Raw genomic sequence first — 103,842 nt, forward strand, 5'->3', positions numbered from 1 at the left:
AAGGTATATAGTTATATATTGTGAATTTAACTTTTCTGTCCCTCATAGACTTTTTCCTAACAGCATGCAATTCCTTTAAAACTATTAATCAGACAGCTGATGATTTCATTCGCTGTTTGTTTGTTTGTTTGTTTGCTTCAATTATGCATTGGCTACAGTCAAGCAATCTCTTCAGATTTTGCCTGTACTTCAGAAATGCCTGGGTCCATCTCACAAAATATTAGGCATTTAACAGAGGTTTCTACATTGGAGGCCGTACTTAGCAATGAAGAGACAGGCACTTCAGGAAGGCAGTTCATCTTTTTGTTTGCCTGTGATTAGTAGAATATGCCATATGATATTATTACTCCTCCTCCACTGAATGGTTTGCAAGAATATCTGGTATTGATACTAACATATAAAAGCAGCGCATATGATTTTCAAAAGTAATGTCTCTGCGTTGCCTTTATTCTGTTCTCTCCTTCAATCAGTGAGATTGTCATTGGTTTGAAATAGTTTGGCCCAATATGACTGTTTTTGAAAACCCAAGCTGTAAAAGCAAGCATTTTGCAAAGACTAATATCTGTAAATTTGAAATGGATCATGTGATCAGTTGTGCTAGTGAAACACACTTGTCTACATATACCAAATGAACAAGAACATAACTGAACCGAGTTTGCTCAGAGCTGAGGGTTGGTCTCATAAATAAGGCACCTAAGTTATTCTGGGAAATTAATGAAAGCCATTACTGAAAAATTACATACTCTATGCACGAGCTCCCTGCTTGTGAATTAAATTAATAATGCTTCTCTACCTTATAATAATTTATTATTATAATACATCTTATAATTAAATATGATTATTTTAAATTATAACATTGAATATGGTGTTACAGATGTAGAAGTTGTTATGTTTTATCAAAGACTGAAGAAAGTTCAGTCACAGTGTTCATTCAATTCTGGTTGTGAAAGAGAATGAAAAGGAAGGGAAAGTACAAGGAATGAAGTGTTTTTCTACTTTAGGAAGAATGCAGGCAGATTTTTCTGCAGTGAATTAAATAAGGACTACCACTCAGCTTTCTGATCACTGTGCTACATTGAGAACATCTGCCAAATTGCAGTGAAAAGGTCACATCTGTTTATCTGGGAGCAGGAGATGCTTCGTAATTGATTGCAAAGAATGGCATAGGCCAAGTGGCGATGCAATTAGGCTGCCCTGAGCAAAGCCAATGCGGAAGCAAACACAATGTCAAGAAGCTCTATCTGGAAGGAGCAGTCTCGGTGAACCCGTGTGCACAAGGTTTGAAGTCTTTAAGGAGTCTCTGGATCTTCGTTGCTCGGGAAGCAAACAGATTAAGACTGAAACCTCCAAGCGAACAGATTAAGACTGAAAGTTCCCAGTTTGAGCCAGAGCCGGCAGCCAGGTGCCATCATTGGTAAAACCATTGTGAGCACTCTCAAGTCTGGGATGGAGGAGTTGATGCTTCAAAGCTGGGTTGGGTTAGCTGCCTGGGGTGTTCAGCCTTTATCTCAGGTTACAGCCTGTCAAGGCAGATGTGCCCCTTTGGGGCAGTGGATATCACGGGGCTAAGGCGCAGTGTGAGATGACTGGAGGAAGGACGCCCTCACTGAAGCGAGTGGCTGTGGAACAACCTTCCACAGTGATCATATTAATTCGGGCTGATGAAGCTGATCTAGAGTTTTACCATCTTCCTTTCATATCACAACTGTGGTGAGGCTTGTAATCAATTTCATGCACTTTTTTTTTTTTTTAAAGGTAATTCAATATAACCCTCTGCAAGAAAAAGGGATTCAAGATAACTCTCTTAGACCTACTGTGGGGAGTGAAAAGCATTACCACTACAATAACACCACTGTTAAATATTTCTGCTTATCTGAGTGATGATAGGATAGCTATAAGAGTTTTTTATATAGTGTCTCATTCTTCTAGTGACTCTCATCTTCTAACATAACTTCTTCCCCCATCTAGCAGCAGTCATGAGCAGTTTACTATAATGATGAGTGTGTTCACAGTAAAAAATGGCATTATAAAACCTGACTGTAATCAGGGTTAAAAGCGTCTGTTGTGGTGTTGAACATTTGTTCAATGGTCAGTCCTTTGCAAAGTAAAGGTAAAAAAAAAAGTATTTTTCATTTTACAAGCAGAAGGATGATTTTTATAATGTCTTTCTCCCTCAGTGCTCACTGAGAGCTGGAAAATAAAATCTGTAGTGTTTAGTGTCCCTGACATAACTGAGCCATCAGGTTTCTGCAGAACAGCCAATTTTGTCAGTGACACATGAATCAAAGTAGCATCCAAGCCATTCTTTCAAGTTTTTATTTGGTCATAATGACAACAGGTCAATGGACCTGTTTTTGTCATTAGTGGGAATAGATAGGATTTTTTTTTTATCCTTGGCTTGAGCATGTTTCATAATCAAATGTTCCTTTAAAGTTGGGAAATTACACTAACATTAGAAAAAAGAAAAAGAAAATTTTTCTCTTAGGCACTGCCATATGTCTTTCCAGGTGGAAATACAACATGGTGCAGTAAGACAACGATTGAGGAGGGACCCTGTTGTGCTTGGCTGTTGGAAAGCATATGGTGCAATAATATTCCAGCTCTGAGTGTGAATTTTCCTTCTCTTGTCTTTTCTGGCAAATATGATTGTTGTAATATATATTCAACTATTCTGTTTGCGCCTAGGAATAGAGCACTCCTCCATCTTCAAAACTACGTATTAGATCAGGTCCCACCTCAGAGAGAACCCCAGAGGAAATGGAGAAGAGGCATGAAAAATTTCCTCACTAATTGCCTGAACCATCTTTATAATGTAGAAGAGGTTACAAAGGTTTGAATTTCAGTTGTCTTAATGGAGATTTTAGGGTGCTGGAGTTCCACAAGAAGTAAACACTCCCCATCTTGAAGTGGTAGCTGCTGCAAAAGAAAACAGTCCTGGTCCTCAGCCAATTTTTGTGCCCCTGCAGTAATGCTGAGCTGCAGTTGGCTTGGTCTCAGGGCTTTCTTCCTAGCCTTAGAGGTGACTGCATGGAAGGTATTGGATTTCAGAATGTATTATTTATTGTTTAACTTTCTCAGTGCATTCTTTGAGGCATGATGCTGCAGAAGTGTTATCAAAACCTGAGTTCCCATCATCCCGCTCTCCTGTGCTTGGCCAGGCATGTCTAGGTCTACACAGCGAGTTTCACATCTTCAGGGCCTTCATTTGTGTGGAATCCAGTGAAATGCTTCAGATATATGTGTAATCGGAGATGTATAGCAAAAAGTAGAAGTAGTCATATTTGTTTCAGTATCATCTTTCAGTATCAGGTCAGCATACAGTACAGCTTCTGAGTGAGGCTGTTGCTTACAGCTTCTGAGGAAAAGACATAAATCTCTGTCACTTGGCAGTTTTGAAATAAGAAGCCCATGCAGGAAAGTTTGTCTGTAATCATAAGCAGTTTACTGGCTGGCTTCTACTCTGAAGCTGGAGGGGGTTTTATGTCTCTGAAAACATAATTATTATCTCTAGAGCTATTATCTCTAATGTAACTGTGGGTATTTGCATTGTCCAATCCTTTTCAAAAATCCTATTAGGCCTTTGACCTCTAGATATCTGTCCGCACAAAATCCCTTAGAGCAAAATTAACCCCTTATGAAGTTCCCTGCACATATACCACGGAGGGTATTTCTATACTGCAGGCTTTGTGCGTTGTGGTGTTCACAAAGGGTTAGCAACCTGAGGCTGCGTTTGCCAGCGTGGCTGAAAGGAAGTTGTGGACGCATATTTGGGCAAGGCTGTAATCTGCCAGCTTTGCAGTGTGGTTGTAGTACAGCTGTAAATAACAGGCTGAAATATGAAATTTCTATGTTCCTAAAACTAGCTGTGCCTCTAACTCTCTTCTTCCTTTCATCTTCCTGCCTTCCTTGCCTTGCCTTATCTCCTTGTCTGTTGTCCCCAGAAGATGAACATGCAAAGTAATGCAAACTAACTCAAACTCACACACAGTAGATGCAAAACAAATATTGCAGATTCTGTTATAAACTGGAATCTTAGTTGTGCTTCCAGGCAGTGACTCGTAAGCATCACCCAGACAACGAGAGCAAAAGAAAGTAGCAAGGCCTTCTAACAGTAACTGTGGACACTGCTATGTTGATAACAATATCCCTTGGAAGCAGTAAGACCTCATCTTGCCCCTGTCATAAGCACCAGATCTCTTCAGTATCCAGTCTTTTTAACATTGATGTCTTTTAATCTGCTTTGTTTCTTTGAGGGATATCTCTCTGTGAATAATCACTCCTGAGATACTTAGTCTGGATTTTCCATTTCTCCTTTATCCTTGGGATCTGATGAAAACATCGTCCTCCCTTTCCTCTTTACTGCCTTTTCTGTGGAAGGAAACAAAAATCTGAAAAACTTAAAAATGTCACCTTAAGGAGTTTATAATCCTTTCTGTCCATTTTTTGCTGGCCCACTCTTATCTGGTGGTGGTGATGGTGGTAAATAAAGGACAGAGTCATATTTCTGTAAGTGTAAACACAGTAAGGAGTAAAAGCACAGAAAGAAACGTATCTAGCAAACCTCCACAATTCTGATAACAACTCTGTAAGGACAAGTTTTGAGAAACATTCCCATAAACGGTAGGGCTCTGAGGTGAGTTTATTGTGGGGCTTAGGGTGCTGGGAGCTCCTTATGGCCACTGACTCTTCTCCATCAAATGCATACTTGTGTGGCAGAGAGAAGTTTTATCCCTCCTATTCATTTTTCTCCCAGGGATCCTGCAAATGTATCTTGTTTGGGAAGTCTAGCCTACCAATGGGAAAGTTGGAGTATGGTGCAGTTCTTAATTTCACTGTGTTAGAGTCCAGATTTAGTGGTGGTATGTTTTAAATAGAATTAATTGCCTGGAGCTTGGGGAAAGCACTTTCTAACTGGGGATATCAAGTAAACTGCCAAGTTATGACAATTACAGAGATCTCGAATTGTTCCAGAAATGGAGAAGCCCTGCAATGTAACCTCTTGGCCATTATCTTATCTATGTGAGTGTATCTAACCAAGCTTGCACATTTATCCAGCTTTAAAACTTCAAACCTGATTTGAGGAGTAAAATGTGATGGAGAGTTGATAAGGCAGGGACATTGCTCCAGATGTCATCAGCAGTCTGTTGTTATTGTTCAGTCTTACTGGAGATCTACCTGGAGGCTTTTAGCAGGAGCAGAAAGCTGCTTTGTGCTGTATGTTAAATGAACAGTAGCAGGCAGTCCTGTCCTCGATTTGCTATTAATCTAATAGCCCAGATTTTGCAAATCTTAACCTATTTTTTGTCACCTCTGTGCTCATGTGGGTGGCCCAAAAAAACAGGTCAGTGTTTGAGTCAAGTTACTCATGAGACAGTTTGCAGGATTAACCTGTAGATTCAGCATTTAACTCAAAATTATGCAGATAATAAATCTTCCACCTTTTTTTTTTTTTTTCTTTTCAACAGTCATACATACAAAGAGCTGCATTGATTTAGAATTTTAGGTTTAGAAGCTTGTTCACATTTTAAGAGAAATAAACCTCTTCAGAGACAGACTAAATGCTTCTTTTAGATATATAAATAAAGCTTGGTAGTAGAAATGCTCCTTAGAGGAGTTTTATTGACTCCAGGGGATTTCAGTGTCACTGGAGAAACTGAAAGAGCTGTTTCCAGCAAAGGCAAGGACTTAGCTCGAAGAAAGAGACTTCCCCCAACACAAACAGCTGTCACATAACAGAGAAAAGCTGCAAAAGAAAAAGGGCATAAATTACAGAGTGAATAAAACTTCAGCTTCCCTGCAAACATCCCTTACACAGTCTTCAGCACAGGAGAGCTTTCCAGCTCATGATGCAAGAGCCAAGGCAGGGGGTGGGTTTCGTGGGCTGGGCTGAAAGTTGACATCAGGAGGAAATTGAAACTCAGCATTGGTGGAAGCTGGCTGTGATGCAGAGGTGAAGGCTGGAGCTGGCTTGACGCTTAGGGGAGGTGAAAGAGGGGAACAGCCCGCGATTCAAAGAGGAAAAGAAGCTGGAGTCCATGAGTGGCAGTGGAGAAAGAAACAGAGAGAAAGGGGCAGTCTGGCATAATGGGAGGGCAGCCGCAGCACGTGTAGAAGGTAAATAAGTAATCACAGTAAAATAAGGGGCAGTTTGGTTGGAAAACGTCTGGTTGCTGCTGCTCTCCTGGTCAGACTGGATTTCTTGCAGATGGTATGTGCTGTTCTCTCTACACCACATTTCCAATACGTTCGTGCAAACCTTTACAGGAAATCCAGCTCCATAGATTTGCATAGATTTTTAGAGCTGCGTTAATCTAAAACCTTGTTAAAAATTGTGAATCAACTCCAAACACAAAAGAATTGGTTTTCAAATGGTGATTTTTAAAATTATTTTTTTTAAAGTAAAATACATGTTCAAAGACAGGCACAGCACATCTGTAAGATGCATGCCTGTTATGGGAGGGGGGATTCCAAGCTAAAGATCACTTGCAATTAACTGCTGAACTTCGCGTGTGCTTTAGCTTGCGTCCTTTAGGTGTGTTAGCAAGCTGTTAACACCTGCACTGAACATAGCTGCCAAAAATCTTGTAGTATTTAATTAACTCTGATAATAGTTTCATGTTTTAAGAGAATGGTGTGGAATTATAGAAGTAGGAAATAAAGAGGGATCGTAATGGAAACTGACTGTGTGATGAAGGGTAAACAAATCAGAAGTCAAATTAAGTCCTATTAAATCTGACTCAGATATGATTTGCCTCAACTTGACTTCTCTGGGGTTGCAGGGTGTTTTTCCTGTGCTACCTAAGTAGCATTTGAGCATTGTGCAGGTGCTGCCAAGTCAATCAAACGATCAGTCATTTGAGCATGAGTTTTAGGGGTGAATAATAAGGGCATTCGCCGAGGCTTCAGGTCATACAGGACCCCATTAAACTAAATAGCAGTGCAGATCATCCAGGTTGTGGATGGGAATGGGAGAATAAAGAAACACGTTAGAATCTGACCCTAAAAATGTGCCATTGGCTCTGCCCTTGAAGAAAGAGATTTAAGATCTTATTTCCTGTTCCCAAGTAAATCTCTCATCTAGGATCTAGTATCCACTATCTGCTGATATGTTGAGAGACTGCGATAATGAATCTCCCATCTCATCCAGGGGACGCTGCTAGCAGCACTGCACCTCTCTGACATTACATGCTCTAGTTACATGCAAGGTTTTTAAAGAGTGCTGAAACATCACAGAAAAGAGAAAAAGATAGAAGCCAAGATTTCAAAAAATGACAGACCAGGACTTGCCAAATAAACTCCGATAGAGAAAATGCAGCTTATTTCATTTTGTGCTTGTTTCATGGGGGGAAAAAAAAAAAAAAAATACTGAGCTATTCCTGCAGGAATGCAGAAACCACAAAGACAGGCTGCAGTAGTTGCAATTAATTGCACTTGAGAGGGATGATGATGCATGACCCATGTTCTACTACAGCTTTGCTTTGAAGAGCTAAATGACTCTCCAGTCACCCATTCAGCCCTGTGTTCAGCCCTGTTTTGCACCCTGTCTCTGGGCACAATGCCAGGATGCTTATGTACATAACTACTTTCTCAAAATACTTTTTTTCAGAGGTATATCAGAGTGAGGTATTTAATGGAGTAATTAGGTGTAGTATTTTAAATTGACAGTAACCAAACAACTTGATTTTTGCTCATAAACAATCCAAATTTTGTAATGGACAGGGCCAAAATAGGCTTGGTTTAGTATCAATGTACAGAAGCACATAAACCTGTTTCTAGAAAAATTTTAAGATTTCTACAACGTGTGAATGCATCATTGTTTTGATAGACTGCAACTGGTTTTGATTATGGTATTTAAAGACTACAGGTATTTTTGACCACCAGTGTTGATTTCCTCCTGATCAAAATCTCTGCTTAAAATCTCTGCTTAAAATCTCTGCTTAAAATCTCTGCTTAAAATCTCTGTGATTCATTCTTGGCTGTTATTCTATTTACTGTAATATTTACTTATTTTTAGAAGTCCACTTCATCTTTCAGGCACAGGTGTGTATTTCTAAAGTATTGAAAACCAGCAGTGTTTTCTTGTCAGGAAGTGAGAAAATGGGAGTAGTTTGTCTTTACATTTATATAGCATCTTCTCTCAAAGGATATAGAAGCACTTTGAAAATACTAAGTTGCCGGGAATCCAGGGAATTTTCATTAAAAGGTTGTGTGATATTTGCACATCTATTGTGTGATGAAGGAGATGAGGCCAGGAGTCTCTGACCTTCAGGATTTGCATGAGGAAGGAAACTTGGAAAAATGGAAAAGTGTCTGTCTCATTAAATAGGTCAGCTGTTCATTCTCCGACTCACAGACAGGATACGTGGGGAGCCATGCATGAAGGAAGGGAAAACCTTAAGTTGTTGAAAAGTTGACACACTGGAGCTTTGGCAATTGGATCACTACAGCTTTGCTACTATAGACAGTATTGGTATAGGATTTAATTAGAGTAATCCTTTCATATTGAATTCTGGGAATGTCAGTTTGATAATTCTACCTCTATCTTCTTTTCAGACCAGTTTTTATGTGGAAAGCATCTTTTTAAATTGGGATGTGGGAGCCTTATTAGGTCACTGAAAGGGACAGACTAGAGGTGTAATCGGTAGTTCATTGTCAGGAAAGAGGGTGCCAGAGAAGGTGTTGCAGGTCAAGTGAATTGCTCTAATGGGACTCAGAATCGCAGACCAAGAAAATTACTCTTTATTGCATTTGCTCATCATCATCAGTTATAACTCTTAATGTTCATTTATCAACTTTCCAACGATTTCCCAAAAATTTAATATGCATTTGCCTTCTGAAACTCTCAAGAGTGTGATTCTTACTATTAGGGTATTAAGATATAAAAAGGGTTGTTGTAAATTATTTACATTTATTGCTTATAACTGTCAATAGAGCCTCTCTTAGGAAAATTAGCTTTCATTAGTACAAGAAAAATAGGTTACTAAAAATCTCACCATGTCTCTCTGGGTTTTACCAGCAAGAATGTAGACCCACCGTGGAGCTTTTAGCTCTCTTTTTCAAGAACAGAAAAAGAAGTACAACCTCCGAAGTGAAATCTCACCCTACCATCTTTCCCCCTTAATGCTAAGTTAGAAGAGCATCCTCTGTGTGACAAGTTTAAAGACTGACAACATTCTTAGCTACTTGTGTGGTTTTAGCAAAAGGCTTCTTTTTGGACCTCTAACACTGGGGCGAATCAGCAGTTTCAATTTGTGAACTCGGTTATTTATATCCTGACTTGAGATCTGAGAAGGAAATAGCTGTTGACCTGTTTTTACTGGCAACGTGAGAACTATGTGCTCAGTTATCAGTTCTGTTTTGCTGCTGCTCCTGTCGATATCCCATAAGGGATTTTACATGTAAAAATTGTGTGTGATCATCTTTGTTGGAGGGACTATATATTCCAGGTGATCCTGGCAAGCATTCAGTGTTTTGTAGTTCCCAAACTAATTAACTACTATTGCCTCTTTTAAAGCATTTTCTTATTTTTTCAATCCTACTTATTTTTACAGTTAACATTAAAATTCTGTTATTTTTAATATTTCAATTCTGATATATTTTTCAGTATCCTAGTAATGATCTTTTATCTATCAACATTCGTTCCTTCCTCAAGTTGTGTAGTTTGTGACATTTCTAGAGTGCAGCATTCTGCTCTGAAAAGCAAGTATCCTTCAGTTGTAGTGGATGTCTGTGTGGACGTAAAGATAACCATATATACATTAAGAACCTCCAGTTCAATGGATATCTAATTTTTAGAAATAAGACTACATCCAACAAACTTTTCTTAGCGTGGGCAGCCTCCCAGGCCTGCAGCTGGAATCGATATACTTTCCACTTAGCTAATAACAGAAATTTCAAAGAGCAGATTAAAAGTACTGTAGATATCTATTGGCTTCACATGTCAGTAGATCTATTATGCAAGAAGTTTGTGTTCTTTATGTTATATGTTGGAGTGTTCCACAGCTTTTAGTGTCCTATGCTTTGGAATTAAAATCACATGAAAAACAAGAATATTGTTTCTTGCAAAACTTTTTGAGCTCAGCAAAGGTGGCGTGACTCCTACTGTTTTTCATCTAAGTTCTTGACACCTGTTAAGGTTTAGGACAGGATGAGAGGTATTATTAGGTAAATGAATCCCACATGCAGTGCTTTCCATTATGTGACCGAAAAAATGGTTTCAGTTAGGGATGAAAGCAAATTGACCACTAGACCTCAAAACTGGTTAGGTGATCTGGGTCACTTAGCAAGTTATTTCTTATATGATTTTTTAACTGTTCATTAATTTTTGGCATCACTACATAGATAGATAGATAGAGAGGAAAGAAAATCTGTCCTGAGACGATTCACTAAAGTTTTGTAGAATTTCAAAGCTAATTTATGGACTTCTGGAAGCATTCATTAAAACTTTACAGGAGGCTACTAAGAGAGACTGTGGGAACTCTGTCCTTGGAGATGCTCAAAACTTCACTGGAGAAGGCCTCAAGCGACTTTTCATGATTTCAGCATAGGCCTTGCTCTGAGTGGCATGTTGGACTAGAGGACCTTCAGAAGTTCCTACCTTCATAAATTAATCTGTGATTGTATGAGGTTTTGGCTCTACGAATGTGAGAGTTCAATCCAAGTTTGGCCACGGAATCTCGTAGTTTGAGCTGAATAGATGCGTCACCCCGATCTTAATTCCCATTATGTATTCAGAGAGTATTTGGCTAGTACTGATGCTCCCAGTCTGTCCTTCTGTATTCACCATTCGTTCCGTGAAGTGTCTCCAGCTTGATACTTCTCCTTTCTTCCAGGAATCTGTGGGCGATGATGAAACTTTAAATGATAACATTTAAATTAAATGATCATATTTAGATGAAGACATCCTGTTTTCTTGGTTTCTCTCCCTACCAATAGCAACTAGAATAGTTTTTAAAGAGGAAATAAATTAAAAGAAAAATATAAGAAGGAAGGAAGGTGGTTTGGATGGGTGACTATGTCATCTGTACATTGGGTTTAATCCATATTAGGTGTTGTAGTCTTGGATCTGCCACTTCCACATCATGGGGTCTTGAGCAAAGGTCACTATACTGCTGGATACCTTAACCTGCCCAGGGCTTGAGGATGAAGCTTTTTACAGATAAATCTGGGCTGTGGGCATCAAGCCAGCTTGGTGGTCAGTGGCATGGGAGTTCACTTACCAGAGGACTGAGCTCAGCCCAGCCCACCAGCCTACAAAGGTGATAGAAGGCTGAGGAGAACCCTGGCGTAACAACTAAGGAGGCTGCAGTGTATTTTCTACAGCCATATATATACACATATATGTGTGTGTATATATATGCTCTTCTGCATCATTCTGTAAACTCATAGTGCCTCATTCTGATATTGAGCAGGAGTCAAAGTTGCTACACAGGTGTCAAAAATAAGTTAATGAGGCCTTATCCACCTTTCAGTAATACAAAGAACCAGAGTTCAGGGGTGTTGATAGTCATTCCTATGTCATCTAGACCTGAAGGGGGAGGGAGATAATATAAGGCTTGCCCATGACAAGCTGTGGGATGACACACCAAGATTAGAGCTAATGAGGGCTTTCAGACTGTTGCTCTGAAACATGCTGGCTACAATGCAGGACTCTTGAAGTCATGGATATGAGCAGGGGCTCCTGAGGTAACAGGGCAACACCAGTGAAATACCTCAGAGGAATTAAAGGGTATTTCTCTAAAAAAGTGAGACAGCTGACAGCCCAGCTGAAATGCCTCTACACCAATGCACATAGCATGGGCAACAAACAGGAGGAGTTGGAAGCCACTGTGATGCTAGAAAGCTGTGAACCTAGTTGCCATTACTGAAGCATGGTGGGATGAATCCCATAACTGGAGTGTGGTTATCAATGGCTTCAGGCTGTTCAGAAGGGACAGGTGAGGAGGGAGGGGTGGAGGGGTTGCCCTCCTCATCAAGAAATGGTTAGAATGTGAAGAGCTGTCTCTGGAGAATAGCCATGAGCAGGTTGAAAGCTTATGGGTAAGAATTTGAGATGGAGGGAACAAAGGGAACCATGTGGTTGGTGTCTGCTACAGGTTCCCTAGTCAAGGGGAGCCTATTGATAAAAACTCTTGCTCCAGTTACAGGAGTCAACATGCTCACAGGCTCTCGTCCTGCTGGGCGACTTCAGCCACCCTGACATCTGCTGGAAAAATAGCACAGTGAGCTCCAGGCAATCCAGGAGTCCCCTGGAATGCACTGAGGATAACTTCTTCAGCCAGGTAATAGCCCTACCAGAGGGGACATGATACTGGACCTGTTGGTCACCAATGCAAGCGAGCTAATTGGTGATGTCAAGATTGGAGGCAGCCTGGGCTGCGGTGGTCACACACTGGTGGAGTTTGCAGTCCTCAGGGATATGGATCAGGTGAAGAGTAAAGTCATGACCCAGAATTTTAGTGAAGCAAACTTCCAGCTGTTCAAGCTAGTCAGTAGGACACCCTGAGAAATTGTGGTCAGGGACAAGAGAGAAGAGCACAGCTGGCAGATCTTGACGAATGCTTTTCATAGAGTGCGAGAGCTCTTGATCCCCAGGTGTAAGATATCAGGAAAAGCAGGCAGGATTATGGTATGGATGAGTTGAGACCTGCTGGTCAAGCTAAAGGTTATAAAGTAAATGCACAGGCAGGGGAAGCAGGGACAGGTATCCTGGGAAGAATGTAGGGATGCTGCCTGGTTGTTAGGGGTGGGGTCAGGAAAGCCAAGGTGCATCTGGAGCTGAACTTGGCAAGGGATTCAAAGAGCAATAAAAAAGGCTTCTATAAGTATGTCAGCCAGAAAAGGAAGGTCAAAGAAAGCGTGCCCCCTGTGCTGAGCAAGACTGTCAAACTGGTAACAATGGACAAGGAGAAGGATAGGTACTCAACAACTCTTTTCCCTCAGTCTGCACTAGCAATCCCTCTTACCTCTTGAATGGATGGACTGCAAGACAGGGATTGGGGGAACAAAGTCCCTCCCACTGTAAGAGAAGATCAGGCTTGAGAACATCTGAGGAACCTCAACATACATAAGTCTATGGGGCCTGAGAAGATGCATCCTGGAGTCCCGAGGGAATTGACTGATGTAGTTGCCAAGCCACTCTCAATAATATTTGAAAAGTTATGGCAGTCAGGTGAAGTCCCTGGTGACTGAAAAAAGGGAAACATTGCACCCATTTTAAAAAAGGGTAGAAAGGAGGACCCTGGGAGCTACTGACCTGTCAGCCTCACCTCTGTGCCTGGGAAACTCATGGAACAGACACTCCTAGAAGTTATGCTAAATGGAGGGTCTGGGAGGTGATTCCAGACAGCCAGCATGGCTTCACCAAGGGTAAGCCCTGCCTGACCAGCATAGTGGCTTTCTCTGATGGAGTGACTACATCAGTGGACAAGGGAAGAGCTATGGATGTCATCTATTTGGACTTCTGTAAGGCCTTTGACATGGCCCTCCACAATGTCCCTCTCTAGTTGGAGAGATATGGATTTGATGTGTGGACTGTTTGGTGGATGAGGATTTGGCTGGATGGTCACATCCAGAGGGTAGTGGTCAGCAGCTCAATGTCCAGGTGGAGATCAGTGACTAATGGTGTCCCTCAGGGATCTGTACTTGTACCAGTACTGTTTAATATCTTCATCAATGGCATAGACAGTTGGATCGAGTGCACCCTCAGCAAGTTTGCTGATGAGATCAAGCTGAGTGGTGCGGTGGACACCCCTGAGGGCCAGGATGCCATCCGGAGGGACCTGGACAAGCTCCAGAAGTGGGCCTGTGTGAACCTCATGAGGTTCAACAAGGCCAAGTGCAAGGTCCTGCACCTGAGTTGCGGCAACCCGCAGAATTGAGAGCAGCCCTGCGGGGAAGGACTTGAGGTACTGGTGGAAGAAAAGCTGAACATGAGACTAACCATTGGGCTGCATGAAACATGACCAGCAGGTTGAGGGAGGTGATTCTGCCCCTTTACTCTGCTCTTGTGAGACCCCAACTGCAGTTCTGTGTCCAGCTCTGGGGTCATCAGCACAGAAGAGAAATGGACCTGTTGGAGTGGGTCTAAAGGAGGCCACAAAGATGTTTGGAGAGCTGGAGCACCTCCCCCGTGAGGACAGGCTGGGAGAGTTGGGGGGTTCAGCTGGAGAAGAGAAGGCTCCGGGGAGACCTTAGAGCGGCCCCCCAGGGCTGAAAGGGGCTGCGGGAACGGGGGAGGGACTTTGGATCAGGGTAACGAGGGTAATAAGGGCTAACGTTTTTAAACTAAAAAAGGGGAGATTTAGACTAAATACGAGGAAAACATTTTTTACGATGAGTGTGGTGAGGCCCTGGCAGAGGTTGCCCAGAGAGGTGGTGGATGCCCCATCCCTGGAAACATTCCAGGCCAGGTTGGACGGGATCTGAGCAACCTGATCTAGTGAAGATGTCCCTGCTCAGGCAGGGGGTTGGACTAGATGGCCTTTAAAGGTCCCTTCAAACCCAAACCAGTCTGTGATTCTGTGATTCTATGATTAATCTCACTTAGTTTTAGTTGTAGAAAAGCTAGAGCTCCCATCTAAGCTAGTTATTTAAGTCCTTTCTGTAATGAGTGGGGAGAGAGAAGCACACCCAATGCCTGATTTGCCTGTCTGCCTGCCTTAAAAAGCAGTGCAACTTTTCTGAAGATCCCTGTTTTCCTCTGCTGGCTACAGCAGGGGTCTGCTGAGCAACTCTTCTAGAAGCCTATCACTGAAGGAGCTAACATTCAATCAAATGAATTCTGCATTTTACACCCACATACATGTTCTGAGCAGGCCCATAGCACGTATTTTCTCCAGAAGGGAAGCTGGATTTAATTTTTTTGAAATTTCAATTCAGAAAAAGCACAATATATAGCCTTAATTAGATATACCTGTAATAAATGTTATCAAGATTGAGCATTAATCGGACTCTTTATTAGCTGTTTCTAATATAATACACGTTTGTGTTTTTTTCTCTTTGTATATAATGTGACACCCAGAAAATTTAGTTTCTATTATTTACAGTAAACAGAGCAAAGAACCGCAGGTAAAGCAATCTAGTGCCTGAACTCTGGAAGTTGGACATGTGAAAAAAGGACATTTAGATCATGAACTTTAGCAGTCAGGTACATTTTTATGCATTTTTTTTGTCAGAAGGTACTCTGATAATCTGGTATGTTATTTACAGTTAAGATTTTTGAATGAATGGACATTGCATTACTATTTTGTGTTAAGAATTACCATGTAAAGAAAAAATAGGGCTTGTTGTTCTCCTTAACCTACATGTGGGACCCTCATTGATTCCCAGGGAAACCATTAAGGTAGGATTTGAAGATTACAAATGAGAAAATATGATAAAGCAGAGTTGGAGGCAAAATCTCTTATAAAAGCCTCTGAGAGTGAGTAACCGTAAACATTAACTAGATTTGAGGTGGAGGTTCCCATTAGTGAATGAGGACTTAAGGACTGATCCTAAGAGTATGCAGAGTATTAAATGATACAAAGCAAAGTAATTTTAGAGATGTGACGTGGTGTTTTCAGCCTACATAATACTTTAATCCTCAGACCAACTATTCTAAAACCATCAGCTGTGGTTAATCAGGAATCCTTACAGCGGGGATTGAAATGGCCAGTTCACTCCTTTTTTTCCAACCAGATTTTGCTCTCAACTGCACTGCGGTCCTATGTACTTGTGAAGGTAGGATTCTGCACATCATTTGGATCTTCTTTTGACTGCAAGCCAAATGAAAAATTGTGTTTGACTTACCTGCTATACAAGCTGGTTAGTTTTCCCAATGGACGTTCATGGGGCTGTAATAAAAACCTCCAATTTTTGATTATTTTACAATGTGTTTTAAAATGTGTTTTCAATGTGTTTTTAAGAGATCTGGACAGACCCGAGCCATTGTTCCTGACCTAGGTCTGTACTGGAGCTGTTCCATAGGATGGGGTATTTTTCAGTCTGGCTGGTTCATGTCATTCTGGCTGGTGCCTCTGACTTCCAGGTACCCTCTTAGCTTCTTACACCTACTCCCTCAGAGTTTTCCTTAGGGAGGGCAGGAGGGATCATACTGGGCTTCTAGCTTAAGCCCTCCTGGGGACAAACAGGAAGGCAGCCAGTGGTACACATGCTGAGTGACACATAATTTCATCATCACTGCCTATAGCTACAGGGATGCTACATCTCTTTGCTAACTAACCTGTGTGATGATGCTCACCATCCTTTCTGAGTCAGATTAACTCCTTCCTTGAGGCTGACAGGAGCTGCACAAATGCCAAGACAGGCGAGTCCTTGCATAGCTTGTCTCTGTATTTGCTCTTTTTGCACATGCTGGTTGACTGTCCAGACTCTGAGAAAGAGCTGTTACCCTCTCATACTAAGCCAACACTTGAGCAATAATCGAAGTCAGTGGCTCTGAGTTGCTATATGAGTTCTTTTCAAATCAGGCAATGAATGATATCTTTGCTGGGAAGGAACAAATTGTAATAACCTGCCATAGCCAGAGTTGACCATTGCATAACCACACTAAAAGTCATCATCCAGAGGCTAGACTGAGAGGCTTAAGCTTGATACCAACTCCTGGTATTTAAAGTTTGCCCAGCTGGATCTGAAAGGGCTGGTCCCCTCTGTGCATGGATGATGTGAAGGACGCTGCTGGCTGCCCTTTCTCCAGTGCTGGTACATCCCTTCGTGACACATACAGAAAATCTCTGCTGCAGACTGGCATGTTGTGAACTCCCTGGGGGATGGCGTGCACTTCTCCATGCGCAGTGAGGCCGGGTGGACATGCAGGAGATGCAGTGCAGTGGAGATTTGCAGTGGGCGGTGTTCATAATCAGAGCGTTGTTCTAAAGGTTTTTAGTAATCGAAGTGTCATGGATTAATTCTTCATCTGCTCTCACTAGGTGGTATTTCATTTATCATCAGAGATCCTTGCTTTTCAAGAACTTGTTCCTACTCAGGGTATGACTGGAGACTTAAAAAAAAAAATTCACATCTTGTTAGTTTATTGTAATTTTTAGAACTTTAGAACTCATTTTCTGAAACGCATGGTTATTATCTTGCCTGAATCTCACACTTTAAAATATATAAGAGTTTGTGTCCTTCAGAGTGGCCTTAAATGTCAGTAGCACAAAGAAAATGATCAGATACCATTAGCAGCCGTCTGCTGGATTAATGGCCAGCAAAATTTGGTGAAGATGCCTGGAGCTTGATAGCATCACTGTTGTGATTTTGGACATAATTGCCCACAAGCAGCTACACAACCAGCTCAGCCACAGCATCATGTGTTGGGCCTGTGCACCTGCACATCCCCCCTCCAGCCTTCCAGCTAAGACAAATTGAGGCCAAGCAACTCTCCCAAGGTTGCGCAGTGAGGCAGTAGCTCTCTTGAAGTTAAAATCCTGCATCTCCACGTGACTCTTAGGCTTTTTGTCCTGGCCACTTGTGTGACACATCTTTATCTTCCTGCCTACTTAGACAGACTGGTTTTGTTGGAAAAATCAGCCTGTGATGGGCAAAAATAGGGAGATGTGATATGTTGCTCAAAGATTTCAGCAGGGCTTGCTTGAGAATGCCACAAGTCACTTTTTCAGGCCATCATTTTGCAAACACTTTCAGCTGACAAAAACCAGCACAGCTGCCAAAAGAGTCCATTCTTCTCCCTCCTTCATCTCCAGCTTCCCTGCTCATGCCTCCCTTATAACATCCCCTCCTCTATTTTTTGGGAGTGTTTGTATGCTTGTGCAGTGAATCTAGACTGGAAAGCTGATCCACATGAAAACTATCCTTTAAAATTATTTTTCTGCTGGGTTTATTCTAACTTAGATTACCTCTCTGACAGTTGCGATGCATCCATGCAAATACTAACGCTATACAAGAGAAGGAGCAGGGCAACAGCAAAGGCAGGTAGCTGAGAGCAGGAGAGGTTTGCTTTCTCTGTTGATAGTACCAGCTTCGGCCAGGTTGTAGTAGTTGTAATACTGCAGCTTCCTGAAGAAGTTATCTTCAGCCATTAAAAAAACATTCTGTCCTGGCACACTTTCTGTAAAATAAGGTAGTCTGGAAGACCTTGCTGGAAATGTCTAAGAAAGTGGATTTTTTTTTTCAGTTAGGGCCTGTTAGACCAGATGCTGCATTTTCACTAAGTGACTACGCAGATGTAGGAAAGTTAAAGGAAACCCTTTCTGTACCCAGAATGGTATACTTTAGTCTCTTCCACGGTCAGGGGATGCCGCGTTGTCCCAGGGTAGCGTGCAAGTGGTATCACAGTGCACAGACCAGGCAGCAGATGCAGAAATGTGAAGGGAGGAGAAAAGGCCTTTGACAGCCTCCCCGAGCTGGGAGGCAGAGGTCAGAGGGGAAGAGAGCTGTTGTACTTTGGATGTTTGACTTGTCAGAATTTGTTTAGTGAAAAAACAGAAATGTTTCCCAAAGCTCATTTTCTGGTCTCTGGGCTATGTTCAGAAAAGGAGGTAAAATAACACACGGGGGGAAAAAGTTAACTCCCTAACATCAGACATGGAGAAGGAGTGATATCCACTTCTGGCTATGAAATTCTAAGTGTGAGGTGGAAAACTTCACCCTCTAGCCTGCCCCAGAAGAGCTGGGAATAAAGAAGTTCCCAGTAGCATGTTCAGGAGGTTATGTTATCGCTGATACTCTGGAGAACAGGGTTTGATGAGCTCCTGGGAATGCCTTTTACCCACCTTTGTGCCTGTTATACCAATGTAGCTCATCTTTAATATGAGCAGGATTTTCAGGGGAAACGCAGATTTTTAGCACTGATAGACTGGTTGAGACCAATGTAGGTGTCAATTACCTTCCCTCTTATTTGTCATGGAGCATCTGTAAAAGACTGGATTAATCAGGACATGTGAGGTTTGAGGTACCGACAGAACCTTTGACAAGGTCTGAAACAGGAATGAAAGTCGGGGAAATCATGACAGCATCAATTTGAGACAAGCAAAAACTGATCTGCACTAAAAAATGTCTCCTAAAGAACACAATCTCTTTTCTATGCTTGCTGCCAATTGTACTTGATTAATCAGGTTTCTGTGGGGGTGTTTTCCTTCGCTCCATTCCTAACAGCATATTTTTCCATAAGTGATCTTAATCTTGCAGATAATTAATTGCCTGCAAGATCACGACTGTTCCAAAGAAGTTACAATATTTTGCCCTTCAGAAACTAATAACGTTCTTGTTGGAAAGCCATAAATACCTTTTCAAGACATCAGCCCCACAAAGGTATTTGTTCTTTTAAAAGTAATCATTGTGTGTTTTCCTCCCCACAAAAAAAGTGGGGTGGGAGTTAGGCTGTTTTTCATCCTGTGGAGTTGATTGAAGCTTTCCTGCTGAAGTCTATTAGATAGTTTCAAACCAGGGAGCATTCATGTGCAATACACCTGTTCCCAGTGGCTCCCCCACCTCCATAAAGACAGCTGCAGCAGAAAGTCCTATTCACTCCGGGGAAAACACATTTTATAATAGCTTCCCATCCCCCAGCCAGATGGGATCAAGCTGAGGCAGCTGCAGTCCAGGTCCTATGAGAAATACTACAAAAAGTGCAATTAAAATAATTAGTTAATGCTTTTTTTATCTAGCATGGTAACAAATAGGGAAAAAAGCTTGAAATAGCTATTCTACATATCAGTCCAGTATGATATTGGATGTTTCCTAGGATTGCTCTAATCTTTCCATAGGGTTTTAACAGAGCTTGTGGGTGCTTGGCCAGTTGCTGGATTAAGGATCTCTATTACCAATGGTAACAGGGATAGTTTAAAGCCACTTGCACAGTAGATTTTGATGAGGGAAAAAAAATTAAAAGTGAGTCTGAATTGATAATAAAGTGATTTAGACTCTGCTTCCTCCCTTGGAAATCAAGATTGCTTCCCATTGATTTAAGCATGTACTGGCTTAGATTCTGATTAAGCAGAATTTGCCCGATGATTCAACTTTATGGGGGATGTACAAATGAAAAATACATGACCAAATACATCCCTGGCACAACTCAGTGAAATCTGGCATTTACCCAGTCATCATCTGCTTGTTGTTTGAGACTTTCTCTGCTAACCTTCAAATGGTGGAGACAGGGAAGATTTCTTTTGTAGACATTTTAGTTCCTTTTCCTGACATGTTCATTGCAAGTAAAGTGGTGTACCAGGAACTGTAGCCCCAGTAAGCTGTATTTGTCATTGCCATAGTAGGTGGTATTTAGTCTGCAGCCAAGTGAGATGACCGAAGGGTGAAATATAACCTAAAAACCAGGGCAGATTCTCTTAACAATCTTTGTCTTCCCCGATGTCACTCAGATTTCATCCAGGGGCCAAATTATGCAAACATGAGTATTTTTTCAATTTATATTCCTGTCACTGTTCCCTGACATCCCTGTGGGGAAACCTGGAGGTCAGGCATCTTAGCAAAGGCCATGAAAATAAGGGAATGTAGAATAATAAATGCTTCAGGTCATGCAAGCTGTTCCTATCTCCTACCCTCCTGACAGATGATTACAGAATAGACTAGCTGAGGAAGTTTTGAGTGGCTCACACAGTGATTCTGGGGTGTTAGTACACAATCTGTGAAGTTGTCAATGTTCTTAGCCTTTGCATGGGTTGTCAAAGGAGTTTCTGAATCTCCGTAAGTGCTTTGCCATGTGGCAGGGACTTTCAAAAGCTACATGCTATATAACTTGGAAATTCCTTGTAATAGTTTCAAATTATTTAATTTACCTTGCTTTTTAAATTTTTTCAGTTCTAGGAGAAATGTTATTTTAAGGTATCTGATTTTCTTATATTGTCTGGAAACGTAACTCCCCTCCTCTCCTTGCCCCAGACCATTTCTGAATGTTACTGGGAGGAAGAAATACCATGACTCCCCAGATTTGCCTTGTCTTCCTTTTGACTCTGAGAGGAGGGTTGATGGTAGGAGTGGGAAGAAGGGTTAGCAAAGGGGAGTGCTAGTCATGTGGACGGAACGCCAGCAGCCAAGCTGGCACATGTTGTTTAATTCGCATGAAAGTATGTTTTATTCATTTGCTGATGATCATCAGCAGTAGCTATGAGAAAGAAAAAAGAGTACTGAAGTAGTACTGGAAATCTAGGTGAAATTCTGTAGCTTTGTACCCCTTCAATGCAAGGGACTGCAGGAAATAGTAAGTTTCTGTGACAGTTTCACTGGAATTAATATAGGCACTTTCAGTGGATTAAATATTAAGGGAGAAACATTCCTATCTCGCTTCCTTACGTTATTTACTTGCCATTAAATTCAACTTGTTTTCATGCTGTTTTCACACTTGGCCCTCTCACCAGAATTTAGGCATCCACCATGCTGATACCTGCAGCTGAAGTGGTCACATCTTAAGTATCCCATTATAGTCAGGAAAATACAAAGACAGTTTTAGGATGTGATTCATTTGACATAGCTTAGAAATGTACTTTAGGATGAAAAGAACTGCTAGTCTCCATGGAGTATATTGACTAAATCTCAGCTAAGTGCATGGAGGGTTTTGGTAGGCTGTAGGCACATAGATTTATGGTGGGAGTCAGGTACATCTATGTTTAGTGTTATTAATACCTCGATTTCCTGGTACCCATGATCTCTATGTGATACTTGTCTGTCTTAACCAGATGATCCTGGGGCATGTCAAGTAGTTCAGGATGACAGTACTTAGGGAAATGAATCCTGTGCCTAGTCAGGTGGATCCTGCTCTTGCAGTCCTCAGAGTGACAAAGTCATACATTAAAAGGCAGAAGAGTTTTTTGGCCTTACGTGGTAAGTGGAAAGCTTCCTGCAGTTGTCCTTGTTAGTCCTGCAGTACACCTGCAAGGCCAAGAAATGCCATGATTGCTAGTTCAGAAATGAGGGAGGAGAAGCTGGGGAGGGCAAAGATACTCGTCTGCATGGCGTATGGAGTGTAAGGTGAGGTGACTAAGTGGTAGATGACTCGACTGCACCATGCAGAAATCACAGTTCAAGTGCTGGAAGCAGCCATGCTTTCACAGAAATGACGTTTTGCTTTCCCAAGCCAGCTTGGAGATCTGAGCACTGCGGGGTAGCTCTGCCCAAAGTCATGAAGGAAGCCTGGGGATACATGGAGCTGAGCCCAATCCTCTTCCTAATTAGCAAACGATAGTTAGGGCTGTTGTACCCCCCTTGGGATGAGGATAAGGATGAACTCGGCTTTGGGCCTACTGGGAGGAAGTTTAAGGTTTTATGTTAAAAAGGGATTGGATAGTTCCACAAAAATAGCAAACTAGGGAATAGTTAATGATTTTTTAATTGAATCTCTTACTTTTAATATTAATAATCTATTAAAACCAATGGGGTATGAAACACTTGGAGCTGACGTTTGAAGTCAGCTTGGATGGATATTGTTGAACTGTAACTTTTTTGTAGCTCTGTAACTTTTCACTAGCTGCTGGGAAGATAATACTGTGAACAAGAACATGTAAGTTAGGGAGCACAGGCGTGCCTTGATGGGAGAGTGGGTATGGCAAGGAAGGGCAACAGGCATGTAAAGCAGAGTCAACGGCTTTCCTGGCTATTTTAGAGAAGGGTGTTGTCTAGTTCCAGGCAGCAGCTGGTGAATTCAAGTATGTATGTAACATTCAGAGTCGTGCTCTGCTCAGTGTAGGGCCAGTCAGAGCTTGCAGGGATTTACCAGGTGTGTGGCCCAGAGCAAGGTATGTATTCCTGTGAAGGTGGTGACCATCTAAACTGAGATCATGTGCTACAGCACACTGTTTATTGTGGAATCACTGATTTTTGCAGTGCCAGCCAGTTCCTCTGCTTTGTCAACTGGATGGAGCAATGCTGAGGAAAAAGGCATGTCCTTCCTTTGCAGAGAGCAGATGAATGCTATATGAGTAGATCTGAACTACAGCTTCCTTGGATTTACACCAAGTAGTGGTGTCCACACCAATCCTTGGATTTCCACACCAAGTAGTGGTGTCCAAGGTGAGGGGTTAGCACCTGAACCTGAGCTGTCAGGGTGAAATTGATGACCATGCCATGGTTCCTTGCTGTGTTGAAAGGCCTTAAGTTCCCTGTTGCTTTGTATTTGATAACGTGCATTTTCCCACTTCAGAAAAGTGAATAGAAAAACTCTACCCAGGGTGGTGTGTTGTGAGGGGTGACTCCAGGCCTGAAGGAGGAAAAGAAAGAGAAAGTGGGAGGCTAGAAAGCTGTAGCTTTCTAAAAATAAAAATAAGAGAAAATAAATAAAAAATAATAAATAAAATAAAAAGGGGTAAGGGAGAATCTTCATTCAGTCTTTCTTTTGATTTCCTTGTCTGTTAAACCTTAGAGCAAAAGTTTAATCAGTTTATAATGACAGTGTGCAGCAGTATACATACAACCTCTATAATCTGTCTTTGCCACAGTAAAAAAAAAAAAAGAAAAAAAAAGAGGGGCATTTAGCTTGAGTACTGCCCCTCTTATCAAACAAATATTTTGTTTGTGATTCCAGTGGAGGTGAACTCACAGCGTTGTTCTTTTTTTTTTTTTTTTTTTTTTTGACAGCTACTCTCATAGACTGCAAGGACCCACAAACAGTACTATTATAGTAATGATTTTTGTTACCACATCAGAGCATCAGAGGAGAGCTTTCCTCATCCGTTAGCCAACTTTTGGACCTTTGAAACTTCCAGTGTCAATTTGGCACCATGGTTCATTTTCTTAAGTGCTGCATGAGTTGCAGAAGAGGAATACTGATCTGGCTGTGTGATCCGCATCTGTGAAATGGGAACCAAGGTAATGTCACAAAATGAAGATCCAAAATGCAGATACAATATTTAAGGTCATTATGAAAAAAGCAGCTAGATGATGTAGAGTATCTTCCTTGGTGGCTTTTTGCTGTTTAATGCCCCAACTTATTGAATCACATTTGAAAGTTAAATGCATTGAAGAATATGTGTGGAGAGTCTCAGCCCAAATAACCATGTTTTTTACTTGAGCCCCAGATTTATCTTCTTTACCCAGGTCCAAAGCCTTACTCAATCACTGCCACTAGCTTTTTCATTGCTGCTGGTTCCTCATGTGGATCCTATTTATTGTGATTTGACAGAAACTAAAAATGCAGTACAGAAAATGTTTTATCAAGTGTAATTTCTTCCCAGCAAGACCTTTTTAACTACACAGTAACATGAAAGCATCAAAGTGCCAGGAGAACTTTTTTAAACTAAACTGCTCTGATACTAAAATAAGCTTTAATTGATTGAGAATTGCGCTGAGCCTGACAGTCTGAACCATTTATTATTATTTTTCCTTTCAAGCTTCAGCTTCATGTGATTTAAAGCGACTGAATTACGGTTCCCACATACCTTTCTACCCACACTGCATAAAAAAACCCCACGCACAAACTTCTTAGCTCCAAAGGAGCTGCTGGATACACCTGGAAGAAAATAAAAAGCTGATTGAAAGTGAAGTTTACATAAAGGTGGTGATGATGGGAGTGTTCTGCAAAAAAGCCCTATTCTGGCTAAATGCCGTGCTGTGCTTCCCTCTCCTCAGGGGAGAGCTCTCCTGGGGATGTCTCTCCCTGTCAAAGGCATTTCCTTAATGTCTTCTTGTAGAACACTGGATCCCGTAGGCCAGATGCTGTTGCAGCTCCCTGTGTTGGTGATTAATAATAGGCTGTGGATAAACTACCACTCTGTGTTCTCCATTTTAGGTTTTTAAAACAAAAACACAACCGAGTGGCTGTACTTGGCTAGTTAAATAAAAAAACCTCTTGCAGGCTCTGTAGCAAAAGGCCAGGACCACCACCAAAGACTGCTGATAAATGTGCAAAACTTCCAGGCTGATGGAAAAGAGTCTGTACTGGCAGTCCAGTGCTAGAGAGAAGTAAGCACTGGAAATAAATGGAGTATTGTAAATGGGGTCAGTTATGGGGTTTCTTCTTGGCAGTATGTTGTGGAGGATGGAAGTCTGGTCAGACTTTCATTAGAGATTAACTAGTGATATTTTTAAAGGTATTTCAGCCATACTCCTGACATGCTTGGGTGTGCAAGCAGGGAAAGCATGGATCACAACATTCAGCCTGGGGTGTGTTTTTAGACTCATGCCAGTACAGTGGGGCTCATGGGACAAGGGTAGCTGCGATCTCCCCACAGGCTGTGCTGTGTTCAGGTCAGAACAACTCCAAAGCTAGCCCCAAGCTTCAGTTGAGTATTATAGCTCTGGACAATTCACTGCAGCTAAGAGCCAAACAAGGATTTTAATTTAACTCCCAAAGTTTCAAGAGGAGGAAGATGCTTAATTACTCTTTTGGCTGCGGCCCTCAGTCTCCCTGCCCATGTCAGCACTGCCCGTGACAGTGCAGTGACGTTTATGTTCACAGAGCCAGCAAAGCTTAAACTGCTGGTAGAGGTTAGGGGTGATCCAGGCCCTGTCTATGGATTTGTTTCTCAGTTTGGGTGGCCAGCTGTCCCCTCGTGACTCCCAGACTTGCTGGTCAGCAGAATGGATCCTTGTTGCCTTGGGTTTGCATCCTGGTACATATTTACGAGCCGATCAGGTTGCATGCTGTCAAACATCACTTCTAAATTGCAGTTCCAGCTCTCTGTCAAGCGGGCTAGCAAATTCCTCTCTCACTTTTCCTTCTTGCCTGCTGAAATTATAAATTCTCGTGGCAAGAACTGGCTCTGCTAATGCGCAGCCACAGTGTCTAACACTGTCCTGTTCCAGGAGTGGTCTCTATTTCCTACCCCAATACAGATAAGCATGACCCAGGAATTCACGGCAGATCACAGATCCAAAGGAAGGAATTTGAAAGGGTCACCAGTTTTATTAATAGCCATCTCTGTAACCACATGCAGGTCAGACCAGACACTGTGCAGAGCTTAAAAGCTGAATCCATGCTCTCACAAGAGGCCATAAAGATGTGCCTAGTGTAGGGATAGGGACTTGTTTCTTTAGGGATGGTTGTCCAGGATTCTAGTGAGCACTTCCACAGTGCCAGAAGAGCAAAATAAAATATATTTCAGGAAGAGAGGGGATTTTTGAAGACCATAGAAGCCGGCTGGATTTTTTAAGTAATTTATAATTTTTGTCATGGACAAAGCATGGACTATTCAAAAAATCGGGATATGTCTGAAAACATACTGGCTTTGCCTAGAAGAGTAATTCGGGTGAACAGTAGACTACCCAAGAAAACACTTGTTGCCTACAGGGTGTAGTTAGTAATGTAATCAATGCTGCAGGAGGACATAATGAAGAATGTTTTGAAAGCTGAATGTCTGGGCTGCCTGAAAGTTTGTGTGAATTGAAGCTGATGATTAATTCAAGAGGAATATACTTCATTCCTCTGAATGCAAAATCAATGCAGAACTGTGGTAAAAAGGCAAGGTAACTTTTTCTAAATAATTTTCTGTAGTAGGTCTCTTCTACATCTTGATTATAACAATAGTGTAAAATTTACATGGAAGTACTTAATGAATATTTTCTTTTTTATATTTAACCCCATTCTGATTAGTACTACTCGCTGACACAGCAAAACGTATTCCAAGATCAGATTGTCTCTGTGAATTAAATCTAACTTTATATACCACATTATAGGTTTTTTTTAATAACTCGTATGAACAATTTTATTTTTGATGTAAAAATATATTGTTAAAATAGTAAAATAATTATTAATTACGTTTTTCAGCATTAGATAATGTGTGATTCTTATTCTGACCATGGGAAATATTTGTTTATTGCGGTGTTAATTCTAGAATATTTTCAGCAAAAAGAAGTGTCTTTCAACTTTCAACTGCCATTAAACTTGTAAAGTGAGTGCCACTGACTCCAGCACTTCCCAGGTTTTCACTATAAGGTTTTAAGTGTGGTTTTCATGAACTAGGTGGGAGTTACAACTTGCTTGGGATTAGAGGCAGGATCACGTCCCTATTATGAGAGCAAGTGTCAGCCATGGAAACCCTTTGACCGCTCCATGGTTCTGCCAACATCTCAGTCCTGTTGATTTGGTGCTAAATCCAGGGCTCCCATGCAGCGCTCCGAAATCAAACTAATGCTTTTAACAGATAATTCCTGTAAAAGCAATTTGATCCTGTTTCTTTTTTCCTTCAGAGAAACGGAGCTGTCATCATTCTCAATTACTTACAGGGTTGTTGTGAGCCTGTACAGGATCATAACAATCCCACTAAACTTCCTTTATTTTCTAGGTATCTGGAAATGCCCCTGGGAAAGCAAGGCTGTCCCTAGTGCTGAGCCCAGCTTAGTTTTGCACTTCGCTATATATTTTAGCAAGCCCTGCTCTGAGGAAGTGTTAATAGTAAATGTACAGCACTATAGCCATGGCAGCCTCTGCATCAGAGCTTCCTACTGGTGAGAGGAAGACCTCATTCTTTTTCTAACAGAGATGGTGTCATCTGTGTAAAAAAAGGGATATTTTGTGCACTGGGTCATTTCTGCCCCAGTGACTATGTGACCCATAATAACTGGTCATGATTCAATAGATGATGTAATGTATATCCCATGTACAGACCATATGTTATCTTCGGGACACTTCCTCTAATTCAGGTGGGTCCACAGGTAGGAGGCCTGGTGCCAAATTAGCTGTTGTCATCTCCTTGTGACTTAACCCAACCCAGAAGGAAATAAATGTTTACATCTTAGCTGAATTCAGCTTACTTCAGTATGGATTTTTGGCAGTAGTGGAGGACTAGACATTGTGTTAAGCACCAGATTATGCTAATGAATTCATGTTTTATATCTGCAAAAGAATTAATATTGATAAGCATATGTTTATGAGTTTCATATTCAGCAGAACCTTCCAGGCATATACCTATGTACCAGTGCTTTGCAAAATCAGGAATCTAGCAGTTGACATGAGCAGAGTAGAAACTGTAAATAGACTTGATTTAATTTAGGGGAAAAAATTAGATGTAAAAAGTGTTCTGCTAAAACCTTTTACAGCCCATAGTATTCTGCTGTGCTGTGTGTGAAGTTCTTCAGCCTGCCTAACAGTCTTGAAGAGGAGTGGAGAGTGGCTGAGCAGGCAGGGAGAGAAAAAAATCCTGAAGGGCAATTGCGCAAAGCGTGTTTTGCTTTATTCTGAACCTGTACAGTACTGTGAGTTTAACACGTTCAGTTATCTGTACCATGATCTAAACAACCAACAGACAGATTCTGCTACCCGAGACACTAAGTGCCTTAGCTTTCAGTTGAAATTAGAGTGCATAATCAGTCAAACACTGATTCAAATGACAGGTTCAGTGAAAGGTACTTAAGGAAATTCCCAATTAGACCTGCCCATCAGACATGAATTTTTCTGTTTCATTTGCATTAAAAAATAAACCACAGCTCAGAATTAAGGGATGCATATTGTCCTTTCAGCAGAGAGTGATGTGCTTGCTCCCTGCAGAAGAGTCTGACTTCTATCAGGTTTTGTCCTTTTGCTAATTCAGCTTTCTTTGTGTGGAGATTCAGAAACATGATCTTGGTGGTTAGCCAAGGTTTCTTTGCCTTTGAGATTCAATGTTAACTTTTTTTTAAAAAATTTGGTTCTCCTTTGTTTGGACTTAAGAGCAAATGATGAACTCCCACTGGAGGGTATCCCTGTCTGGAACATATTCATGTTTGTGTTAGAGGGCTCAGAGTCTCACTGCTCAGGCTGGAGGAGTTTCTTGTGATAGATTAGCTCTGATGTTATTTAGCAAGCAGCTCGCATACAACAAATAAAGGCCAGCAATGTGTAAGACAGACTGTGTCTGGCAGCTTCATATTATGATAGGCTATGAGCAGTTCCATTTTGCCATATTTGCTTTAGCCTCTGAAATCTATGCTCCAAGAACTGGTATAAGAATACCCTTTCTGAGCCTGTAAGTACCATGCAGCTTATCTGTCTCTCCCTCACCATCTCATAAGATGTATTTTGAGTAGCTTATACTAGTTAAGTAGATATTAACTGGTGATGGAAGAGACCTTATTTACTGGGTTCCTGTGCTCTGGCATGATGCTGACTGGAGTACAGTGTGATGTGGCCTGGACTCCCTGTATGTTCCCAGTGCCGTTGTAGCCACATTGCCAGTTGCAGGGTCAGTGCTTACATGACTAGCAGTCAGTGCTGTACACAGCACCTGAGGCCCAGTCATGCCCAGCAAATCTGTGTTTGCAACACAAGTTACTATAAAGTCCTTTTCCCCAAGCTTTTCTCAAGCTCTGAAGGAGGGGTCTTTTGTTTTCCATTGCTTGCTTAAGTTCAGGGTGTAAAATAATATACAAAACATTTTAATTTGTTCTCTGCAGAGGCCTGATGCTTTCAAGGAGGCCTCTAGTTGACAAGTCAAACTCTCAGAGGGCCCCTGGGAATGAGTGCTGGAATTGTTCATTCAGCCCTTTTGCATGCACTATATGACTGTTTTCTGTCACAACAAATATTGCAGGCAACCTTGAGCATCCTTTGAAAATTTGTCAATAGACATCCTATTTCTTTATGCTTACACAGAGCTGCTCTGCTTCCAGTTCTGCAGTGTTATTGTAGTACTGGGCTGAAGGCAGCAAACAGATTTCTTTTACATGTGACATCAAGAATGGCATCTGCGTAAGATCTGGCACAGGAAACCCTCTCCACTTACAATATGTATCTTTGTGCTTTGCTTTTTGCTTTAGGTGTGCAGGTCTCTGCACATAGACCTCTCAGGTGCTGTATCCTCTGGCCAGCTCTGATATAATAGAGAAGGATGAGAGGACACAGAAAATCAGAGACTGGCTGAGAGAACTTGGTGCTTTCAGGCTGTTCAGTGCAGCTCAGGCTGACCATCCGTCCGGGACAAAGAGCAGCTGCTTGGCTTATGAGTTTGGCGCACTATAACACAGATATCAAGAAAAAATCACTTTGAATGGAGAGGAATAGAGGAAGAAAAGCTGAAAGTGTTTTCACCAAAACCTAAGTGATAACTAGTATTTGCAAACCTGGCATCACCCCATGGAAGGTTGTAAGAAGCCAAATTCTACTCTCTGATGCGTTGTTGTTATTGTAAAATAACTCCTGGATCAACCAAGACAAATCCAACAAATCAAAGCATTAAGTACCTTTTGCTTCACATCTGCCCTTACTGGCCTCACCTCTCATCTCTTCCATACAAATTTACCTGTGTAGTGTCTTGTGGGATTCCACCCTGGGATTCTGATGGCCATACTGCTTTTCTTGTTACTGAGAAGGGTATGTGGTTAGATCTGTCTCAACAGCATGGTTCCTATATGGAAACGTTCTGGTATTATATGGGCTTACATGAACAGATTGTTAAAAGAAACTTATTCAGCCCCTAGAGCTGATGACTTTGAGAAAAGGGAATCAAAGTGCTTTTGCTGTTTAATTTACAGTCCCCTGGTATTGTATTTATTCCCAGTACAGTACAAATGAGTGTGCCCAACTGAGTTATTTTTCAAATCAAAATACTGTTTTTCTTCCCCTGGTTCAGGAAGACCTCCAACCACAAAATGGTGGGAGGGTGTTTCTAAGGAAGCATCAGTATGTCCTTGCCTGCTTCTTCTACTTTTCCCTGTGTAGCCATCACTGGCCACAGGCAGGGACAAGGCACTGTGATGGATAATCTTTGATCTGACCCAGGATCACCACTATTTTATAGGCACAGGTGATAACGGAAGCATTTAGCAGAGCTCACAAATGTATGTGTGGGAGCTTTGAAAGGGACAGAAGAAGGACACGTCAGAGGCTGGACCTGCACCTGCTCCTTCTCTGCAAAGTCAGGGTTGTCTGAGGGGTTGGTCTCCTCTGGACGTTCTTGCCTGTAGGAGTTTGGGGTGACCAGGTTCCTACCTTAGACACTTTTGATACTTTTGTTGCTTAAAATTAGGTAAGGCAAAGCCTGCTTTAGCCCTTGATTGTCTTCCCAAAATTGCCATAGGTCATGCTGAGGACTAGCCCTTGCATCAGGAACTGGGTTGAAAGGGTTTCAAAAAGTTACCTTTGGCACTTCTTCCCATGCAGCACCAGTTGCAGCTGAGACAAAGTCCAGAAACAGTCCCCTTTTGCTGCTTTGCACAGCTGGGCTGCTGGCACACTAGAACATTTTGCATATGCTGGTATAAGTGTTGGAAAATTTATTCACACAAAAATCTTCCCATTCTCTTAGATAAAGGGTTTTTTCCCCACATTTTGTTGTCAAAATCTTTTTCCCATCTGTTATTGGGGCAAAACAACCTCCTAGCCCCAGGATGTTTTATTCATGGATAAGGCTTTCATTGGAACTTGTTTTAAGAAGCTAAGGGTTGGGGGCAGATTTTGCTCCTAGTGAAATCAGCAGCAAAACTCCCACTGATTTCTCTGAATTGAAATTCAGTGAGCTGAACTGGGTCTCTCCTGACAATGGGGAGGCTTTTAGAGGAGTTACGATGTCTGTGGACAAGGTCTCGTTGCTTTGCCTTTTCAAAAGAGAACTGTTTCTGGTGGAGGAACAATCAGAATATTTGTCTCTTTAAATGAATGGTTCTTAGAGCCTGCACTGAGAGGCAGTCTCCCTCTCTGCGGCTGTGAGGCTACTCAGAGCCTCCAATAAATCAGCATGCAGGAACTGAGAGCTCTGTCCTTGAAGAGATGCACAGTGACCTTGCTTATGCTTACTCTGGAGGAATAACCAGGGGAAATATAGGAGCCCAAATAGTGAGTGGTGTATGACTAAAGGCACTGCATTCTGCATGAAAATGCTACAGTACCGAAGGGACGGTACGGACAGCATGCTGTTACACAAAATGCAGCTTTCCTGCTAGCCTGACCAGATTGCTGCTGTTGTTTTTTGCAGGGGACTGAATGAAATCCTCATGATCGTTACATGCTTGTTGAATAATAGCACACCCCAGTCACGTCTCCTTGCAAGCACATTTCATTGGAATCACTGAGCAGAAGCAAAGAAGAGCTGACGACTATGTGTTTCCAACATGGGTTGCCGGAGCCCTGTGTTTGCCATTGGCTGCAGTTTTCTGGTTTATTTGCAGCTTCCCCCATCTGGAATATGAAAATGGGATTGAAGTAGATAATTGCTAGCAGCGGGTTTTCAAGAGAGGCTTAGAGGAAACAGAATGCCTCTTGCACAGCACAGGCTGCCTGCACTGAAAGAGCTCTGAGAGATGATTTTAGATGTTACCCACGTCTGATTCTCCTGGAAACTTTACCATGGAAGCCAGCCACTGCGCACAGTCCTGGAGCTAACATCCAAAAGGGGCAAGGAAGGGACAGCAGGGCCAGACAATGGGATACCTTGTCTTTGGATTGCTCAGAGAAAAGCCAGCAAGCGTTCCCCTCCGCTTCCCAGCAAAAAGAGCATGAAGGCGACAATGAACTGAATTTTACCAGTGGAGCTTCAGTGGCTTTTAAGAAGGATGGGCTACACTGACCCTTCGTCAAGCAGGGATTTGCTGGGAAACAGAACTTTGTTCTTCATATTCATCTGCGCCTTTGCCGTGGTCACCTTGCTGCAGCAGATCCTCTATGGAAGAAACTATCTCAAAAGGTAAGGGGGGATTTGAGGGAATAGGAAAAGTTGTCTGATCAGGCTGAATGGAGACAGAGGCGCAGCCATACCGTTATTAGGGTTCAAACTACTTCTCGGTGTTGTGCTGACGGTGTTAATATCTTGTCAATCTGGGAAGGTGCATCCAGCATCTGTAATGTCTGCTAGATTATTAATAAAGGAGAATGTCAGGCAGAACATAGTAATTTGTGTGTTTCTCTAGACTGTGTTTTAATCCTCAGCTGTTGTAAAAATCTAGGTCTTACTTAACTTTAACTAGACTGACTTGTACCACTTGATCAGACCCCTGTCTAGCATGCTCATTGCCTGAACTTTAATGTCTTTAGAAACAAAGATGCAGATGCAATTCCTAAAATCAAAGTGGCAGAGAGCACTTTATTTTTTCACTGCTATATTCTTATGGATTACTGCTGAGACCACTTTGTTGTAGAGCACATCACGCTTTGATCTGAAAACGATACTGCTCTTTTTACAGCAAACACCAGTGGGGATCTTCAAGTGTTTAACCTTGACCCATGCAGAGTTTATTTTACTTAAATCTAGTTTGAGATGTTACAGCTTGTATGCTTTTATAAACGGGAATCTTTCCCTTACATGCTTTGAGATCAGTGGGTTTCAAGAGTGTAGGCAGCTGCTGTGGAATTTTTTACTGGAATTTAGTTACGTTTTGCCGGAAGAGATAAATGGTTTGATTCTTGCCTGGTTTGTAACTCATGTAGTTTTTTGCCTTGTGCCAACAGCAAGCAAAATGCTGACATATCAGCAAATGTTTCTCGCTGGGGGGGGGGGGGAACAGCAAGCATGACATTAATATGTATAGACAGGAGTGTTGTAGTTTGTCCACAGAACAATTTGTGTGCCTTGGTTAGCAGCGAGGCCTTGGCTGGGGGACTCGGTCTGCTTTTGGGCAACTCACTTCCAGCAAGATGTGACTCAGTTGGAAGGGGCAAGAATAAGCAGAGGTGTAGAAAACATGTATTTGTTTGTCTTGGAGAAAATTGAGGGGAGATACTGTAACTGTCTTGAAATACCCAAACTATTTCTGCCAAGAGGACAGTAATAAACGCGTCTCTGTGAAGGCTCATGACATGACAGAAGGTCATGGGCTTAAGTTGCCGAAGGAAAAATTTGGGTTTAACCATGAGGGGAAACTTTTAAAGAATAACAATACCCAAGAAGGTATAAAATCTTTATCTTTGGGAGCTTCAGGAACCTAGAATCATGGAATCCTTCAGGTTGGAAAAGCCCCTCGGGATCATCAAGTCCAACCCTCAGCCCGACTCTACAAAGTTCTCCCCTACCCCACATCCCCCACAGCTCATCCCAACGGCCCTGAAACCCCCCCAGGGATGGGGACTCCCCCCTCCCTGGGCAGCCTGTGCCACTCTCGGACCACTCTTGCTGGGAAACATTTTCTCCTCCTGCCCAGCCTGACCCTCCCCTGGGGCAGTTTCCAGCCGTTCCCTCTTGTCCTGTCCCTGATCCCCTGGGAGCAGAGCCCAGCCCCAGCCTCTCTGCAATGTCCTGTCAGGAGCTGCAGAGAGGGATGAGGGCTCCCCTCAGCCTCCTCCTCCTCACACTGAACACTCCCAGCTCCTTCCCTGGCTCCTCACAGGATTGATTCTCCAGGCCCTTCCCCAGCCTCGTTGCCCTCCTCTGCACTTGCTCCAGCCCCTCAATAACCTGTTAGATAGAGAAGGGTAGTACTGAGCTGTCTTGGTGTTGAGAGGATGACTTTATCACCAGTTGAGGTCTCATCTTGTGTTATTTTCTCAGTTTTTCCCATTTGTCCTGGAGGCCTTGCAGCCCTACCAGTACTTGCTTTTCTAAATTGATATGACTACAGCAGGATTAGAGCAATGAAAAATAAATCCCAAGTATAAACTGAAATGAAAAATGGCAAATTATAGATAAAATGTTGAGAAGATGCAGCTTAAAACTCTTTCAGTGAGTGATCTCTATGGCCAGTCTCTGTCCTGCCTCATGCCCTGTGAGCCTCTCCTGTCATCAGTGGGCTGAAGGGAGTAAAAAAAAGGGTGATGTCCAATTCCCTGGCTTGCTAGGAGAAAATCTGGTTCTGAGCACTCTGACATCAAAGGGGCTCAAGCAGGGAGATGTACGTACATTTTGTCACTTTGAGAGGAAAACACTGGGTTTTGTTTTTTTTTTTTTTTTTAATTCCAGCTTGTAATGATTTGTTTCTTTTCCTTTTTTTTTTTTTTTTTTTTTTTTAAATCATATGAAAGATTCTCAAAGAGGGTTGTCCCCAGCTCAGTGCAGGGAAGAAGCCCTTTGGCTTCTTTCTGCTGGGAAGTGGTAGTTCCCATCTTTCATGGAAATAAAAATGCAGCATGTGGCAGTCTCAGGCTGTCAGTTATTAATGATAGAAAGACGATTTACATAGCAGCCTACATAATATTATCATGAAGGTAGTTTTTCACTTTTTCTTCCCCTCTGTCACTCTCATGCCCTGCAGCATATTGTGGTGACCATTCCTGGACAGTTTGATTGCCAATCCTCTCCGTGCAGGGATAGCTGTAACCTTTAATGAGTCTTTTCTTTCACAAACCTCCTGTGTTAAGTCCCCTGTTAGAAGCTGATGCTGGCTGTGAGGTTCTTTGGACATGTTATAGCTTGCACCTCCAGAGACCACAGTGGATCTGGTCGTTTCGGAGAACATCCTTGCAGAAGGGAAGCGGGATATTTATACCTTTGGTGCTGCTTGCCAACCTGGAGCCTGGGGATGCTGCCTAAACCTAAAGCCATTTACTCACTAGGATTCAACATGCTGATTGTTTTATGATAGACTTTGCTTGCATCCCAACATCTGCAACAATAACAGGCCTCTGGGCCTCTTCCCAAGGCTGTGAGAAGAAATTCCCTAGTGGGTTTTGAGAAACCTGAAAATTGCCCTGGAAGTGCTATTCCAGTAAACATACAGTGCTTTTAAGACTAAATATAACACCGGGTTAGCTCGTTTCTCTTGGAGAAGATGGTGGAAATGGGTAAAGGCCAGCAAGGCAGGGGCAATCTGACTAAAAACTCGGGACCTGTCCCAATAACAGTGTGGAAAAAGTACTCTTTTCTGGCAGAAAGATGGAAAAGTGAGCTGTATGGCTGTAAGCTGTGCTGTGCCACTTACCCTTACAGGCAGGGAGTGGCTGGGTTTATTGCCATAAAAAAACACCTGAAGCTCTCCATGGAGGGTGCCATGGAGGCTTGTGGTTCTGTTTGCCATTCTCCCAAAGGCTGGCTGTGGGGACAGCAGGACTGGAGACAGGAGATGTTGTTCCAGGAAAGAATCTCTGCTCAGTGAAATCTGATAAGGGGCAAAGCCTCTGGTAAAGTCCTTTCTTTCCCCTTAATGAGATATTAATGAGCTCTTGGCATTGCTGGAAGCAAGGGAGAATGTAGAGGTTGAATTCCTAGGCATTCATGTGTTTTTCACCCACCATATAATGTTCTCCGATCCTTCCCCTGCTGTTTTGTACCGTGTCATTGGAAAGCAGAATCTTGCCCACCTTTTTTTTTGCCTTTTTCAGTTTTTCTCCAAGTGGGATGGATGTGGGTGCTCTCATCAAGGCAGTGCCTCATCCCCGTAGTAGCAGCTCAAGTCCTAAGGAGAGAGTTGAACTGCAAGCTGGAGAATGACATCGGGAAGCTCTGGTCTCTGTAGCTCCTGATCCTGAGTAAAAAGGGTGATGAAATGAGATATAATTAAGGGACTTTAATACGGATCTCTGGGGTAATTATTTTTATTTTAGGATTAATGTGATGATTAAGAATACGCTGCATTGATCTGCTAAAGTAGGTTAAACACTGTGGACTTCTGCTTAAATCCAGAGCTGCCGCTTGCTTTTGTATTGACTCATCTTTCCAATGCTCGCCTTTCAGCTGAATTTTCTTTAGAATCAGATGCTCAGCTGAGGGCTGGCCTTTTTTTGTGAGCTCTTGTTTGGCCAGCAGGGAATAATCCTGGATTACATCAGGAAACTGCCACTACAGTAAAAAATGTTAAAAATGTCCCTGCCTTCATCTCCCAACCTGTAGCATGGTATGGGTCGATAGGACAGTCCCTGCCTGCTTTGACAAGGGAAAAATATCAGAGCAAGACTTCGCTATATACCAATATTCTATTGGCAGAAAATGAAATACTGTTTTTTTAACAGCCTGACTTCTGCACAGGATGACAGTCAGCTGAAGAAAGAAATCTGCGCCTTTAAAACTTTTTTTTTTTTTTTTTTCCGAAGCCAAGTGAGGAGAACACATTTTCAAAGCTATTGAAGACTTTAAAAAAGATTACCCCGGGGTTCTGTTGGAGGGGGCACATATAATAACTCAAAGAATCACACAGCAAGAAACAGCAAACCTTCTCCTGCAGGCAGTGTGCATTATTTGAAAGCTTTATGTCTTTCAAATGAGAAAAAAACATCACTCCTGTGTGTGTGTACCCTGTAATTAATATCAGACTCTCATAACTTGAGGTTATACCACCATTTTTGTATTTCTGAAGCAGCTTTTATTCAACAGTTGAAGATCAGTACCCAGGCATCTTTTCCCCTTTCCTTACCTGCATAAGAAACGTAGCTTATGAGAACTTGTTGCACAGCATGGGCAAATAAGGAATGAACTCACAGAAAATAAACCTGGACTACAGCTTGAGAGATCATTTAGTCTGTACCGTGCTATAAAACAAGATCAGATCTTACTTATACCAGCAACAGCAGTCGTTGTAATGTGGACACAGAGGCTGCATGTGGCCTGAGTTGTATTTTGTCCTAAACTGAGCTCTTGAGGAACTGCAGCCATCTCATGTCAGTTGAGAACTTCTGCCCCATACCTGGCACGTGCTCCTCTGGCCTGTTCATAACACCTTGTGAAGATGTTAACCGTAATGTAAGACCATCTATTCCCGTGTTTAAAGTCTCTTTCCATTTAAATATTTTTCCCAGGAGACATAAACTGAAGGTCACCTAGTGAATCATCCCGCTAACACACAGCTCTGTGCCCCCTCTACCTCTAACCAGAGTGAAGTATTATCCTGGCAAAATGACATGCGACCCATGAGTCACCTCTCTGCATCCCTGACGGGGCTGCAAAGTGGGTCTTGGTTTTCTTCAGAGAGGAAAACTGGAAACTTCAGGAGACAGAAAAATCTTGAAGCTATATATACCAGTACGTGTATGTGTGGGATATGGCCTTTACCTTAAAGTGATTGGATCTAGTCTAGCATAGCAGGAGAAGCTGAGACTCCAGCCATGCTGTTCTTGCTACAGGGTATTCCCCAGAGCATTTCAAGGGGATGGGGACTGGGATGCTGGCATCCCCATCATGTCTAACTGACCTTGCAAAGACGAGGAGCTGAATCAGCTCCCTGAGAGGTCAGAGGAACACTGGAGCCTGTGCTGGGGAAGAGCTCAGGGCAGAGATGTCAGTGGAATAGAGGGGGCAAAACAACCAGGGAGCTGTTAACTCAGCTGCCTGCGAAGTCATCCCCTGCTGGTCATCCCATTCCCTTTCTCATTGCTGCTGTTGGTTGCTTTATGTGATGGTCCTGTCTCACCACATCAGATAAAAGGAGACAGTTCACAAGTACATGGCATATGAATTAAAGCACTGCAAGAATTTACAAACATTTGCAGCTCTATCACAGTCTTCAACAGAGGCTTTTATTGTGAAAAGTGTCCTGAAGCCAAAATCTTACCTTCTGCTACTTGGAGATTTTTTCTGATCTGTAACTTTAATTTGCCTTTAAAGAAAAACATCAAGTGGCTGAAGTTTTAGTACAAGAGCATGAGGGTACGTTGTTTCCTTTCGTGCTCCCTGGCAGTGATCTCTATAGCTCTGATGCAAAAAACAGGCAGGGTTTGAATCCCTGCTCCCTCTAGACTTGCTTGATTTCTAGCCATTGTTGAGTTGCACCTCTGCAGTTTAGATGGCAAAACCACGAGCTGATCTGATCTGTGAATTGCCAGTCCTCCTCCATTCCCCAGATGACAGTAAATTAAGGTAATGAAAGTCAGTTATTCAGTATTTTACATGTGCAAATTGCAATATCCCGAGTGTGTTGTTCCCTGGTGTGCTAACACTGTGGTCCTTCCTGAGCTCAAACCATGGAGGATGTGAGTCACTACAGGTATTACGCCTTTCACTATGGCTGTGGCCACCTGACAGTCCCTAAACCAGTTCCCGCAAGACCACCCTGCCCAGGAGTGTTGGTTTGCCTAGGGTTTGAATCATGTTGGGCTGTAGGAGCTCTGCAGAAGCTTCTCGCCCCGCAGTAGTGCATTATAGTTGTCCCGTTTACCAGCCAAAAGGTGGCCATTATGCTCACTGATTAACACAGAGACAAATCCTAATTCTAATTCCCATAATAACCAGTAGCAGCTTGCTTCAGTCTGACTTTGTTGTGTGGAGATCTAGGCCGGATTCTGTCCATTCAAACAGCTCTTTTTGAATATTTGGCTGAATATCTAGGATAACTCCACTTTTTGCACTTTACGCAGACCCACTGTATGACAGAGTAATGGCTGAGTTTTGCCAATGCCCAGCATTCAACACGTGAGAATCAAAGCCCTTTCATCCGCAGTGGTTTAAATCCCATGGCATTTCCTTCAAAACCCTCTCTGTTACAGCCTGCCATCAATTTGGTTTATGTCATTTTGGTAAAATTAGCTGCTTGCCCTCTCTGTGTATGGGCAGGTACGAAGTTTAGTCTTACCTACATTTGTAAAAACCAAACCCAGAACCCAGTCTTCGTGGTTTGTGTTGTGCTACACATGTGCCCCCCACAGCCCCAGCTGTGAGGATCACATCCTTGACTGCTGACCTCCGTGGCCAGCGTTACAGACCTCCTGGTAATTTTGTCTTTTATTTTTGACCTGATTGGAGTTTTCTGATCATTCTTACTTTTACTGGATTTGATTTGGACGTAATCTCTGTGCAAAGCTTTGTGTTTTCTTACTTTTGCTGTGCCTCATTCTTACCCTTGATTGCTTTTTCATTTCATTTCTCATTTTTTACTTCGAGTGTATTCATTGCTCAGCAGTCCATGCCTCCCTCAGGCAAATTATGGACTTAACCTTTCATTTCTTTGAGGCATTCTTGCCCTCTGTTGCTTGCATCCATTTTGCTTTTTCATCAGCCCTGCAGATAGCCACTGTCCTTCTATGTCCTCTTTATTTGGTGTTATGCTTTAGTTCTCATGATGAAAACCTTAAAAGCAATCTCTGTCACTGGTAGCTTCATAGGACTTTCCATTAGAACAAATACAGCCAAAGATAGGCTTTTCACAGTTCTAGCTGAAAATCTTGGGCAGTCAGCAGTTTGGAGGTCTTGCACAAATGGTAGGAGGAGATGTGCCGTCCACTTCTGTGCATCGAGAGGGGGAACATTGCCTACTCTTGTGGCTCTAAATAGCATTTTGTTCATCCTGTTCAACATGAGTCCTCGGTACAAATGGGGCTCTGTGGTTATGGTTGCACTGAAGAATATAGTGCAGTACAGGGACACTTGACCTGCTGCTAAATATATTAGTTTTGGAAGCATAAGATGCAAAGCAGTTATCTCAGTCAGATCTCTAATGCCATGGTGAGATTGCTTGTGGTACCCGTGCTGCATCAAGAACCTTTACAGTGAGCCACTGTGTCAAATGTCAGAATATGCTGTTATCTTGAAATATTTGGTATTTCCTGTGAATCTCCATGCTCGATTGGTCTTTTTCCACAAAAAGAAAATAACCTGCTTTGCTGTCAGTTCATTCTGTTATGGATTTGTGTTGCTCCTAATTGTTACAAATAATAATATTTTAATTATGAATAATTATTACAAATAGAATTGATACAGATCATCTATTACTCCTTGAATATTTATCTTCTAGCCACAGATGAGAAAAGGAAGGATTGTATTGTTTTGAAAGGTATCCTTCAATGTCCTTGATGTCCTTCATCCTGTTTAAGCAGACTAGTTGAATGGTGGTGTTGAGTCTATTTTACCTTTCTTGGGAAGTGACTTTAGATCAGGTTTTTCAGATATTACATGTGAATAGCTGATGCAAGGTTTAACCCAAATGTGAAATGTGCTTACATGAAACAAAATCTTTTTCTGTGTAATAGTGGTTATAATCCAGAAGCTTCCCACCTGTGTTTCTAATTTTGCTTTTTGTGCTAGTCAAAATATACTCCTCCACCACTTTATTACTACCATTTCCCTCTAACATGTAGAGCCAAGCTTGTCCCTGGTGTAAAACTGCATGGCCAAGTGTGTGGTGTAACCAGACGTGCCCATTTCCCACCTCCTCCCTCCATATTTTGCTTTTCATGGGACCCATATTATTTCATTTCTTCCTTTTGCTGTGAATGTACCATACCTGCTCTCCCACATATTTTCATACATTTTCAAAACTTTTTCTACTGGTCTTCTCCCAATAAGACAGCAGGCAATCAGCTCAGCAATTACACACTGTCAGTCAACTCACAAAGCTGTAGGTCACTGAGAAAAAGATTAGTCTGTTAATGCAGTGAGCAGAAGCATGTATGTGTATGTATCCAGACTAAAACTTGCATTTTGCTGATTTTACTGGAGAAATAAGTATTTTTCTGAACTGGACTGATCAAATTCAACTCTGCTTCCACTGAATGTAAATGTGAGTTTTATTATAGACTCACATAAGAAGGGGATCATCCCCCTCAAGTACATGTGTTGGCCCCAGAAATGTTTTATTTCTTTGTGCTGTGCCTGGTAGGGTTATGCCCATGGAATCCTCTCTGAAAGAGGCCAACACACACATGGCATTTTTCTGGAATTATAGCACAGGTGAATTGGACCTGGACTGCTACAGGCAGATTTATGTTTCTTTCTTTCATCTCTGCTGTGTTTTTCTAGATTGCTGTGCCTTGAATATTAATTTCAAAATGGGTTGAAATGATATTAAACTATTCAAGTAATCATTTGCCTTTCTTTTGTCAACTACCTTCATTGTCTTCAGGGACTGAGCCTGGCCCTTTTGTCAGGAAAGGAGAGTTTCTGGGCACAGAGGCTAGTCTGCTTTGACACTTCTGGGCTGGGGTTGATCTCAGCGTCTCATTGTGACCTAGTGGATGCTTTACTCCTTTTGAGCCCCTCTGATGTCTTTTCAAGTACAGTCTAAATAAACTTGCTATTTCTGGCCTGTGTGAAAAAAACCCAAATCCTTGTTTTTCGCCAGAACTTCTCTTATTGTTATCTCTGTTGGCTGCTATGCTTGTCTTCACTTGTGCAGCAGTCTGTCACACTGGAGACTCCTGATACTCCCTTTTCTTACCCGGCCTCCTCTTATTCTCTGATCCATTTTACAGAGTGTTTTCAATCACTCTCATCTGCAGGTCATTCATGCATACCACTGTTTTCGTTTTATTTTCCAGACACCCTGTGGACACAGTGAGTCATAGTTTCCTTATTTTGCAGAAAGAACGAACTGGATCTTCAACAAGATTAACCATCTGACTTTCCAATATCTCTGTGACATCCCAGTTAGTAGGCTAGGGGCATCACTTTACATTTTCAAAGGGAGTAACACGATCATTTAACACTAAGTCTTCAGTTCCTCCTCTCAAAGGCACAAGATTTACGAAACGGGGAAACTGAGTCACAGTGAAAGTAAGTGATTTTCCACTGACTTTAGGAAGGCTGTACAAGGCCTGGATTGTCTGTCAGGGCAGGGACTGTATATGGTTTCTGTGTTTGGATAGTATGTAACAGTGTAGTGCAGCACCATGGCCAGGCCTGTAGAAATATGATTATAAAATTATTAGTGAGGTATATGGAATTAATGCATATACTATTAGCTTATAACTTAAACAGGAGCCAGAGTCAATCTGGGCTTGCTGTCACCTCCTAATGGCCTCTTCGCTAGGGAGAAGGCATATAGAGAAGGAATATGAGAACTGCTAGAAAGAAAGAGTAGGAAAAATGGACAAATAAGAGAGGGAGCTCAGACAGAAAATGAAGTAATTTGCCTTGCTCTCAGGGACATTTCTATCTTCCTTTCACCCCTTCAAAGAAGGAGTCTGTAGACTCTTCTGCTTCCCCTTGCCTGACCATCTGTGGTAGGCCAGCAAGCTGAGTCAGATTTTGGCTTAACTTTAATATAAAATGACATTGGTTTCTGTTTGGTTTTGCTTGCTCTTGGGTTTAGTTTGCCTCTGGTAGATGCAGGATGGGGGTAATGGTAGCTGTCACCTTGAAGGATGAGTGGAAATAGCCTGCTGGCTGGGATTAAATGAGATGAGCTGGTGGTTTTGGAGGAATGGGTTGTCACTGGAGTGGCAGGGGGTCTTCCGTGCCCTCTCCTCACACCACCTGCGTGATGCTCCTGTTGCCACTCCATCCCTGTTGCTCACAGGTGCTGATGACTGTGTTAGTCAGCGACTTGCACCAAACTGCATTTATGCCTTGAAAGCGTGTGGGTCTCTCCTGAATAAATTCTGCTGCATACATGATCATGGCCTGCTTTTGGGTTAAAGCTCAGGCAGGACTGATGTGCTTGAAGTCTTTTGGGTCTTCTCCATTTATTAGCTGTAGAATAGGTCCCTTTTAAAAGCCTTGACTGCTTGTCTGAGCTGAATTTTCACCTTGCCTTCATGCTTTAGAAAGGAATGAGACACCCCTGAGGTGGGATCTCAGTGTGAGGGCAGCATGGATACAAAGCTTCTTGCTGCAGTCTATCCACTTGTTCATTCTTGTCTTATAGTTCAACAAGCTCATAATTGTTAGACATCCTCTGTTATTAAAACCTCCCGCTTGTGCAAGAGTTGTTTGGATTGCAGCAACAGGCTTTTTGCTTTGCTTACTGCTGCTTCTTGACAGCTGATCTTGACAAGCCCTTCAGAATTAGTTGCTTTTTTAATTTTCTGTTTTTTCACACACACACACACACCCTTCTTACATTACGCCAGTGTTTATTTGACCACACACTGGTTCAACATTTACAGTTACCAATTAGGATCAAAATATTGCTTTGACATTTACCTGAAACTCAAGGTCTTTATTGCTAACACACCCAACGTCATGGAGTTTCTCTAATGCAGGGCACAATATTGCTCATACTCTTTACTTGTTAGGGATAAGTCCTGTGATTAATGATGTCCATAAACCTTGATTTGCTGACAGTGAATGGGCAAAACATAGCATCTCTGCACTATGAGTGTTTCTGGTTTATCATCTTTTAGAAAGTCTTCTCTTGTTATCAGTTAGCATTGATGAGCTAATTGTGTTGGAGAAATGTACTAATTTTAGAAGGAAATAACATTAGGGCAAATTGAGCAAATGGCAAAGTTCCACCATTGGTAATCATTGGTAATGATCCCAGCCTCAAAATTAGCTTTTCTTTCCTTCTTTTTTTTTTTTTTTTCCTAAACTCTTTGACAGGAACTATCTCATTTACATAGGAGACATCTATGTCCAAGTCATTTCCTCTGCTTTCCTTCCCTGTGTTTAATCATTGCTTACACTCTTTTGTTCTGCTTCTTTTTCTCTTCCTTTTCTGTGTTACTATCCTGCATATGCTTTTCTACTGCTATTCTGATTGATGAAATTAGGTGTTGGAATGGGCTGCCCAGGGCAGGGGGGGAGTCCCCGGGATCCCTGGAGGGGTTGAAGAGTCGGGCTGAGCCAGCGCTGAGGGATCTGGGGGAGTTGGGAACGGTCAGGGTGAGGTTCATGGTTGGGCTGAAGGAGCTGCAAGGGCTTTTCCAACCGAGATGAAAAGAAAAGAAAGAAAGAAGAGAAGCTTAATTCTTTGTTTACCTGTTTGAATGTAATTAGTGCTGAGAGTGAACATGGTAGAGTTTAACTATAGTAATACACCAAAGAAATATACTGATGGAGCAGTTCAAGTCTCTTTTCTATTTTCTCAGCTGTTTGTAGATTTGGCCAGACAGCTTTTATGAACACTTACCACTCAGAACTGAGAGGATTAGAATATTTTATACTTCTAAAATTGAAATCTTCCAACTTAAGCCTGATTGAACTAAATGGTAAAACTCTCAGTAATCTTGTTAGGAACAGAATTAATTCAGGCCAGTGTTTTTACATGTCTCATCCTTCCTACTCAGTCCTTATACTACAAGCCATGATTTATGGGAGTTGTTCCTACTGGAAAGAAGAGGTTTACTCTACCATCACTCTGGAAAACGCAGAGCAGCAGCTTGGTCTAAGTCTTGCAGACCCACAGTGAGACAGTCCTATAAGCTGTGCAATGTTTCTTCAATAGTGTTGTGTTTTGTGTGTATATAAGTCTGTGTTGTTAACCTCTGGAGTGTCTGTTGGAAGAAGAGCACTGTGTGATCCCCTTTCCCTCTCTGGTTCAGGGTCAGACACTTGGCTTTCTCCTGACCCTCAGCTAAGCTCACAACTTTGTACTTTGTCCTCACCATGTAGAAGTACCATACCCAGACCCTTGCTTGCCCTCGTTAGATATTTTTGTACCTCAGTTAGATCTCCCATTCTGCCATTTCAAAGCTAAGTATTTTAAGCTGTTCATCATAAGACATATCTACCATTCCTCAGTGTTAGTCTTCCTGATCTCCTTTTGGATCTTACCCAAAATGTGCATGTCCTCCTTTAAACTTGGTGGCTCAGCTGCAGTACACACTGTTCCCAAAAAAGGCCTGATGAGAGGAGGGTATTAAAGAGTGGTTTTATAATTCCTTTTGCCTTATGGACAGATTCACCTCCCTCCACCTTTGAGCATTTACTTAGTTTTCCTTCTACATTCTAGCTTTTCCTGTTACATGTGGAGTGAAGATGTAGAAAGGGAAAGGACTTTACTGAATGTTTTAATTCTTCATTTAATCTGCCTGAATATTGACTATGCTTTCGGAGAGTTCACCTCTGAAGGACACACAAACACCAGCTATTTTTCTAGATTAATGCTCTTTATTTTATTTTGCAAGTAAAAGTCCAAGCCCAAAATATCTAATTTAAATCCAATTAGAAAGTACAATTCCAAATTGTTTTTCCCACACTTCTCTTTCTCCCCGTGTATCATTCAGTGCTGCCCTTAGCAATTAACAGATATTTTTAAGGCCATATATTTAGATTTTACAAAGACATACACATTCAAAAGAAACATGTTTCCATACCAGTTACAGTGTGGCAAAAAAATGTGTTAGACTGTGAAACATGGGAGAGAAGCACAAGTGTTTATTTCAAGAAGCCTAAAAGTGAAGGTGTCTTAGTAAAAGTGAAAATTTTCTCATGTTTTCTTGGGCAGCCTCAGCTGATTAAAAACTATTTAATAGCTGTCAGAGCAATGAACAAGGTATGGAACTTCCTGACAAGCCGTAACACTGCATTACCCTATAGCCATTATAGCATTACCTGCGCACCCTGTGATGGGCTTCTCCAAATTGTTCACCAAAGTATCTCTCTCCAGGCTGAATGTAAGATGTAAGTATGTGGTATCATCTCATTTTGCTTATGGTGATCAGCATAGTCTCTTCCACTTGTTTTGATCTTTTGGAAAATAGGAGAATTGCATCTATTTATTTAACTAAGAAGTAATCAGAATGAGTCTCGTATGAGCAAAAAAATTGGCTTCTGAATTTGAAATGTTATAATTTTTATACTTTAAAAGTTTTTATTGGAAAATACAAAATCTGACCGCTGGAGAACATGCAAGAAATGAAAATGCATGTGAAAGATTCAGAGGAAGCTTTTTCAATGTTTTCATAGTGCTTTTCTCCCACCTTTTGTGGTGGGAGGCAGCCTGGGAAGGGAGGGGGCAGTTCAGGAGTCTAGCTCTTTCTTCAGTTCAGGGTTTTGACATGACTCCCTACCTTCTTCAGAATTCCTTCTCCTCCAAAATGCTTTTACCAAAAGAAGTCTGTTTTCAGTAAAACAAACGGCCAAACAATAAACCCCAAAAGACATAAAGCATACAAGAATAAACTTCTTAAATTCTTTCAAAATATTTTGGGTTAGGTCAGAAAAAACATTTGTGGTGGCATGCACTGCACTTCACTTGCATGGTGGGATTCTTCTGTCATGCACACCCACACTACAGGCAACCCTGTACTCCCTGTACTGCTGGTGGAGGGAGAGTCTGGGAGGTGGATGGGTTCACCCTAGGGTGAAGGCCAGCCTTTGACTGGGTGACTCTTTCCCTAAACTAACTGTGCTGAGCCAATCTCTACTGATTTTTAAGAAACAAGACAATTAGCTCGTGTGGAAATGCCCGCACTGCAGATACTTAAAATTAGACAAGTTTGCCTTAAAACAGCTATGACAACAAAAAGTTATGTGCACTGCACACATTTCCACAATACAGAACAAATAAACTCCCACTATATTTTTTTGGAGCTGTTTAAAGCTACTCCCCTTTTCTACTGCAGGAAGCAAAGAGGCCTTATTTTAGGGCCCTGTGCTGTTTCTTCTTAATTACGCATGCTGATAACGGCTGCCAGTTAGACTAGAAGGTGGATATGGTCTGAGAGATTCTCCTGTCCTTGTAATAAGCCTGTTGACCAAGAAAACTAGCAGGGTCCTGGATGCCCTTTCTTTTGGGCAAAGCAGGCTGGCAGATTGTTTCCTGGCTGTCCCTGCACAGCCCAACTGGGAAGTGAACTTTCAGTATTGGCAGCACCAAATGTTCACAAGTCAGCTGCCAGGCTTCTGAAATCATGAAATCGGGTTAAAATGGAGAAGATTAAAAATAACAATCTGCAAGATTCTTTTTCATTGACTTCTGAGCTAAGGGAAAGGATTGACTTGTGTTGTCAAATGTTTCTTCAGACCCAGATTTTTTAAATACATGTGAGATTTCTACGCAAGTTTAGGTGGACTTTCCAAATGACTGCAGGCATCATGAGTCTTGGAATTAATTTGTGAAAGTTTGGAAAAAAATGATGATTGTCATACACATTGGCTTAAAAAAAAAAAATCTTCCCAAGCAGGGAAAAGAAGCAATATAGTGTGACTTAGACAAGTCATCAAATGACAAATCCTTTGCTAGCATGGCCAACAAATCAGAGGAAGGACCCAGTGCCCACCACATTTAACAGCTACTGTAGATGTGAAATTGAAGTTTGGAGGGTTTACTTCTTTGGCCCTGCAGTTTTCCACAAAAGTCTCCAGCTTTTTGCACTTGTGTCTCTGGGAATGAAATTTCCATCTTGCTCCACTCCACACATACGTATGTTGTTTATGAGCACAGGTGATTACTGGCCTTCCAATCTGGTTGGGGAGAGTGGTCTTGCTTTCAGCCAAGGACTTGTAGAGTCTATGGGAACTGAAATTAATTGTTTCTATTAGTAAGATGTCTTGTGGTTCTTGGTATCCTTTTATTGTTTTTAGTGAATGTGTCATAACCACATTTCTGCGTTAAGAAAAAGGACATGAGAACTCATGCTGATAGACTTAACCTAATAAATGATATCAAATATCAACTGCCTCATTTTTTTGCTAGAGGACTGCAGTTTAGCTGGCAGAATGGAGAGGAATTGGCAAATTGGACCGGCACCTTTAATTTCACGGATGACGGAGCGGTGAAGAGTGGCAGTGGCACAGGCACCAGGTACCAACACCCGAGGGAATGACTACAGAGATATCTCTCTTTTTATATGAACCACAGATGTGAGCACAGGCTGTATGAAAAATGAGGTTTGCAGTTTGCTTTGGCTGCTCCCCATGGCACAGAAGATGCCAGGGATGCTCAAGTGCTGTGCTGTTCTCCCCCTTGAAGGCCTTGGGGCCATTTTGATATATGCCGTAAGCGTCCCTGCAGTACTCAGGAGGATGACTTCTGTGTCCTGGTTTCTCCAGTTTCCATTCCCCCACCAATGCTATGTGTCAAGCATGTCATGTGTGGGAGAGTGGGACTCGGGTGGAGCATGTCCCAGCATAACGGTGTTGATGCACACAGAGCACGCTGGAGAATCTGGCCCGAGGCTTACTTTATAATAGAATATGTATTCTAAGAAAACATAGCTTAAATAGAAGTCTTTCTGTGGCCTGGTAGGGGAAAAGTGTTCTGTCAATATAAGACTGGACTATTTCCTTTATTTACACTCATTTTAATATATGAGAAGCACTGATGTGCTGTTGCACTTTTACTTACGAATTTGTAGTGGGATCCTTTTGACTGACACGCATCTGAAGGGTCATGAACAGCCACATGCATAGTCAGGAAACTGGCTGCAGTTGTGCCTAAAGACCTCCACAGCTATTGCAGGCCATCTGCATAAATCCAGATACAGACATAGGGCAAATATTTGGGGTATCTTCCTGGAACCTCTGTTGTAGAGGTTAAAAATCCTGAGTCACGTATAGTATCAAGTTCAGTAAGTAGCAGAGAAATCTTAGAAAGACTGTAAGTTAAAAAAAAAAAAAAAAAAAAGATTATAAGAAGCTTACATTTAATACCTATATATAAATAAAACTCTCTCTGGATAAACTAAGTATTTTATTTAAAATATCATCATTTTGTTAACCATACACCACTACAACTGTGGAGCTGATATCATTTCAAAGGCAAGCAGAATGGAGTCTGAGCTGCCCCAGACCATCCAGTCCCACTGAAACACAGCAATGCTGCAATTCCCAATAAGAGTCTTTGCTGTAATGTGATTCTGTGTGAGTGCTACCTGCCACTTGGCTGGTTTAAGTGGTTAATAAAAAGAACCAACTTAAACTGCAGTTTTTCACTCAGAGCAAGGGAAAAATGTACATGTGTGTGTATATGCGTGTGTATCTGTATCTACTTGTGTTGCTTTTTTTGTGTATGCATCTATAGTCTGTATGTGCAGTCTTCAGTTTAGGCACTTGGCATATAAAAGAACTGAATATGGCACAAAGACTTCTTGAAGACATGAAAAAATTAATAAATATAGATTTCCCCCTCTGGGCATCCTTGACAGAGACAGTTGAACCATCACTGGTTGCAGGACAGGAACCAAAACCCTTGACTTCAAAATACATGCGAGTTGTGAGGCACCGAATGACAGTACTATTCTCAATCTCTGTAGCCTCTTCAGGGGCGAAGAGGTTCAGGATGTGTTTTTTATACAAAGGGGCACAAACTGCACAAGTTAGGTATAAATTTCGAAGCTTATAATACCAATAAAAGCTACAAATTTCGAAGTCTGTGTTGTGTTAATGACTGTGGAGATGAAAGATGAGGATTTTGAGTTAGGGATAAGTCTAGCTGCAACATATACGGCACATAAGTGTATTATAGATATTGTTTATCCATTTGTCTACTGTCCGAAATAGCAAAATAGAAATGTATAAATGTGGAGGTGAGACTGTGTGGTGAATAACTGCAGAGCTATGTCATAAATTGTTTACTATTTACCTTTGATCACCTTTCTTACTGTGTTATCGCTAGACATCTCCTTAGAGTCTTAATCTGACACCCAACTTCAGGCTGTTGATATAAACTGAAAACAAGCCTTCCTCTAATGAATAATTCTTTCTACCAAACGGAAAACTTGCAGACTACATTTTACCAGCCTGATTTTACTTGTATATATTTACAGGTCCCCGGAGAGATGTCTAAAGTGCACAAAATTAATTATATGTCAGCATATGCACAGTAAATACCTTTCACTACTTGGCTCTGCAGTTTATTATGTGTTATCACCTCCTCGTAAAAGGTTTGGTGTTTAAAGATATTAACTAAAATAGATATTAATAGACTTCTCATTAGCTTACATCATTTATATATGTATATAGACACATGTTTATTCATACATATATGGTATCAGCCCATGTATATTCTATAATTACTCTTTATCTTTTCATTATGTAACTTAATACATGGTATAGATACATATAATACATGACAACTCATTCTGTAGGAGTGATGGAATGAAGGACTTTCAAAGCAAAGGCACCCTGAGAGAGTAAGCGCATTAGAATTGCAACACAGCCAGCCTTCATGAGAGTAGCGGCCATATCAAAACCAGTGAACGGTGAGCGTAAAATGTTGAATAAAAATTATTAATTAGGACAGAGATGAAGAATGTCATGTTATCTAATTTTTTTCAGATTTTAACTAATGTATTAAGTTGAAGTGTGGCTTGCAATTGGTATGGTTTTTTACTGTCATGGGGAGTTCATTACACTGTTTAGAAGAATGAGCCCTATTCTGATTGCAGACAGCTCCACTGTGCCAGAGCAACCAGACTAACCAAGGCTTTTCATCCCAGTGCATAAGACACTTCTTCCGATTGTGTAGAACCACTGCATGGAGATCGGAGGTAATATCATGAGCTCAGCTCAGTATATGGTACAACTGAGAGTGTGATCATGCTTGTGGCATCTAATATTGCTGTGAGTAGATGCCTGACAGAGATCTCTATTTGCTGGGCATTTTGTGGCACCAAAAGATTCATTTTGATGCATATTGCACTGTTGCAGATCTTCTAAGTAGCAAAGAATTGGTGGATATTTGGAAGGAGTAAAGTTGAAGCACTCAGCAACTCCCGAAAGCCATAGGGATGTGTGCTTTCAACCAAAGGAGGACAAAATGGGCTGCAGGCTCTTTGAAACACCCACTCAGATGCTTTGTCAACCAACTGTCGAATACTGGCTTATTTTTGGTTCTTACATATCAGCCATTGCTCAGATTTCTACCTTTTGCTTTTTATCTTGTGCTATGTATTATAAATCTTACAACATCCTTGTGGGGAACCAGGTAGAGGGCTCTCTATCTGATGCTCGTTCTGAGAACTAATATGTGCAACTACTTCCTAGAATCCTGATTCCTCTGTTCTCCTTTTAATGTTTTGCAACTTACTGGGATTGTGAGTCTTCATGCTTAAAGCATTTTTTTGTTGCCAAGAATCTGCCTTAAAAATTTGATCTATCTGCCATATTGATTGGGTTATGATGTTCTCTGCCACCTTCAGTCCATCTGAGCTGAAGATAAGGTTCAGTGTAGGACTTAGATGGTGAGACCACAGAAATCTTTGATGGGTGAGAGGAGATGTGAGCTTTATACTTTTGGGTCTGTCAATTAGTACAATGAATTCTCCAGTATGACAAATCTGGAGATTTTTCCTCAGTTGATAAAAAATAGACAGTAGAATCAATTGGATTAATCAAATAACACATTTTACAAGAATGAATGTAAGGACTTGAGCCATCAGACCTCATTGGCCAGGACAGCAGGTGAGGATGTTCCTTAAGTCATAGCGCTGAACTTCCCATACAAAGATACCGAAATCTTAAGAACCACAAAAAAAACCCAAAAAACAAAACAAAACAAAACAAAAACAACAAAAAACCACCCCGTTGCTTGCAACGATAAACTAAAATGTGTTTTTAGAGATGTTAGTGATTTATAAGTGTTGACGTGTTTCGTTATGCCCCCTAGGTGGTCATATGGATAACAACATCTTGAGAGTGGTGGGAATGGGCTTGATTAAAACAGTCAAACAGCAGTGTATTAAAAATATGAGAGTTCTGAAATTACATTGGTAAAATAGGACTTCCTGCAGCATACCCCACTGCTGCTTATCAGGAGCCAGTGTCGTTTTGATGCAATGACTGTGAAAAAAAAGAAACACCAAAGTGTCCCTAAAACTAGAATTCAGTATACTCTTCAATAAATCCTTCTAATGGTGACACATTGTGCAGTGGGAAAACCTCTCAATGAAGTATGTGTGAGAGAAGACTCAGGAAGCACAGGGGGTAGTGGTGGTTCAGAAGCATGGTCTGCAAGGTGGGCTTATCCCAGGTGGGTGAACAAACTGCAGGCAGTAGCCTGGACTTTGCTATGTCATTTAGGGCTGTTTCTGCTTTAGCTCCTGCTGTTACACCCACAGCTGTGCAGCAGAGCTGTATTAGGTGGTATATTCGACTGAAATTGCAGAGAGACTTGAGTCCCCAATAGGTGAACAGATGAGAAGGGAACAATGTGTCATTGGCAGGAGGGGATATTTGGTTAATTCACACTGCTAATGTGGTACGGGGCAGCAGAACCAGTCACTCTTAAAGTATCTGAGTGTTGAGACATGAAGACAGGAGATCAAAATCAGAACGGCAGTGAGCAGTCAGTGCCAGTCTGCCAGGAGCTTTCACAGCCATGATGAAAAACACATCATCATCTTAACTGCACAGGAGTGTAAACTATCTGTGAGGTCAAGGGACCAAGTCAAACAAGGAATACAGAAAAGGAGCACCTCTGAGATATGACAGATGGATTTATGCGCTTTTCTAAGGTTAATTGGGAGGTACATGGAGCTATCAATGAACTGCTTTTACAGGACAGAAATATAAAACCCACTCCTCTTTTGTGAAAGATCAAACTTATGGATTTAGGGCTGGTTCATAGAAGCACTTCTGCTTTTTTTTCTTTTTTTTTTTTAAAGTCAAAATCTTTAATTTGGAAGATAGGCAGGGTGTCTTGGGAAACTGTCCTTGTCTGGGTGGATGGACATTTCTGATGCTGTCTACTATCAAAACCCAGAAAAACTTGTGACACTGTAAGGAGACAAATTTAGCCAAACATTTCAAAATATTCTAGGTGGATGATCAGGAGATTCATGAGTTAATAGCTTTTAACCTCAGCTACATGAGTCTCTTGGGAAGCATGCATCCCTGTAAAAGAATTCCAGTTCCTGACTTTGGTTTGATTACTCTGGTTCTAGAAAGAAAATCAGCCTTGAGCTAAAGATGCCATTTCTATCTTTAGCTTCCAGTCATCGGATACTATTTTTCCTTGCTGTGCTATATTGAAAAGCTTCCTGCTACTAGTTATTGCTTCCTGGTGCAGTATCTCCCTACTGAGTTACCATATGTTTAGATTAAGCTTCATATGCCTCTCACACTTTTTGGAACCCAGATAATTTCTGTAGGTCCTTTCGTAACTCTTGACAGTGTCTCAGACCCTCAAAGTTGAAATATTACAACTGGACGCAGTAATTCAGGAGAACCATTATCACATAATGTACACAAAGTTATATGACCATTTTCTCTTGCTTGTTTTAATTTTTTACATGACACACTTTATAATGACACATTATAAACGTGAAGTCCAGCAAGGCCAAGGGCAAGGTCCTGCACATGGATTGGGGCAATCCCAAGCACAAATCCAGACTGGGCGAGGAGTGGCTGGAGAGCAGCCCCCAGGAGAAGGACTTGGGGGGGTTGGGGGATGGAAAACTGCCTGTGAGCCAGCACCGTGCGCTGGCAGCCCAGAAAGGCCCCGTGTGCTGGGCTGCACCCAGAGCAGGGTGGGCAGCAGGGCCAGGGGGGGATTCTCCCCTCTGCTCCGCTCTGGGAGACCCCCCTGCCGGGCTGGGTCCAGCTCTGGGGCACCAACAGCAGAAGGACACGGACCTGCTGGAGCGGGGCCAGAGGAGGCCACGGAGATGCTGGGGGGGCTGGAGCCCCCCTGTGAGGACAGGCTGGGAGAGTTGGGGGGTTCAGCTGGAGAAGAGAAGGCTCCGGGGAGACCTTAGAGCGGCCCCCCAGGGCTGAAAGGGGCTGCGGGAAAGGGGGGGGGACTCTTTGTCAGGGAGGGTAGGGACAGGAGGAACGGGAACAGTTTTAAACTGACAGAGGGGAGATTTAGATGAGACCTAATGAAGAAATTGTTCCCTGTGAGGGGGGTGAGGCCCTGGCACAGGTTGCCCGGAGAAGCTGTGGCTGCCCCCTCCCTGGAAGGGTTCAAGGCCAGGTTGGACGGGGCTTTGGGCAACCTGGGCTAGTGGAAGGTGGCCCTGCCCATGGCAGGAGGTGGGACTGGATGATCTTTAAGGTCCCTTCCCACCCAAACCACTCTGTGATGCTGTGATTCTGTGATTTTGTTCCTAGCTACAGCCACATACTGAAGGTTCGTAATCAGACACCCACTGCATTTAGTAGCATTAGAGATGAAGGTGGTAAAAGATTTAAAGCAGGTAATTCCAGTGACATTGACATCAGTAGGTGGTAGCCGGGAGGAATGTGAACCATCTTATTTTATATTTGTAGTCCCCAAGGAGGAGGTAGTCAGATAGTTTCACTGACCCGTATTAGAGAAGACTATTGCTTCTCCAGCCTCTTCCTTTGTGCCCAAAGCACCTTATCTCTCAGTTCAGTCTTTGAAGCACCATCCTGATGTGGACAAGTTAACGCAGGATCTCAAACAGCAGAACCAACACCTGCAGCAGTGTGATTTTTTGTGCCACAGCCCTAGTGATGTGTAAATTAATCTATCAAACATTTCTGCTTCACTTGCCAATTCTCAGAGCGAGGGGATCTCATTTAGTATTAGTATTCCCACAGGTGTTTTCTTTTGCAAGGTGTAGTGTGAAAGGTCATTATGATTCCATCAACATCAGAGGTTGCTCTTGTTCTTGGTGGCAATCATGTAGTCTAGGCAGTGCGTATGAGAGCAGGGCCTAAGGTCCCTATGCCTGCCTGCCACGGATTTACCTGGCAGTCAGCCTTTACATCAGCTATTTATCTGCCAAATGGGGATCATGACTTCCAAACCGGGTCGAAGTAATCTTAGGAGAATGTGCTGTATGAAGTTGTAGGATGCACTCTTCGAGAGAGACAAATCACCATATCGATGTCAGGCCGTTAAACCTTTTGAGCAAATCTTGTCTTTTCTAATGTTGTCACACAGAAATATCAGTAGAAGCAAAGACTAGCAGTATTTGGTGCCTCACTCACAACGGACTCTGATGAAGTCAGCACATAGCTTGGTCTGCTCTGGATGGGCTTTTGAGAGTCCTTATAGCCATGGTATGTTCCACCTCAGCAGTACTTTTGCTACAAGGGTCTGAAGATACCATGATGGCCCTGCCAGATGAACGTGAGTACCTGCGTGCTTTGGGGAGTGTGCTCTGGCACACTTGCAAGGTTACTGAGTAGGGAAGGTGAATCTAGACCTGAGGTGAGCTGTGGCTCTGCCCATGCTGATGAGTGCAGGCACTGCTAATTGGACAGTTCTCTTAAAAAGTATTTAGTAGAAGCCTGCAGGGCTTGGCTCATTTATTCTCATTTCTTAGTCACTGGATAATGTATATTTTTAGAAAGATCTTTGTTTTTCCTGCAGGGTAGGTGGAATCCTTCCTGCAATACTCTGCTCTCTTGCAGCGTAAGTGGTGCAGCCTCACTGCAAACAGTGCAGAACCGGCACTGCAGAAACGAGCAAAATGAGAAGGTGGCTGGTTCCGGAGAAAATGGTCTTGTTTAAAAATTGCCTGAAAATTATGCTCAATTGTATTTTAAAACCTTTATTCAATATATCAGACAAACTGGTGCCTCAATCCAAGTGTCACTTGAAGGTGGGATTGAAGTCTCAAGTCTTTTTAATTCCTGTAGCATGATCAAGATAGGCTTACTTTTGATCAAAGCAGAAGCAGCCCAACTGCAGATGATCAAAGACCCGAGAGTTAGCTGGTGTTCTGGAAAACCAAATCTGTCTCAGTAAGCTGCTCAGTAAGCTGCTCAGCTCAAGTGAGGTTGCAATGGGAGTCATGAAGTTTAGAAAAGAAGAGAGTCTCAGTCAAAAATGGAAAATTGCCGTGTGAATAGCATCTCATTTCTGGGAATTCAGTACTGGGGCCATAAAAAGAGTCCTCTCTAAGCACTTGCAGCTTGTGTGGTGTTCAGATGTGGGATTTGATCCTGGAAAAATGTAGATTTGAAAGATACAACTGGCCTGAATGGACATAGAGCAGTGAACCATGTGTAGTGCCTGGTACTCTGGGAAAACACAATCTTGTGTGCAGCTGTATGTTTTGCTGTGATTCGGTTGTAGTTTTGTTCCCTATTGTAAAGAATCATGAGTTCTTTTGCTGGTTTTCCCGTAGACTTTTGAGGGACAAAAGTTATTTGGATTTCATCAGGGGAAGCAAAGGCAATGCAGGGGGAGGACATTCTGGTGGTGACATATCAATTCTGTTTTATGGATATAAAACATGACATTCTTGTAAAGCTGAATCACAGCTCTTTTCTGTAGCAGAAGAGTAGTGTACTCAGGTCACTAATCAAGAGCATAAATTAGAATAAACTGTGCTACAGCCTTGCTTCTTAGCTGGCTATCAATCTGAGGAAGATGATGGGGAGGACGGTTTTCATTTGTGCTGTTTAAACTGACAGGCAAATGCATCTTCGTTCACTGGGAACTACATGGTTTAGAGTGGGAGTTAATAGGCAGAAGCAGCACTCAGAGCCCAGGGAGTGGGTGAGACTGATGCTTCCTCTGGGAGAGTGCGAGGAGCTGGTCTCCAAACACTCCTGGCAGGACTAGACCCTGCCAAGTGCAGGAGATGGGTTTCAAGGACATCTGCGGGGGTTGAGGGAACCCATGTTCCTTGTGCTAGAACCCGGTGTTGTGCAAAAGCTGTATTCTGGGAAAGTACAGCGTGAAAGTCTTCTGCGGGAAGAAGTTGGCTGGTACTCCAGGGAGCTGCCTCTGCTAATTTGCCTCAGTGTCTGTAGCAGGAGGAGAATTGTTGTGAAGCAAATAAATAGCATGAACACTCTTGGGGGAAAGAGACGAAATCTTTTTTATTTGGTCTATTGACTAGATACTGTCTCACAAATTTCTTAATGCTGTTGTATCGTTAACGCTTGCAACTTAAGTGCTACAGCATCAGTAGCATTAACACTAAATAGGCTTAGCATCTGGCTGGGTGCTTCAGATGTGGTTTGGGGCTTGTGAATGACAGCCCAGATGGTGATTATGCAGCAGCTCAGACAGGATGAGTTGGTTTCAGTCAAGCTCACTCCATGGCCAGTAGCATCTTCTCCCTGCTCAGTGCAGAAGTGACACTGCTTTGGTGTCCCCTGCCTTTGTGGTGGGAGGCACACGCAGGTATCCCCATCGTCCAGCCCGTTTCATGGATCTTCCCTCTGCACCTCCACGAGGTGCCAGATGGTGAATTCACCACTCCCAGTGACTCTGATGGAAAAGCTGAGGCTATTGTGAGAGTTAGTGACTTGCAGGACAGTCCTGTGCTTTTCAAAGTGTAGGCTCATGGAATAACTCTGCTACAAATGGAATTCATTTCCTTTCAGATCCAGAAGTGGTTTATTTTGTACTTAATCCTTTTCTCCTTACCCTGCTGCCTCTTTAGTGACACATCCTTTTTCATTTCTATTTTTGGTTTGTGGATAGGGTAAACAGTCAATGATCAAAGGGAATCTCTGGGACTCAGGAAATTTCATCTCTGTTTCATAAAATGACATCTTCCTTTCCACTGCCACGAGCTGAAGCCAACTTTCCCCTGCTGCAGCATTACCACATGATAGCATGTGCTGTTTGACATCTGAGCTGCAGTTCTGTAACTTAGCAGCAGAGCCAGAAGTGTGCAGGAAAGATAAAAATACATGTTAATCTAGATTTTTGTCATTCTTATCTGTCCTGAGGCACATACAAGGTACTGAAATCCAGTGTTAGGTGAAAGGCAAGGATAAGGCTAGTAGTAATTGCTTTCCCCCTTATGGCCAAAGAGGTAGAAGTGGTGTGTGATGTGTTGGGTGTTGTGTGGGGATGTATACCTGCCTCTAGCTATTGTGTAGAACATGCACATTCAGGGTCCCAGTCTGTCTTACTCAAAGAGCCAAAGTGAAGAATAAATACTGCAAAATACAGTAAGAAAAATGAGCATTTCAGGAGGACAAAAAGTTGTCTGGGCTGGTAGACAGAGGGGACTCTTTCACCCCTGTAAAATTCCATGGCCGCAAGAAGTCCTATGGTGTTGGCTCCACAGAGAGAAATTTCAGTTTAATTTTGGAAATTTATCTGGAGTACGTCCACACAGGGCTTTGTCCTGGTGCAATCAGATGAGCTCTTAATCCAATTTCAGTTGGAGCAGATCTCAAAATACGCAAGTTGCTCAGCTCCAGCTCAACGAGCCAAGCATACAGGAAATGTGCCAATGCAATGGATTTCAGCTACTCTTTAGTAAAGGCTGAATGTTAGGTGAACGAGTTGGAAAGAGAGCCTAAGCCTTTTGGTGAGAGAACAGGTGAAGGTTCATGTTACATGAACTTTATCTTGCTTCTGGAGGCTGAGGAAGTATTGCCCTATATTTGTCACTGATTATGGAGTGCTTTAAATACATATTTTCCTCTACAAAACTCAGAAAAATCTATTTGTTGCCTTGAAGACTATGCAAACACATTTCCAAATAGTCATATTTTTAAAAGATTGCTGAGCTACTGTTGTTTTTTTTGTTTGTTTGTTTATTTGTTTTTCTGACAGTAATCAGTTTAATTCTTCATTAGGAATTTATGATATTCTCCTGCCATCTTCTAGGCATGGCCTTCTTCCTTTCAGTCTCAAGGTTTGTGCCTCTCACTGGATCAAATAAATTGTTAGTTTGGGATTTGGCAGAGCTGAGGTGGTGAAAACCTCAGGGAGAGGTAAAGGAGACATGTCCTAAAGCAGGATTTCACAGGATAGAAATGTTCCCAGCAGATTGCTTTGGGTGGCTCTTGGGCTTTTTCCAGTCATATGCTATAGTCCCTTTCTCCCTTCTATGGGCTTCTCTTGTCCCCACTTTATTAGATTGATTTCTGGATGTTCTTACTAGGCAAAATTCAGAAGCTGTTTGCTTTGAGATGCTTCTGGACTCCGGAAGCCCTGTTGGAGATACCTGGAGATGTTATTTTCTGGACACTCTTCTCTTCTTACAGTTTCCCTGAGAGGTGTGAGTTCTTAGCACTTCTCCAGTACAGATCAAACTTTGGATCCCCCCAAATTTTTATGTTAACTGTTGTGTAAGCCGGCACGGGCAGGACACAGGAACAACCACAAAACTACAGATGACATGTAAAAAGCAAATTTATTCTCGTTACTTCACGTCCTGGGGGATCTCTGCAGCAGCACCCAGGCAGAGGCACGCAAGCAGGGGTGCAGGCACCATGGAGCTCAGTCCTTGCTAACCAGAAAGAGGAGAAGAAAAATCTCGGTCCTGCTGCTTTTGCTTGTAGGTATCAGGATTTTTGCAGGCATACTTTTCCACTGTGCTTTGATCGTTCTCACAGCAGGGCAAGAATCTCAAGGATGTTTGATAAGGTGGCCCTGGGCCTCCCCCAGGCCTGTGTTATCTCAAGGCAGATGTTCTACGAGTCAAGCACACAAGGCTAAGCAATAGTTAGTGAGATATATGTCTTTTTTGACAGCCCAGCTTCAAGTCACTTGAGTGTGATTACAATCAACTTCGCCAACCCTCCCTTGTATTCCCACAACTATAAACATGAATACTGAGGAAGCTAACAAGGATTTCCTACCTAAGGATTATATATTCAGAACTGAACAGCCACTCAGGTCAAACACGAATTTTGATTCTATTTTACAATGTCACAAACCCAAAATATTACATTTCCAATAAGGCTTTAAATAAAGCTCTTCCAGGAATCTGATGTTTTTCATTCATACTGAAAATTCAGAAGATAGTTTGGAATTACAGCCTCATGAATTCTGAGACTTTAAAGGATTCATCAAAATAACTTGCTCTATCCTTGGTTGCAATACCAATTCCTCCAAGTCGTCTCCTCATGTTTCTTCATTATGCTCATAACTACTGTATATTTGCTCATAACTACTGTATATAAACTGATACAAAGCTTGGTTTATACCCTAAATCTTCTTTGTCATTTCAGTACAGTCTCACAGAATTTACTGGACAGGCTGGGCTTTCTCTGGCTCCTAAACATGAGTAGCTACCGTTCTGTTTCCCCTTCACCCCAGTCTGATAGCTAAGGTGGAGGATTTAACCAAAAAAGTAAATATTTTTGTCTATATTTTAATTAAGAATAGCACTGTCATTTGTTCTGTGTCTGAACATTCAAATCCTTTCATTCTCAAAACCATCTCGATTTTTTTGAGAAGAAAATCCCTGCTTCCCTTACCCTCTGAATATACCAAAAGAGTAAATCATAATGAAAAGCTCAGTTGTGTAGATCTATGCAACAGTCTCCACAGACAATATGAAACCTCTAGCACTTTGCTTTCCACATAAGAACAAAATTTAACGTACTTTTTTTTAAACTCTCAGCACATTCAGACACCCAAAGGATGGCAACAGTGTTCAGTGCTTTTCCCCTGACTTTCAGTGGCAGCTGCCATGTGCTGACTGCTGGAAAAGGGCCTTGTTGGTGCCTACAAGATAGATGAACTCTATCAGACAAACTGGACATGGGTGGCTGTTCTACCATCAGCAATGACACCTGTGTTTTCCTGTGAAGTGATACCCTGCCTATGGGCCAGGCAGTGTAGTCTCAAGTGAGGCAAAAATCATAAATTCCATTGATGTGTAAGACAAGTATTCTAGTCTAAGCCTTATTTATAATCTTTTTTCTTGTTCTTTTTCAGGTATTTTGAGTTTTATGAAGGGCCTCTGGAATACAACTCCACCAAATGCCTGGAATTACGGCAGGACATCATTGAGGTGAAGGTTTTGTCTATGTAAGTATGAATCAGTGCTTGCTAAAAAGATTACTTTTCAGGCAGGATGAAAGCGATAACTTAAAATTGTTAAAAGATGCAAGGCTCAAGAGATCATGTCAATAGGGATCACATCAGGGATTCCTGAGGTTCTCATATATGTGCAAGTAGTGACATCCGAATTTGACATGAGGTCCATTTGTAAAAAATGGAGGCTTTTCACATACATTGAGGCATTTTGGTCAGGCCCAGTATCGCTGTTTGAAATTAAATGCAGTGTCTTTAATATTATTTGTAATATTATATTCTAGGTAGTTGAAGAGTAGGAATAGCCAGACAGACTCGTACCAAGTGTCCATCTAGCTTAAGGCTCTATCATTGACAGTGGCCAATAGTGAAGGCTAAGAAATGAAATAAAAAGGTTAGCCCTTCCTGAAAACAAATACTGGCTTGGGGACTTGCTGAGTGGTAGATGGTGACTAGACTAATCAGAGTGGACAACAGACCTCTCTGTTAATTTGTTTAGATCTTTTCTGAACCCATTTGTATTTTTAACATTCTCAATCAGCAGTGAGTTTCGCGACTTAATAACACTCAATAAGAAGTAGGAAAGTGTGATTCTGAGAAACAATAAAATAACTTTAATTTTCCTTAGTAGTCCTATATGTACATCTGGAAATTTATGAGTTGAATGAGATGTAGCTACGAAGCCATAGCAATAAAATTGGACAAAGAAGTGCGGCGGTCAATGGAACTCATTGGACAGAGCACAGTAGGGTATTTTTGTGTTGTCCTTTTGCATATTCACCATTACAGTGGATTTAGGTGGTTAGATTATGCCTAATCCCTTACCATATCTAAAACCAGTGGTTTAGTAATCTTACTGGCAATCCACAAGGTTTATTAAGGTCTGTAAAGTGCACTGAGAATCTCAGTTGAAAAAGTGCATAGCATTAAGCAATCAAGACTAGAGAAAATACAATTTGTTGCTCCATGTCTGCAGGGTTTTGAGCATGTCTCCCTCCCTGACTTTATGCACAGAAAAATATAGGTTATGTCATTGTCTTCTGTATTTGGTACTGGATGAAGGATACACAAGTAACAACTTTGCACTGCTTGCTGACTTGCAGTGCTTAAAAATAAATAGAAGGGGTGAGAATGTCACACTTCTGCCGATGTTCTACTGAAGATGGGGAGTTTTGAATTGCTTTTTTTCATACTTATCAGATGGTTCAGAGAAATACTCGTTTCTCGTCATCTTTTCTAATGGCATGTATAAGGTAGGGGACTCCTGCTCAGCTGGATAGAGTTAGCCTTACTTCTACGATAGAAGCCATTTGTCATTAAGCTCTTTTACTGTCCTGGGTTCTTCTGATGTGCTTGCTTCTGGTGTATTACCTTTCCTAAGTTAGCCCTTATGGTAATGGAAGTTATCCAAGTTAATGTGCTCTGGTGGGCTACAGAAAGTACAATATGACCTAATTCCTTCCTGTAACTCCCACGGCCTGGGAAATCCTAAATTCTACTCACTTCAAATATATAATTATCTTAAAAGTCTTTGCTTTCTTCAAACATTCAAAGCCCTCAAGCCTGAAGCAAACTCATTAAGATCTATCAGTCTGGAAGAAATCTTAGACTTCAAAATTTTCTAGCCAGATGATGACATTGCTCCCTAGCTCTAGATAGTTGCAAGGCTTTCATTATCTCTGTTGTCCAAATACAGAAGAATAGGTATAAACTTTAAGGTAGAAGTGGTTCAAACTCATGATATCACCAAAAATGTGTCATCCTGTATCAGCCTAGTAGAAATAGGAGTGTCATTTTTTGATGTAACTAAAAGTATATTTATTAACAGGGGAGGGAGAGATCCTGTAAAGAGCTTTTCATGTCCTCTTAACTTCACAGATTCTTATCCCTACACACGTGCTCTTGCAGTTTATAAAATGGCTTTAATAACAGTGCTGTTCTGTACCATCTCATGGATTAAGATAACCTCACCAAAATATAAGTGCAGTTGGCCAAGTTATCAAAAGTATGCTCTTTTCCAACACCTGCTATGCTAGGTGCAACTTTTTCCCCCAAAGCCACTGCTTTCCAGCAGACTGTGGAAAGACGTTGGTACAGTAGATGCTTCTTGCTCAGTACTGTATTTTTTATCCTGAAGAAATGGAGAATGCCTACAAGGGAGTAGAAGTCAGTCCCAAACATCTGAAGAGCTCCATCACTACCAGTGTATACATGGCTTAGAGTTGCTATGTCTGAGGAGAAAAAAGAAATAAAAATGATAAATTTTGCACTGGCTAGACCGACTAGTTTGCCCTATCAAAAGCCTACTGCATGGAACTCTGGCTGCAGCTGGTTTAGGAAGTGAGGCCCTTGTAATAAAGTGAATTTTTTATTTTCTTTCTTTTTATCTTTTAGGGTGAAACAAACTGAATTGTTTGACAGATGGAAGAGCCTTCAGATGTGCAAATGGGAGATGAATGTCACAGAAGCTAATTTATTCAAGTAAGAATGGTCCAAATTAATGATGAGTAAGATTTGTTTTAGTTTGAGTTTAGCTTCCTGTAGAGAGAGAAAACCTTCACATGGATAGCAAGAATAAGCATTATAACACTGTTACTGTTGGAGTACCATCCTTTTGAATAAATGTGGACTTTTTTCTACTTTACAAAAGTCAACAGCAAGAGTGAAAGAGAGCTCTTCTGGCATGTGGAACAGCCTTCCCAGGAAGGGCAGGGAATTTGATATGGGAAAGACTTCCATGTATGATTCAGGCAGAAGTAAGGACGGAGCCAAGACTTAATGGGTGCACCTAATACATCAACCTAACTCTCATGGTGTAAAATGGTAATATCATCAATGACACTGCACATTTGGCCTACAAAATACTCAAACTGGACTTTTTTCTGTGGTGTATTAGGTACTGTCAGACCTTGTTTATGACTTCCTCTTTTTTAATGGCTTCTTAGCTATTACTCTCTGATTACCTAGATATTTTTTCTGGTCTTCAGAGACCTCTTCAGTTTGTTTCTATAGTGCCCTTTGTGTGACTTCATTTTTGCTGAGAGTCCTTCACGGTCCTTTCAAGATACAACTTTTGAAATGGGTCTTGTGAAGGCAGTAGTAGAATAAAGCCAAAACAATATTTGAATGTTGTATATTGATGTATTCAAGAGTCATAATTGAGTAGGGCTAGAGAAAACACATTATTTCAGAGTAAGTGGAATACGGACTGGTTAAATCTGTTAAGTCACTGGCATAATTCAGAGATGTTGTTTAGAATAAGGCACCACAGCTTTCTTCCAAATTCTCTTGCATGATTCTAGGAAATAGCTGTCACGAGTTAATGAGAGAATGTGAGAATGCATGTGCTGAATTAGTCATTAACATCTTTAAAAATAACTAATTGTTAGTCTCAGGCTCATAGCAGTTTTTCCAATGTGAGCTCCACACATCAGGTTTTTAGGGTTTTTTTGGTATATTTTTTTCTGGAAATTGTTTGATGGACAATTATCAGAGCTCACGTTGAAGACAAGAGCCATTCAGGATTAGAGCCTGCTGTCTTAAAGATTGCTTGGGGTAGGCGAACTAATGATTGTGCCTAGAGTGCAAGGAGCACATTGAAGCATGGGGGCCAGCTCAGAGGTGGGAACAGTGAGAAAGGACTATCTAAAGCCCATCAGGAGGACCATCACTGTCTCTCAGGCCACCCACAGTAAGCAAAGAACCCTTCTCCATCCTAGACAATGCACTGAAAGAGAGCAGAGATGAAAGACCCCGTCTCTGGCTACACCTGACTGCACGATATATCACTGCTTAAGAAACTCCCACTGCTGCCACCTAGATGTTACCCAGCCTTTGTTAGCTGGTTCCAGGAACAGTAATCATGCTAGTCATGAAAAAAAAAAAAAAAGTTCAAAAATCTGTTTCTTTTTTGTGTTTTGGGACAGTCTTCAGTGTGTGAATGTGTGGAGAAACTTAAAAGCAGACCAAAGACTCTGAGTTTGGAGCTAGACTAGTAGGAGGCTACATGGTGGGGGTATAACACCACTGAGCTGTTGGCTTTCAAACTTTGCCAGTTCTGGACCATCAGGTGAGATAGGGAGAATCGAGCAAAACTTAAATGGCAGCTACTTAAGCAGCAGGGAGGAGGAAGCACAAAAATCATGGTAGCTTTCGTACCTGGAGACTAAAGAAAGCAATTTCCTTGACAGTCTTCCTCCTCAGGTATCAGACATTGACATTAAGGAACATGCCTCTGGAAAACCAGCTGGATATTAGATTAAAGGATAACATCACTTAACATTCCTTAATGCAGAACTAATGAAGAATTTTTTCGTATCTCACCACAACTCAATCCCACTACCTGCTTGTAATTATTTAATAATTTCATTATTAGAAATTATTTCTTGAATTATTCAGTCTCAATTGCTGCCTTGATCTGATCATCATAATTGTGTCATTCTGCATGAGTTGAGTATATAATAGTAATTGGACATCACTGAAATGTTTGCATAATTCTGTATTTGCTTTCTGATGCTTGTAATAAAGCCCATGAAGAAGACTGGCTTATTCTTCCAACTCATAATGAGGCCACATACCTCAGAGGCAAAGTATTTAATCTAGGTTATTTGAGAGCCGTTTGGCTTTGTCTTCATGTTTGTGCCATGACATGTATTTTTCATTAAAGGTATGTGATGCATTGACTGAGAAACAAACTGGCTCTGGAGTAAGAGTAAGCTGAAATCAGGGCTTTCAGTTACACCAGTAAAAGGAGAAAAGCATTCAGGGAAAAGATGGGAGCTAAAAATATATTCCTATTTGAAAAGTGGATTTTCCTGTTTAAATTTCATATCAGAGCTGAATGGACTTGCTCTGATGCCAAGAATCCCATATTTGAGGTTTCAGAACAGTTCTTGTTGGCATTGGAATACCTAACATTTTGTCCCAGTGACAATGTTCACCATTTATCTGAGGTTTTGGAGTCATAGCCATGACCAGTCTGCCTGACACCCATCTCTTGGGTCACATCGTCTTCCTAATGCACATATGCAAGGTCAAAGGCAAAACTAAGACCTTTAAAAGTTATTTTGTAAATAAAGTGTGCCATCCTCCACAGTAGTCTGGTGAGTGGGGTAATGTCTTTAGGTATTGCTGTGTTTGTCCCTGCCCTGCCACACTTCCAAATACCCAGATGAATATTTAAGCCCTGTGATTCCTGCCCAGAGATGAGTAAATAATTTACAAAAGTGGAAAACTTATAAAGCAGAGAGGGACTAATTTGTTAGGATGGTTTCCCAAGGATATTAGGAGCAAAAGCTCAGCTTTGGGGTCTGAAGCAAAGCAGAGTTTACACATGTATTTCCTGAAGCCTAGAAGAGAAACAGATACAGGGATCTCATTTCTTCTGGGTTTTTTCTTTCTTTTTTTTTTTTTTTTTTTGTAACCATAAATTCCTCAATCAGGGTAAATTTCACTGAATATGAAATTTTCTAAAGGAAAATCCAGCAAACCACCATTTTTCTCCTCCTACAGCTAAAAAGTTTATTTTTTCTGAAAAATGCCTTGTTAGGAGTAATAGTAACTGCAAATCCTAAAGCATGCTATCAGCTCCTTAATCTTATTTCTCTTTTTCACTTTACAGGTCTACTTTGTCGAGGTGTTGCAATGCTCCTGCCTTTCTCTTCACCACCCAGAAAAATACTCCCTTGGGAACTAAACTGAAATATGAAGTGGATACTAGTGGAATCTTCCATATCAACCAAGAAATCTTCAAAATGTTTCCAAAGGTGCCTCCTGCCTCTTCCCATTTGCAGAATCAACTTCACTCTGCTTGCTGCATTAGATACTACCCTATAACCTAGCATTTAGCTTTTGGCTTTTTGACATTTCTACAAAATTCATACTTACACTTTGAAAATGTTTATTTTTTATATGCTGTTTTAACTGATTATCCTATTTTCTAGTGGTTAATGTCTCTATTATGCAATGTATATATATTTTCCTGCAGAATGTTACTGACTGAGCAACAAAGTGGCTAATGAAATAACTTAAGAAAGCTGAATAAAAGAGGCACTTACTGATCAGAACTTTTTAAAAGTACAATACTCACATGCAATCAATCTAACATTTGGGGTAGGTCTGCTTTTTTAGGGGCATGATTATTTTATAATTCATATTCACAGTGACCAACTATTTTTATACTTATTTCTGCTTGCAGCTTATCTGTGAACAGGCTGCACAATTTTTAAATATATTCATCATAATGACTATTCAAAACCTTTTCAGCAAATAATCCTTGACCTAGGGGGTCATTCAAAGTTATAACCAGTGAGCAATTCCCATTGCACAGAGTGAATGATGTGCAGAAATGGGCTTATGTGACTACTGATTTATCACGGGTCACACCTCATGAATTTAAAATGGCATATTTGGAGGGAATAACTGACATTTATCCCCTTCAGAAAGTCAGAAAAATATTGAAGTACTTAGATTTCTGTCATTAATGTTGTCCTTGAGGGTCTAACCACTTTTAATCCGTTGGCTTCCTCAGCACTACTAAGAGGTAGGGTAGTGCTGTTATCTAAATGTGCACATGGGGAACTGGGGCAGAGCAGGGGAAAGGCTCAGATCCAGGAAAGCGCTTTGACATCTGGAGACATGCAAAGAATGGGTACATCAAAATCCAGGAGTAGTATCCTCAAAATCCTGCTTGACTGCACAGATGAATGCACAAAAGGCCAGACTCCTACGCTTTTACTAGGAGTGTCCTATAGCTGCTCTTGTATTTATCCAAGTATGCCTTGAGGATGCTCTGCGGGCTCCATCCCCTGCCCAAGTGCCTTTGGGATTCACTGGGCAGCACCTATGTGGCCCGAGCCACCCTCTGCCTAGGAGCAGGGCTGCAGCATGGCAAATGTAGGAGATAAAGGGCTGAAAGCGCAGGAGGAAGACTGCAAGGTCAAAGAGCCTTGTGCTGAGTGCAGAGACCTGGCTTCTGATCTCCCTTTCAGGACTGCCGAAGCACTTTGTGTTAAGAAATCACTGGATAAAGCACAGACAACTCTATCTTGCCTCTCTGTTAGGCAGCTGCTGCTTTTCTCAGACAGGTGTAATTGTGTGCCCTTTTGCCTCATGGCTTATGAATGCTATGGAAAGATCCTGGGAACAACCACCTAGAAATGTCATGCCACTATCACATCTCTGTAGTTTGCGGTATGAAATTATTGATAAAATATGTATGTACCAAAACGAGCGCTGTCATGCTTATATAAGCACATCTCTACATATTCATAAGGTGTAGTGTGGCTCAGTTCTGCGTCACAACCCTCTCACCCTGACAGCCCAGTTCTGTTCTCCAGGAGATGATTTTCACTCTCTGGCATCAGCAGCAGCTGCATGTCTGCATATGAAGGCAGAATTTTGCCTGAAGATTTCAGAAAGATACAGCCTACACAAGTCCAGAAAATTGCCTGACCAAAGTCTCTAGGCACTGCTGGTAGTACAAGTGCTAATTAATAATCATTAATACTATTAGTACAGTTAGTGTTAGCAAGCACTAAAATTTGGGCTACGTTCTGATAAATAGCTGTAGTGTGCTGTCTGACTTAGAGAGACTTCTTGGGCTTTACTACCTGCTCTGACACTATGTGTGCAGACTTCCTGAAAGCCGGACATCAGAGCCCGAGGAGCAAGCAGGGCGCAGGCAGCCGAGAAGGCAGTGCCTAGGGTATGCTAATTTTATGGCTTGTGCCCTCATGTGGAAGTCAGAAGGGAAAGCCAAGTTTCTGAAATGACTTATTCTGTTATTAAATCTGGACAAAGGCGGGTTGTTGCTTTTTTTTCCCTCTGAGTTAGTTGCCCATGCTATCTCTAATTGCAGAGAAAACAATCCCTCCCGTTTATGTACACCATGGGAATACTGCAGGCCAGAACCAGTGTCAACTTCCTATGATTAGTGCATCTGTGGCAAGATGCAGCTGCAGGAAAAAAAAGAAAAAGTTAAAAAAGAGATTTGTTGCCTCCATGTTTCGAGGTATTTAACTGTTTCCTTACGTGATGTTGCAGGATATGCCGTACCACCGCTCCCAGTTTAAGAAATGTGCGGTGGTTGGGAACGGAGGAATTCTGAAGAACAGCAGATGTGGCCGGGAGATTGACAGTGCAGACTTCGTGTTTCGGTAATCATCACAGCACCATTTTTCTTTTTGCCTGTTCTAATGACAAAAAAGAATTGCAAACCTGTTCTCTCTCACGTGGAAACAGGGGATTTGTCAAACTGGCCCTATCAAGCCTGCTTCTTGCACAAAAAATGTAATGTTTAGAAAAAAACCCCCCCTCACTGTATATTTGTTCAAAAATTCTTTGAGGAATTATTTCTCCATAATTCCATGTGGTTAATCAGTGACTTATTGACAAAGTTTGATGTCCTCTTTCAGGACATCCCCTGTCACTTGAGTTGTGGATTTATCCCTCCGTGGGCATTAGCTCATAAGCAGTGTCCTGTGAATGTGGCCACGATTTTCTGGTGCAGTTCTGAACTAGAGGTACAACCTCTATGGCGTGACAAGCAGCTTGGCCAGGTGTTAATAGCTCCACGCTGTGCAGTTCGTGTGCCTCAGAGGTGTGTTTCTGAAGTGGAGCAGAGCTCAAGTGCTGGATAATGGGAGTTACAGTAATCAGTACTGTAGACTCCAGGGTGTGCAGAGATGCCTCAATAACTCTGGAGGTTGAATGTCCTCGTATTGTGCTCCCCACCATATGTGGAGCTATTCAGGTTTTGTAGACTGGGATGTCCCGCAACTTTTGTCCCTGGATAACAGAATTTAGCAGTATTTTTTTTCATCCTTAATATATATGGGAAAGATTTTTTAATTATTCATATGCATGACTAATCCCTCTCTAAATCCTGTTAAAGCTCTTTGTCTAGGTCATGGCATGTGACAACTAGATCACAGATTCATGACATGTTCTGTAGAAAAGAAAAATCTTTTTACTTCTGTTGGCCTGTTTTCTGATTTTGGGTATGTTGCCAGCAGTTTAGAATAACTGTGCATAAATCGATTAATTTATCTGATTTCATACCAGCAAAAATTATGTCAGATTTTGGCTCACTGCATTCTTAATTTAATTTGGCATCAAATGAGAAATAAAATTTTACAGGTCCTACCTTCTGTGTTCATTGTTTTCAGACCCTTGTGTCTACCTCTTGTGCCCACTTTATAGAAAATGGTTGTCTTAGTTTTAATCTGTGAAACAGTCCAGACTCCACATAATTTGCTTCTTCAAAGCCTAGTGTACCCTGTATACATTAAATAACTACTGTAGATTCCCTTCTATTGTGTTGGATCACAGCCATCAGTGTGGTTGAAAGGAGTGATACATGTTACACGTGGCGTTGAGAAGCTGTTGAGTCGAAGTGGAAATAAGGGCAGCAAGTGTCTGCTTTCAGTGCAGGTCTCTTTTTACCACTGTTCCTCTGCCCTGATATGTACCAAAAATGATTAAAAAGAGCAGGTCAGATCACTGCAGAACTTAGAAATCTGGTTGCTTTTGGTACCAGTAATTAATTAAATAGAGAATTAAGTAGAATTGAAATGTGAATAAATGCATCAGTACTTGCGCGCAAAAAAACCCCAAACCCTGGTTCACCATCTCTGAAACATGTGGAACCAGCACAAAGACATGCTAGTGTTTAAGAGCTTAAGGTCTGCTGACATCAATTTTAAAGTAAAACTTGTATTTAAGGTCAGATCTAAATATATCCAATTTCTAGTCTAATACCAGTTCACCAAACAGTCAGGAGTGACCATCTTGGTCACCAATGAAATAATTATTTGAAATTATTTCAAAAACTGCCTGTGGGGTGGTACCAGCATTCATTGATTCCTTCAGGGCACCTGGAAAAATCCTTTGTTTTCAGGAAGCTTGTGGCCAGCAGGATGCAACCAAGATTTTTCTATGAAATAGATTTTGATAACAATTAATTGTAGTTCAGTAGTGTATATAAAGTACACACACATGAATTGCATTTACTAGTTGTTATTGTCTATCTCCATCTACTGGCCAGAGTAGAGGTCTGTGATGAAACACGGTACATTTGGAGATGGGACTATTCTCTTTGCAGGGATGAATTTTTGGAGTTTTGTGGCAAAAGTAGAGTTTATGCAGGTTGTATCATTTTTATAAGGAATGACCACTTTCAACAAATTCAGTTTTCTTAATCCTTGTGGCAGTTTATTGTTGGAAAATATTGAAGATGAGTATTTGAAGACCTTTTTCAAATATAATCTAATGAGCGCAGTGCCCAGTACTAGGTGGAACTGAGGATGCTAGAGGCCTCCAGAAGGACGTTGCATGACCGAGCAGAGAAGAGTGCTGGAAATAACACTGCCTATGAGGAGGATGGGTTAGCTAAAAAAAAAATTCTCTGACCTGATAGAGAGGGAACCTCCTGAGTCTGGCAAGGACTTTGAAGGACTTTGTGCATTCTTCTGCTCCCCCATTTGCCCTCTCCCTGTGACTAAGAAATTATGCTGACAGCTGAACTCTAGTATTGTGAAAACACCGAGCATCACTTACCCTAAATACCTTGACAGTTTTCTCCTATTCAGCCCTGATCTTCAGAAATATGGAGATGTCTGGCACGGAACAGCAGTATTTTTGTGATATGGGGGTCTTAAGAGTGATGGCTTTTATTGAGGCTTGTAGATCACTTCAAAAGTTTTCAAAAGGTATCTAATGCTAGCTTAAACTGAGTGTAAAACTAGTCGCAAGGTTACTTACATTGCCTGTGATAACACATGCTGAACCTTTTTTTAAGCTGGGTTTCCTATAGAAGTGAAGCTTGCTTGTGTGTGTGTGTGTTTCAATAACTTTAGCATCCCTTGATGGATGCTCTAAATTTTGTGAGATGATGAATTAAGGTCAAGGCCAAAGTGAGTGGAGGCTGGGCAAAGTCAAGGTTTGCACATCTTCACAAGTTTGCTTCTGATAGCTTTGACATCCTCTGGTGAATCTGTAGAGTGAGAACTGCAGTTCTTACACTGTGCTAGGAGACACTTATAAAGAAAAAAGAAAGGGAAGCAGATAGTTTTGGATTAATTAGGACTGGGCAGATTTCTCTCTTGTGGAACATTTCCCCTAAATTCTCTTGGGTAAAAAACAAAGCATGTTAAAAGCTATATTATAGGTTTAGTTTATCTATTAATTATTGCATATAGCTCAGCTGTTGCTGAGGAAGTCATTTTATGGGTTGACTGTGCTTGGGGCTTGTGTGAGCCAGCACAGGCAGGATTCAGGAACAACCACAAAACCATGGATGAAATGCAAAAAGCAAGTTTATTCTCGTTACCTTGCAACCCAGGGGATCTCTGCAGCAGCACCCAGGCAGAGTCACGCAAGCGGGGATGCAGGCACTGCAGAGCTCAGTCCTTGCTAACCAGAAAGGGGAGAAGAAAGAAAAGATCACAAAACTGCTGCTTTCGCTTGTAGATATCAGGGATTTTTCCATTGTGCTTTGATCTTTCTCACAGCAGGGCAAGAATCTCAAGGATGTTTGATAAGGTGGCCCTGAGCCTCCCCCAGGCCTGTGTTATCTCAAGGCAGATGTTCTACGAGTCAAGCACACAAGGCTAAGCAACAATTAGTGAGATATATGTCTTTTTTGACAGCCCATCTGCAAGTCACTTGAGTGTGATTACAATCAACCTCGCCAACCCTCCCTTGTATTCCCACAGGGCTTCATCCCTTTTCTTGTCCTAAACTGCCAAAGTGATAGTCGAAGAAAGCAAAATGAGTGAACACTGGGTACATCCACAAAAAGGAGTCAGCTCTGGCAGACTTGGGGTAGAAGAGAGTTTTTCATACAGTCCCTAAGAACTTGTTACTTTAATGCATTGTTTGGGCATCAACACATTTCATATAATTTTAAATTCTCAATCTGTTTCTAGATTTGTTGCTTGGAAGAAATGCTTAAATCAGTTCTGCTTTCTAGTCCTGAAAATGTGCAAGGAATTGTTTAACTTTCTTACTAATTTCTTTCCTTTATAGATGCAATTTGCCTCCCATATCTGAGAAATACTTCACGGACGTTGGGGTAAAGACGGATGTTGTGACTGTCAATCCCAGTATAATTACTGAGAGGTCATTTCTTTTTTTTTTTTGTATTTTCATCTCCTATTGCTTTTATAAATCTGCTTTTCATTAAATTCTGCTACAGAGAATCCTTTTCTCCAATATTACTTTAAACTGATGTTATGAATCACATATTTCATTCTGAATTTAAGTTATTCAGTACATGCAATCTATAGCAACCTATAGAAATGTGTTAAACACTTAAACCTGCACATTGATAAGTGGGAATTGGGAAGCTCATGAGCTGAAATCATAACAGCAGAGTCATTCTTCACCTGGAAGTCCTGTACCATGCTGGCAAGCCCCAGGCAAATGGGACACATTAGGGTGGAAGCAACTGGTTCCCACCCTAAATTCTTAAATAAAGTAGTGCACATTGTAATATGTTTTTGTAAAAATGCCAGTTAAACTTTGTAGCCAGGATTGACTGAGTGATTTTAAATTTAAATTTCTTAATGCCTTAATGCCACATTGCTGACAGGTTTGGGATCATGAGGCTAATTACTGGTTTCCTTTCTTGCTGGGGGAATCTGTTTCTTTTCTCAAGCAACATTTGCTTGCATCGTGGATTTCTTTTAAATGTTACAGTTAGACATTTTAGAAGTGGTTTTGGTTTGGTATTTGCCACTTTTTTGTACAGTTCTGCACCGTGTAATGCACTATACTGCTGACCAATCCTTGGAAAAATTACATACTTTTTATAATAAAATGCGAAGTGGGACATTATCAGAAATGTCTGCAAAGCTTATCCACTGTTTAATGAATGTATTGTCAAAAGAGGGGAGAATATGTATTTTTTTGTCCCCTGCATTTTTGCTGTACATTTCATACTGATGTTTTAGCTACGAAACTAAATTTATTCCCCTTGTTAAATGAAACGTAACTTCAGTTATCTCTGTATCAGAAACGTTTCTGTAAAACCCCATTGGAGATTTCTTATCTACTGTGTCCAGATTGAGTCCGTACTGGTCTGACCATCACTTGCATCCTTTTCCCTTTAGATTTCATAAGCTGGAGAAATGGAGGAAACCCTTCTATGACGTGCTCCAGGTCTACGAGAACGCTTCCGTTCTGCTGCCAGCTTTCTACAACACTCGCAACACGGACGTCTCAATCCGTGTCAAATATGTCCTGGATGATTTTGAATCTCAGCAAGCTGTTTATTACTTTCATCCCCAGTATCTCATCAATGTCTCACGCTACTGGCTCGGCCAAGGGGTGCGGGCCAAGCGGATTAGCACTGGACTGATCCTGGTGACTGCTGCCCTGGAGCTCTGCGAAGAGGTTCACCTTTTTGGCTTTTGGGCCTTCCCCATGAACCCCTCAGGGATTTTTATAACTCACCACTACTACGACAATGTGAAACCTCGCCCTGGTTTTCATGCTATGCCCTCAGAAATCTTCAACTTCCTCCACATGCACAGCAAGGGGATCCTGCGGGTCCATACAGGGACCTGCAGCTGCTGTTGACAGGGACATTTCTTCCTCTTGACACAAAAGTGTAACAAGAAGGAACTCAATGCCTCTGTATGGTGGAGGAGGTTTTATTACACCCTGAGATTATGCAATAATTGTTTGATAGAAATTTCCTCAAGGCATTGCATCCCATAGGATCTAGGATACCAGCACCTTTCCTGCTAGCAGAGTTGGGTCCGTAACAATGTAGGAGAAGCAAAACTCCTCTCTCCCAGGGTATGCACTGCCCTGGAAAGCAAGTCAGATAAGAAGCACATTTCCAATAGGTTTAGGGATAAACAGAGCACATTCATATAGTTATCATTTCACTATGAAGAAAAGCACCAAACTTTTGAGGAGAATCAGTGATGGAGAATTTTAGCATAGACTGTATGACATGTTCACATAGGTTTCTGAATCAGGTACCTTGGGTCATTGCCAGATTTTATTGAAAGCACTGTTCTCTGGAGTTTGGGTTTTTGAAAATACACTTTAGTATTATAGTTTTAAGGGGAAGTATATAACCCGAAGTCTTTGTTCTGTAGCGTCACAAAGTATTGGTGAAAAATAGCAGATAGATCTGATAGGAATAAACAAGAACACTTTACAAATTTTTTCAGCCAGGATAGAAAAGAATGTTAAACTCCCATTCACAGCAACAGCTAACTGTGTAGATCATGGTGTGCAACTTTTTTAGTGTTTCTTTCTTCTTCTTTCTTGTGTCCTATATTTCTGGTCTGCTGATCATGTCTTCTTCCTCATTGTCTGTAGTGCTTTCTGTCTAGCTAACACGTGAGCCATGTGTGTACTTCCTCATACAGTGACCATCTCATCTTCAAATTAGAGACCTTATTAGAAGAAACATGCTTCTTCACATTTCTGCAAGCTTTTATCAGGCTGAATAGCAAGGAGATTATGTAGTTGTATTTTCTAAGTTGTTTTTTTGGTTCAAATATCATCACAGCATAAGACTAAAAAAAGCATTTCCTCTTTGATTTTTATTCAAGACTTTGCAAGAGTATCTGAATGTTGGTTCGCTGTTCTGCGGGTCAAGTTAAATACTTTCAGGTATCTGTAATAGGTACGAGCAGAAAACAGTTAAAATACAGAGAGGATACTTTGTGGTTTGGATTATGATGCTTATTTTAAAATTATGCATCTTAAGATGTCAGACATCTTAATGTGACATTTTTGTGTGTTGAGAATGTTGCTAGAATAGTAAAAGGGCTGGTGTACTCTTTAAAATTTACCAATGCAACTCTGTCAGTGACGCCAAGCTTAATTTTTCACCTGATACAGGTTAAACTGACACAATCCTGATGCAGAAACTCCTGCCACATATTGCAGGAGTTTATTTTGTCGCTGAACTGTGGTGTAGTGGGCTGCTGGTATATGCCCTTTCACACCACAGTATGAGTGAGGGTGAGGTTTGCTGTTTGAGCTGTACTGGCATAGTTAAATGAACAGTTTCCTCATTTAAGTTCTTAGTCTGAAGCACTTGGGCTGTTGTCCAGTGCCTTGTCTTGTCTTGCTTAGATTACAAGATCTTTGATCAAGGATTGGAGTTTAACATGCTAGTTCTATATGAGGAATACTTTTTATTTTAGGGGGGAGAGGGTTTAAATCCAAATCCGGACTTGGATTTTGATTTGTAATGCATGAATGCACAAAGCTTGTCTTAAAAGACTCTGTGCTAAGCTGAGAGCTGTGAAAGTTACTCATGCTACAGATAAAATGATCCAAAAGGAAGTGAAGCGTGATGGTCACCATTTCAAAAGTCCCTACTGGCCAGCAGTGACCTGGGTGGTATGTGTGTATTTCCTTAACTTTACACTAGACTCCAGAGGTCTGATTACTTCTAAAAACAACCCATATCCTTGATAAATGTGTCAGACCTCACTTGGGAAATGCCATCCAGGGGTAGGTGAAGGACCTGCGCTTGCGCTTTATCTATTTGTGTTGTTGTGCTTTTGGTCTTAAGAGTTACACTGTGTTAGTGAGCACCACCTTGTATGGGCTAGCTGTGAAATATGCAGCACACTAAGAATGAACTTGTAGATCAAATGGTTTCCTTGATTTAATATGCAGAGGAGATCTTTGTCTTTGCTGTGTTTTGTAGATTTATGTGCAAAGGGCTTTGATAATGAAGTGCAGTAATCAAAGTGCTATTTAGGGAGCAATGTGACCCCGTGGGTTGGCCATCTTGCTGTTCGTTAAGCTTTATGTTAACAAGAATGACACTGAAGTTTGTACCTAGAGCCTCTACTCCTTATTCTGCCTAATTGTGGAAGTAGTAGTGACTTCAGTATTGCTTTGCTGCTGCTGCTTTGCTAAGCTTACCTTCTTTAGTAAGGGATTTTTCTCTGCTATGGTGGTTGAAGTGAATGAATGCAACCAAAAGAAGTCTGATATGTTGTGGAAGATACTTCAGAAAAGATGGGAAAGCACTGGAGAAGCATCCATATGTTGGAGAGGAACTGTGCAAACCCCTCTTTTTAGTTGCAAAAATCCTTCTGGACTTTTTGGACAGACAAAAGGATAAGCAAAACTCTAATTACAGTTAACCTGTAATTACAGGGTCACAGACATTTCCTTTCCTTCATATAAATGAGTGATGTAAATTCACCTAGGCTATACTGTAATAAGTGCAGCTTTACTGTGTTTAAATTTTGATCCGTTACAAATCTATATCTACTATATTTTTTTAGTGATGTTAAAATGTGTGTGCAGGATACTCGCACATGTGCACCAAAGGCCCAGTCTTGCCACATTTATCTGAAAAGAGCTCCCATTCAAGTGGATGGGTATTTTGTTTGTGTAGGGACTGCAGAAACAGGCACAGACACGTCTGTGAAAGTGTACATAGCTGTATAGTTAGATATAAGGAGTGATTTGCAAGCCAGAAAGATACTTAAATATATATAAAATAGTCCTTGAGATAAAATGCATGTTGCAACACGTTTACTTTCTGATTCATTTTTCAGGTGTTGCTCAAAAAATGATTGAAAAACTATGGCATTTGTCACAAGTGCTGTCATATGCAGAAGCTTTCAGATATTTTTTGGCCTCTTTACCTTGCACCGGGTGCTGGAAAACCAGATTCCTGCTGCTGTACCACAGCATCTGTGAGGCTGAGTGGAAGTGGCGTGGTGTCAGCTTGCAGAAGCAGGGTCTGAGGATGGACCCAACCTGTTGCTTAGTTCGCCATGGGTAGCAAATAAATACTGCCCAGGAGATTTTAGCTAGGTGGAGGTCACTACCTGTGCAATGTCACTGTGGGCTGGGTGACCCAGCATTGGCCAGCCTGAGCTTCTGCTTGTCCTGCTTAAATGGATGAAAAGAAGGGCTGTTGCAGAAAGAAGGACCCTCCTTGTTTTCTGCCATCATTCTTTTGTATACTGAGCGTAAGAAAATATTCCTTTGGCATCTGGAATTTGTCTGAGGCTATTTTGTCTTCCCTTCTCCCATGTGGTCAGAGCTCCAAATGTCCTATCTTAAGCTTCTTTGAACAATGGGATACCTGAGTGATAAGAAGTGACTGTCAGGAAGCTGTGTGTGTTTGCTGCACACTGTTATGGCGAGTAAAGGTTGTGCATAGCATGTCGTGCTTTCCCACAGAAAAGGCTGCAGGCCCCAGAGAAAACCCCCGATACAAAAATCTGATCTGTCCAAGAAGAAACACTGTCAGCTGTCTGGTACCACATCCTGAGCTCAAGCTGTAATCCCAGCTCTGTTGCTGAGGATATGAAATCTGCGACAGGGAGAGAGAAAATGGTGATAATATTATGGTTTAATCCCCAATTCCTCATATGATTTAGGAGAATCTCTTAAGAAGTTCCTGAGATCTGCATACACTGGCAATGCAAATTCAGTCGGAAAAACATAACTTGGACTGCTTCTCCTTTATTGTCAGGTCAACATAGGAGGCTTATGAATCTGCCAGTGCTTTCATCAAAGGGAAGGAAGTATTTACTCAAAATAGTTTAGCTGTTTGCTTTTGATTTATTAAAACCAACTTTGCTGTTGGACAGAGTGGATTAAATAGTGATAGGGCCATTATAATATTTTAGCATATTTTCTGTAGCTGCAATGGGAGTTGTCAAAGCCAGCTCATGAATTGCAAAGGGAGAACCGTGCCGTGGCAGCTCCTCCTGCTGTGATCTTGGGAAGGAGAAGCACTGTGGTGAGTAGGTCCATGGTCACTTAGAAAAGCGATGTAAAGGGAATATAGGGGATTGCAACCACTGCAGTCTGGTCCAGAGCCTTTAGCTCTGTGGAGTAACATACGACAGAGATAACGAATGAATCTTCACAGCTTGCAGCACTCAGGAGTAGCTCCCCTGGTCCCTGACAAAAGCTGCCCCCATGCAGGCTCGACTGATGATAAATTAAAGGTGATGTTCACTCGGGGTGGTTACATATAGTAGAGAGAAGGAAATCTAAGAATAGTCCACTCTGTGGAGGTTCACTGAATCAGTAGAACTGTTGCTCAGACCTTGAAGGCAAAAACACTGTTGGTGACGCAGCTACGTGGGTGGACTGCCCGTGCTCAGCTTTCCATGGTAGGGGAGAGACATCCTGGTTTGTGTGTGAGGGAAACCGAGATGGATAAAACACTGAGGTGTGGAGCGAGAGGGAACCTATCCTTTTTTAATCTCCTGAGGCCTGGTGGCTGGTCAGCAAAGCTCTGATCATAGAGAGCACAAGCTTGGGCAATGAAAATGGAGAGCTCTGAAGTGGTCCTTTCCCCCTATCTTGCTTGCATCTGAGCTTGCAGAGAACTTTGGAGTTTTTCAAGTATACGAAGAAGGAAATAACAGAATTCAGTGATCCTTAAGGGGCAGTTTCCCTGGGAAATTCTGGAGTGATCTGAGGTCTTAGAAATAAAGGAGTCAGTATTTGTGCTTAGGGCCTTTTTCAAAATCCAGTGAAATCTGTGGAAAGTTCAGTGTACTTCAGAGCAAGCCTCCAGAAACAGGCCCTGATCATGGGCAGGAAGAGCAGCCTCTTGTTTCTTACTTGCTCGATTTCAGATACACTTCTTAATATATTGTAGATACAGTGCAGTAGCAATACTGTGTTTTTAATGGTGTGCGTAAAGAACAAACTCATCTGGAAGCAGAAATGTTGTGACTGTCACTCTCCCTTCCAGATTTCAGCACTTTTCATCCTTTCAAACTCATCTATGCAAAGCATTTCATCGTGGTGGTGTAAATTGCCATATGAAACCCCAAATGAACCCTCTGTACCTGACTGTATGTATGCGAATCACATGCCTCAAGAAAAGAGGTTTTTCTGCTTGCTTTAAAATACCCGCCTGGAATTCATCAGTGATATGAATGTGTTCAAGGCAGGATTCAGCCTGTTCCCTCTGAAGTCAGCACAACATTTTCATTTGGCTTCAGCAGAAAAAAACATCAGGTCCAGTGCTTGTAAATCAAGCCAATAACCTGCATCTCCCAAAACTCCCTCCCAGACTATATCATTTTATGTCTTACTGTTATCCTGCCTGATATGGGCAAGGCTGCTGGGCATCCCTGTGTTGTCTGCATGGTATTCCAGATCAATAAGCAATTGTACTCAAGTGCTTTTTAAAATAAATTTAAGGGGAATCCAAATGTACTCTAGGCATTAGAGTGAGGGAGCCTGAGTTCAAGGCTGTCAGCACCTCCAATGCTTCCTGAAGCCCTGAGTATCTGAGAAATGTCAGAAATGAGGGACTGGGACATAATAGAAAACTTAAAGAAAGACAAATCTGCCTCAGCGCTTCAAGAATTGAAAGCTGTAAATATGTTATTGACATGTCTGACTTTCCCTTTAGAAGCCATAAATGTTCTCGGTGTTTGATCTTTGGGTAAGTTGATGTACGTTCTTAACTTGTACTAATCACTTAAAATGTGTTAGCATGTAAAATGGTGACAAGTTAAGCCAGCAAAACCAGATACTGTGTTGGCTTGTTCTCGAAATGTCTGTTCTACCTGAAACTGATGGACCAAGACACTGAAGTATCTCCAGTGCTCTATATGGTTCTGGTTATTATCCATTTTAGCAGTGGGGAGCAAGCAGAATTGATTTAATCCCCGTTTGTTAACCTTGTGTTGACCAAGTGATATGCACTTAAGTGTGACACTAGAGCCTGACCCCTTAGAGACGACGAAACTGCCTGTACTTGCGCTATCTGGGACAGGACATGGTGATTTTTGCTTCATTTCTGGGTCCTCCTTATTGTCAAGCATGAGGTCCCTGATCAAACCTCCGTTGTTCAGCCCATGTAAATGATATCAAACAGCTGCTGCCTGTTGAATATGTCTCCTGTTTTCACCGGGTGGAAAACAAACGCTTAGTTTGGAAGTACTGGAGAAAAACTCTGTGTCTTGATGCTAGGGGAGCTTGGGCTGTTACAAAAATAAAGCTTATTTCATGTTTGTTGTTTCTGTAAGGCGGTGATGGTGGGGGTGGAGAAATCCAAGCGGAGTCATGGTAGTTTCATGCTGATGTTAATCCCTCGTGTCCCATTGACTCACCTTTCTTTTTTCAACCTTCCACCCTGTAATTTTTACTTATTGTTTCTGTAGCTGTATTATGGTTGTAATAGAAAGCCTATCAATTGATGTAAGCCATAACTAAAACAGTAATCAGGGTATATTTTGGTCTGTGTCACTGTGTTTGAAAGATGATTTAATTCTATTGAATAAACCACTTTAACAGTTTTATGGGAAAGGCAATCATTGGGCCACTTTTTGTGCCTTCAGACTCATTTTCTGTTTTCTGCTGTTCTGTGTCTCTGAAGAGAGAGAGTTGGAAGCTCAGCTGATAGAAACTGGTTTATATAACTAGCAAGTGGAATTATATGATGACATAATGTCATATATGTATTACAGATATATAAAAGTATATATCAGGCTATACAATGATATAAATTGAGAATGTGGTATTTTTGATCACTGGACATTCAGTGTTACATTCTCGATAGTAGCCTACATATGGGCACAGTAAGGTGATTTATTGCTGAAAGTAGCAATTTGTGCACAGAGGAGCTTTGAAAAGCCTCTGCAATCTCTGGGTTTTGCCTTCTTACACCTTCCTAACAGCTCTGCCCTTTACTGTCCTCACCCGTCACATAAACTCATCTTCTGTGGGTCTGGTCTATCTTACTGAGCCGCAGTAAGCTTGCAAGCTTACGCTTCCCTCACTATTCTCAGCATCAGGAGAATTAAAACATGAATTTAAAAATATTTGTGTGAATACAGAATAGATGATGAAGCAACCATATATTTTTTGATTTTGGGTATTTTCCTGTAGCATTCTGTTGTTCCTAGATTATAAACTGAGATAGGAGTAGGTAATAGAAATAATGTGATCATTATATCAGCATTGGTATAAGGAAAATGTAAATGACTTTGAAGATGCAGAGCTGTGGTGAATGCTGGAGGAATCAGTTCTCATTCTTGCTGACATTAAAACTGATGGATGTACTTCCTTCCCCCAGCTGCTTGTGATTATTGTTAGTGATTATTCAATCAAGAAGAGGAAACATGTGGAGAGGGAAAAATGAATAGACAAATTGACATTGGATGATATAATTGCTGTCTATCACACTGCAAATTGCTCAGCTAAGCAAGCAATCAAAGAATGGTTCATTTTCTAAAGACTGCAGCATCCGTCATTTTCTTTAGTGGCATTTGCAGCCTTTCCTCTGAGAAAGTCTCAATAAAAAGCTGTAGTGAATGACAGAGATGTTTCACCACAGTCTGTCTCTGACAGTGCCCAGGAGTGGGTACTTAGGGAAAGAGCAGAAGAAATTTGGAACTTAATAAATGGCCCTTCTGCTGGTATTCCCTCAAACTGGTATTTCCAGCTTGTATTTCTGGCCTCAGCAACACTATGTGGTACGAGTGTCAGTTTTTAGCTCTGTGCTTGTGTGATTAAGTGCTTCCTTTTGCTTGTGTGAGCTGCTGCTTTCTCCCAGGGGTGCCCAGCAAGATGTCTTTGGGTTGTGGGACCTGCTAGGTCGAGCCAGGGCAGATACTGACCTCCCTTCTTCCACTACAGGCATCACCTCTTGGAATAAAAGCTTTATAATCTTTTTTTTTTTTTTTTTTTTTTTTTGTCTCAACCAGCTCTAGAGCTGTGATGAGCACTGCTAAGCAGAATCTACTCCTGGGCAGTGAAGTGCTAGCTGTCAAGTAATTTTTATCACTTAGAGGCTTCAGTCATCTCTAAGCCCTCCCAGTGGGTCGGATGGAGAAATAAACCATTTAAATCCATAAATGAGCTATTGTCCATCATAGGCATTAAGTGTGTATAACTGCTGCCACGGGCACCTTTTCAGGTGGAGAAGACACCCTGGTTACAAGCATCTTGATGCCAAGGCTTCCTATGAGTAGAAACTTAGACCCCACTATTTTTTTCTACACTTGCAAACTATTGAGTTAGCAAGTTCAGGTCTTAACCAAGAGTTGGGAGCATGAGTATTTTGTTGAAGGTAGGATGTAGAAAATAGATGGTTATGTAGACCTCAGAGAAGATAATACAGCCCTCAAATTACACAAATGCTACTGGAGGGTGTCTCACTAGGTGTCTGCTAGTAACTGTGGGGAGTTAAAAGTACTAAAAAGTAGGCATCTGTAGGCAGAAGGGCAGAGATGTGAAACAGAACTCTGAAATAATTAACCAAATAATCCTTTCTTTTCTCTGTTTTTGGATGAGTGACATACACATCATCCAGCGCAGTTTATTCTTAACACCTAAGCACACAGTTTTAGCCAGTACACAGGCACTGTCTTCTCTCTTGGACATGTCGGGTATCAATTCACTGCAAATTTCAGCTCCCCATGACCAGCTTTGTCTTGCATTGCATTACAACTCATGGAGGTGAAATCAGAGGTCCAGTACACCTCGCCTGCTCTTTACTGCCCAGAGCTGTAGAAAAACACCGTGGCACTAGCATCCTCCTTCCTTGCTGACAGCATCCCACAGGGTGCTCGCCCCTCTCTGCCTGCAGCCTCCAGCACCCTGGGGCGGATGGGGACATCTTTGCCTGCTCCATCCCTTGCCTGCAACTCCTCTTCCTCTGGCTGCACCTGACAAGGGCTTACCAGAAAGATAAGGAGGGTTTGGTGCTAGAAAAGATTTCCTGGGAGCCACTGAATTCTCTGTCACCAGTGGGTCCAAAATGGGGTTGTACAGAGGTCCTAAGTGTGGGGTAGCTGGTCCTGCAGGGGAAGGACAAGGGGCTCTTGTCTTGGCCCATCCTAGTTGCTGGGATTCAGTGCTGCCTTTTGAGACCTCCAGACATGCTGGTATATCAGGGGTCTCCCAGATGCAAGGTTTGCTGCCAGGCTGGGTTTAACTGGTTTGACAGAGCATGACAAAATTGGTCCACAAAAATAAGCTCTCTCTGGGCTTCTTTGCATATTTAGAGATAATAATGGCTAAAATCCACTGTTTTCCTTTCACGCATTTTCTGTTTATTTTTGCAAGGAACAGATCTTGTCAGATGTGCTAACAGCCAGGACTGCCACACTGTCAGTTTTAGCAGACTTTCTGCCTTGCTGGACTTAGAGTCAGGTTTTGGAAAATGAAGTTTATTCTTTCCCCAGACGAAGTGAATGAAATGCTGTCGAGGCTTCTGAGCTGATGCCTGGAGCTTCATGGGAGCGTTTTCATCTCATTGCCCGTTTGCTTAATGGCACTTGATATAATTGTGGGCTGCACTCAGGTCAGGCTGGCAAATGCCTTTCAGGCAGTGGAAGTTAATTTTGGTAACATCCATGTTTCTAAGCACGTTGTTTCCCTTGAGAAGTGCTGAAGCACTGAGGGAGTCTGATAATTCTGCAAACAATTTGCCATCTTTGCTGGTCACTGCAAATGCCATCAGGTGATAAAATAAAATACTTGAGTTCCTAATGCCATGCTCTTCAGATGTTTCCATGAACATGTGGTGCAGGATGATAAATATGGACTATAGATCCCTTTCCCTTCAAAAGATTAATGGCATTTTTGACTTATCATATAGGTGTTTCATGAAGTACTGTGTATTGAGAATGTTTTTTTTGTTGTTGTTTCAGAAGTGTCTCTTCCATCATGTCTTTAATAAATCTCTCAGAAACTTTGCTTAACATGGCAACAGTTGGAAAAGGCTGTGCAACAGTGATGTGTCTCAATATGTCACTATGTGAAAAACTGATTGAGTTGGCTCTTTGAGTGATGGTGAGAATGAAAATTGACCACCATCAGATATTTCTCTTTTATGGAGTATCAGTTACTTATGCAGAACTGGTCCTATCCTAGCAATCAGAGGAGATGGTCTCATTTTCCCCTCCAAGTCTCATGGTCCAAGTGTTTTGTAGATAAAACCATTTAAAGTCAACATATTTCAGAGAAAGGGTAGCCATGTCTCTGGAGCAGTGAGGGAAATTGGCTGAATATCCTTCTCTGTTTACCTGACATGCCCATTTTACGACCAGCTCACCTCCACTGAAGGCCCATGGGTGGTGGGACCCAGATTTTCCCCCTGTGGGAGGAGACCTCCAGGCGTGATGGTGGGTTTTTCCCCCTGTCCATCCCATGTGTGTAGAGCCCCCTGTAACCAGGTGATTTGACATGTGCATGCCCTCTCTCCTGCTGAGATTTAGGGTGGGTGACAAGCAAGCACAACCCCTCAAGGGGCGTATCATAGCATGGTGCAAGCGGTTTTGTCCACCACCTCCCTTCCCTGCCGAGGAGGGATGAGTCTCACTGTTCCTCCTGCCTTCTTCTGGGAATCTTGTTTCCTTCCTCTACAAGGTAACAAGGGAGTGGTGAGGGGTCTCGTTCTGCCAGAACACATAACTCTAGAAAAACTTTGGCTGACAGCAATCTTCAGGCTACTGTGTATGGCCTAGGGGATCTCTCTGCTTCTTTTTGCCAGCAGCTGAAGGGAGGCAGGAGGATGCTGCAGAGCCTCTGCACATCTCTCTGCGTCAGTCTCAAGACAAGCCCCAGAACCAGACTTGGCCTGACCTTCTGCCTTGCTGCCTGCCACTGACAAATCTTCAAATCCAATCTCATCTGGCACCTTTGCAACTTGCCCCAGGGTGTTCCTGTTCTTGCTCGAGCCGCCTTCTTTTCTAATGAAGATGCATTTTTCTAATGCATTTCTTTTTCTCCTTAACATGGTTTTGTGGCTCTTTAGTCTCTGTTGCCTTGCAACCATATACAATGTCTTGTATGTAACAATGCAGATGTTGGGATTAGATGGATTTTGCTGGATTTTCCATGCTCATGGGACCAGAGAAGCCCCACTGTCTTCCTCTTTCTTCAGGATAAGCTGCGGCAGCAGTAGATAAGCCAGTACTATATTTGCTGGTGATTATAAGGGTTGAGGTTGTCCCTTTGCGTGCTGGGGACGCGTAGGCTGCAGGGGTACAACCCACCCTCCAGGTGCCTCTCCAGGCTCAAACACTCTTTATTCCCCCCAAACCACTCACTTCTCCTAGTGCTATATGCTAATTTGTTGTTCTTATTTGTTATAAACTCTAAGGAATAAAGAACAATCAGAATGACTGGCTCCTATCTAGTAGCTGCTTTAATTGGGGGTTTGGAGTTTCAACTCAAATCACAGACCTGTTAACACTGGCGGAAAAGCACCTCTGGCCTTTCAGTATTTCTTTATCCACTGTTACAGATGTGGTTCTGTTTACATGATCAGTGTGTTACCTTACTCATCTGAATAAAGAATAATTAGTAAAAATCAATGTATACAATATTCTACAGAGAGCAGATTGTGACTCTGTGCCCGCACAAGCCTCTTACTCTATAAAATAAACCTGCTGGCACCACTTTATTTAGCCTGGTAGCAGATTCAAGTGTTTACACATCACCGCAGGAGGAACCATGCGTGTCCACAAGCTGGAGACATCTAAATCACATCCAGAAGGGTTTTGTGAGCAGTGGAGCAGAGGAAAATTATCTCCTTCTGGATTTATGGATCATGGTGGGCAGATTATTTTTTTTTTAAATAAGTGCAGCAGTGGGTTTATCCTATATTAGATCTTGTAAGACTGACCCAGCAGAGAGATGTTACAAATGTTTACATGAACAGGAGACATTAAATCAGATTTTCTGCCCTGTTAGACACCAGGCACCCCTCTCCTTGGTTGGGATTTCTGCCCTTTGCAAGATCTTCAGTGTAATGAAAGCAGAAGCACATGTGCACTATCCACAATAGCTCTTTATTTCCCTAAAATGTTCCATAAACTATCTAGGGAGAGCCTGTCTCTGGAAGCACTGACTTGCTGTCAACCTTGACTGAAATTTAGCACATGCGTTGGAAGGCAGAAGGGAGAGGCTGGCAGACAGACACAGGCAGGGGCCTTGCACAACCCTTTCTGCAAGAAATCATGTCAACAGGCAATATTGATGCCAAAATATTAAGTGCTTGCCCGATAACTGCTCTCTATCTTAACATTTTTTATCCCAGTGAATTTGGAGACACTTTGCCAGGCTGATGCTCAACTGTTTGTCGCAGAGAAGAGGCTGATAAGACACATACAAATGTAACCTGATGATTCAGTTGGAAAAGTAACAAGGATTTATGTCTTTATAAGCTCTTATTATTACATTTTTTTGGGTGAGTTTTCAACCAGCTCACCAGATGCTGGCTGTCCTCTGCAGGGTCTGTAATGCACTGATCTCTCGTCAGCTGTGGGGCTTTGTGGCACAGCTCATTTCTGTCTTCTGTCCCAAGTATTTTTGACCACCCCTAGGGCAAATCTGTGGTCAGTATTGCTAAACTTTTTCTGAAAAAATGTTTTTATGACTGTCAAACTTTGTAGCTGCATGAGCAAAAGATTTAATTTCTGTGAATTAATTAACCTATACCTTAAAAACTTTTTCATCTATTAGCCTTCTGATTGTTAATTTTGTACTAATAACCAGCAGGAAAAGCAAACAAGATCTATTCACTGAGTGATCAAATTTATGTTTTTACAGTCAATGGCTTCAGAAGACCTGACCCCTTATCCAAGCCAATATTATTTTGATTTTAAAAAATATTGGTTTGTGTTGGGTAAGTTTACACCATTATACCATTATAGCTCTTTAAAGGAGCTTGCTACGTAAGACAGGTATTTGTTAAAGTCTCCCAGTAATCCAACCATAAATCGCATAGAGTTAGGTGGGTCTGGCTGGGTTGTTATGCTTTTCAAGCCCGATCATACCCTTTGCACAAGGAAACTGAATGTGGCTCATCTCAGAGTGTTAAATTTCATAATTTTTGAGTGGCAAATGAAATCTCTGCCAAGTAGCAAATGGCTTTGTCCAAAGCTAAGGTTAAGGTCTTGCTTGTTGACCATCTGAGAAAAAACCACACGTGGTAAAGCCCTGACAAATGAAGAGATGAGGACTTGTCTTATCTCTTTGGCCATTGGTCTCCAACAGCCTGGGTAGCATCAGTGAACGTAGCTCTGTATTAGTCATATTCTCAGTTTAAAGATGGAAAAACACAGGCAGAGGAAAGTTGAGTCTGCACCTTCCTGCAAATACAAAGCAACAATACTTGCATGAAATTAATCTCTCTTAATATTAAGCAGCTCCAGTGCAGAGCCTACAGGTGAGCTCCTTGCCAGGGCTCAGTTTGCCCCAAATTTACCAGCTTAGGCCAGGTATTGGGTTTGTTCCTCCAAAATGGCATCAGTCTGATCACAGTTTTCCCTGGGCATGCCTCATCCTGCCTTGCTTCTCCCTCCCCTGTATCACTCTGGAGGGACTAGAGGTCAACGGAGATGTCATCCTGTGCCTGTCCAAGGTGAAGATTAGGGTTTGTTTCTCTGAAAGATGAACTCATGTCCTTAAAGAGATCTTTATAAAAAAAGAAAAAAAAAAAAGATTTAAATCAGGCTGACCTTAATCTGGGAGCAGTCTCCTGTTTTACATAACTATAGAAACAAAATGAATATCTAGCCGCTCTGTGATGCTGTAATTTAGAAAGGGCATTCATCCCAACAGAGCCAGCTTGTGTTGCAGAGCAGTTTGTGCCCATGATATGGGCTCTGATATTGGGATGTAATTGCTTTTCTAATATCCATCTATTATTTACACTATGCTACTGTTGCAACCAGCTGGAGACTCTTTCTGACTCCAGATCTGCTGTTACTGTAATGTATTTATTAAAGCAGTGTGAGGTCAGGCTAACCTCAACTACTCGTCTGTAAATGACCCAGCTGAAACCAATAGTTTCAGTGCTATAACACCAATGTAAGTGAGAGCCAAATCAGGACTTTGGAGTATTAATTTACTTTATTGCCATATCTTGATAGATGATTATTATGTACTTTAAGTATTAATGCTGTTGCTTTATTTATAATAGAGGGATATGTCTTTCCTAAGCAGTTCTTCAGGAGAAGGGCTTGAAGGGAAAGCAGAGCAAGAGACACACAGAAATTTGTTTGGATCAACAGTGACTGAGGCAATGTTCATCTTCAAAAATCTCACTGGAGTCAGTTAATACCTTTGCAATCCACGGTCCAGAAATTGTATATATGAAAAAAATATCACCCTGCAGAAAACTGTTGGTGTGGGATTTCAGATTGCTCTGATTTTCTTCAAAGTGAAATTACAGACTGGACTGGGCTGGGCAGACTGTGAGAACTTGTTGATTTAGAATGTAACGCAAAATATCGATGTAGTCAGCTGTCCAATACCTCCGGTGAGAGGAGGCAGGGCTAGTCTGGGCAAAGAAAAGCCCAGGGAAGGAAAGCAGTGGAGTGCAGTGTGGACACGTTTCTGGCCATCATTTGTAATTTTCCCTGTGCATGTTTGAAGCTGATAGTGTCCCTGCTTACCTGTGCATTGTTTTCCTTGCTCTGAAGGTGTCTTCCCTGGCTTTATTTTTGCAAGGACATGTCCTTCACTGCTCTGTATCTCCACCCATGCTGACCAGGGATCCCTATGGCACACAAGGACAATCACCCCATCACCATTTGAGCTGTTTATGGCTTGAGCTAACGGATGCTTGTGTTGGATGGAAGCTACTCAAGAAAATCCCAGTTCTAGCTGTACGTGAGACATTTTGGGATGCCAGTACCCTCTCATGGCCCTTGTGGGTCCATCAGTGTGGTGCTGGGCCACCCAGACTGGCTGTGCAGGCAGAGAGCTTGGCTCTCCATGGTTATTAGTTCACCACCATGCAGAAAGTCTGTCTTTAATGGCAAAATATCTACGATATTGTCCCTAGGCCAGCCAGCTGTACTTGATTTAGGTGGGTACTCTGTTAATTGGGGTGGTGCAGCACAGCTCCTCTGCTCTTCGCTGAATTCAACAGCTCAAGATTCCAGTGGCTTTGATGCTTGTGTGATGCACCATCATCTTCACCGCACTGTTACCTTTTTATCTGAGGGTAGTCTGCACACTTTTTAACATTTCTTTCTCTTTTTGGGAGTATTCTTGGTGATGCACATATATCTAGGAGGGATAGCTGTTGCCAGATCAGAAAGATGTCAAATGAACCACCTTTAAAACTTCCTGAAGGAAAAATCTTATTATTCAAGGAGGATATTAATGCAGCACCTGAGTAGCATTTTTCCTCTCATTGCCACAATACAGTGGGACTGATATGAAAAACGCCTAAAAAAGCAAAAGGACCCAACTCAAGACAATGCTGCCAGATAGCAAGCCCAAGATGAGAAGTACGAGGTGGGCAGGCTGGCTCTGGGCCCATGTGCCTGGAGCTGCTCCATATGCTTGGAGCATAGTTTGATCCAAAGGATGAAAAGACCTTTTCTTTCATATTGATGATTCCTGTAATTTTGTTTGGTTTTGTGTTGTTTGTTTGTTTGTGTTTTTTTTAATTAGGTCCATGCCTCTCATTCACACACTCACCCACCCTAGGTTTCCATTTGATAAACTGTTTTATTTATTCTCTTTTCAGCAAAACCCTTTGTCTTCTCTTCACCTCGCAGTGATGCTTGAATCAGTCCACACCTTCTGTAGCTTTACACCTTCTGCAGTATTATTTTCCATTTCACAACTTATTCTATAACAGAATAACTTGCAAATATAAGAGAGCTGGCACATTTTCATGTCTTAAATAATGGTCAATAATCTGAGAGAGAATTCAGTTAGTCAGGCACCTCTTTCTTCAGAAAATCCATGTTGCAATATATCTTATTCTTTGTTAACCTCCAAAGTCTAACTCAGGCTGAGTTTTGGAGTATGTGTCCCATCACCCTCTTGATTTACTATTTATATCTGAAACAATAGGCTTTGAACTTCTGACTCAAAAAATTTCCCAAACTTTGGTCCTTTAGCTCTTTGAAGCTGTCTAGTTCAGTAACTGGCTCTGTTATTTATTTCAAGGTTTGCCTCTTTGACTTTAAAAAATCCAATAGAGCAAAGACTACTTCAATATGTGCTCACATATACACAAGCTCTGAAAAGTGGGGTCTATTCATAAACAACTATTTGTGGAAAAGTGGTTTTGACGTCACAATAGATAAACTGAAACAAGACCTAAATTCAATATTTTCTCTCGGTTTGCTTGAGGGTGAGCACATCTGTCTGGGACCCACTGGTCCATACTGCATCATGGTTGGCAGTGCTTGAGCAGAAACTCCCCTAACACACCCCATAGTGCCCTGTGGCAGGGTTGATATGTTTACTGTCTTCAATATTCAATATTAAGCCTTAAAATTTGCTCTTTCAAAGAGTCTTCATGAGACATCACTTGCTCTGGTTTGCTGTTGGCCTGCAGCGACGGCCAGATCTTCACAAAACCAGCTCTGTAATCCTTCATGTAGTATTTTAATTACAGTGAAAGCTTTTCATTTTTCAAAAGAAGGTGCATCTGGTGAGTTGTGACCTGAGGAAGAACTGCAGTTGGTGTCTTCAACACAGGGTTTCTGGATCAGATTTTCCTAAGACTTCTGCACTGACCTAATTTTGCTTCTATTGCAAAACTGTGGTGACCTGCCCTTTGGTTGAGTGCAGGCGAAGCTGCCCATCTTGCACAGCTCTCCCCAGTTGTTCTTTGTTCCTTTCCCCAAGTAGAAAATTCTTGGGAAAGAGGAAGGAAATCTGTGCTCAGGTCTGAATACTGAAAAGCAAAAAAAATACCGTAAGGTCCATTTAACTTCAGAACTGAAGGTATTTTCAGTTACATAGGATAGACTCCATCAAACAAGCCTGGTTTGTGCCTTGAGAAGGGGACTTTACTGTTCTTTGTATTGATGTTAAAAGTCAGAAACTGGAGGATTTGTCCTCTGTATGAAAAGATCAAAGGAATCCAGTCTGTAGTATATGGAGAAATTCAAGGTGAGTTAAATGAGAGAAATTAAATTATGGGTGGTTTGCATTAGCAGAACATCTGCTTAATGTGCAATTAGTTATTCCTCCTTTTTTGTGCGTGTGCATCCCGATATTATCATCTCCCCAACATCTCTCAGAGGTAGTTAGGTCCTTGCTGGCTTCATGTTTTTTTAAAGCTCTCATTATCTCCAGCAGAGCTCTCAGCTGACTGCCTTTGGCACATAAATACCCCGACTCCTCACCCGGCTGCCTTGGCCAGTTCCCCTCCTGGGGACACTTGAGACCTTGGGAAGAACTTTTGCTCTCCAGGTGGCTTCATTTAGCAATCTGCAAACAGCAGCTGAAGAAGGAAACCAGCTGATCACCTCTAGAGCAAGAGTAGTCACCATGGGCTGGGGAAAGAAGCTCCAGTCTGCTGGTGGTTGTGCTGGTAGGGTAATGGTTTTCATCTTTCTGTCTTTTATACCCCAAACTAGATGCACTTTTTCCTTCCCTCCTTCCAGAAAGTGAGCCCCAGCAATGACAATTGAGGTATATCCAAAAGTTATAATGTGACTTTTTTTTTTTTCTGTCATAATTACAGAGAAAAAAAAATACCTTAAGTATCTTTTATTTCTGTAAGGAGACAGAGATGCAGATAAGAAGTCTTGAGCCTGGAAGCACACAACAAAATGTTTCTGTTTACTTTGAGCCTGATTTTGCAGTCAGGTAAAAAAACCTAAACTGGCACCATTTGTTTTTCCAAGGTCTCCCCACATTGTCCTCTGCAGGAGAAGTCAGATCACACAAAAAATGAGTGCTGCTCTTTAGCACAGGTGAAAGATATCTGTAAGAATGTGCATAAATTGGGCAAAGAGTAGTAGAGTGTCCTGTTCACTTCCCTGTCACAGCTTCACCCTCAAAGGAGCTGAATTTACATAAGTTAATAATAAGGAACTAAAAACTTACATGTTGGCTTGATAGCTTATGATTAGAATAAGCTTCTCCAAATCCATATGTTTGGGGGAGGAACATCAGCTGTGCTGCTGCAGTTTGAAACAAGAAGTTTACTGTTTAATATTTTAAATAATGCAGACTAATACAGCCTTGAAGATGTGAGGTTTTGGACTAGATGATCTTCAAAGGTTCCTTCCAGCCCTAACCATTCTATACCCTGACCGTGTCAATGAGGGCTGAACTGTGTTGAAAATGTTGATAGTGAAATGGTAAAGGGTGAATAGCCCTTTGTGTTTTCCCTGCTTTATTCCTCCTTATTTGCATGTGAAATGTTGTGTTAGTAAATCCTTAAAATCTCTGTCAAAATACCAAGAAGAGTTATACTTTAACAAGCTATTAGCTGTATATTTGAATTACTCTGCTTTGTAGCTTCTCAGGAAAAGATGTGCGTCTTTCAAATAAAGGCATGATTTGCACTTTATATGTTGGAAACAACAAATTGCTGAATTTTGGAGCAATGCCCTGTTCTTTGAACAGCTTTAATGTCACCACTGAAATCCCTGTTTTGGACTCTGGGCTCTGAGGCTTAATTTTAAGCACATCTTGGCTGTGCTGCTGGGCTGGAACCCAAGCAGAGGATGGAGGAGGCACAGTGTTGCATGATCCTAGTCACTGACCTCCCATGGTGGGTGGGGTGGCACGGTCTAGGTTAACTAAAGTTTTGCTTTGACGATAATCCTTGTTTAAGTGTGTTGCAGAAATGTTAATGGTGAGGCATGTGAGTATGAGGGTTTTTTGATAGCTCAGCTTTAAGAATTCAACAAAATATCATATGTTACTTGTCACCTCCAAGGCAGGGATTTTTTTTTTTTTTGATGGGTTTTGAATATCTTGGAGACTATCCCTTGTTGTGGCAAGGAATAACGAGGGGAAGTATGTCCTCATCTCTGCTCAGAGCCCCTCAGGAGTGCAAAGGCTGCTCTTCTAGTGACAGCAGCAGGCACTGGTGGCCTTTGTCTGAAGAAAACACTAGTCAGAGATGTCCTGGGGAATTTTTCCAGGAAATCTTCTGACTTGAAGAATTTACACAAAGGGGGAAAACCTGTTTGTCTTCTGATTAAGCAGCTGAATGCATTAAGTGGCTGCATATCCAACACTATTATGTGCTGCAAAGCGCATCGCGCCCCCTGCAAAGGAGGCAGCAGTGAACTTCATCCGCCCTAACACCTAAAAGGCTGTTTAATTTGGCATGTGCTAGCTCCACTGAGACCGTTGACAGGTTTACAGTGAAGGAGATCATTATTTTGATGAGATGATGAAATTAAGCCTCAAGCTGAGTCACAAAAAGCCGCCCCTGAGATGCTAAAGCTGGGAATCACGCCTGGCTGCGGGGTCTGAGAGGACGGGAGCTGCAGTTGTCCAGCCCTGGTGAAAACGATCCAAAACATGCCTCAGCGTAGGACAACAAGATCTGGAAACTTTGGCCATGTGCAACCTCTTTGTGAAGCAAATGGAAAGAAATTTCGCAAATGCTTTCTCTGTGAAGAGCTGAAATTCCCATCTGGATTCAGGGAAGTCCCTGAGCGCTCACAAAGCCCAACAGACAAAATCCTGCCTTGATCCGGTTCAGTAAGAACTTACCACTAAGTCCAGGATTTCACCCTGTGGGTCTAATTACACGCTTTGAGTTGATCAGCTGCAAAAGTGCTTTCCGAACTGAGCCTTTGCCCCCTAGAAAATGCTGGGAATTAGATTGCTTTCCGTTGGCTTTTCAGTTCAGTTGGTCGGCAGAGCTGATATCAGCGTGGGTTGTGACTTACTTATGACTCCCAGTCTGGGGACGTGTGGTAATAACGTTTCCCTCCTCATCTCTTCTCATAAAGGTGCCCTCTACATTTGTGGGTTTGTTTTTTTGTTTGGGTTAGTTGGTTTGGTTGGGGTTTTTTGTTTGTTTGTTGGGCTTTTTGGGGTTTTTTTTAGCAGGTTATTTTCACCTGTTTGATGTCGTATATCTGCTTTGCTCTTTCATGTCTGTCCTTTGTGACCTGTAGCCCATAGACAGCACTGGCTGGGTTACTTTTCTCTCTTCTTTCTGTTTGTGTATGTGTTTCAGTTGCTTGCATACTCTCTGTGCACGTATATACTTGTGTATCTATATATATAGGTACATATACAAGCTCCCTTTGCTCCTGCCATGTTGTCCCTTTCCTAGCAGATAGGAAATACAAGTAACTGTCATTCTCCTCGTGCTTCTGGAGTTCAGCTGTGTAGTAACGCAGTGTTTATTTATGATCATTTAGGTTGATATCGGGGGTTGGGCTTAAAACAGTATTTGCAGGGATGTAATTTCAAAGCTAACAGGATGAAAAAAAAAAAATCATTGCTTGTTTACTTCTTCACAGCTGTGTACCTGGTGCTACAACACAGATCCGTGGGGATTTCTGCCCACGTACTTCTGCATGCAAAGTATGACGGGGATGGTGCAAAACCTTCTCGGGAGGCTCAGTGGGTTGGGTTTTGAGTCAGACTATCATTTAGGTACTTTTGGCTCTTAATTTACATTTTACAGGATGAAAAAAAAAAAAAAAGTCTGCCGATCTTTGATACATGTAGTTTCATGAAACAAGTGCACAGGTATGGGGGCAGGTTTACCATGAACTCCTGCTGCGGTGGGAAGTGTTTGTGTGGAAATAGGGGTCCGTGTCTGGGAGCACCTCCCTGTGTGGCTCTGGCACAGCACCCCTGCAACAAGTTGCAACGTCACGTGTGCAAAATGTTAGAGTTCAAACGAGAATACTGAAAAGCTTGGAAATGTGCCTGAAAATGAAAAGGTCAAGTAGCTTAGTTTACCTCAAAGTAGTCTCTGTGTGCCAGTGCCTGCCTGGACACCCAAAGTCTACCAGATACCAATACAAAAGATGTTGGATGCTGAAGTCAGGCATGGGAGATATTCACCAGGAGAGATGATGAACCTTTAGTGTGACTATGCTGAATTCTCCAATATTAGAAGCTCTATGTTGTTTGGTGGGTTTTAGTGTTTTTTTGTGGGTTTTTTTGATTTTTTTTTTTTAAATAACTATAGTTATAAATGTTGCCATCCAATCTGACCAGTCTCGATTCTGTATGAGCAGTAAGACCTGGAAACTCCAGACCAAAATCCATTTACCATAAGAGGTAGAAGTGTCGGTGCAAATAGGTGTTAAACATGGTTTGCTCTTCACCTGTGCAGTAAGTCGTGCTAGCAGGTGGTGGCCAAGCTCGTTTTGTCCTGAAGCAGAGCTTTATCTCTGGATGGCTTACTAGATTTGTAATGGTGGAAGGTGGTTTGATGTCAGAGGGAGCAGAAAATCAATCAGGCTCAGAAATAAATTCCAGAGCAGTCTGGTTATCTGGTTCCCTAATGTTACATGTGGAACTGGGTGTTTGCATACGTCCACCGTTGCAGGATGGAGGTCTGGGATGGAGTCACCCACGGACAAATAACACAGATGGTGTTGGGGAGGGAACTGAGGATACTGCGGGAGGGATTTGCTGCAGCGAGTTTTGGGGAAGCTTGTTTGCATGCTCACAGCTACTTACAGCCGTATTCAGATAAGGTATAGCAAGCAGCAAGTCCTGAAGGAAATAACTGGATCAATTCTGACAGCCTGAGAGTAAATCCATGGCGCAGACAGATAAGGGGTATTACTATTTCTTGAGTTAGGTCTGGATCCCTGTAACTCTGAGAGCTTTTCTATTTTTACGTCAGCTTAATAGAAAGTTTTATATTTATTTGGTGTTATCTGGGCAAGTTCAGCTGCAATTATTTTACTTTTTATCCTTTCCCAGACACATGTACATACACTTGCACTCTTGTTTTTTGGCAGCTTGTAACAATGTCTCTAATCCTCCTTGGCAGAAATCTTCTAAACTAATTCTCTTGGGGGGGAAAAAAAAAAAAAATTGTTGGTGATAATTTTATCTCTGGTACAAGAATGGAGGTGAACAAATATTTGAGAGAATAAACTTTGGCCAGAAGTTGACTTTCTTTCAGTGCCTGTCTAGAGTAGTTTGTGTGCTGCAAAGCCTTAGTTCTCCTTCAAGATAAGGATCCTTGGGAGGAGGAGGATGCTTTTATGAGAGTTAGACAATGCTACCAGGATGACTCAGATTTGGTGGGAATAAAAAGAGAGAAATAAACCCATTCAGCTCACGTGTGTGTAAGCAGATGCACAGGTACCACGTGAAATTCCATATCATAGTTTGTATGGGGTTTGCAGGACTGAGAGCACTTCCAGTCCATGAAAGAACCGTAGAAGGCTTTCTTTGGTTCCTTCCTAACAACAGGTTTTGGAAATTCAGTCTCCACCTGTGTTGTCAACTTTCTGGGGATGGTTAGTGTTTGAAAGGGTGAAAAGAGGAAAAGAACACACATGTTTGTACAGGATTGTAAGAACAAAGCTTTGATTTTTTTAATTTTGAAAGGAAATAAAAACTCAGCAGTTTTGCAGCTGTTCCCAGCTCTCCATCCTCTCTGATGTCTCCTAGAGCAGAGTTTGTGCACAGGATTTTCAGCTGTGGTCAATCAATGGCTGATGCGCTGTGCTGAACACCTAAATCTGAAAGAAAAGATGCCAAATATTGGGTGTGCCTCACTTTCGAGCTGCTGTGCAAAGAAATTATTGTTTTTAACATCTAGGACAAGTGTCATGCACTGAAAAATGACTCTAGCTTTGACTTTTGGCAAGACAATTGACTTTCCCTTTCTGAGGCCCTGTCTAAAAGAGGAGGTGGTTATGGTTTTTTTGGGTTTAGAGATGAAAGTATCTGTGTCACTCTGGGCCCTCCAGCAGGTGCTAGCAGATGTATGTAAAGTATTTGTAGGAATTTTGACTTTCCTCATAGAATATGTTTGACAGCTGTGTCTGGCTGTGTTCTGAACTGTTAACTGCAAGCTGCCTGCCTAGAATCAGTGATGGGATATTACCCCGTCTGTAAGGAAGGTTGGAGAACAGAGTGGAGGTGTGTGATGGGCAGAAAGCAGTACCTTCAGTAGGTGACCACAACATCGCAATTTCGTCATTGGCACTTCTGCATCTGGATTTGGAAAAGCCAGGGCCACACCTGCATTTCCCTGAGTGGGATTTATCCCTGTGTATGGAGGCACCTCATCTTAGCAGGGATCCATTGACCCTGGAGGAGGTGTGGGGTGGGTTGCTGGGGTGTGGACACTTACAGCACACGTTTAGGTGAGATGAGCCCCATGTGGGCAGCCCTGATCAGGTGCACGGACGTGTGTATCACAGGGCAGCGGCTGGACCTGCAGGAAGGGCAGGACTCACAGCTTGGGAGCTGAGCTACTGATGTGAAGGACCTGCCTTGGCATAAAAATGTTCATCTGCCGGGCTTTGGCAGATGGTGGGTGAGCTGGGGCCAGCGATCTTCTGTCTGAGTGCCTGTCACCAGGAAACATTCCAGGCCAGGTTGGACGGGGCTCTGAGCAACTTGATCTAGTGGAAGATGTCCCTGTCTATGGCAGGAGGGTTGGACTTTTAGGGAAGGTCCCTTCCAACCCATTCTATCATTCTGTGACTGGGTACCCACTGGTGGGGACAAGCCCACTGGTGAGGCAAGTACCTCTATCTTGTGATTGGTGCAGACAATTGCTGCATCGGGCCCTGGGAATGGTGAAGTGCCATCAAGAGAGACACTACTGAGAAGTCAGTGACAGGATGATGAGCCCTGGACCATGTCTGAAGTATTTATTTTGTGACATGATGCTGGATCGTCACCTGCTCACAAAGTGATTATTTTGGTTCGCCAGACACCACATGCCTCACCAAATCTAGTCCCAGCTTAACCCATGAAGTACTTTACCCACCAAGGCCCCAAGCCCCTGCCACATCCAGCTGTGGGTTTTTGCCCACTCCTGTAACTGGAGGGCTGTTTGAGAACCTCCCTGCTCTGATGTTGAAAAACTTAAACTTGCTCATGACCAGCTTGTCCAGGTGCCACCACTGCTTGAATAGTTCTTTAGTTGTTTGTGAAGAGCATCTCTTACACCCCTGAGCCTGCTTCTGCTTCCCTACGTGCAGGTGGCTGCATCCTGCAAGGAAGATGTGAGGACAGTAAACTTTGGGGTTTTGGTGCGTGTTGTTGCTGGTGACTCAGTGATTACTGGAGCAGGTAATAGAGTCAGGAGGTGCACCCAGCTTGGCTGTAGTGACCTGCTCCGTGCTTGTGGCCATGCTCCAGCCCTTTTCCTGTTAGATCTGTGACTCTCATGCCTACACAGAGCCTTTGGGGCAAAGACTTACCCTCTCAATGTAGTTATTGCAGAATTCAGCACAGCAGAGACCCAAGTCTCAACTGTGAACTCTAATGTCACTGCAGTGGAAATATGAAATAACAAATAAAAACATTTTCCTCTTATCTGGGAACAGAGTATGCAGAGGCTTCTCTGGTGCTGATTACATTGCTAACAACCATCTTAAAAGGTAAAACAATGTTTACAGCACATGAAATTATTTAAGGTTGTATGACCAGGCACAGGCAGGATGCAGGAACAACCACAAAACCACAGATGAAATGCAAAGAGCAAATTTATTCTCATTACTTCATGTCTGGGGGGATCTCTGCAGCAGCACCCAGGCAGAGTCACACAAGCAGGGATGCAGGTACCATGGAGCTCAGTCCTTGCTAACCGGAAAGGGGAGAAGAAAGAAAAGATCTCGGTCCTGCAGCTTTCACCTGTAAATATCAGGGATTTTCACAGGTGTGCTTTCCACTGTGCTTTGATCTTTCCCGCAGCAGGGCAGGAATCTCAAGGATGTTTGATAAGCTGCCTCTGAGTCTCTCTCAGGCTGATGTTCTACCCATCAAGCAGACAAAGCTAAACAACAATTAGAGAGATATATGTGTTTTTTGGCACCCCAGCTGCAAGCCACTTGAGCACATTTACAATCATCCTCACCAATCTTTCCCTGTGTTCTCACAGAGGTATAAACCACCGGTGTATCTGGGCACCGCTGCCAGGAAATTTCTGGAGCAGATGGGCCACGCAGCTTCCCCATGGCCCAAGGCAGGAGAGTCAGAGGCAGCCCAGGGATGCTGACCGGTATTTTGGCAGCCCTGCTGCAGGCTTCGAGGAGGCTGTGGGCACGCGGGAGAGGAAGTCAATGACCGTTGCAGAGGCAATTTGGCAGCATTTGAAGCGCTGAGCATTTGAGCTCTTCTGGGTTTATTGAATTAGATCCTTATCTTTCAGCCAGGGAGGAGAAGGTAGCCTACAGAATTGTCACGTTTGCTGCAAATGTCCCCAAATTCATCAAGCAGCTGTGTATTACAGGCCTTAATCACTGTTGCTCGTGTGGTCTCTGATACGTGGATGTGATATAGAAATCCTCTCGGAAGCTTAGCTCTGTTGAAGTTGGAGGACATGCCTCAGGGTCTGCATATTTACTGTCATTACATCAATTACGGGTCTGAACTCTGCAAACGCTTCCTCCTGCTATCTAATGTCAACAGTGACACTGGCTTCACTGGGAGCATTAAATTCTTGTAGGGATCATACTGCTTGCCTTAAATATTAAATGTACTTAGTTTCAGTAGCCTGTGCATAGGTTTAAATAAAAAAAAAACCAAACTAAAATTGTGTTCTTTAGTTGTGTAATTTTTAAGTAAACAGGGCTGTAGAAACATCTGTTAGCTTTGATTTTAATTTACTGTATAATAGCTTACATCATAATAAATGATGTTGTGTGATTTGGATGTAATTTTGAATTTGTCAGGAAGCTTGCAGCCAAATCACTGAAGTTAATGGTAGCTCTGCAATCAGCTTCACTATGTGTCAAATCAGAGGAACCATTATTGAATTTTAAAAGGCTGAATTACTGTGTTGTTTGTATTAAATCTTAATGCAGTTTTGGATAACGGTAATGTTTTCCCTTGGAGGTATGTACTGGATGGGGTTTCTGTTCCTGAATATAAAAAAAACCAAACAGGGTTTCAGTGAAATTGCTTGAATTACAATTTTAAAGGGGTTAGATGTATCCAAAAGTAATTTCAAACCTGTCCTAAATAAAAGAATGTGTTTCCCCTGTTGCATATAGTGTTATAGTGCTGTCCTTTTCATGAATTAGGAGAGTTTAATGGAGCACTGTTAAAACTGTTAATTACAAAAAATATTGTACTGATGTGGCTGATCTTTAAAGGGGGGAGGGAAATGTACATTTCTCTAGGGATGGAAAAGGAATGGGAACTGCCCTGTACATGCCTCCGCTGAGGCAGTCACACTTTCACTGACCACTGCAGGATGTGCTGTGAGCTCGTGAGAGCATCATCTTGGACTTCTCCGGACGGGCTGGGTACCAGTAGATGGATGTATATATATAGTGTTCTTACATCTTTTAAAACTGGGGATGGTGATGGTTTTTTTATTTTCTCGATTCCCCAGAGCCTCTTTGTAAAGAGTCATGGTGTCCTAGACTGATTGTGTTGGTCATCTCTTGCCATTCCTAAATTTGTATTTAAAAATATATAAATAAAATTTTAAAAAAATCTCTTTCCATAGAACACTTCTGGAGCTGAGACTATGCCTTGTTAAGCCAAAACAAGCCTCCTAGCTCTGGCCATGTGTCTCCCTCTGCTGAATCTGGTGCTTTGGAGTTACCTGTCTGGTCCCTGGAAAGGAAAGGCTACGTCAGCCCAAGGTGCAAATGTTCAACTGTTGTGCCAGGGAAGGGGTGAGATAGGACTCTTTTGTTGATGTTTCTATCCCTGCTTCGCTGAATCAGGTTGGTCAAGCACTATAACAAATCCATTTTCTCCCTAAGCTCCAAATTACCTGTTCAGAGGGTGGTGAAGGTTTTTGGCTTGACTACTTGCCGTAAGGACTGATTTGTGTTTAAGTTCTCTGATACATTTGGAGGAAAACCACAGATGCACAGCAAAATGACTAAGCTTGATTGTTTCCATCACTTTTTATGTAGACCATGGCAAGAAAGTGACCTGGCCTGATTTCTCCACTGTTTCCCCAAACACGGTCCAGATGGGGCATCTCTTGGCAGGGACAACTGACCCAGCTGCCCTGTGCATTTAACACTGAAAACTAGTCTGGGGATTTAAAATCATTTTTGTAGCTCTTGGTTAAATCAGCATTTCATGGGCATCAATATATTTTAGAGGAATGTTATGTGAATTTTTATTTGCTCATGATTTGCCATGGCAAATTGCTGGCTGGGAGGTTTTTCTTTTTACTTCTCTCTGGAATTGCTGACTCGCTCTGTGTGGTGTCTAGCACAGCAAAGCCTCTCACCTGCAGGAGGTCACTGGCCCATGGCACCACTGGTGAGCTGAGAGAGCTCTCCCTTCTCCCTCGGGCAGTGCATGAAGCAATAGATATAATGGACTCACTGGGATAATTTAGTACTTGCTCAGTGTATCTGGTTTCTCTAGTGACACTCTGACGTTCATGCTTGACTTCCCCACCTCTCAGATAATAAATGAAAGAGGTTTCACCTTGTTGGCAGCACTGGCTTTTGGCCCATTATCTTTCCTGACATTGTGTACTTGAGAAACTAAATTACCTAGTTTCCTGGCTAGCTCCCTAATGAATGCCATTAATTAATATGCTTTTCAAAGGAGGAGATGTTTTCATTCTTAATCTGTGGGAGAATCTCTTTCCTTGGCTGCCCATGAGCAGGGTGTTCGCACAAGCAGGAGCAGGTTCATCCCTCTGCAGTTGGCTCTGCCCCGCAACATCCCTTAGACTTGTGTACAAAGCTCCCTTCCCCAGGGAAGTGCCAACAGGCGATATGGTAAAGTGAGAGGTAGTGAAGTACGGGTGGAAAGTACCAGCTGATTCCCTCTCTCTCCCCCGTCTTCTCCTCTGCATCAGTCTGTAGTCCACTATGAGCAACATCTGCCCTAGCAAATACAGCAGACAGCTGATGGTTCTGCCCTCTTGACCATCTCGTTTCTCACAGCCAACCTTAAAATCCTCTTCTTGTCCGTCTTAGTCTAATGCTGCTACACAGTGCAGCCACTGTTTGCTCTTAGATCTTCCTCGAGCCTTTAAAAGAGAAGGCAAGTTCATGTGAAACAATTTACAGAAGACTTGTCCACCTCCGTGCTTGCAATACATGCCCTTTGGCTTGTAACTTGTTTTAAAGCATTTTTTTCAGAGGAAGATCGAATCCCAGGAGCAGCCAGGTTAATGAAAAGGATGATCATCTCTGCAGGTGATGGACCAATGTATCAAAGATGTGCTGCTCATGATGCAGCTAAAAGATGGGTGGAAAGCCTGGTCCTTTGCTAGGAATTAGCAGGAGAGTGTGGATCTGACACCCTCCCTCCCTTTTTTCTCTTTAAATCTCCTCTCACCAGTGGAAGTGGTAGTGCTGTGTACAGCCCTGTGTGAACCCAAGCTGGGGAGAGGTGTGAAACGCATACACCTTGGAGATCAGGGAAGGCTTTGATGGTTCTTCTGGACAGAGAGAAAGGCACTGAGCTAGGGATGGAGCCTGGCCTCCACCACAGACCACCACAGTAGGTTCAACAGGGTGGTATGGAATAGCTTGACATGGGCTCAGATTCCCACTTCTGAGCCTTTACGGTGCCTTGGCAAGGGACAAGCTGCGTAGAACCTGATGCTGCAGCTGTTTTCTTGCGCTGTGGAGGCTGGGATCTGGGCAGGAGCAAGCAGAGCTGTGCTTTGGCTCTGCAGGGAGAAGTAGCCATGTGAGTGCAGGCAGCTGGAGTTTGCTTTGTTCAGGTGGCATTTCAAGCATCAATTGATCCTATTGACTTCAGTGTTTCTATTCATACATTTATTTTCACCATGCTCAATGCCTTGCAGAACCGAACACTGTCAGTTCTTTACCCTTGCTGCAGTGCCTGAACATAACTGCTTTCCTCCTCGTATCCCTGCCACTCAGTCACTTCTGCTGGTGCCTCTCGTGGTGATCTGCAGTGTTCTTCATAGAATCACAGAGTGGTTCAAGTTGGAAGGAACTTTAAAGCCCATCCAGTCCCACCCCCCTGCCACGGGCAGGGCCACCTTCCACCAGCCCAGGTTGCCCAAAGCCCCGTCCAACCTGGCCTTGAACCCTTCCAGGGAGGGGGCAGCCACAGCTGCTCTGGGCAACCTGTGCC

General features: G+C 42.1%; 1 protein-coding gene across 6 annotated transcripts; it reads left to right on the forward strand.

Annotated features, from left to right (window-relative positions):
- The first annotated feature begins 5,975 nt into the window (after nt 1-5,975).
- Nucleotides 5,976-82,186, forward strand: ST8SIA5 (ST8 alpha-N-acetyl-neuraminide alpha-2,8-sialyltransferase 5). 6 transcript variants are annotated; one of them, XM_074931434.1, is made up of 10 exons: nt 5,976-6,114; nt 23,542-23,772; nt 31,788-32,495; nt 47,962-48,069; nt 60,823-60,915; nt 63,316-63,402; nt 66,542-66,686; nt 68,965-69,077; nt 72,949-73,041; nt 74,034-82,186. In XM_074931434.1, the coding sequence occupies exons 3-10, from the start codon at nt 32,365-32,367 to the stop codon at nt 74,500-74,502; spliced, it is 1,239 nt and encodes a 412-aa protein (XP_074787535.1). In that variant the 5' UTR covers nt 5,976-6,114; nt 23,542-23,772; nt 31,788-32,364; the 3' UTR covers nt 74,503-82,186. The 6 variants fall into 6 exon arrangements, with proteins under 6 accessions (XP_074787535.1, XP_074787533.1, XP_074787534.1 ...); XM_074931432.1 differs by lacking the exon at nt 23,542-23,772; XM_074931433.1 differs by lacking the exon at nt 23,542-23,772 and having other exon boundaries at nt 6,100-6,208.
- Nucleotides 82,187-103,842: the final 21,656 nt, after the last annotated feature.

Source organism: Athene noctua, chromosome Z (assembly GCF_965140245.1).
Source record: "Athene noctua chromosome Z, bAthNoc1.hap1.1, whole genome shotgun sequence".
Lineage (NCBI taxonomy): Eukaryota > Metazoa > Chordata > Aves > Strigiformes > Strigidae > Athene > Athene noctua.

Coding starts and splice junctions, on each gene's coding strand:
- ST8SIA5 (XM_074931434.1), top strand. CDS start 32,365: ATGGGCTACACTGACCCTTCGTCAAGCAGGGATTTGCTGGGAAACAGA. Junction 48,070..60,822: donor GGCAGTGGCACAGGCACCAG/GTACCAACACCC, acceptor GTTCTTTTTCAG/GTATTTTGAGTTTTATGAAG. Junction 66,687..68,964: donor TCTTCAAAATGTTTCCAAAG/GTGCCTCCTGCC, acceptor GTGATGTTGCAG/GATATGCCGTACCACCGCTC.